Here is a 135,497-nt window from a genome sequence, read left to right as displayed (position 1 = left end):
ATGGTGGTTGAAGCATGAAGGGACATATGAATCTTTAGCGCATTTGGCACATAAATATCTTGCGACACCAGCTACAACAGTGCCGTGAGAACGCTGTTCTCACTTCCAGGTGACATTGTAAATAAGAAACAGGTACCATTATCTCCTGCAAATGTACACAAACTTGTTTGGCTGAGTGATTGGCTGAACAAGAAGTAGGACCACGTGGACTTGCAGGCTCTAAAATTTTATATAGTTTTATTTTTGAATGCAGTTTTTTGTACATAATTGTACATTTGTAAGTTCAACTTTCATGATAAAGAGATTGCACTTCAGTACTTGTATTCAGTGAATTGAAAAATACTATTTCTTTTGTTTTTTTACAGTGCAAATACTTGTAATCTGTGTTGTAACTGAAATCAATATATTTGAACATGTAGAAAACATGCAAAAATATTTTAAAAAGTGGAATTCTATTATTGTTTAACAGCGCGATTGATCACAATTAATTTTTTTAAATTGCTTGACAGCCCTAATAGAAACAAATTTAAAAATTGAACTTGCATTTACAAACGACTGATCTAAAAGCCTGTTTTGACCACTGGAAACTGTTCAGTCGTATAATGTAACATAGAAATCTTGAGTATGTATCTACAGTGACCAGACTGGATGATTCTTAACCATGCTTTAATGAAAACATCTTGTGGCACTATAGGTCTTAAATGTTATTTAGAAAATAACCATCTAAACAATATCATTTCTACTACACTCTGAAATATTAAGGAAGTTAGTAAAGAGTCCTGTTCCAAGACTGTAACAACCTTGTAGGATTAAGAGCCCTACAGGAATTGTGCCAAAAATAGCCCATGAGTACATAGACTAATTCAAGGAAGAAAACATTTTTATTTTCTGATTGAGAAGCAGAGGTCTGTACAATAACTTCCTCTGATTTCCATCAGCAGCTGAGCAACTGACTTGTATAAGGGAAGCATTGACTATTACACTGAAAATAAAACTGATCAGCTTTGTGGGAAAGACTTAAAGAGATCAGCACTCAACAAGTTTCTTCTCTTCGCCAAGGCTAGCTAGAACTGCTCTATCCTGGCTCTCAGCCTATCAGCTGGGTAACAGGGAGCTATTTACCCACATAAAGTGCTTTGAGTGCCCCTCTGGTCACGGGACTGCTAGCCCTGCTGCTGGCTGCAGGAGCTGGCAGGGGACGGGCAGGCCCACTTACAGATAATTTTCCTGTAATTATTGCAGGAAAATTAGCAGCTGGGTGTTAGGTGCAGCCTGGTGGAAATCAAAATGGGTTTCTAATCGGCGCACAGGCTATCAGTCACCCAGCTGGAGGGGGCATTTGGAAACCTCATTAGACTCGCATAGCAAAGAGATCGGATCCTGGGTGCAGACAAAGCCATACAAGTCCCAACCCAAGTCCCAGTGGGGTAGACCCTTGTCAAGGTTCCTTCCCCACTCTGAACTCTAGGGTACAGATGTGGGGACCTGCATGAAAAACCCCCTAAGCTTATTTTTACCAGCTTAGGTTAAAACTTCCCCAAGGTACAAACTATTTTACCTTTTGTCCCTGGGCCTTATTACTGCCACCACCAAGCGTCTAACAAATATAACAGGGAAAGAGCCCACTTGGAAACATCTTTCCCCCCAAAATTCCCCCAAGCCCTACACCCCCTTTCCTGGGGAAGGCTTGATAAAAATCCTCACCAATTTGCATAGGTGAACACAGACCAAAACCCTTGGGTCTTAAGAACAATGAAAAAGCAATCAGGTTCTTAAAAGGAGAATTTAAATTAAAGAAAAAGTAAAAGGATCACCTCTGTAAAATCAGGATGGTAAATACCTTACAGGGTAATCAGATTCAAAACATAGAGAATCCCTCTAGGCAAAACCTTAAGTTACAAAAAGACACAAAAACAGGAATCTGCATTCCATTCAGCACAGCTTATTTTCTCAGCCATTTAAACAAAACAGAATCTAACGCGTTTCTAGCTAGATTACTTATTGACTTTTTACAGGAGTTCTGACCTGCATTCCTGCTCTGGTCCTGGCAAAAGCAACACGCAGATAGAGAGAATCCTGTGTGTGTCCCCCCCCCAGCTTTGAAAGTATCTTGCCTCCTCATTGGTCATTTTGGTCAGGTGCCAGTGAGGTTGTCTTAGCTTCTTAACCCTTTGCAGGTGAAAGGGTTTTTCCTCTGGCCAGGAGGGATTTAAAGGTGTTTATCCTTCCCTTTATATTTATGACAACCCTCCAGGGGAGGCACAGCTCAGCAGATACCCCCAGTTATACAGAACACAGCTCGCCCGCTCCTGGGCATGGAGCAGCCAACACAGCCGGGGAAACATTTCCCACAGCCTAGAGCCAGGGGATGAGGGGAGCTGCTGGTCCAGCTGCTCGGGGAGAGCCCTGTGCCAACAGCAACTTCATAATCTCAGCCCAGAACTAAGAGCTTTGGGTTCCTCTGGTGAGAGTGCGGAGCAACTATTCACTTTCCTGTTTGCACTCCACTGTGATGTGGTATGAAACTCAAGGGGGGCAGGTGCCCCCTCTACCCATCCTCAGTGGCACCCTGCACCCCACTCCCACACCAGCCAGGGGCTCCTCCAGCAGTCAGGCAGGCCAGACTGACACTCAGGATATTGCTAAGAGAAAAAACAACCCGAACTCTCCTGCCTTTTTGGAATGGGCCACTCTGGGCCCCTGTATCCATCACAAAGAAGCAGAAAATGACAAACGCCAAAGTTTATAAAATCCTTGGCATAGGAGATTCCCCATCTCTTGTTCTTCCCACTCACTTGGGTCCTGGGTGCAGCTCACTGGGATCCATGTACACACTCTCGGGACGGGGTCTGAAATAACACACACAGGTCTCAGTGCCCCAGCCCACACCAAGCAGGGGGGTCCCATCCCACCTCTTTCTCTCCAACTTGCTGCACCCCATGGGGCAGCATAACCCACTGCAGCAGGCACCAGACTCCTAGTTGCCATCCTGTTGTGCCATCCCATTCTCTCTCCTGCCAGCTGAAGGACCTCACACACGCAGACTGCCAGCTCAGCCAAGTTAGCAGGGATAAGAAGGGTGACACAGAGCTGCAGGAAACTCCTGTCTCCCACCTCCCTCCCTCAGGCTCTGGGGGGCAGCTCCCCTGAGCCTAGCTAGCTGGCCAAGAGGGGTCCCTCACAGCTTAGTACTTCAGCTGACTCATAAGGCAGAGGTCACACATTGACCCTCCATATTCCCCCCACCCATCCTCCCTCAGACTTTTCCCCACTGCCCAGGGCTCATACAGCAGATATGCAAAAGAAACCTGAAGCCTAAGGAGAATTTAGACTCTTTGGGACCAGGATCTGATCTGTAAAGCATAAGCACACAGGCGCCGCACTGAATCCAAACACAAAAGCTTGGCCGAAGCAGTGTTGGTTGCTATACACACATGCCTGACACAAGCCTAAGGAAATAATAGTTAAGCCACCTACTGGGACACGCCCTTGGCTCCTCCACCCACACGCACATGCTGTGTCCTTGTTCTTTACACAACATGAACAATGCGAGGAAATCACATGCAAACTGTTGGATTCTAAATAACTGTGTTTACTAACTATACACAAACTTCCAGGCCTTACACTGCGGCTCTGTCAGGTTCTGGGGACTTGTGCAATAGAAGACAGAGAGCTCCCAAATCATTAAAAGGAATCTACCCAATTCCTATACACTACAGCACACAACTTATCATTACTACAACAGCGGTACACCACAGACCATGCACTGCAACCTTAACTCTGCCCCACTTTCCCCGTTTTAAACACCTCCCCTATCCTAGCTAATTTTTCCTCAACATTAGCAGTTGTGGGTGTTTGTTGTAGTTGGTTGTGCTGAGAGGCGGCACCTTGGTCATGGCTAGCGTGGAGAGGGGTGATGGAAGCCTGGGATCCCCGGGGGAGAGAGTTAAAGCTGTGGTACACGACCTCTGGTGCACAGTAGTTGTGGTAATGGTCAGGTGTGGGTCTGTGCTGGCAGAAGTAGAGGGTATGTACTGTTAGATGGCTCAACTTTTAATTGCCTTGCATTTGTGGTTTTGGTTCAAGCACGTTGCATGTGCAGTTACACTTAACTCTTTCACAATAATGCTTTTGCGTATTAATTGCCTATGTTTTTAAATGCTTATTTGAGGCTGTGATTTGGGCATGGAGAGGATGGACCTATGATGGTAAAAATCCAGCAACTTTTGTCTTTCAGCAGCTGTACACAAGGGATTGTCTGCTATAGGATAAAATCCCACAGAAAACGTAGCACCCGATGGAGAAAGTTTGATATGCACCCAGCCCACTCCATGCATCAGTCAGGCTTGTATGTGCTCCCAGCCCAATGCATCAGTCAGGTTTCTACGCATGGCCCATCGACTTTCAGTTAGAACGTGAATAGCAGCTAAAGAGTGTACTAAAATCAACAGGTTGAACCATCTCCCCACTGCAGAGAGACAGTTTTTAGAAAGATATCGGTCAGCAGTGGAAAGTAGGCCTGACAAGGACAAACTGCAGACAGAGCCCAAATTTAAAGGCTTCCTACTATTCAAAATGTCTGAAGAGAAACCAAACAAAAACCACATAGAAAATTCAAAAGGCCCCAAAACTACCCCAGCTGCACCGATTTCTAGAGACAAACAGGCATTTCTGCTGGGGTCCCCAGGGGACAATCAGTTAAAGTTCCTCAATTCACTGGAGCAAGAGCAGGTGGCTCAGAGAGTGAGGAGTCCTTGGTGGAGAAGAGGAGCTGCAGTGTTCAGTGTCAGCAACACCAGCCCCAAACCCCTCTTTCCACCTGCCCAGAATCCCCGTATACCACAAAGCCAGCCAGGATGCTGCAGATTACAGTGGACAAGGAGACAAGTATCAGCCCCAAACCTATTCCTTCTCCCCGATCCTGGGGTGAAGGGGGATTTGGTTCAGCAGCCTCATAGAGAGCCCCATAAGCAACGATGCAATGTATCCCAGCCTAGCCCCAAGCCCACAGCCCTGTCCCAACTACAGCAGCAGTCCATCCTCTGTGACCTGCGATAACTGAGCTGACTGAACGCTCTCCCAGTGTGGATGAGTACACTCAGCTGAAACACCACAGGTCACTATGCTGCAGCGACTCTGTTCAGGGGAAAGACTACAAGTAAATTATGCTGCTAAGCAACAACTAAGGGGACGCTCTCTAATGTAGCTGCTTTAAGACGACGGTGTCTTAACACCGGCGCTTACACTGGGGTAACTTATGTCGCTGAGGAGCATGGTTTGTTGCCCACCTTGAGTGACATAAGTTATGATGACATAAGCCGTAGTGTAGACATAGCCTAAAGGGGAAGTAAGAAACACCTGAAAGGTGTGAACCCTGGAGGTGGTGATGGGGAAGTAGTTGGGGGCACAAGAGGGGTTAATTAGAAGGAATGCGCTAGAACTAAGCAAGAAAATGTAAACTTGGGAAGAACTTCCTGAGCGGGAGGACAGGGAATAACCTCTCCACAGAAACTCCATTGCTTGGGGCTTGAAACAATGCACTAGAAAGTGTGCTGCAGGGAATAATCCCAGCCTGGCCGCCAAGAGAGGGACAAGATTGTGACCCAGATCTTTCCTCTCTGCCTATCTGGAGGTATTTATTATACACTGAACACCACAGGTGCTTGGCGCTGACCTGAGATTGCAAGCTAAAGATCTCTACCACCTGCAGTCTGATTGTATGAAGTCAGTCCCTTTCCATCAGCCTGTGCCAGCTTGGACTCTGCAGCCAGGGCCTGAAATCACAGTTCCTAGGAAGAGAGAGGATTCTCCTTCCCCTGCTCTAGCCATACTTACTGCCATTAACACTGTCTGTTTGTGACTTACGTGACAGCAGGGGGGTTGTTAGCTTCCTTGCTGGGTAGCCTTAAAAACAAAATATACTCATTAACAAAGAGGGGCTGCGTGGGGGGTGATGCTAATTCCCAGAAATACACACTGTCGAGCTGCTATGACAGAAGAACTTTACCTGGGGAAGACTCTGGGTCCCTGGTCCCTTTCCTTTCAGCCAGGCCCAGTACTGGAATGGTTAATAGGAACCCAGTGGACTTACCCTATCAAAGGTCTTCAAGGTGCTGGCACGCCCAGGGCTCGGCGTCCAGCACCGTCCAGTGCGTGGAGGTAGGGCCCATGGCGTTACCAGCTCCATCCTAGTGTCGATGATGTGGGATTACTGCAGCAGTCACTCACCTTTGCCCCCTAGCCGGGCGTAGGACGAAGGCTGCTGCCAGGAGCAGGATGGAGAGGGCGCACACATTGAGAAAGGCCAGCGTGGCAACAATCGCTGTAGGGGCTGCCTGGATTGGCCTGCTTGGGCATTCACACTTCTCCGAGACTGCACAGACACAAGGGGTGCCCAGGTAAGGACACAGATGCAGGCTCCGCAGCCTGCTTAGCTGGACTTCTCACGAGCAACCCCCCCACCCCAGGTGGTACTTCTCATGGATAGGGCCCTGCCCAATACACAGCCATGACAAACGTGTCGTAGACCATGAAATCTGGTTTTTTGTGTGTTTTTACCTTAAACTATACAGATTTCACAGGGGAGACCAGCATTTCTCAGATTGGGGTCCTGACCCAAAAAGGGAGTTGCAGGGGGGTCACGAGGTTATTTTAGGGGTGCCATGGTATTGCCACCCTTACTTCTGCACTGCCTTCAGAGCTGGGTGGCCGGAGAGCGGCAGCTGCTGACTGAGGGCCCAGCTCCGCTGTCAGCAGGGCAGAAGGAAGGGTGGCGACACCAGATCCTGCCATCCTGACTTCTGCGCTGCTGCTGGCAGGGCTCTGCCTTCGGAGCTGGGCTCCCGCCAGCAGCCGCCGCTCTCCAGCCTCCCAGCGCTGAAGGCAGCTTTGCTGCCAGCAGCGGCACAAAAGGAAGGGCAGCAGCACCGTGACTGCCCCTACAGTAATCTTGCTAACCCCCCCCCCCCCCATCTCCTTTTTGGGTCAGGACCCGACCACGACAACACTGTGAAATTTCAGGGTTAAATAGCTGAAACCATGAAATTTATGATTTTAAAAATCCATGACTGTGAGATTGACCAAAATGGACTCTGAATTTGGTAGGGCTCTAATCATGGAACCTCACAATACCACCTACCCCACACTCTGTGCCCAGCGTGGCACAATAACCCCTCCCCCGCCGTACCCAGCCCAGCGTGGCACGGTAACCCCTCCCCCGCGACCCCCGCCGTACCCAGCCCAGCGTGGCACAATAACCCCTCCCCCGCGACCCCCGCCGTACCCAGCCCAGCATGGCACGGTAACCCCTCCCCCGCGACCCCCGCCGTACCCAGCCCAGCATGGCATGAGAACCCCTCCCAACCGCCACCACCTTACCCAGCTCTACACCTCACAAGAACCGCTCCTCCTCACACAATATACAGCCCAGCACCTCACGGTAATCCCCATTCCCACTCACTGTGCGGTACCCAACCTTTACTTCACCACCACTACCCCCGCCTCCCACTCCGTACCCAGCCTGGCACCTCAAAAAACCCCTTTCCTCTCCTCCCCACTATACTCAGCCTGGTCCTCACAGACCTCTGCACCCCCAACACTGTGCCCAGCCCGACATCTCATAAGCACCCCCACCCCAATACCTTAGCCCAGTGGTGCTCATCTAAGGGTACACGTACCCCCGGGGGTACGTAGAGGACTTCCAGGGGGTACATCGACATCTAGAGCTTTGCCTAGTTTTACAACAGGCTACATAAATAGCACTAGTGAAGTCAGTACAAACTAAAATTTCATACAGACAATGACTTGGTTATACTGCTCTATGTACTACACACTGAAAGGTAAGTACAATGTTTATATTCCAGTGGATTTATTTTATAATTCTATGGAAAATGAGAAAGTCAGCAGTTTTTCAGTAACAGTGGGGCTGTGACACTTTTGTATTTTTATGTCTGATTTTGTAGGCAAGTAGATTTTAAGTGAGGTGAAACTTGGGGGACACAAGACAAATCAGACTCCTGAAAGGGGCATAGTTGTCTGGGAAGGTTGAGAGAAACTGTCTTGCACTGTGTCCAGCCTGCAGTTCACACTACTACCCCCGCATCTCACAACACCCCTTCTACCCCCTACACTGTGCCCAGCCCCACACCTCACAATAACACTCCCCCCCTCCCCCCCCCGACACACGCACACACCCTGTTCTCAGCCTGGCGTCTCACTTTAACCTGGGCCCTACTCTGGCTTTCTCACAATAATCAGCACACAATGTGACATTGCAGCAGCTCAAAAACCGCAGACTCACGTCTACACAGAAGCATCCACAATAACTCCCCCTCCCACCCATATACACACAGTTACCAAATGCAGCACTGTAATAACCAGTACAAACAGTGACATTACAGCATCTCACACTAAACAACATGGTCACCGACACAGCTGAATTTCACAATAACCCCCCTAAACACCCACAATGCAACATCCACAACACAAAACACACACACAATAGAGCATCTCATAGTAACTGGCACTGCAATGTCTCACAATGATACAAACACATACACTGACAAAGTAACATCTCAGAATAAGCCCTCCCCCACACAGCCCCAACTCTGCAGCATGTCACAATAACCCCCTCCACACACATATACACCTGAGGCTGCAGCGTGTCACAATAACCCCCTCCCCTGCCACACCCTGACACTGCAGCATGTCACAATAAATGCTTACTTGTAACTGGTACTCAGGTGTCCTCTGTACAGAGCCGGCTGAGGGGCCGCTGGGGAGTTTGTTGGACCGTTAATGTTGATTTTCAATAAGTCTTTGAAGATTGAGGAAGCTCTGGAAGGCTGGAAGAAAGCAAAAAAGGGTAAACAGGATGACCCAGGTAATTACTGACCTGTCAGTCTGACATCAATCCCCCTACTCCCAGGCAAGACAATGGAGCAATGGATACATGACTTGTGACAAAGTGAGAATGTTTTGTGTGCCTTTGTTTCCCCTACACGTTGCACGGCTGTCTCGCGGGGAGAGGGGAGGATTAAGTTTGCTCTCATAGCAGGTTAAGAGACATGGGTGTGTGCATCACCTCCCTGTCTGGGTAGCATGAAGAGTCGTTAAGATCAACTAGAGGGCAGGGAAAGTGAGACAATGCAAGCTCTGAGAACGCATGGGATTCCCCAGCGGAGCAAGTGACCCCATAGGTCTGAGTTTAACTTTTCCCTGGGGGTGCTACACCCCCGACCCTTTCTGAGGCCCTGCCCCCACTCCAGCCCTTCCCTGACGCCTCACCCTCGCTCCACCTCTTCCTGGCCCCACTCTGCCCCCTACCCCGAGGCCCTTCCCTGCCTCTTCTCACCCCCACTCTGCCCCCTCCCCTGAGGCCCTTCCCTGCCTCTTCTCACCCCCACTCTGTCCCCTCCTCCAAGGCCTCACCCTCACTCTCCCTCTTCCCACCCCCACTCCATTCCCTCCCCAAGGCCCCCACCCGCCGCTGTCCCCAAAATCTCTTCCTGTGCTGCCAAATGGCTGTTTGGCAGTGCCCTAATTAGCTCATTAGGGCACCACCAAATACACTGGACCCTTGCTAGAATGCGTGTCTATATAGCGAGAATTCGCATAAAACACAGTCGCGGCCATAGATCCCAAATTTAGTTACTTTAATTGGAATTCATTTTAACACGGTCCCCGCATTAACGCAGGACCATGCATGGATCCCAAATCCCACATTCTAGTGAGGTTCCAGTGTAGTTGATCTCCCTTGGGGTGTAGTGGTTAAAATTCAGCAGTCTCACTGCTAAGGCCTGGGTTTGATTCCTGGTCAGTAAAACAAACTTTTTCTAGGGAGGTGGTGGAATCTCCTTCCTTAGAGGTTTTTAAGGTCCAGCTTGACAAAGCCCTAGCTGGGATGATTTAGTTGGGGATTAGGTCCTGCTTTGAGCAGGGGGTTGGACTAGATGACCTCCTGAGGTCCCTTCCAACCCTGATATTCTATGATTCGATGAGTGACCCCAGCTCAAGAACAAAGAACTGAGAAGGGTGAGGTGGAGGATAAGAGCTGGCTTCTGGAAGAGGCTGGGAACTCTCTTACCTGGGAACTGACTAAGGAAGGAAGTCAGAGAGGGACACAGAGCCTGAAAATGGTGTTCGCTGGAGTTTGGCGGGTGAATTGCTCTGGGTTGACCAGAATGGAGAAAGCTTTAACCTTTATTTCTCTATTCTAAGGACATCTAACACTCTGTTCCACTTGACTAATAAAACCTACTCTGTTTTGAAAGTGCTGAGCAATGCGGTGGAGTATGGAGGGGATCAAGTGCCCCCCCAGATTGGCCTGCTGGGGGTGAGGAGGGAGAGGGACTCTCCCTTCTCTTCCTGTGTACTCCCCCCCATCTTTGGCTGCCCCCCTGCCAGCTGGATGGGGGGGAGCGGGACAGAGCTGTATCTGCCTCAAAGAGCCTGGCTGGAAGGCAGCCTGGGCTCAGCTGTGCGGGGAGAGAGTGGTAGTTCGGCTCACTCATCCCCTCTCCCTGCAGCAGGGTCCAGATCGGGACAGGGGTGAGCAAGCCAGAGTCCCCTCTGCTCCCCCCCCCCCCCATCATGTTTCTGGCTCGCTCTCTTTTTCCCTGTCCCCAGCAGCTGGGGTGGCAGCAGACTGCCACCCACCTGGGCCCTGCTGCGGGGACACACACATTGCCTCTGTGACTGACCGAGGCAGGGAGCAAATTCCAGAGCACAGGAGCCCTCACAGCTGCCCCATCAAATGGATCCTCTCACAAAAGAGAGGGGCCTGCAGCTGTGGCCGTCTGGCCCAGAGAGAGAGACAGTTCCTCAGAAAGGCCATGGCAGACAGATTGGGGCTTTATAGGTCACAACCAACACCTTGAACTTCACCTGGAGTGAAAGCCACTGGAGATCCCAGAGCACTGGTGTCACACAGTCCCAGCGAGATGCCCCTCTTCGGACACAGCCACTGCATTCTGCTCCAGTTCCCGTTTTTGCACAGCTGTAAGGTGTAGGGAGGAGGGGACAAACCCCACTTTGGACTTGTATCAGATGGTGATTACAGTTATTCACAGAAAAATAATAACCTACACCTTGACCTTGTTTGACCTGAGCTTCAGGTAAGTAACTGCAGGGACAGCCCACACAGAGAGATGGTGCTTGGGTCCTGGGCTGGGTGTGGAAAAGCCATGGTGGGAACGTAATAAAGGAGGGCACAGTAGCATCTCCTATTGCTGCAATATGGCCCAAACCTGCACTCCTTGCTCAGGCCAAGCTCCAATGGAAGGCAGTGGGACTGCAGGCCATTTGGGAGTGGAAGACTGGCTACAGAAATGCTAGTGAATAAAACACAACTGACGTAATTGGCACCAGAGACTTGGTGGGATAATACACGATTGGAATATTGGTACAGAAGGGTACAGCTTGCTCAGGAAGGACAGGCAGGGGAAAAAGGAAGGCGTTGTCTTGTATATCAAACATGTACATACTTGCACTGAGGTTGAGACGGAAATAGACTTGTTGAAAGTCTCTGAGTAAGGAGAAAAGGGGTAAAACACAAGGGTGATGCCATCGTAGGGTCTCCTCTAGATCACCAGCCAGGAAGAAGAGGTGGACGAGGTTTTTTTTTTAAACTAACAAAATCATCCAAAGCCCAGGACTCGGTGGCGATGAGGGACATGAGTTACCCAGGCAGCTGGTGGGAAAACAAACACAGCAGGGCACAGATTATCCAACATATTCTTGGAATGTGCTAGAGACCATTTTTTTATTTCAGAAGGTGGAGAAAGCAACTAGGGGAGAAGAAAAACCACAGGCACAGTTTGGTGACAAAGTCACTCGGCCAAGTTTATTGCCCTCAAGGCACAGTCCCAGTGCCCGGACTCCATGGTTCCAGGACCACTAACACAAGTGCCCAGTAGCAAGGAGTAGCTCAGTCAGTAGCGAGTATCTCTGCTGTCCCATAGGATACACAAAGGGTTCAGGCGAGGTACCTCACACTTATAGACTGAGACAAACAACTGTGATAAGCAATTTACACACCACCTTATGGGTTTCATGACATCTGGTTGTTACCTCCCCTTGTTCCTGATATCTCGGACAAAATATCCCTATTCATCATTTTGTCAAACCATCTTATCTTGGTACTAGATTGGGATGTATCCGTACTAGCTGGAATATATTTATGTAAATATCTACTGCCTGGAACACTAGCAACAACTTTGCCAAGCTGACGTACTAGATGCTGATCTGCTTTAATACATGGCCTGACTTTGGTTCACAGCCTCTGGTTCAGGCCTCAGATCATGCACCAGGCCCAGTACTCCAGGCTCTCTCTCTACTACACTGAGCTTGGTAGTTTGCTATTCATAGCAGAAGTGGCACTGACAGATCAGGTTTCCTCCCCAGGAGATCGGATTTCCGTGGGTACTTATCTTTTGGAGTGCTCTTTGTGCGGCCTCCTTGGGAACTGCAGAGACCACTAATAATCCTGGTGTTGGGTGCAAAATTGCTCAAAATCCTTGTGCTACTTGGTGCTTTTTAGCAGTTGGGACTAACGTTGCTGGTGTCTCCCACAGAGTTTTAGATGGTTCATTGGCAATGCTATTCTGGCAGTTGAGGAAGAATGTAATATGTCAAAGATTGTGAGCTTGGTCTTGTTACTGAGGTCTCTATTTTGAGGATCTCAGCTACACAAGATAGCAGCTCTTAGAAGGCTCTATAATGATTCGGAGCTGAGCAGACCACCTCGTTAGAAGACAATGATGGATTTTTGGGAGATGGAGGCTCAAGACATGCCTCTTCTTTGTCTGCAGATTGTCTTTGCAAGACCCCCACAGCAAACATGGAAGAGCAAAGGATGCAGTAGGAGAGTGCAACTGGCTGCATTTTTGTGACTGATTGGAAGGAATTCAGCTCATGGATGGAAGTCCCCAATATATCCAACAGGGACCAGGCTGGTTATGATAAGGCTGAGCCACTGAGGTGGATAAGCTGGGGCTCTGAAGTGAGCGTCCCTGGTTTGGAGAGGGCTCCCCGATCTGTGTGAACGGAGAGAACAACGTTCTCTACCAGAAATTAGAGAGGGGTGATGGAGAAGAGCGGTGGTGCTGAACTTTGAGGCAAACGTCTAAGATGTGTACCAATGCGGAGTGTGACACTACTGATGCCTAAGGCAGTGCCAGAGACATAGTGACATTCCATCGGCCAGTGCTGATGCCAGTACCAGTGACAATGTCAATGAGGGCAACTGCCCCATGTCAGGTGTAGGCACTGAGGGTGTCATATTTCTTCAGTATGGAGCTGGAAATTGAGCTGGAATCACTTGACCCTGCCCTATAAGCAAGCTTAGTTCCTGGGAAGAGAAGAAGGGCTGAAGCTTCTCCTTCTGGAAAAAGGGAGATCAGTATCAGAAATCACGTCTGCCCCGTGATCAGATCTCCCTGGCCTTGGTGAGGAGGTAGCACTGGCCTTCGGTGCCACACTGGTAGCAGGTACCAAGGTGGTCTTTGGTCTTGGATCCTTGTCTGATGACACTGAGGATTTTAAGATGGTCCAACTTTAAGTCCAAGTCAGCCAGTGTCCCTAATGACCAGTTCCATCTGGTTGGTCATTGCCTGTTCTTTGGGGTCTACAGTTCCTTTCTCAAGCAACCAAAATACAGCTTCAGGTGAGTATCCCTGGATTATCTTGCCTTCTTAGAAAAGAACTGCAAAACAAGTGTACAGTACCAAATGGCTCTCGCCAAGACAAAAGACAGCAGCTCTGGCTGTGAGTGGAATGAGTTTGGGGCAAGGACGACAGGGTGTGAAGCCCCCAAGGACACTGAATTTACCATTTTAGGTTAAGATCATGATACAAAGAACCTAGGAGAAATTTAATCAATTATTTTTTCAAAAATTAAAATTAACAGGGAATTTTTCTGGGATTTAAATCTAGCTAAGGGACTAGAGGAAACTGCAAGAAAATTCCACCAAAGGGTAGCAGGAGGACACTGCTCATTCCATCTTGCCGCCACAGGTGGTAAGAGGAAATGGAGGGATGACTGTGGCTGCCTAGCCCTCTGTGTCTTGGTGGGGAGCAGACCCACGGGGGATGTTCACAATGCAGCCCAATTGAGACGGCTGTTTCTAGATTCCGATCTCGTTTGCTCATGCGCCCCTGGAGTGGGTTTCATACACAATGGACACACATTAGAAGAACAGCAGAATTCCATGAAGCTGTTTGTTTGAACAGTTCTGGATTTGATTCTCCCCATGATCAGCCTACACCACCAAGTGACTCCCAACACCTGTACTGTAGGGTCGCATTTGACCAATTATTGCCTGCTCCCTTGCTACCCAGTGCCACAGGCCAACGGCAGCTGCAGGTTGAAATGGCTGCCCCACCCACCCCCCATTTGAATGGTCAGCCCCCATCTCCCTGGGGGAGTTCTGCAGAGTGGTGAGCCTGCATGAAAGCTTTTCCTCTGCCTATGCCAAGACAAATATGGCAAAAAGAATCCTCTCCTCCCTATGTGCCGTAAGTGTGGCCTCACTCACCACATCCAGCTGTAGAAGGCTGCTCCAGCCGCATTACAGGACCCAGACGGCTCTTACAGCCAAGAGCCCCAGCTCCCCCGGCATGGGCTGTGAGCAGCACAGGCTGCGTGGAGGCCCGGGTGAAAGTGGAGAGCATCTTTCCCTGCAAACACTGGAATTCAGGTCATACCAGCTCCTCCAGCCCAGGGAGAGGGGATGCCAGAGGGCTCTGCCGGGGGACCAGAAGGGAAGAAAGGAGTCAATGCATTGTAAGAGAAACACGGCTAGCATTTTTATTAACCAGGGAAATGGGCCCTAGACACCAACACACAGGACAAAATGGGCTTGCTGGCACCAGCTCCTCTGCTTGGCCCAGCTCAAAGGAGCTCTCCAGGCGCACTGTGCTTCAATCCAGAGTACTACTGAGCTGCTACCACCACGCAAAGGGCAGCCAATGGGGAGAAAAAGCATCCCAGAAACCACAGCAACCCAGCAGAGGGGCAGAACCTGTGCTTAACAGGGGCACCTGGATGTCACCTGAAGCAAGTATAACGGAGGTACTGAAGGCAGGCAAAACGGCTGCAAGGGAGCACAGTGCCCAGAGATTGGTGGGGAGGCTCGCGTTCTAGCTGCAGTTCTTAGGCAGGCGATAGACACCGCCAGAGTAGATCAGTTGCTGGTCCCGGACTTTCTTCTGGAGGAAGCCTTGCAGCTCCTGGATGTCAATCTCTGTCACCACAGGACCCGTCATCACAAACATCTTCAGCATGCTGTGAATCCGCTCCAAGGACAAGCTCTCCAAGTTGGTCAGCATCGCCTGAATATACGTCCAGAAAAGCTGCAGGGGGACACAAAGGTAGGGATAAATCCCAACCACACCCCCAACCTTGGCATCCCACATGCTTCACTACAAATCAGGGAACAGAGACTGGGAGTGTACGTACACCTCGAAACAGTATGAAAAGGATCTGCAGGGCTGACAGTGTACGTGTTGCACTCTGCTGCTTTCGAAGCCATACAGACCCGCCCTTTGCATGGTCAATGCCTAACAGTAGAGCCAGGCATTTTAGGACACAATGCTGAAGAACAAGCTCTGGCCAACAGTGCGCTAACAACTCTCCGTGGCCAAGTGCAGGCTGAATCCCTCCATGTTCCATGGCAGCTCTCTTTATCCTTTCCCAGGGCCCACAGAATCCCTAATGACTGACCCTAACCTTTCTGGCTGCTAGACTTCACACCCCGTCTGAGGAACCCAGGAAGAATGGTGGAGCCCAGGGCATGGCCCAAGGCTCCTCTGGCTGGACAGTAGCCATTCCAAGCCAGAGGAGATGGCTTATCACTACTTTTAGGAATTCTTGGGGCCCTCTGAAAGCAGCTGGTTCTGGGGCAAAGTCCCTCCAGAGACTGGAGACACGGTGTATGGCTGGCTCCTAGCCTGTGCCTCGCAGCCCAGCCTTGAGGTGGGAGCATTAGCCCCATTCACCCTAGACTGGTCATGCTGCTAACTGGAGGCGACTGGAACAGAGCAACAAACCACCACACAAAGGAATGGCGAGGGTCTTCCCACCCTGGAAACACCCAAGTTGCTCAGGAAAGTACCTGCAACTCCTCCTCTTTCTGGTCAGCCTGTGATGCCATGGCAGAGTCACCTTCTTCATCACTGTCTATCAGAACCACCTTCTCCACCTGATCCTTCTGCTCCTCCTCAATCACTGTGAATGTGCCCTGGGGATCCTCCCGTAGGACGCCCTGCTGCAGCCACAGGGTCATCTTACGCCTCAGCGATGTCACGGGAACCTTCAGCAGTTCACTCAGCTCCGCCAGCGTCCACGTACCTGAGGGAGACCACAGGCACCACGAGGAAGAGCAGAGTCACTTCCTGGTATGGGAATTGGACTCAGGACAGGAATGCCCAGCCCAGCATCAAGATAACACCGCCACCACACAGGCCTGAGCCTGCATACCATCAGCACAGGCAATGCCAGAGCAGATCACACTAGCACTCCCTCTAGCCCAGTGTCCTGTCCCCAGCAGCAACTTCCTGTCGAACGAGCCTGCACAGGAAGGGCAAGAATCGCCATGGTGGGCTATTCTGGGATCATGTTTATCCCAAACCCTGTATGTGAAGGGCAGGCTTAGATGCCTACGCAGGATTCTAGCCCTTCTAACGTAACAGTGGATGTTTGTGTTATTCACATCAATGGCCAGGCCTTTTCTGAAGCCTGTTAAGCACTTGGCTTCTCTAACCTCATTACAATGAGTTCTTCAAGCTAACTATGTTGTATGAAAGAAAGATTTCCTTTTGCCAGTGCCAGCTCTGCTGCCCTGCAGTGTCACTGAATACACAGATCAGGTTCACTCCTTTATCACGTCCCCTCTCATCTCAACAGTCGTCCCACCCCAGCCCCCAACCTAGGAAGTCACTGAACAGGCTACTCAGAGGGAACTGCTGCAATCTCTCTGCACTTGGGATGGCACTGGACTGGCACCACCAGAGGGAGGGAGCTGTGGGGCAGGGTGTGAGAGCAGGGAGGGAGCAGGCAGATGTGGCGGGAACTGAGGGAGGAGCTGTAAGTGGGCAGAGTAGTCAGGGGGGTAACTGCGCAATGTGTTCCTGAAAGCAGGCTGTGTGCTGAGCTGCTGTGCAGGGGAATGGCCTCTCTCAGGGAAGCACTAAGAGTAGCAGCCCACAGCCAGATTCAGTGGGCTCTGGATCTGCTACCCTAAGTCTCCAAGTGTTAGGTCTGTGTGAGCAGAAGGGGCCTGTCCTGCCCAGCAGAGGGCAGTGGTGAACACAACTACAAAAGCAGTTTCTCCTCCCTTGGTGTTCACACCTCAACTGCTAGAAGAGGGCCTCAGCCTCCCTGATTGAACTAACCTCGTTATCCCTAGCCTGATTCTTGCTTGCATATTTATACCTGCCTCTGGAAATTTCCACTACATGCATCCGACGAAGTAGGTATTCACCCATGAAAGCTTATGCTCCAGTACGTCTGTCTATAAGGTGCCACAGGACTCTTTGCCGCTTTTACAGATCCAGACTAACACGGCTCCCCCCCGATACTTGACGCCAGGGAGTGTGGCTCGGCCCACCTGGCCTGACTCACTCTTGCTCTGGAAGTGCAGGATGATGGCTGCATGCACAGGAGACACGGAAAGGGAGACGGTGCGATCTGCCAGCTCCACATCCAGGTTCACCAGGCCCAGGTGATGCTTCCAATTGAGAGTCCTCATGGCCTGGAAGCAGAAGAAGCAGCTGCTCACACGTCACATGCACGACAGGTCACTCACTGACTGTTATCACACTGACTGCCACTCATTATCTGGAGGATGGTGTGGATTGCACTCTCAGCAAATTTGCGGATGATACTAAACTGGGAGGAGTGGTAGATACGCTGGAGGGCAGGGATAGGATACAGAGGGACCTAGACAAATTGGAGGACTGGGCCAAAAGAAATCTGATGAGGTTCAATAAGGATAAGTACAGCGTCCTGCACTTAGGACGGAAGAACCCAATGCACAGCTACAGACTAGGGACCGAATGGCTAGGCAGCAGTTCTGCGGAAAAGGACCTAGGGGTGACAGTGGACGAGAAACTGGATATGAGTCAGCAGTGTGCCCTTGTTGCCAAGAAGGCCAATGGCATTTTGGGATGTATAAGTAGGGGCATAGCGAGCAGATCGAGGGACGTGATCGTCCCCCTCTATTTGACATTGGTGAGGCCTCATCTGGAGTACTGTGTCCAGTTTTGGGCCCCACACTACAAGAAGGATGTGGATAAATTGGAGAGAGACCAGCGAAGGGCAACAAAAATGATTAGGGGACTGGAACACATGACTTATGAGGAGAGGCTGAGGGAACTGGGATTGTTCAGTGTGCGGAAGAGAAGAATGAGGGGGGATTTGATAGCTGCTTTCAACTACCTGAGAGGTAGTTCCAGAGAGGATGGTTCTAGACTATTCTCAGTGGTGGAAGAGGACAGGACAAAGAGTAATGGTCTCAAGTTGCAGTGGGGGAGGTTTAGGTTGGATATTAGAAAAACCTTTTTCACTAGGAGGGTGGTGAAACATTGGAATGCGTTGCCTAGGAAGGTGGTGGAATCTCCTTCCTTAGAAGTTTTTAAAGTCAGGCTTGACAAAGCCCTGGCTGGGATGATTTAATTGGGAATGGGTCCTGCTTTTGAGCAGGGGGTTGGACTAGATGACCTCCTGAGGTCCCTTCCAACCCTGATATTCTATGATTCATGAACAGAACAGCCACTCCCTGCGGCCTAAACTGTGCTCAGCCCCACAGAGCCACTGCTCTCCCACAAGACAGAGAAGACAGAGGCACAGCCTCCCCCCCCCGACAGTTGCTCAGCCCTCCGGGCCCAACCTCTTCCACCCCTCCCCCCGCCCCATACAGGCCATTGCCCAGTCCCTCCCTTTCTGACACTGGCCCTGCATCACCTCTTCCCAATCTGCCCTGCTGCAGCACAGCCTGAAGAAGGCCTGAGGGCAGATGGACTCATTTCTGTCCAGAAGCACTATTCAATCGGAGCAGGATTCCATTAGGAGTGACGCAGCCTCTCCAAGGTGGGAATGGGCGTCACCTCGTAGGCTGAGAGCCCTCTGCCCACTGGGCCAGGGATGTAAACCATTAGACAGAGGCTATTTGGCATTTCCTCCCTAGACAGTCTCCTGGAGGTGGGGAGGGCACTGGCACCCCACACCATGTGCATCTCCCCCACAATAGGCATTTGCCGATGAGGAGAAGGCTAGACACAGACAGGCTGTCTGGCATGACAATGATCCCAGGAAGCCCGGCAACCTGGCCAACTCTCGGCCTGAGACAGAATTGGATCACAGACAGCAAGAGGGTGGGCAGTGGGGACTGAATTCACGAGAAGCCAGGTTTCCATTTGCTCTCACCACGCTGAGGCTGCTGCATGGAGGTTAGCTCATGAGACCCAACTGGGTTTCCGGGCACACACATCTCTCGCTGCTTTGAATTCAGTTGCTTTTTCTAAACTGATGCACTCATGTGTGAACATTTATAATGGTTTTAAACAGGTTCTACTGGTTTAGCTTGTGCCTGTAGAATGTATTCACACAAGCTAAGCTGCTCTAAGGTGTGTGAAATCAATACGGGAGCATCCACACACAGAGCTGCCCCAGGTTTCCTACATGGGGATAAAATCACCCCTTCTGTTAAACCACTGCCACTGTGCAGGGCTGGCTCAGCCAACAGGCATCCTACAAACTGGCTCTTTGGTCTTATTAATGTTTGCTCTCGGCTCTGCCTGGCATGCAGCAGCCTGGGTAAGTCCATACAGCTGGCTCCACAGAGATGAGAACCCCTCACCTCTGTGTAGTGGGGAAGGAGTTCCTGGAGCAGGGGTGGGCAAACGTTTTGGGCCGAGGGCCACGTCTGGGTGGGGAAATTGTATTTAGGGGTGGGGCGGGGGAGGTGGTGCGGAGGGGTGTGCAGGAACGGACTCAGGGCAAGGGATTGGGGCAGAGGAGGGGTTCAGGGTGCAGCAGGGCGCTCAGAGAAGGGGGTTGGGGTGCAGGAGCAGTGTGGGATGTGGCAGGGGGCTCAGGGCAGGGAGTTGGGGAATGGAGTGCAGGAGGGGTTTGGGCTCTGGCCCAGCACCGCTTACCTAAAGCGGCCCTGGGGTGGCAGCGGCAGGCACTGGGGCCAGGGCAGGCTCCCTGCACGCCTGCCCTGGCCCCACACAGCGCTGCTCCAGGAAGCGGCTGGCTCCACGTCCCTGCGCAGCCCCCCGGGAGGAGCGGGGGAGCTCCACGTGCCGCCCTTGCCACACCTCCAGATACCTCCCCTGAAGCTACCATTGGCCACGGTTCCCCATTCCCAGCCAATGGAGGCAAGGACAACAACACACAAAGCCCTCTGCCCCCCTCCCCCGGGGCCCCAGGGACACGGTGCTGGTGCAGGGCCTGCGGAACCACGGGGGGGCAATCCAGCGGGCTGGATCCAAAGCCCTGAGAGGCCGGATCCAGCCTGCTGGCCGTAGTTTGCCCACCCCTGTCCTGCAGCCTCCACCTTGACACAAGGTCTAGTTAAAGGTGCATGGACAGAGGTGTCTTCTGCCACAAAGGGCTACAGGAGATGAAGGGAGAAGACTAAGGACCCAGGAGGAGACGTGCATTGCCAGGGATGCAGGCAACAAGTGGAACCAGATGGGGAGCAAAAGCACCTTGGAAGGGCCAAGAACACAGCTTTGGCAGCAACTAGCCATTTCTCTTTCTAATTACTCTCCATGCTGCCTCCAGCTTCTCCACCTGCTCTGAAGGCCCCTGGTGGAACAGGCTCTCCAAAGCCAAGGGTGAAGGAGCCCCGCTCTGTATTCTCTCTCGTGGGTGCCAACTGTCCCCCATTGCTAACTGCAAGGCATCCCCTGCCCTAGCTAGACAGATCACAGGACTCCCTCACCTTTAACTTCTCATACTTCTTGGAATAGGCTTCCATGGCCTCCTTAATTTGCTCGGGGAGCTCCAGCTTCTCCTCTTTCAGTGGCGGCCAGAACTCGCTAGACAGGATGACAGCAACGAGGCTAAATGGGGGCCTCTCCTCCTCTGGGAGCTTCTCTTCCTCATCACGGATGTTGGTGTTAATGCGCCGCGAGTCAGCCATATCCTGGGGAGAGGCAGGACACAGCACCTAGCTCAAAGTGCCTGCTCTTCTCCTGGCCAGGCTCCGAAGCAGAGCCAGGGCTGGGCCCCACAGCAGGCCAGAGGTCACAGGGGCCATCACAAAGGAAGAGAGACTTGAGCTGGAGATCGGGGCATGAGAACTGTCTGAAGGGGAGGATGGGGACATTAGGTGGCTGTTTGTCCCCACTATCCACTGAGGAGAGCACCAGACTGGCTTTAGCACAGACCACCAGGGACAAGCGGAGATTGCCCCACACCTGCAGCCAAGTTGCTGCCTCTGCTGTACCTGCTCTAGTGACAGATGGGACGACAGCCCCAGATTCACCAGCCCAACCCACTCAAGGGCTCAAATATGGAAGGACTTTGACCACAGTTCTGGGTTGCCCACATCACTCTCACTCCCCATGGATTCCCCTCAATCTCTCACTCGGAGTCCCGGGGAGCCCCTCTCATTCCCCATGGTGCTTCTGTCCCCCTCCAAAAGGCCCCCCCTTACTCTGCAATACCCCCAGAGGCCCCTCTCCAAGGTACGGGCTCAGATTTAAGGCAAGCATCCCACAGGCCACCCCTGGCTGCCATTCTCTGAGACACCCTGAGATGTGCTGTGGCGCACGCACCAAGCCCTGTATCATCAACAACCTACTTTTAACATGACTTCACAATAGTGCATCTGGGCTTCGCCAAATCGCAGCTTCAGCAGCTCCACGTTGCGGATTTCCCTGACGACAGAGGCAGAGGATCACAAGCAAGACACTGGGAAAGAGAAGCTGAGCCCCCCCCACAGAGCACAGCAGGGAATGGCAGTCCCTTGGAACACGCTGTCCCTGCAGTCTCTGCTATCTCAGGCAGATGGTCCCAGGCATTTGAGTGAGGAGGGACTCGCCTGCATCCATCGTTCACCCCTCTGAGCCTGGGACTGCTGCAGGAACTTCCCATCTCCCTGCCGTTGGGCTGGCAATTTGTACCTGCCCTGGCCATCCCTAACTGACAACACAGGAGCATGCCTGGCCCCCTTGCCAGCTATTCATGCCAGAGCGTCTGGCTTTCATTAGCCCCATTCTAAAGGTGCAAGAACCAACGTGACTTGCCCAAGGTCAGCAAGCAAGTCAGAGGCAGAGCTGGGGACAGAACCCAGGTCTCCTGACTCCCAGTCCCATGCTCTTCCTACTGGGCAATGCTGCCTCCCCACATAACGGCCTCTGCAGGCCTTCAGTTCCCCTGAAGCAGATGTGATGGAGCCAGGAGGATCCTGGGGAGGGACAAAGCCTGCTCTTTTCCCTGGACTCCAACTCTTTTCCCTCATTGAGCAGCACAGTGTCCTCTTCCTAGCGTCTCAGGGTATGCTGTGCAGCCAGCTGGGCCCAGGACGGCCTGTCAGACTGAGAGGCCAGGGATTCAGCTCTGTGGCTGACCTTGCCTTCAAAAGATTCTGGCCTGCACTGCCAGGTTCCCTGCCTCTGATGGCTCATGCTGCTCTCCTGGTGCTAGCCACACAAAGCCAGAGGCCATTTCACTCCAGTCTCCGTCCTATGACAAGTGTCCAAGTAGACAGCCACAGCTCAGTGGGTGGGATCACGGATTTTAGGCTGGGAACCCAGAACTGCAGAGACAGCCCCACATCAGACAAGGCCTTTCCTGGGACTACCTGGCTGGAGCACCTCCCCTGCAGATCCTGGGGGCGGGTGCAGGCCTCACCTTTCAGCGCTGTAGTTGAACTGGTGGAGCAGACGGTCAGCCAACAGCGTGCGGTACTCATTGATGAACAGATCCTTGCTCCCATAGATGCTCACCAGCAGGCTGATGATGTCCGAGGAGCGGCGCTTGGAACTCAACTTCCCTAAGAAGACAAGCCAGAACAGAACATGAGAGACAGTCTCCCCACCTCCCCAGGCTCGGCCCCACGGAGGGCCTGGAGACAAGCAGCGCTCACAACACCATAAAAGGGAACAAGGAGGAAGTCATGGGCTGCGGAACGTTCAGGTCAGGATGGGGGCAGCTGCGGCTGCTCCGATCCTAGTGTCTAACCTGGGTCAGCATCAACTGGGTCAGGCAGCCAGTCCTCTGGCTCAGAGATGTCATCGTCACTCTCCTGGCCATTTTCCAGCGTCACTGGGTCAGCTTTCGAAAGCTCATTGGCTAAGTCACCAGACCCTTCGGCATCGCCCGTTAGACCTGCCACAATTTGCCGCACTGTGTCCTCCCTGGTCCTGTCCGAAAGCAGGAGATGAAATGGGGGGGGGGGGGGGGTGTCAGCAAAGGAGTAAGCACAGACCAGCCTGGCATGAGATGTACAGATAACAAACACAAAAACTGGGGGAGTAGTAAATTATAAACTGCACAGGTCACTAATGAAGAGGACCAGATCGCTTGGTAAACTGGGCGCAGGCAAACAATATGCATTTTAAATGTGGCTAAATGCAAATGTATACACCTCAGAAAAAAGAACGTAAACCATGCTTACAGGCTGGGGGCCTCTATCCTGGAAAGCAGTGACTCTGAAAATGATCTGGGGGTTGTGGTGGATAAATCAGCCTAACATGAGCTCCTTATGTGACCAAAAGAGCTAATATGAACCTGGGAAGCACAGACAGGGGAATCTTATTTCACCTCGGTATTTGGCACTGGTGCGACTGCTGCTGGAATCCTGTGTACGTTTCTGGTGTGCTCAATTCAAGAAGGATGTTGATAAATTGGAGAGGGTTCAGAGAAGAGCCATGAGAACGATTATAGGATAAGAAAACATGCTTTATAGTGACAGACTCAAGGAGTTCAATCTATTTAGCTCAAGAAAGAGAAGGTTAAGGGATGACCTGACTATGGTCTTCAAGTACCTACTGTCACAGAGTCCCCGGGCGATGCTCTGGAACTACTTCACATGAAGCCAGTCAAGACTCAGGGGGAGCCTCCTCTCTGTGAGCAGACTGTCTCCAGGGCAAGAAGCTTACACAGCTTTGACCTTCCTGGGTCTGACCTCAGAGCATTTGGCATCCCCTTCTCACACCCTGCACTTCCCACAGAGAATCCGCACAGGTGGGGCTCCTGGGGAAGCCAGTGGGCCCTGCATCCCAATTCTGCAGTCAGACATGACTCTCAGCCAGGCAGTAAAACAGAAGGTTTATTAGACAACAGGAACATGGTCTAACACAGAGCTTGTAGGTACAGAGAACAGGACCCCTCAGTCAGGTCCATCTTGGGGGGAGGGGGGGAGGAAAGCCAGAGCCTCCTCTGGCCCTCCCTCCATTTCCCCAGCCACCTCCAAACTGAAACTCTACAGCCCCTCCTCTCACCTTTGTCTCTTTCCGGGGCCAGGAGGCCACCTGATCTCTTTGTTCTCCAATACCTTCAGCTCACACCTTGCAGGGGAGAGGCCCAGGCCATCAGTTGCCAGGAGACAGGGTGTCGGCCATTCTCTGTCTAGACAGCCTCACACTGGCCCTCTAAGGTTCGGCAACAATCACACAGCTTATCCCACCACCCAGATACTTAAGAAATGCATTGGGGAAACTGAGGCACCCACACAGTATTCAGAGAGAACATTAAGAACAGTCCCACCTCGTCACATCTCTCTCCCCTTTGAGACCGAACTGAACGGGGTCACTTTAGCCGGTGACTTGGGGAAGTTCGAACCCACCAACGTTCCCATGGATGCCCCAGCATCTCTCCAATTTCTTGGTGAGAGTTACACCAGACCCTTCCAGTTTCAGGCCCACCTTAGGTTGGGCATGCTCGATGGCACTCGCAGGCTGCATTTGGGCCTTGCCCTTTTGCCATCCCAAAACCCCTGGGGTTCAAACTGGGACCAGGTCTTCTCCCAGCGCTCCAGTCTGGAGGGCTGTGATTCAGGCTCTCTTGGTTAGAGCCCCCATCTTGACCTTGGCCACCCTCTGACCAGGTGTGTCTGTCACCAGCAGCTCGGCATCAGCCCCTTTCATTGGATGCAGCCACATCAGGGCAGAGTGGTCAGTATACACAGTAAAGTGAAGCCCAAATAGGTACAGCCGCAGCTTTTTAAGGGCCTGCACCATGGCCAAGCATTTCTTCTCTATGGCCACATAATTCTGCTCCCGGGGCAGCAGCTTCTTGCTCAGGTACCCGATGGGGTGTCTCTCCCACTTAGCATTGGCTTGCATCAGCACCACACCCAGCCCTGAGTCTGAGGCGTTGGTGAACACTGTAAAGGCCTTGGCAAAGTCTGGGTTTACCAGATTTACCGGCCCATGGATTAGAGCCTCCTTCAACACACAGAGCCCTCTGGCACTGTTCGGTCCAGACCAGCTTGTATGGCTTCCCCTTCTTACATAGCTCAGTGATGGGGGCAGCTAGGGAGCTCAAGTGGGCTACAAACCTCCAGTAGTACCCCGCCATCCCAATAAAGGCCTGGACCTGTTTCTTGGTCTGGGGAACAGGCCAATCTCTGATCATCTCCACCTTACACTTTTCAGCTTTTACCATCAGTCTTGTCCCCTTGGGGCAGCCCAGCACCCTCTTCACCCGAGACACGTGTTCCTCCCAGGTCTGGCTAAAGACACAGATGTCATCAATGCACGCCAGGGCCAAGTTCTCCATCCCCCTCAGTAACCAATCCACCCGGTGCTGGGAGGTGGCTGACGCCCCCTTGAGGTCGAAAGGCAGGACCAGGAACTCAAAGAGCCGCGAAGGGGTAGGTCAAGGCAGATTTCAACCTGGCATCTGGACCCAAAGGCACCTGCCAGTCGCCCTTGGTGAGATCCATAGTAGAGAGGTAATGAGCCGCCCCCCCCCCCAGCCTGTCTAGAATCTCACCAGGCCTAGGCATGGGGTAGGCATCAGACACGGTGATGGCATTAAGCTTCCAATAGTCCACACAGAATTGGATCGACCCATCTTTCTTGAGGACCAGCCCCACAGGGGAGGCCCATGGGCTGTGGAACAGCTGGATCACCTCTAAAACCAGCATGTCCTTGACCTCTCTCTCTCCAGGTTCTGGGCTGTTTTCCCAGTGACTCTGAACGTGGGACACCTGATGGGAGGATTGGCTCCCAGCTCAGTGAAGTGATCCACCATTCCCAGTTCATGCTGCTGCTGTTGCTCCTGCAGCTCTTTCTCGGGCTCTTGCTGTCTCTCACGGTCCTCTCACTCTCTCAGACTCAGCTCCAATCCCATCCATCTCCGATCCCCTGATGGGGAGCCCAATCTTGAAGACCCCCATCTGGTTGGGGACAGGACTCTTGGGGATGCCTGGCTACCACTCCAGCTGCTCCCAGATCCTCTTGTAGCCCCATTTGGGTCAGGAATCTGCTCCTTAGAGCGGTCATCGTCCTGCAGCTGCACAATTAACTGTGCTTTGGTGAACTTTCCAATGCGTAACCCTCTCTTTTGGCACAGGTTTACAATGTCCTTCTTAAGGAGATGGTGATAGGCCATCACTTCGCTGTTCCCAAGTTGTTGTGGACTCGCAGGCCAGTGTGCTCTCAGCTCCCCACAGTTTCCAGGAAGAACCTCTAGTGTGCCAGCCCTTCTCCAGGTCACCACCTCTCCAGGGTCAAGCCGCAGACTCCTCCGCCCCTGAGACTGCACACTGCAGTCCTCAGGGGGATCCCATTACTGCAACAGTCCTTCTTGCTGGTCATACTCTCCCAGGGGTTAAGCGTAGCTCCTTCGCCCCGAAACCGCCCCTCTCTGAGCCTTCACAGCACGCCTGGTCCTTGTTAATCCCCCTTCAATTTACTGCTCCCCAGTCACTTACTGCAAGAAGCGCCATTCATGGGGTGCAGTACATGCCCCCACTGCCACCAGTTGTCACGGAGTCACCGGGCGATGCTCTGGAACTACTCCATATGAAGCCTGTCAGGACTCTAGGGGAGCCTCCTCTCTGTGAGCAGACTGTCTCCAGGGCAAGAAGCTTACACAGCTTTGACCTTCCTTTGACCACAGAGCATTCAGCATCCCCTTCTCACACCGTGCGCTTCCCACAGCGAGTCTGTACAGGCAGGGTTTCTGGGGAAGCCAGTGGCCCTGCATCCCAATTCTGCAGTCAGACGTGACTCTCAGCCAGCCAGTAAAACAGAAGGTTTATTAGACAACAGGAACATGGTCTAACACAGAGCTTGTAGGTGCAGAGAACAGGACCCCTCAGTCAGGTCCATCTTGGGGGGCAGGGAGGCCAGAGCCTCCTCTGGCCCTCCCTCCATTTCCCCGGCCACCTCCAAACTGAACTCTCCAGGCCCTCCTCTCACCTTTGTCTCTTTCCCAGGCCAGGAGGCCACCTGATCTCTTTGTTCTCCAATACCTTCAGCTCACACCTTGCAGGGGAGGGGCCCAGGCCATCAGCTGCCAGGAGAAAGGGTGTAGCCATTCTCTGTCTAGACAGCTTCACACTGGCCCTCTAAGGCTCTGCAACAATCACACAGCTTATCCCACCACCTAGATACTTAAGAAATGCATAGGGGAAACTGAGGCACCCACACAATATTCAGAGAGAACATTAAGAACAGCCCCACTTCGTCACACCTACATGGGGAACAAATATTTAATAATGGGCTCTTCAATCTAGGCGAGAAAGGTCCAACATGATCCAATGGCTAGGAGTGAGACAAATTCAGGCTAGAAAGAAGATATACATTTTTTACCAGTGAGAGTAATTAGCTATGGAACAATCTACCAAGGGTTGTGGTGGATTCTCTATCACTGACAATTTTTCAGTCAAGACTGGATGTTCTTCTAAAAGGTCTGCTCTAGGAATTATGTTGAGGAAGACCTCTGGCCTGTGTAAGAAAGATGGTCACACTAGATGATCACAATGGTTCCTTTTGGCCTTGCAATCTCTGAGTTGTATGGAGTAAAACAGAATATTGAAAGGTATGAGCATCTAACCAGGGCATAGCTTTGCAATAATAAACACCATTGCTTAAAGAGTGGGTCATTCCAGTTAATAGTCTGGGTAATACAGCAGTACAATGATTGAAATGAATGAAACAAACAAAAACCCACCAACAAGAAAAGGATCAGAGGAATTCACTATACTTCAGCACCATCTACTGGGTATCGATGGAAGTAGCACAGAAACACCTGAAACCCGAGAGCCATTAGCAAGTGTCCAATAAAAACAACAGACTTGCCCTCCTCCAATTACACGTTGTTGCGGGTTAGAACTTGAGGTCACTGTGCAGGAGCCCAGAACTAGCCATGCTCACGTGGATAGTGTGACATGGCATACAGACCCCACACAGGAGAGGAAGATGCCAGAGAAGTCCTGGTGGTAGGGGCTAGTCCTGCCCCTCCAGCCCTGTCAGTCTTGTATGACAGGGAGGAGGCTGCAGTTAGCAGGTAAAGGAGGAGCAGGTTTGCCCAAAGCAGGGGACTGCAGGAGTGACCCCTGAAGCCACAGACAGAACTCCTAGCTTGGAGACCTTCACCTCAACCCGGAGAAGAGTACAGCCGACTCCAGGTAAGATGGACAGGCCGTGCCTGACTCAGGCCTTGTCTACACTACAGAGTTTTGTCGACGCAAGTTACACCGATGTACAGCCACCACTGTAATTAAACCGCTGTTGCATGTCCACACTATGCTTCTTGTGTCGGCAGAGCACAGCCACAATAGCACCTCTTGCACCACACAGAGAGCAGTGCACTGTGGGTAGCTATCCCACCATGCAACTGGCTGCAGGGTGCTTTGGGAAGGGTTTGCAATGCCACCTGGGGCAGGGACAATGTCACATGATGAAGGTTTCTCAATCATATGGGCATCCTACTAGATTGCCAGCTGCTTTTCAATTGCCCTGGTAACCTGCAGCCCAGCCATGTCTGTCAGAAAGCATGGATCCTGCACTGCTCTTCAGTATTGTGCTGTGCATTACGAACACAAGGCTAGAAGAGGAGCCCAATGGGCAACTATTTGGCTGAGAGAGGCCTTGAAGGAGTATTTTAACACTGAGGCACACTAATGTGTGTTGCTGTAGTGTGTTGAGCCTGGCACTGTTTGTTTGTACCTTATAATGATTGCTGAGTGTGCCCGAAAAGGAACACACTGTAAATCACTTTTTAAAGTAGCACTCAGTAATCTGACCAAACTGACATTGCCGAGGGGGAGGGGAGGGGGGAGAGAGAGAGAGTGTGCGTGCACGCGAGTGTTGGGAAAGTGTGTGTGCTGTGGGAGAGTGAGTGTGTCAGCATGCTGTCTCTAAGTTCAGACAGCAGCCAGAAACAACCAATCCTGAGACAGAATCTGGTGCACAGAGAGCTGGTGTCCTCATGTTCCACCACCACCACCGGCAGGGGGAGGGGGACACCCTGACATCAGCCCCCCACCTCCATCCCCACTCTGCACAGCACAAGTCTCTTACCCACACCCAGCAGCAGCCCATCCTGCCTGCCTGCCCCTGTGGTCCTAGCCCAGGAGAGTAGGATTCCGCATTAATATTTTGATTCTCCCACAAGTTCTCCCACAGCCTCCTCTCCCCACAGACCAAGGAGATCCACCCCCTCCCCCTGTAGTCCAGGCAGGAATGTGTTTGCTGCCAGGAGCCCACATGCTCAGCTGCGCAGTAGCTGTGTGAGCTCTCCACACTGTGGGATTTCAATGCTTCCTAGGGCTTTGAAAGGGGAGGGGCACATACCTGTGTAGCTGGATGCAAGGGAGCGGCATTCAAAACAGTGAGCAGAACAGTCATGGTGGGCATTGTGGGATACCTCCTGGAGGCCAGTTACGATGATTTAATGAATGCAGTGTCTACATTGATGCTTTTTCGATCTACCTTTGCCACAAAAAGCTCTACACCTCTCATCGAGGTGGCTTTATTTTGTCGGCAAAGCAGGAGTTTTGTCAGTGGGAGGACCTTTGTAATGCATACACTTCCACTGTTTTGTCGACAAAAGCTGCCTTTTGCCGACAAAACTGTGTAGTATAGCCAAGGGCTGAGACACCCAGCCAGAGCGATTTCCCCAACTCTCCCTATGTTGGGGCTAGATCTTTGGCAGCACTGTAGACTTACCATGCCCTTCTTTGCTGAGACCACAGGGAGAGAGTATCCCTGAATGTCGGGGTTTGTGACTTTCATTTTGATCCCTCATCCAGAGATTAAAGAAGGCACACAAAAGGGCAGAGCCGCCACCACAAACAGTAAGGACGTGCTGGAACCACCCATTGTAGATTATTGTTACAGACTCTGTTCCAGACAGCCTCTGCCTTCCTGCAGGGTCACAGGACAGAGTTCTGATTGAACCCCACAGATACACTGCAGAACCCAGACATGCTAGCGACACCTGTACCAGCCACATGGACAGACTCTCCCGATCCAACTGTTAACCAGGATTACAGAGTGATCAGATTTTATTTAGAGATCGTATTTCTCTGTGTTGTTTAACATGACTAAGAGAGCCATCTTGTTGGGACTACGTTCTTTCTAATGAGACCTCAAGTAAAGATACTTGGATTTTAACTAACTAATGCTATATGCATATTCCTCCTTTATAAAACCAAGCAAACCGGCCTAAGAAAAACTTACACAACAACTTTAAGCAATTGCTCTTGATGTTTTAAATTAGTCCTCTTCATACCAAACAATCCCAATAGCAGGGACCACATTCTTAGTCATGCCTTAAGTCAAGTGCATGTAGAATTATTGGAAGTGGGACAAACGTATTAGAGTGCTAAAGAGTCAATAGCCTGAGATTGTAAGTCAATTATTCCTTGGTATAGCTGCTTGGGCCCCAAAACAGATCTGTGTTAATTACAAGACTGCATGTGTATTTTGTGTTCTGTACATGCCTAAAGTGTTTGCTGTTTCTATGCTTAATGGATGATTGTTTACTGAGGTGGTTCTTTGTGAATTTAATAAACTGTTAATTGGCTAAGAATATCCAAGTGTCCTGATTTGAGAAATACTAACCAAGGTAAAAAAACCTAGAACTTAAAATTAATAAGCTAGCGCTCCCTGGACTCAGTAAAAAGGGGTTACCCTAATTAAGTTCTATCCCTTTACCAGCTACAACACTTAAACTAGATCTGCCAGTTTGATATGTTAGGTTTCAGCTTTAAAATCTACTGGCAGATCAGCAGATTCATTAAATTGTCCCATTCACACTTACCTCAGGTACTTCCTGATGGGCTCACAGGCTACCTCCAGGATAACCATGGAGGGGTCCAGTTCTCGCAAGGCCTTGATGGCCGAGATGTAGAGAGTAATGATGTCCGATGTGTTGACTCCTAAAGCAAGGGAGGAGGACAGGCAGAGTCTCAGAGCAGAGAGCAAAGCTCGGACCCAGGAAGGGCCCTAAGGGAGCCTTAGTTAGATCCAGAGAGCTGGAGGGGAGGTGCTTGCTGCAGTGCCCTCGTCAGATGGAGGGACAAAGCTCCATGTGTCTGGGCAGCAGACTCCAACCAGGGAAGCTGCATGGGGGCTATTGGAAACCAGCTCAGCACAGACTAAGCACTCAGCCCATGCAGCACTCTGGAGAAGCCTTCAAGCAAAGACAACCTTCTATCTTGATTCCTTGCTGCACTGCACAGAAAAGGGAACCTTGGGGTGTGGGACAGGGCATTCCTACAACACACTGTTATCCAAGAATGCACTAGCATGGAGGGGGCAGGGACATGGTTACCACACACTCACCGTGCCATGCCCCTGGATGCAGTGGCAGAGCTGCTCTTCAGGATATCCCCACTTGCACACGCACAGCCCCTTCAGGGCCCATGCCCAGGCCCTGGGGACACATGAGGGATGAAACACTCACCGGGATGAAGAAGCCGCATTTCCAGAGCGCTTTTCAGGGAGCTGAGCAGCTGCTGCCTCTGATTGGTCCTTTCCAGGCAGAACTTGAGATCCTCCACAGCTGGCTTTGACTCTGGAAAATCTGCAAACAAGAAGAGCAGTCAGAAAAGGTTCCAGGCCCCATAAGGAGGCGATGGGAGAGCACAAGACGCCCCAGGGCACATGAGGAGGGGAAAGCAGGGCTGCATGGCCACGAGGCAAGTCTGGGGGGCAGGCAAGGAAAGAGCAAGTCAACATGGCCTGGGCAGCAGGAAGGGGTCATGCTCACCACGGATGATGCTGAAGAGCTCCTCAATGCGCATGCTGGCATAGATGCGGTAGAAGAACCTCTGGACATGGCACCTCCAGCGCTTCAGGGTGCTGCTGGCCTCTGGGGTGGAGTGGGCCATGGGGCTGTCCTGCAGGAACACTCTGCTAAGCCAGCCAATCACCTTCTCGATCCACTGCACAATGAGAAGGAAAATAGAGAGAGCCGCACAACCCAACAGTGCCAGTCATCATCCCATGCACCTTCAGCAGACTGGAAATAAGGGGCACATTTTTTTAACAGTGACAGTAATTAGCCATTGGAACAATTTACTAAGGGTCATGGTGCATTCTCCATCACCTGACAATTTTTAAATCAAGACTGGAGCAAAAGATCTGCTGTAGGAATTATTTTGGGGAAGTTCTTTGGCCTGTATTACACAGGAGGTCAGATTAGCTGATTCCAGTGGTGCCTCTGGCTTTGGAATCTATGACATTCACAGCAGGCTTCCAGGGCACACAACTCCACACTAGCCTCCTGAGAAGAGCATTGCCCTCTGCCATGGCCCAAACCCAGCTCTGACTAGAGATCATTGGTTCCTAATAGCCAACACTGCAGCTAGAGGAAGCTGCATTGGGGGAGTGAGTTAGCAGATGCAGCCAGATTTGAAATAAACCACAGGAACACCATGAGCCAGATCCCACAAGCCACTCCTGCTAACACAACAGATCTCATGTGTCCAGCAGACATGCTATATGCTGAGCCACTAACCATGTACCCTATGAAATCATTGCAAGTCAATAGCCAGACCTGCAGCAAAGATGACTTCCAAGACCTGCACGAGAGAGCGAGAGAGACACGTGTAATGAAGTATGTGTATCCCGGGGGGGGGAGGGGGGGGCGGCGGGTGACTGGAGCTGCATTTCCTAGCCTCCCGAGACGTGCCTCAGGTACACTGACAGATGCTGCGGCACCAAGTTGCCACCTGCTGAAGATCTACATTTCCTCAGACATTCACAAAGTCATGGGGATGCCCATCCTTGAATGAATGGCTCTTCCTCAGCAGGGATCCCCAGGGCCAGCACTAGGGATGGCTGTAGCATTTCCTACCAGGCAACAAACCTTATCACCCTCCTTACTGTCCACATGGAGCCATCAGCAAAAAAGAAGCAGTTCGGTAGTACTGATTATCAGCCTTCTTTATTATGCCAAGAGTTGTAATGAGGCACTGGTTAAGTTGTCAGCATCCAGCCAAAAATTACGGGAATCCATCTGCATACTATATGCACAGTTACGTAACATACACTACATAACAATTAATTATAATCTCAATGTAATTTATTACAAAATCCTTGTTTTTACTTTGGTCTTGATCATTTTTAGGCATCAATGGGGAAACGACGAGTACTGACTACTTCCCCAATCTTTGGAGCATACCACTACAGAAGACTTGGTTAAACACAATGCTCAGTGGTACCTTACATGCTATAAGAAATGCATCCATAAACTGAATTTGGGAAGGTTGGAGACGAAATCAACTATTTCGTGATGCTCAGTGTAAGATGCTGGTAGAAGTGCCAGCTGTGGGTGAGACTCGCCTTATACTAGGTCCTGTGGCATGCATTTTGAGAAGATCACTGCTTCTTCTGTGGTAAGCCAGAACCCAAAGGCATCCACTAACTTTCAGCACGTAAGTCAGGTGAGAAAATGAATGAAGCAGTCACTCTTAACAAGAGCATAGCATGGAAAGTAAAGTTTAAGTGGCTGCATGGCTGGGATGTTTTTCCCAGAAGCAACCATGCACCATCCAGACTCATTAAACTCATTAAACGCTGTTAAATGCCAAGAAGGGACAATTTTAAGCGACAGGATGAGGTTACTCACACTTGCAATCCATTCACATCTGATGGACCAAAGCTTATTAATATCTTGACACAAGCAGTCTTCAGTGATAAGACGGCTAAAGATGTCAGTCAAATGGCTACTTTGGATCATGACTTGTAAGAAGCCTTCAAAACCCGAAGAATTATCCAAGGCTCCTTCAGTCTTTGGGCCCCAATCAAGAACAGACTCCAGCTGTGCTCAAATGTAAGAATAAAGTCAGAGTGAAGGTGGCAAAGACTCTTACACAGCTGACTGCAGACAGGTCATTGTTTGCTCATCTCCTGGTCATGCCCAGATCTCAGTGTGATGTTGATCTGTGTGTGACTTTGGGAAATACAAGTTTTCCATGGTACCACAATTGATGTTTGAATACAACAGAATACTTATGTGCCAGGCAAAAAGCAAACGAATGCACATATTGCATGGTTTTCATAAGCCAGCACCTACTGACAATGTGACTGATACCTTATGCCAACAGAGGCCTTTCAGCATACTAATCATAGATGGTATGGCTGAGGTACAAGCTCTCGAGAAACAAACCGTTTACACCTTCTGAGATTTGGCTGAACACTTCATTATGAGGCTACACAGAAAATACTGGACCTATGATGAAGTCCACCTTGTATTTGACATGTATGCAGGGGAATCAATAAAAAATATTACCAGAAAGAAGAAACTCCAAGGTATACACTTGTCCAATACAAAATAATTGATTTCACAAATATCGCCAACATCACAATGAACTGTCTCATACCCACACAAAGGACAAGTTAATCACACACCGTGCGGAGAACCTCACACTCCAGCATGAGAAGAATTTCTTGAAGAATGTCATCGCATAGCATAATAAAGATGCTGCCTCCCACTGTTCTATGGAGTTTCTTTGTTTTTCCCATGAGGAGGCGGACACTAAAATTATCTTGCATGCCATCAATGACATAGAGAGAGGTGCTACTAAACTCTAGATTTTTGCACAAGATCAAGACGTTCTAGTGCTCTCTGTGAGATGTTACCCAAGACTTCTGCAATATTCTTTTTGTGCCTGCTGCGGGAGAACAGAATCACTGTATATCCCTCAGAGGTGTTCTCCTATCACTTGGACCATAGAAAGCCACTGCACTGCCAGGTTTTGATGCCCAGGATGTGGCATTACTGGAAGGTGGGCTGGAAAGGCCACATTATCTTACCAGAAGGCATTTGATTCAGTCTCTGAAGACTCTCTCCTTGCTCTGAAGGTGCTTGGAATGCCTGAGACAGTCACTGAGGAGATCATAAACGCACTGGACGCGTTCATGTGCCGAGTTTACCATTTGAAGACCAACATTACGACACTTGCAGAATTATGTTGGTGGATGTTTTGCAAGAAGCAGAGAAATGGAGAAAAATTGCCAACCAACATGGGATGCATTTTTACCTGCTATCAAGAGGGAAAATTTTCAAGCCATGGAATGACTCTAGGATGGTTGAACGCATCCAAAACTACCTTCCTCATCAGACATGGATGGGTCTTGGAGGATGGACTGATCACACCAGTTGCATGTAAATATCATGCACTCCTGAATCAATTGTTCAGCTAATCAAATGCTCGTGCAAAAACCAGATGCTGCAAACGTTTGGCCAGCAACCTGCCTTGCACAGAGATGTGTGAGTGCAGCATGGACAAGGATCAGTGTGACAACACGTCTAACAATGGTGCCCTAGATGGAGACAACATGGATGATGGTTTTGATGAATAAATGTTTTCAATCCTACATGACAAGGCTAACTTCCCTAGGTTTACCAAAGATGGGTATCTTTATGTGAACAACGTATCCCTGTGGTAAAGTATAATTTAAAAAACACTGATTTTTAAACAAACATATCTACATAATTGTTCTAGGTTTGTCATGTTTGGTTCCATTGTGTTTGTGGGATAAAGGGCTTTCGAATGATACCCATTTCTGATGACATTGTTTCCACCAACTGGAGAACCTGGAGCTCGGAGCTGAGGGGCAGTGAGTCCCCCCAGCCTTGCTACACAGAGGGTGACACCACTGAAATTAGGATTCTGTAGATTTTTACAAATCAAATGACATCGCCCTTATCTTTCTATCACTAACTTGCTCATGGAATGAGATTTTACTACATTATGCTCCCAGATTATGCAGCTGTTAGTCCAGAGGCAACATGGGCGGACATGTGGGGTCATGTGCCCCCCCAGATTTGTTGCTTGGCTTGTACTGAGCATGCTCAGTAACACTGCTGCAGCTGGTTGCCCACATTCTGCCCCCACACTATCAGCAGCATGGGTCCTCTCTGCAGCTCTCTCCCTCTTTATAAGACTCACTTTCCCTTAAGCCCAACTGGGCAGCAGGTGCATTCAGCCCTGCTCCCTTTCTTGCAGGGTCCAGTCACCCTGTGACAGGGAACTTCTAATTGGGTTCTGCAGGGATTGGGTAGGTCCAACCCTATTTAACATTCTCATCAATGATCTGGAAGTAAATGTAAAATCAATGCTTTAAAATTTGTGAATGACAACGACTGGAATGGTAAATAATAAAGACAGTGCAGTCATACAGAGTGATCTGGATCACTTCATAAGCTGTCAAGTGCATTTAATACAGTCAAGTGCAAAGTGATATACCTAGGAACCAGGAATGCAGGCTGTACCAACAGAATAGGGGGCTGTATATGGGAAAGCAGTGACTCTAACAAGGACCGAGTGGTCAGAGTGGACATGAGCTCCCAGTGCAATGCTGTGGCAAAAAGAGCTAATGCCATCCTGGGATGTGTAAGCAGGGGAGGAATGAGTAGGAGCAGGGAGATGGTTTTACCTCGATATATGGCACTGGTGAGACCGATACTAGAATATTGCATCCAGTCCTGGAGTCCACATTGTTAAAAGGCAATTGAAAAGTTAGAGAGGATGGAGAAACAAGCCACAAAAATGATTTGAGGGCTGGAGAAAAATCCTTACAGTGAAAGACTTAAAGAGAACAAGATGTTTAGTTTATCAAAAAGAAGACAGAGGTGACTTAATTATGGTGTACGAGTACCTTTATGGGGAGAAAACAGCAGATACTAAAGGTCTCTTTAATTTAGCAGAAAAAGGCAGAACAAGAACCAATAGCTAGAAGCTCAAGCAAGACAAATTCAAATTAGAAATTAGGCACAATTTTTTAACGAGGGTGATTAACAATTGGCACAAACTCCCAAGAGAAGTGGTGGATTCTCCATCTCGAGGTCTTCAGATCAAAACTGGATGCTTTTCTGGAAATTATCCTTCAGCCAAACACCAATTATTGGGCTCAGTACATAGATTCATAGAGTTTAAACACCTCTGCCAGAGGATGTTGTGAAGGCCAAGACTATAATAGGGTACATACATGAACTAGATAAGTTAATGGAGGATAGGTTCATCGATGGCTATTAGCCAGGGTGGACAGGGATGGTGTCCCTAGCCTGTTCGCCAGAAGCTGGGAATTGGCAACAGGGGATGGATCACTTTATGATTACCAGTTCTGTTCATTCTCCCTGAAGCACCTGGCACTGACCACTGTTGGAAGACAGGATACTGGGCTAGATGGACTTTTGTTCTCACACAGTATGGCTATTCTTATGTTCTGAAAGCTAGAAAGGACAACTGTAATTATCTACTCTGACCTCCAGCACAACCCAGGCTGTAGAACTTCCCTGAATTAATTCTTTAATTAGTACAGGGGCAACAATGAATTGTAATGGCCTGTGTTCTGCAGAATGTCAGACTAGGTGATCACAATGGTCCCTTCCAGGCTTAAACTCTGTGAATCTATGAAACGGGGTATTTCCACGGGCTTCTATGTCAACGGGGGGAGGGGGTTTGGGGGCCTTGGCAGGCCAAGTTAGGATTTCTTCAAATAGGAGTTTCATTTTGACATCAACCTTGTGACAGAAATAAGCACATGCCGCCACCAGAACAGCTCCTGGCTGCTGTGGGCCTTACCTCCTGGAACTCATTCAGGAAAGAGCGCTCATATTCTCCCCTGCATCTGCGCTCCATCCTCTCCTCTATCATCTTGTGCAGGATGGTGGTGACAGCGTTAGCACTCACTCTCTCCAGCAAGTTCAGCCTGTGACTGCAGACATAAACAGCAGCCTCATTCAGAACATGCAGACAGGGAAGCGTGAAACAAAGTGTAAAGTAACTGGGTACAGGGGAGGGAAGGGGTAGAGGTCTGTACTGCACATTGGCTAGCAGGTGTCAGATTAGGAACTGGCCTCTCTCCACACAGACACAGCAGCATAGACAGAGGAGCATTTCTAACCCTGTCAGATGTCAACATTGTACGGTACTTGGGTGCTCAAATACCAAGGTGATCGGCACTGTATAAATGTCTAGCTGGATAACAGGGCCACAGACTTGAGGGGGATTGGGTTTGCTCAATAAGCAGGGTGGTTATTTGGGAAGGGTTTTTATCCACTAGGAAGGGAAAAAAATTAGAAAATAGGGCAACTGGAACCAAACTTACATCAAACATTAATGGAAAGAAAATTAGTGGGACAATATAAAACTCATGAATTCCAAACAACAGGATATGGTATAACATGATATAGTCCAAGTCATATCAAATTGTTATACTAATCTATTGGGGAAAAGCAGATCTGGAGACAAAATACATATATTCTATACAATTAAATGTTACTTTTAACAAAAATAATGCCTTTTGAGCATTTCACAGGTTTTGATCATCAAAAAGTTCATCAAACAATGCTACAAGGAAGAAACTCCTTTCCAAACTTATTACACAAAGGGGTTTTTTCCATTCCCAGCCAGGCAGAAAAGGTAAAGAATCACATTCCTAGCCCTTTCATTCCTTCCTGGTCTTCGGTTTTTTTAAAATGCCATAAATTCAGTTAACGTTACATAAAGTTGGGGGTTGTATGTGTTTAAAAAAAAAAAAGAAATCTAACACTCTGTTAATGCCTCTGTGGGTAATCTTAGGGACCGACAGAATCTCCAGTTGTAGCTCCCTATCAGCAAAGAGGATCAGAGAACTGGAGTGGGAGCTTTCACATCCCTCAACCAAAGGGAGATGGGGCTGGCTCTTTAGCCAATCTTTTGTCCCAGGGGCCTGTCAGGAGTTTACATTAAATCAGCATCAAAAATAAAAACAAAGAGATTTTAAACAGACTAAGAAACCTATTCTCTCCTGTGATGGTATAACCCTACTAGTTCTCCAATCGCCTATAGCATCTTCCAGCCAGACACTGCCAGTAAGACCTGATATTTCTAATGGGGAAACAAGCAGGACTGTTTTTCAACCCCTCAATGCAGGCCTTTCTCCAAACATCCCTGAGGAATAATGAAGGGCAACTATGCTTTGCACCCTTGGTACCACCAGATGTACTACTCCTGTTTTTCCATATTAAACGTGACCAACTTCTTCAGGAACCTTAACTTTGGGGCGGGGAGGAAATCTTTCACTTATAAACACTCTCCCTTTAAAGAACGCCAATCAAAGCCCGTGTCCAGGTCAGGGGATGCTCACGCGCCATCACCAGAACCTGTCTGTCTAATAATATGCTCTTAGCTCAACCACAAATCATGGGCTTAATGAAAGCATCACTGAGTGAGAGTCTCTGGTCTGTGCTGTCCAGGTCAGACTCGATCATAAAGGTCCTTTCTGGCCTTAAAAATCTATGTAGCCTGCTGATGGGCTCCTACACGGGTATTGTGTTCATTCTGTCTAACAGACCCCGCCTTTTAAGATACGCACAGGATTTCATTGAGCTGCTGAAACTGCTCCATGGCTGTGGGACACCAGCACTGCTCTTTCTTACTGCTGCAGCCCATGCACTGCAGGCCGTCTCCTCCTCCATCCTCCATGTCACTCTCTTGTTCATTTTCACTCATGCTGCTCTCGCACTCGTTCATTCTGTCTTCACCCTTCTTCCACTGCCACATGTAAATCTTGAAGGTGCGGCTGTAGAACTGCTGGATCATCTCCTGGAAAGTCTTTGTGGTGGTGAAGAAGAGGATGGCTTTGAACATGGTGTAGACTTTCTCTCGTAACATCTGGGAGCCTGTTCCAAGGAGCAAGCCCATTTTGGTCCATTTTTCCAGAAGGTCCAAGCTGTTTAGATAAGGGTCTAGGCGGCACTTGAGCAGACAAAACGCATCCAGGAGAAGCAAGGAGCACTGTGGTTCTTCGGCTGTGTTTTCATACTGGCCAATACAATTCCAGAACTCAGGAGCTATATTTGCCTGAAGGTCTGTCTGTAAAACTTCAGTGAACCATTCTTCTAGGACAGAGTGCAAGTCATAGCGTTGCAGCACTTCCACAGCAGCCCGCAAATCACTGTCTTTCAGCAGCCCCACTGAACCGGATCTAGGTGCTGCCTAAAGAGAGGCATCAAGTTAAAACAAGCATGGGCACCAAAAAATTACTAAAGCTGGACTTTGCAAATCAGAAGAGAGACCATTTCAGAGAACAGTGAGCAGGATCTGAATGGAGCCTGTCACCCGTAGGCAGTTGGGTCACATGTGTCAGGGTGACTGTAGATTAACAGCCAACTGCTGTTTGGTGTTCCCTCTTTGGAGCGGCTGGGGTCTCAGTACTGCTCCTGATAGGAAGGTGCCCACATCACAAGCATGAACACTGCGAATGGCAACAACTGCTCCCCTTGCTGGCAGCTGCCAAGGAAGCCATAAGCTGACTGGCCTATTTATCTAAGAGCAGGAAGCCACAACGGCAGCCATTCAGCATTAATAATGGCGCGTGTAAGTTTCTGTTATATGTCCCCTCTAAAACCAGCAGAAATACTCAGACCTTCCTCAGAACTGGCACATTAGATTTAGAAACAAGATGAATTTTTCTAGAAAATGTAAAGTGAATTGGTTCCCAAATTAGAAGGTTCTAAAAATAGGGGCAGTCTCTGAACTCCTGTGGAGATCCCAAGGCCTGTGGACATGCTATTTGACTTTGCAGGAACAAAGACTAAGGAAATTCCCACATAAAAATGTTGTTAGAATGCAGACAGACATCCATTTCTCTGGTTTGTCACTTTTCAAGACTAAAATATAAACAAAATTTAGAGACGCAGGAAATTCATAGTTAAGTCCGTGCTTATAACAGGTCCAAAGGCACTACCTTAACTCCGCTGTCCAAGTGATGCCCTAATAAAAATAGAAAGGCAGGCTACCTTCCTCATCTATAACAAACACGTAAACAGCATGGTGAAAGTGGACATTACCCCCAAAAAGTCCCACAAGGAGCTGAGGATGCTCAGGAGCTCCCACGGTGGGGCTTGATGACCTTACATGCCACCAATCAGCCATGAGCTAGCAATGGCTCCATGCGCAAACCTCCCAGGTCATGAAATTACAGCATTTCTGAGAAAAGGCAAGGCCAGTACAGTAGCAAACCTTAGAAACAAATACAGGACACAAATGAGAAAACCAGGGGTCTGTATTTCTGATACTGTCCCTGACAGGAGCAATGGCACAAGAAGGCGGCCGTGCGTAGGCCAGCAGAGTTAAGACAGTCTAGTTACCTGACCTGTCAAACTCTGGATATTTGGCCCTATTACAAGCGCAAGCTTAACTCCAGATTTCCTAGTTTCTGAAGTGGCTTGTTCGGCTGCTATTAACAAGAAACATTTCTACTGCAGTCGCATCAAGAGGCCAAACAGGCAGTGACCCCAGCGTGCCGGGTGCTGCACAGACAGAGCCCCTCCCTGCGCCCCGGAGCTTAGACCCTGAGCAGCCTCCTAACGGGCCCGTCCCTCGGATCATCAGCCCCGCTCGCACCCTGCACCGAAGGGGTTCGGGCGAGGGCCGGCCAGCACCAGAGTCACACCGGGCCGGGCACCGCCTGGGAGCTCGTGGGGGGGGGCGCTGGGAGGGGGGCAGGGATGGATATGCCGGGGGGCACAGGAGACCTGCAGGAAACGGCTGGGGGGCCGGGAGCTGGTGGCGGGGGCTGGCGGCGGGGCGCTGGGCGGCCGAGGCCGAGGCCAAGGCCCCGGCCCTGCCGCTCTCACTCACCAGCCCCAGGGCGGCGGGCGGCACCAGGCCGGTGCTCAGCGCGTGCCAGGCCGCCGAGAGCTCCGGGCCAAGCCCCGCCGCCTCCATCCGGCCCCGCGCGCCTGGAGAACGTGAGGCGAGACGGGGCGGGGCGCGCGGCGGGGCGGAGCGAGGCGCGGGGCGGGGTGGGCGCTGCGGGCCGTCGGAGGCCGGGGCCGGGGGCGGAGCGAGGCGAGGCGGGGCGGGGCGCGGGGCGGGGCAGGGTAGGGCAGGCTCTGCGGGCCGTCGGAGGCCGGGGCCGGGGGCGCGGGGCGGAGCGAGGCGAGGCGAGGCGAGGCGGGGCACGCGGCGGAGCGGGGCGGGGCGGACGCTGCGGGCCGTTGGAGGCCGGGGGCGCGGGGCGGGGCGGGGCGGGGCACGCGGCGGAGCGAGGCGGGGCGGGGCGGGGCGCAGCGCGGGCGCTGTGGGCCATTGGAGGCCGAGGCCGAGGCCGGGGGCGCGGGAGGGGGGCGGGCGCTGCGGGCCGTTGGAGGCCGAGGCCGGGGGGGCGGGCGCTGCGGGCCGTTGGAGGCGGAGGCCGAGGCCGGGGGGGCGGGCGCTGCGGGCCGTTGGAGGCCGGGGCCGGGGGCGCGGGCGGACGCTGCGGGCCGTTGGAAGCCGGGGGCGGGGACGCGGGGCGGGCGCTGCGGGCCGTTGGAAGCCGGGGGCGGGGACGCGGGGCGGGCGCTGTGGGCCATTGGAGGCCGTGGCCGGGGCCGGGGCCGGGGGCCGGGGGCGCGGGAGGGGGGCGGACGCTGCGGGCCGTTGGAAGCCGGGGGCGGGGACGCGGGGCGGGCGCTGTGGGCCATTGGAGGCCGAGGCCGGGGCCGGGGCCGGGGGCGCGGGAGGGGGGCGGGCGCTGCGGGCCGTTGGAGGCCGGGGCCGGGGCCGCGATGACTCAGCAGGGGGCGGCGCTGCAGAGCTACAACAACGAGCTGGTCAAGTGTGAGCGCGGCCGGGGCGCGGGGGAGCCGGGCCGTGGGGGGCACCCAGCGGTTACAAGGGACATCGAGTGGTGGGGCCAGGCCAGGCCTCACGGCAAAGTCTGGGGTGGGCGCGTCCCCAGGCCGCGGCTGGGGCTGGGATCGGGGCCTGGGTTGCCCGCCCCGACCCGCCCTGCAGATGGTGCCCCGGGGGATGCCAAGCCCACGGCGCGTGCTTGCGGGGTGGGCCCCGTGCACGATGTGGGGAAGAAGGAAGGTGAAGGGTCTGGGTTGCCCCGCCCCGCCGGTGTCCCAGGAGGACGTGCCTCGCCCACGGCACATGCCCGAAGTGGGGAAGAAGGAAGGTGAAGGGTCTGGGTTGCCCTGCCCTGCTGGTGTCCCAGGAGGACGTGCCTCGCCCACGGCGTGTGCTCGCGGGATGGGCCCTTAGCTGCCTGTGGCCCTGACTCGCCCCCTTGCCCTAGGTATCGAGGAGCTGTGCACCAAGCGGGATGAGCTGAGCCATCAGATCCAGCAGGAGGAGGGGGAGAAGAACAAGCTGCAAAACGACATCCGGCTCCTGACAGAGAAACTGGCCCGTGTCAACGAGAGCCTGGCTCGCAAGATGGCCACCCGCAACGAGTTTGAGAAAACCATTGCTGAGACCGAGGCTGCCTACACAAAGGTATCTGGCCTCTGGAGGCAGGGGGATTGGATTTCTCCAAGGCAGCCCCTTACACTGTGGGGGCTTGTGTGTTACTGCAAAAGCACAGAGGCAGGGCCTCTGTCTGCCCTTAGTAAGGCCTCATGTCTAGATCAAGCCCTAAACTGCAATCGAGAGCCAGGGGAAAGCAGGGCTTTGTGCTGGGGCTAAACTAGGTTCAAGTCATTCCTCAGCCAAAATCCTGCTGTGGCCTACAAACAGCTCTGCGAATGTGAGTTAAGTTTACTGTCACACATCATGGCCTTCCTCTTGGGTATGGCACTTCCCACCTTGGGAAATGCTCCAGCTAAGGCTTCTCCACAGCTCTCCCAAAAGAGGGTTACTGCTGCCAGAAAAACAATACTCAAACTTGCAAAAACCAGGCACTGCACAGTTTGAACATGGGACCTTCAGACCTATACCACTGCCCTCTGCCACTTGACTGTGTTGCGGGTGGCTTGCTGGTCAGCATTAGAACACTGGGAATGGGGATTCCTGGGCTCTCCTCCTGGTTCTGGCAGGGCAGTGTGGCCTGTTGGTTAGAATAACAGTGACAGACAGGATAAGCAGGCTTGGCATATTCATTTCAAAAGGCAGATTGGGTGAGAATTGGGGGTTTGAGATTGGGGTTATGTTTCCAGCTCCACCTGAAGTGCCCTAGTGCAACCTCAGATTTCTTTCTTTGAGAGCCTCATGTGTTCCCACTATTCGCTAGTGATGAGCAGGTGGAACCCTCCTGAAAGCTGTATCCCTTGGGCTCCTGTGCACCCACCTCCCAGGGAAGTCATCCCTCACTGCTTCCACTCTATCATCACCAACACAGAGAGTAGAAGCAACCCTCTGCCATGGTTGTTGCTTTCCTAACCCCATTAGGCTTAGTTTGCCAAAAGTGTACGTCCATATAACTTTAGTTTGGATCTTAGGTAAATAGTATGGTTTTATAGTGTCTCGGAAAAGAGATATTTCCCCAACTTTTTAATGTTCAAGCCTCCAGGCTTGCCCCATCACTAGGACTACATCTGGGCTGGACTCCCAAAAGGTGTTTGTTGCAGGGCATACCTACCATGTAGCACCCCCTCCTGACTTAGGGTTGGCACTGCAGGCACTCCCTGCCTCAGTTGCTCTTTTCTCAGGGCCCTTAAGAACTCTACAAAGTCCAAGAGAGTGTGAGATGAAATTCCTCTGCTGCAGTTCTACTTTATTAAATACAAATAAACCTGAAATCCAATCTCTGCCCTGGGCCTCAGGGGTTGCCCAGCCCTCCTGTGGACCCTAGCACACCTCTGCTTATGAGAGTTTCTCTTTCTGTCAGCACCTTTCTGCAGCTGAGTTCCAGTGATTGTTTATGAGGCACCGGTGTTCTTTATTCAATTAACTGTCTTTTTCCCTTTAAACTAGCTCCTCCTGGGTAGCCTGGGTTCAGACTCCCCTTAAAGGAGCTAGCAACTCTGTGCAGTGTTATAACAGATGTGCATTGTGCCCACGGATCTCCCAAGTTGGATGCCTGTGTCCAGTGCTTAATTTCTTTTCTGTCCTGTAAAACTCATTCTCTGGCCCGGTGTGCCACCCATAAGGCTTTTACCTCCCCACCAGGACTGCTGGCTCTGGCACACCTCATGGGAGAGGCTCTCATGGCTGTTGAACCTCTGGATGGCCAGAGTTCTGTGCACCACTGGGAACAACCTTCCTCTGCACTGAAACTTACAGCAAGCGGGGCTAAGCTGTCAATTCCAGCCATGGTATCAGAACTGACCTCAGCTTGGGGCTCAGGTGCTGAGTCTGGAATATCTGATACCCTTCCATGTGGTGTAACCAAGATTCAGCACAACATACCACATGTGGACTGCCTGACCAGTCTGAATTTGTTTAGCTTCAGCAGCTCACATCAGACTGGGAATATGGCATACCTTTTTACAGTGAGGGTTGTTAACCATTAGAACAATTTAGCAGGCTGACAGAGGACCTTTCATAGATTCCAAGGCCAGAAGAGATCATTGTGGTCATCTACTTTGACCTCCTGTATAACACAGGACAGAGAACTGCCACACAATCATCCTTACAGCAGAGCTTTTAGAAAAACATTGTCTTGATTTAAAATTTTTTAGTGATGGAGAATCCACCACAACCCTTGTTAAGTTGATCTGGTGGTTAATTACTCACTGTAAAAAAATTACACTTTATTTCCAGTCTGAATTTGTCTAGTTTTCAACCTCCAGGTATTGGATCATGTTAAACCTTTCTCTGCTAGACTGAAGAGCCTGTCATCGATTATTTGTTCCTTGTGTAGGTACTTAAAAGCTGTAATCAAGTCACTCCTTAACTTCCTCTTTCTTAAGCTAAATAGATTCAACCCCTTGCGTTCATCACTCTAAGGCAGGTTTTCCAATCCTTTAATCATCTCATGGCTCTTCTCTGAACCCTCTCCAATTTATCAACATCCTTCTTGAATTGTGGACACCAGAACTGGACACAGGATTCCAGCAGCAGTCGCACCTGTGCCAAATACAGGGTAAAATAACCTCTCTGCTCCTACTTGAGATTCCCCCCTTCACGCATCCAGGGATCGCATTAGTCCTTTTGGCCACTGCATCGCACTAGGATGTTCAGCTGATTATCCACCACAACCCCCAAATCTTTTTCAGAGTCACTGCTTCCCAGGATAGAGTTCCCTATCTTGTAAGTGTGGCCGACATGCTTTGTTCCTAGTTATGTACATTTACATTTCGCCGTATTAAAACACATATTGTTTGCATGTGCCCTGCTTATTGAACAGTCCAGACCTGTGCCCAGGTGACCTGTCCTCTTCGTTATATACCAGTTAGAGGAGGGTTCCATAGCTTGCATCTGGGAGTGCCATCCCATGAGTGTGAATGCACAGGGGCAACTCTTGAAGATCAACAGTTACTGTTAAGTAACCTCTCTGTCTACCTCAGGGAAGAGATATGGGGCCTTGGCCAATAATAAGGGTTTTGAAGGGAACAGAAATAGCAACAGCATGCCGTGGAAGAGGAGAATTGAACATGTAGGCTCCTGGCTCTAACCCCAGTGCACAGTCCCCTAGGGTACAGGGTGTTGTGCAGGCGTTTCTCTCTCATCCCTGTCTACCACCTTCTCCCACTGGCATTCTGTGCATGGCTCAGAGTGCCTTATCCATTCCTAGCAAAATCTGCGATTGTCTCTGGGCCCTGCACAGCTCTGGATAAGGACTCTTACTCATATGGTACTTTGAACCCTCCTTATACTTAGGACAGCCTCATGGCTCCAGGGTGTGCTTGCTGCTGTCTCATACAAGGCAAAAGTTTAGGGAGGGGTAAGGTGCTGTGATCTTCCTAAGGAACACCTCAAGGCAGAGTTAAGGCTCTTTGGGTGTGTTGTGTGGGAATTGTCACCTGAACTGCCTTTCCTGCTGCTAAGGTGTTTGAGTTTTGGGAATGGAAGTCTCCCATTCTGGAAGGATGTGAGGAGCACCGGGCTGGGCTGCATACCAGCAGCTTTCACTCCAATGTGAATGAAGCTTTGGGTGTGTCCATTACCAGCACTCTGCTGCTGTCATAGATACTCAAACATTGTAAAAGACAAGACTTGAAAACCCTACTCAACAGGGGTGAGTGAGGCCCTTTTCTTTTCAAGTGTGTGGGCTGGGGGCAAGGGGCAGTGCCTGCAGAGAACAGTTGAAGCAGATAGTTCTGCAGTGGTGGGGTCAGGCAGGGGAAGGTAAAATAGAGCTTAGCCTGCGCCACTGCTCTCCTCCAGCACCTCCTGGACCCAGAACTTTGCAGACCCCCCCCGCCCCAGGTCACTAGTACCCATGCAGCCTCCCCCTGACCTCAACCATGTAGCCTTTGAGAGAGACTGCAGGGAGGAGCCAACTAGAGAGTGAAGCCTCTGCAGCTGCAGGACAGGTTCAAGAAGGCACCTGGGGTGCTGATGATGGCATGAAAGTCCCACACTGGATTCCCTGTACTATGATGGAGTGACTTCTTCCTCCCCACCTCCCTTGTCTTTCCCTTTTAGTTATTCCCCCTTCCCCTCAGAACACTAACTGAAGGTTTAGAACAACAAAACCAAACCAAAAACCTGGGGGAACTAAGGTGCTATTTGCTGCCTCACATCACTTGTGCATTCTGTCCCTTTCCCTATTGCTCTTCACTTACTCTACAGCTGGTGCCTAGCACAATGGGGTCCCTTATAGAATATCAGGGTTGGAAGGGACCTCAGGAGGTCATCTAGTCCAACCCCCTGCTCAAAGCAGGACCAATCCCCAGTTTTTGCCCCAGATCCCTAAATGGCCCCCTGAAGGATTGAGCTCACAACCCTGGGTTTAGCAGGCCAATGCCCAAACCACTGAGCTATCCCTCCTTCCCGGTGGCCTCTAGCTACAACCGTACCAGAATAACCCTGATAATGAATAACAGTGCCAGCTACTGCTGCGGAAGTTCAGCTTCCATTTTAAAAAGAGTTCTTCACCAATATGCTTTAAACTAGTCCCCATGCCAGGGCTGTGTGCTGGAGTGTGCAGACAGATCACTCCAGTGCCTCTGCTCCAGCTCCCCAAGGTGGCAACAGGATGAAAATTACTAGGTTCTGGTTAGTTTCATGGCTAAGGTTTCTCACCCTCTGGGGAGTGGTGGAAATATGAATAATCTGGGCCAATGGGAAAGCTGGGACACTGGTATTCACACAGAGGGCACCCAAAACCAGAGAGGGGCAAAGGGGTAGAGTAACAGCAGGCTTATAACGAGGGCAGAGGAGGAAGATTGCTTCTTCCCTCCCGCAGAGAGCAGCCAGGAGTGGAAAAGGAGGGCTACTTCTGCCTTCCACCTGCTAGAGCAGGAACAGGCACTTATAGAGGTGATGAGTGGAGTCGGTCATGGGAGGGTTCCACTAGGAATCCCAGCCCTCTCCGTAGCCACTGGCATTGGTGGGGGGCTGAGCTTCTCTGCAACTGTCAGTTAAGCCCTATATATATAAAGCAAACTGAGCATGGTATTTGACTCCTGAGCATAATGAAAAGTGTTTCTGCCCCAGCCTTGCATGTCCTGAGCTCTGTCTGGTTAACGAGACCTCTAGAGCATATTCTCAGTCTCACACTGGTGAACACCAGTGCCTCCTCCTCTGGTCTCCACTGACTGGTGCTACTTGCTGCTATCTTAGCTTCCTCACCTTGCTGTCTCCTTTTGTGTCATTGTCAAATCTCAGGCTGAAGCTGGTTGTCCTCTCCCAGCCCCTTCCTCAAAGGCTGAAGCTTGAAAAATTCATGCATGAAAATGGAAATGTTGATTCTGTTACAATAGTTATTCCTATTTTAAGAACACACTTTGGTGAGACACTGGTAAAACTCCCATCCACACAGTGTAATTGGCTCTGAATTTCAGTAAGTAACTGACATTTGGGGATGTCAGTGACAAAATACTTGGCAGATCTCTACAAGCCCCATCCCTGTGACTGTTGGGACGGTTCTGGAGAGTCTGGGCCATGCCCCACCTTGGCCAAAAGTGTCGTATCTGTGCAAACTGATGCTCCACATCACCCCTAAGTCTACTGAGCATTTTCTGTATGAGCAAACAACAAAAAAGGCCATTTTCTGCAAACGCAGCTGATGTTTTGTCACAAGTTATTTTAAAAACAATTACAACTACTAGTGAGCCCCTGTTGCATCCTGTCAGTCCTGTGCGTTGTGGGCTGTCTGGGTCATGGACTGTCTGCAGAACACCTAGCACAATAGGGCCGTGACCCTTGGCTGGAGTTCTAGGCACTACCATAAATCAAATAAGTAATAAAGATCTACAGAAAATCTAGCTTCTCAGGCAATTTGAGAACAGGAAAATGGCCAAATATATCAGAACTGCTTGGTAGCAGTAGTTGAGCTAGCTGTTGTCTGGTCTTTCTGGGAGCTGTACACAGCTGGAAGGGGTACTCTGCACTTTCTGTGGGAGAACATGCCTTCTGGAGCTGGCATAGCTCCGTTCTTTTCCTTCTGAACTCAAAGCTGCCATCTCAGAAAGGCCAGCTCTGAGTGTTCCCAGGCTTGTATGAATCCACCCATGGCTGCCAGAATTGTAGGTTATTCCTACAGCTTTCTTTCTACCTGTAATGACCCCTCAGGCTAACAGTTACAGGGATATGGTGCTTGTGGTGATCAGAGATGTTTGTAATCTGTAGCCAGTCAAATGCAGTTTCTTATTCAAGGAGCTCTTGCAAAATGGAAATAACAAGTCATATCAGTTTGCACAGAAATTAAACTTTGGACTAGGGAGGGCATGGGCCAGGCTTTTCAGAATTGTCCAGCAGTCACAGGGACATAGCTTGCAGTGACCTGGGAAGTATTTTGTCACTGACACAGCCTCAAATCTCAGTTACATATTGAAATCAAGACAATTACGCTGGTGGGGCAGGTGGGATTAGGGTTTTGTTTGTGCTCAGAAGCGTGCATTATTAAAATGAGGAATAAATGTTTAGAAATTTCATCACAATGGAAATTTAACATTTTTATGCATGACTTTTTTTTTTAACTAGGTCAGCCTGTGAATAAAGAGAAGTCAGTCCTTTCTCAGGAAAAACCAAGGAGGAGGAAGTGCTCTCCACCCATTAGCTCTGTGGTTAGAGTGCTCACGGTTTGTAGGGGAGCTGGGTTAAATCTCCATGCTGCCTGAATCAGACCAGGGACTTGAAGTTGGATCGCCCATGTCCCAGAAGAGTGCCCTAGCCCCTGAGACATAGGAACAGCGGGGCTCTGTTTCTCCTGTTGAAGCTGTTCCTGTTCATATGAAACACTTCAGTAGCCATTGGAGTCTAAGATTGGATGTCTAACAAATACATTCGAGTTCAACTCCAAGTTACTGGTTTGATGCAGGAATCTCTGGGTTATGCTGCAAGTCAGATTGGATGATCAGGGTCACTTCTGGCCTTAACATCTATAAATGACAGTTTGCACCAGTTACATTTTTAACTGTTTTTAAACAAATTGCCTTTGTTAATATTGCTAGATGCTAAGGCCAAAAGGGACCATTGGGACCATCTAGTCTGACCTCCTGCGTAACACAGCCAGAGAACATTCATCCAGTGATTCTTGCCTTGAGCCTGGAATGTGGGTCTGAGCTAGAGCATATTTCTCAGGAAGAGACCCCCAGGCTTGAGTTAAAGGCTCTTGAGTGCTGGAGACTCACTGACTGGCAACTTGTTCAAAATCGAGCTCAGGCTAAGAGAAATGTTCAGTTTCCATAAAATGAAGTAACTTGTTTCCCATCCTCCCAGATCCTGGAGAGTTCCCAGACGCTGCTCAATGTCCTGAAGAAGGAAGCTGGGAATCTGAGCAGAGCCACAGAACTGAAAAGTAGCATCACAAAGGAGAGCTGAGCATTTGGACTCAAACATTCTGGCAGTCACTCTGGGGAGCTGCAGAGCCTTCGTGCCCTGGCCCATGCTGGTATTCTAATCTAAGGGCTTGGAGTGGAAGCAATGTCTAATAAAGTCTTTGTTTTGCAAATGTAAGTGTTTATTGCAGCGCCAGGTGGGAATCCATTCCAGTTCAAGCCCCATCCAGCAAAACTCCGGATGGGTGCGTAACAAGTGTCACTTATGGGGTCATGAGGCTGTGGAAGTGCAACTGTGCCTAGAAGCAGCAGCCTCAGGCCTGGGAAGAAATGCAGCTTGGGACTTCAGCACTTTCCCTTTCAGACAGTTCCTCCTGGGGGGATTCTGCACGACTGCGTGCCCGCAGACAATACCGCCCTGCAGAATTCCTGTGCTTCCCTGCAGAAAATGGGGGGTGGATGTAGGGATGACCATGGGTGCAGTTTTGGGGGAGATTTGCCCCCCCCCCCAACCAGAGGCAAGGCACAGGGTTACATGATACTGCCCCCTCCCACAGAGCTGCCCTGCTGAAGGAGGCTGCCTCTAGGCTTTGCTGAATCTGCAGCTGAACGCCACCTCCTGGGTCCTAGTGTCAGTCGGGTTCCCCTTGTGTGTGTTGGGAGCCTTCCTGTTTTCTGTGCAACAGTGAGTGCCGGCTGGGGGGAAGAAGCAGTACAGTAGGGAAGGAAGGGGGTGGAATAGAGCAGGGGCAGGGGCATGTGGGAGTGAGAGAGAGAAGAAAAGGGAATAGGGGAATCGCAGGGGGAAGCCGGAGCCTGGCATGCAGTGTCCCTTCAGCAGCAGCTAGGGCTCCCCTGTTAAGCAGGCCCATCGAACCCTCACCCTGACAAGCCCTAACCCCCCCTACACCTGGACCCCTCTGACAAGCCTGCCACCCAGACTCCCCCACTGAGCCCCAACCACCTTCACCTGGATCCCCTGCAGAGTCCCATTGTTCCTGCACCCAGAACCCCACAGTAAGCCCTGTGCATCCAGATCTCCCACTGAGCTGCCTGCACGCAGATCGCCCCACACAGAAACCTCTCACCCCACATCTGGATCTCCCCTACCGTAAGCCCTTCCACACTTGGATCCTGCTGGGCTGAGCTTGCCCACCCACACCTTGTGCACCTGGCACAGAGGGGCAGGGCCCCAGGGTGTTTCTGGGGCAGGCCCAGCCCTTTCACTGTGTCAGGGTTAGGTGCAGCCTCACTGCCAAGTCCCTGTACTAGGGGAGGTGAGGGCTTCAGGGTGATGACCCACCTCCATGCAGGCAGCAGTCTGTGCTCCCCAGTTCCATGCTGGAGCCACATTTATTTATTGACAAATAAAATTTGCAAAATTTTAAAATATTGTGCATGTAATTTTTATGCGCCAAATTCCCTCCGGAGTAAGACAGTGGATGGTTTGCTTTGACAGGAGCAGTGGAGGGAGCAGGGCACACTGTGTTCCCACGATGCAGCAGGAAGGGAGGGGATGGAGAAGCTGGGGCTGGCTGGGAGGTGCCAGCAGCAGAGTACACCCTGGAGCTAGGAGGGCAGCCCTTCAAGACAGGGAGCAGAAGCACTCGGAGCTATGGCAGCTCCCAGGGGAGGCAGCACCTCCCAAGAGACCCTAGATCACGACCCCCAGCCCTGCTGGAGAGGAATGAAGTCTAGACCAGCAGTTCTCCACTGGGGGTCTGCAGCCCCCTGCAGGACCATAAGCCCTTTCAGGGGGGCTGCAGGACCCCATGAGGCTGAAATCCCTGAGCCCTCAAACCCCCCGAGCACCGGTTGCCTCCCCCCATTGCAGTGCCAGAGCAGGCCAGTCCTAGGGGAAGCTCCACACCCCCCTCTTCCTCCTGTCCCTGCTCTCAAGACCCCAGCCCCTGGCCAGGTCAGAGGAGGGAAGCCAGAGTTGGGCAGTGTGGGCAGCTGCTGCCCTGGCTGGTGTCTTGGAGCAGGCAACCATGGCATTTCCCCATCTGCTGTTGGTGCTTGCAGTTTTGGCTGCTCCTCAGCTCATGCAGCTGTTATGAGCTGCCCAGGTAGGGGGACACCACTCTGTGGCCAGCAGAGCCCTTGGGGAGCAGTGACCACAGGGGAGCCCTCCAGGCACACATCCCCTAGCTACCTCCTCCCTGCACCCTGAGCTACCCCCCATCCCGCCCACATCCCCTAGCTACCTCCTCCCTGCACCCTGAGCTACCCCCCATCCCGCCCACATCCCCTAGCTACCTCCTCCCTGCACCCTGAGCTACCCCCCATCCCGCCCACATCCCCTAGCTACCTCCTCCCTGCACCCTGAGCTACCCCCTGCCTGCACACAGCCCCTAGCTACCTCCTCCCTGCACCCTGAGCTACCCCCCATCCCGCCCACATCCCCTAGCTACCTCCTCCCTGCACCCTGAGCTACCCCCCATCCCGCCCACATCCCCTAGCTACCTCCTCCCTGCACCCTGAGCTACCCCCCATCCCGCCCACATCCCCTAGCTACCCCCTCCCTGCACCCTGAGCTACCCCCCATCCCGCCCACATCCCCTAGCTACCTCCTCCCTGCACCCTGAGCTACCCCCTGCCTGCACACATCCCCTAGCTACCTCCTCCCTGCACCCTGAGCTACCCCCCATCCCGCCCACATCCCCTAGCTACCTCCTCCCTGCACCCTGAGCTACCCCCCATCCCGCCCACATCCCCTAGCTACCTCCTCCCTGCACCCTGAGCTACCCCCCATCCCGCCCACATCCCCTAGCTACCTCCTCCCTGCACCCTGAGCTACCCCCCATCCCGCCCACATCCCCTAGCTACCTCCTCCCTGCACCCTGAGCTACCCCCTGCCTGCACACAGCCCCTAGCTACCTCCTCCCTGCACCCTGAGCTACCCCCCATCCCGCCCACATCCCCTAGCTACCTCCTCCCTGCACCCTGAGCTACCCCCTGCCTGCACACAGCCCCTAGCTACCTCCTCCCTGCACCCTGAGCTACCCCCCATCCCGCCCACATCCCCTAGCTACCTCCTCCCTGCACCCTGAGCTACCCCCCATCCCGCCCACATCCCCTAGCCACCTCCTCCCTGCACCCTGAGCTACCCCCCATCCCGCCCACATCCCCTAGCTACCTCCTCCCTGCACCCTGAGCTACCCCCCATCCCGCCCACATCCCCTAGCTACCTCCTCCCTGCACCCTGAGCTACCCCCCATCCCGCCCACATCCCCTAGCTACCTCCTCCCTGCACCCTGAGCTACCCCCCATCCCGCCCACATCCCCTAGCTACCTCCTCCCTGCACCCTGAGCTACCCCCTGCCTGCACACAGCCCCTAGCTACCCCCTGCCTGCACACAGCCCCTAGCTACCCTCTCCCTGCATTCTGAGCTACCCCCTGCCTGCACACAGCCCCTAGCTACCCCCTGCCTGCACACAGCCCCTAGCTACCCTCTCCCTGCATTCTGAGCAGTTTTCAAACTTTTTGAGCTGAACCCCCACCACACACAACCCAGACAGGCTAGGTGGCCTGCTGAGGTGAGTCAGGGGATGGAGGTGGTGCTGCCTTCCTGGACCCTGCTGTGCAGAGCTGGCCCAAGCCCTGCCAACCCCTGCCCCCCAAAATAGAAGTCAAACTATGCCTATGCCCAAGGGCTCACCCAGCCTGCAGCCCCAAGTCACCCCCTCCCCTGCTGGGCCCTGGAGTTTTTATAGCATCTTGAGGAGGGCCTCAAATAAAAAGATTGAGAACTCCCGCTCTAGACCGAGAAGTATAGTAGCCTCAGGGCCCTGCTTGAAACAAGACTTTGGCAGGGGGTGGGGTGGGGGGAGAACTAGGCATGCAGCCAAGGCCGTGAGCAGTTGCATACCACGAGCTGGGCATCTGCCCCGAGTACTCTTGCCAGATTGGAGTCGCTAGATCTGTTTGTACCTGTAAAACAGCAGCATGCAAGTCACGGGCAGAGCACTGGTGATTGGCTGACATGGCTCCCGGCCCTATCAGAATTGGAGTCAGGGCCAGTTCAATGAGTTAATAACTTAAAATTCAACTAAGCAACTTCCTTCCCCTTGCTGGAGGTTTTGCTGAACTGCAGCTCCAGGGGAAGTTCCAAGGATTAGCAAGGAGGAAGGTCTCTAGCAGGACTGCTCTGGGCAGCAGAATAGGAGGAAAGCACTTCCCCAGGGGGTTCCATTTGAACAAGCTCCCTGCGCCCTCGCGATTTCAACAGGGTCACACTTTGGTCCATGGCAGAAAGATCTGCCTGGTTTCAGCCAAGCATCTGTGGGCTACTAGGAATGCTGCTGCCACGCTCTCATGCCCTATAGACCTCCTGGTAACTGCAGATTAAATGTAGTTTGATTTATGCCAGTCATTTTCAAACATTTTAGGTTGCATACACCTTTCCAAGTAACAGTCTACTGCATATGCCCATCTATCCATAGGTACAAGTCTTACTAAAGAAAATGCATTGTTCCCTAGTACAGGATTTTTCTCGTATACCCCCTGGCGAGAGCTCACATACCCCAGTTTGAAAACCACTAGTTTATGCTGTCCGAGTTCTCAGTGGGACTCCCCTTTCCGCACAATAAAGAGTGACTGCGTGGGAAGCAGAAGACAGGGAAAAAAGTTGGAGGGTGTGTGACAAAGGAAGCAAGTTCAGGGTCTGGGCTGGCATTACAGCTCCTGTTTTTCTCCCCTTTGGGCCGGGTGAATCTACTCCTGTCCTCACCCTGCTCACCAGCCACCCCTCATTCCTTCTCAGCACCAGCTCTGGAGATTGGGCCTGGTGATCTTTCCAGGGGCTTGTTGGCCCTTTTTCTGCTTTAGAGGCTCTCCAAGCTGCAGCCCCTTCAAAGATCCTCCCATGGTCACTAACTCCCCTAAACCCTCCTCTGCTGACTCCCCCAAACTAACTCCCCTTATGGCCTATGGGGAAAGGCTCATTTGTCCATTGCACTCAGCACAGCAGGTGGCTAATTACTATGCACATCAACATGCTTGGTGTTTGGCAATTGGACCAGGGTGCAATCAGTAAGAATTCCCATTCCTCTTCCCCTAAAAAGCTTAGGGGGCCCCGCACTGGCAATAGCATATGCTGCCCCCATACCCTTTCTGAGAATGAAGAGGATCTCTTGGGTTCCTGCTCTTATCTCAACAGAGTGTGTATTTCATTGAACATCTCACCACTGGTTAGCAGGGACAACCATCAGCACAGAGAGCTCACTGCCATGATATTTATTGGATCCCATTTATCAAACCACCAAGAAAGTTCTTCTGAATTTCTGTAATTCCAAAGTACTACAAATCACCAGGCAACAACACACGTGGCAGTCACATGGGTCCTTTCATCCGATTTGGAAGCACAAAGTGTTACAAGGGCAGAAAGGGGGCTGGGGGGGGAGTACTAGGCTCCTCCAGCAAACCTGGCAAAGTGTCAGTAGAGCAGTTGAGTTTTCAGAAGAAGCAGTTCCCAGTTAGGTCATGAATGCCAGAGGGTACATAGACACACCCTCCCCTTCTGCTTTGTATATGCTATTATCAAGGTAAGTGTAAGGTATACAAAAGATTTTCCATTCAGACACAATCACAGACAACTTGATTGGACACCGTCAGACAAACGAACAAATGCATCAGTAGATTTAAATCAGAACGACACGAGCTTGGTCCTTTGGAGGAGGTGGTGGGCTCAGATACCGCCCTCCCATCCACAATGCCCAAAGAGGCCAACTCTGTGCTGGCCACATTTCCTTTAATCCCAGGAGTACAAGTCACATTAGCAGCAATGTTCAGTTCACGAACATTGGTCTTTTACAGAGCGCACTATTCTGACCTTGAGTCTACAGTACTAGAGATGTGTCCACCAGCAGTGACAGAGCCTAGCAGACGGCATTGCATATTGGCTTGCATTACCAATTAGTGAAGGCGAATTATAGAAACCCCACAGAGAACAGCATATTTCTTGTTCAGGCCTTTGTGGAAGAAAGCAGAGAAATGGCCCTTTTGCACTTTGGAGCAGAGGCGTGAGAAAGGCCAGGTGCAGGTTTAACAGGGCAGTTCTCAATTCTGCGGCCTGCTCCGGGGCCAGGAGCACAGGCACTGGACATGGCTTGGGCCCAGCCGTTGGCACTTGGGGTCAGAAGCCAACCAGAGCCGGGTGGAGAACAGGCAAATCACAGCAGGAGTCACAATGCTTAGAGCTGAGACACCAACAGCTGAGCGAGGGAAGATCAAAGCTATCGCCAGTGCTTGGGAACTCTTTCAAGGGGCCAAGTCATGCAGGTCCAGCTGCCCACAGGGAGCGAACCAGCATTGTAGGCTGGGGACACTCCAGCTTTTATCGATCATTCTCCTACTGATCTGCAGCAGAGAACAATTTGCCCATTCTCCTACCATGCTTCACCCCCAGCGTGCGTACCCTGCTTTCAGCCAACCAGGCCGACTCACCGGGCTCCACAACAGCTGCATATCAGGCCCAGAAATATGCTTGGGCTGGGACTTCGCTATTCATCCCCAGCAGCCTCCAAGCTGAACACCAAAGCGGCAGCAGTGGCTCCTGTTGCAATGCAGCTCCCAGACCACAGCTGCTTTCCTGGGTCCAACTGCTAACCTGATTCACAGACAACCCCGGAGATCCCTCAGGTGCTCACACAGCAGAGACTTTCAACCAGAGCTTCCCCACTGAGAAGAGAGTCTCCAAGCCTTTCTAGAGCCCACTCTGGGTGTACCAAGGGGCTAGAGACTTGCTCTCACTAAGTCATTCGCAGAAGTCTATTGGTAGCTGCTCTTGAAGAAGGAATGTGTAAGGCCACAGGCAGAACATGTCAGCTACCTTGGAACTAGCAGGTGTCCCCCAGAATCCAGTGCAAATATTCTCCCAAAATACCCAGTGGCATCTAGTCCCCCTCAGGCAGCAGGGCCCGCGACAAAGTGGAGTGGCTGGGGCCAGCAGCCCATTTCTGTGGTGCTTCAGAAAGTCTCCATCCCACGAAGTGCATCCGAGGACATTGAGAACAGAACACAGGGAAAGCTGCCAGGTTCCCTGCTGGGCAGGAGTGCTGCAGGTGGCATGGCCCAGGAGTCAGAAGTACAGGGCAGGCTCACTGCTGAATTCAGAGAGGCCACTCTGATCGGCCGGGGTAAGCTACAGGAGAGAAGAGAGGAGCTGGGGAGCGCAAGCCTTGCAAGTCCTATGGCCAGGGGTGCCGATGCTTTGGGATGGCAGTGACCGATGACCATGCCCCATTTCTGTGCTGAAGGTGCTTTATCAGTCCCCAGAGGAAGGCAGGCAAGCTGGCAGCTGCATTAGTCTCCCCTATGCATACAGGCAGCGGGAGGCCACTGGCTGCAGCGGAAGCATCTGCTAGCCTGTCTGACCCTTGGCTCCGCTGTGGGCTCCCCGCTCCACAATGCCGCGTGGCAGGATCTCCCCCTCTCCCCTGCACCAGGCCAGGAGCCGGACCACAGTAAGTGGGCTCAGGAAAGTACTGCTCTGAACCATGTCTGCTGATTGCAAGGTGGCCCCCCCTCCCCAGTCTCCCCCTCCTGGAAAGCAGAACCCTTCCTCCACCCCCACCCCAAAAAAAAAAAAAAGAAAAGAAAAGAAAGGCTGTTCATCCTGCCTCTGCCTGCCCAGTGGCCCCCCACACACACACGGACTGGGCAAGCCGGGAGGGCACGGGACTCTGCACGCCCCCCACCTCGCTCTGAACGCTCACCGTGACCTGGTTCCCTGGGACATTGGCCTCTTTCAGGGGGGGCCCGGCAGCACTGGCAGGCTGCTCCTCGTATTCCTGCTCCTGCCACCTGCTGAACTCCACGGCGTGCTTTGGAGTGTAGCTGGAGAAACCTGCACGGAGGAGACAGACGCTTCAGAGCTACTGACCAGAGCAGGACTCCGGCAGCCAACCAGCCGCTCCCCTCCCAAAAGGGGGATTTCCTCTGGGCCGCGTCATCCAACCCGCAGGGTCCAGCCCAGCCTCATGCACACGGGAAGAGGATTCACTGCCAGGCTCCCGTCAGGGGGTCATACGGGGCTAGTGGAGGCCTGGGCTCCTAGGGTGGGGTCAAGCAGCTTCTGCCCCGGCTCTAGTGGCTGCAGCTGCCCCCTCTGCAGATGTCCCTGCGGTTACGCTCAGAGGGGGAGCCAGCAAGGCAAGCGTGACACTGCACAATCCACCAAGAGGGCCATCTCAAGTGGGAGGAGCTTGGGATTCTCCTCCCCCTATTTGCGGCTTGTCCACATTAAATTCCTTTTAACGCCCACTTCTGCTCTGCTGCTCACAGGGAATTCAGGAGCCCTGCAGCCATTTGCCTATTCCCGTTCCCCAAATCCGCCTTGATCTGGGAGTGGGGTCAGTTCTGCTGGGCTGGCTGCAGAGAGCCTACGCCAAGCGTGTGCTGCCTAAACCCTGGCAAGTCCCCGAGAGCCAGCACTCCCAGCTCAGCCCATCCGTAGGGCAGGTCTGGAGCGGGAACAGGTTGGCGACAGATTGCCCGGCTCACCTGAGCTGGGCACATTGGCGTGCATGGTGCAGGTTGGGCGTGGAATGAACAGGGAAGAGGGCTTGTCCTCCTCATCGTCCTCCGCTTCTGAAGAAGACTCTTCCTCTTCCTCCTCCACCAGCGAGCTCTCAGAAGGGTACTCGAACGTGGTCTGCAGACTTGTCTCATTGAAAGAGATCTTCATCTGGAGAAGAAGGAGAGTTATTGGGAACCAGGCCACCGAGCCACCATTACCCACCCCGGCTCAGCCAGGTTGCTGCCAGCTGCCAGCAAAGTACCAGGACAGATGCTATGACTTTGCTCCTGCCTTAAGATGCACCTGCCCTACAAAGTGACCCCTGACTTGCTCACAGATCCAGCTTCACAGCACTATTTAAAGGGCAGAAAGCAAACTGGAGCAGGACGTGCAGCCCAGAGCCCCCTCCCTGAGCCTCACGCTCTTAGCATGGGCTCCTTGCCTGTGATGGTACCGCCAGGGAGGAAGCCCTCAGAGCAAGCCAGGCCCCAGAGCACCGAACAGGTTCTGGGTCAAACCCGATCTTCAAATCCCAGCCAGAAAGAGCATCACCTTCAGAGCTCCCTGCAAGGAGCACCCTTTCCCCCAACAGATCGCCAAGCATGGCTCTGGCGGCGGGGGCTCACACGCAGTGCACTACAGCAACCCAGTCATCTGGGACTCCCCCTCCATGGACACAGGGGAGCAGCCCCCCTGCTCCAAAAATCAGGAAGTGACCCCCTACCCACAGGGGGCTCAGCTCCCATAGCACTGCGCCACCCCCAGCACAACCCCAGAGTGCAGCTACAGAGGGGCCTGAACTCCAGAGTGAGACACCAACAGCTCCCTCCACCCCTTCTCACGGCGACTGCCAGCACGATGAAAATGCACATCCAGGGCAATTCGCCACAGAAAAGCCTGAGACTTCAGAGCACAAGACCCTCGTCTCTGCCCACGCACTCAACTGCCCCATCATGTGCAGGACCCACAGCGAGGCTGGGAAAAGACCCATCCACGAATATAACTACAGAGCCCCAGGCAGGCATCTGAGGCACCACAGGCCTATCCAACAGCAAGATGAGGAACTCCCTGGCTCTGCCAGCCCACTGAGTAATGGGGGAATGGCCAAATCCTTCGCAATGAGAGCCCAAAAATGCCCTGGCCTGGGGCCAGCAGGAATCTCCAAGGGAAGATTAGCAACTTCCTGCACAGGCCAAACTGCTGGCTAGAACCTAGAGAGACCCGCTGCAGGGCGGGCTCCCCAACATGCCCACAGGCATCTCTGGTCAGTTTCCCCAATGCCGTTCTGGATAGCAGAGGAAGCAAAGAGTCTGATCCAATTATCTCGGCTCCTGCTCCAAGCAGCAGTGACCGGAACTGTTCACAGGGAGGGGATCTCAAAAGACAGAGGCCAGGAAGTAGCAGAGATCCCTGCCCTAATCATAGCAGCCATGGGGGCAAGGAGGGGACCTTACTGCTAGCCTGTAAGAGCAGGCGATAGGCTGGCACCCCACTTTCCTCCCACGACACCAGCCTTGCCCTTCCTGTTTTTAGCCTGAGCCAGCATGACACCCCAGAGGCACCTGCATCTTTCCAGCAAGGTCTGAGAATGGAGAAAGCACCTTCCAGCTGTGGTGGCATGAGGGCCCACTCCATGGAGGGCAGGCTGCCCTACCCTTTGTGTGCTAGCGTGCCCAGCAGAGTCTCTTCCCCTTTGGCAGCTATGTATTATATGCCTCTCTGGAAGCTCAGCAGGCACCAGCTGGCAGCCAGCTGATGGCAAGATTCCATCACTGCTCAGCACATTCCAGGCAAGCACGGCACCGCTTAGTGTCCAGACTCCAACTTGCCAGGAGACTGGTCACAAGGAGGGGCTCCCTAGCTGTACTTAGATTTCTACGTCAAAGTGTTTTAATGACCTCTGTAGCTATTGGGGGGCAGTGCCTCCCCCTCAGTTGCCTCCCCTCAGCCCAGGAGCAGCTCTGACATGGGCCGGGAGTGCCCCCAGCACCTGCTGCCCCTTCCCTGCTACAGCTGCTCAGCAGCGCCCCCACCAGCTCCCGGGGTTAGGGTAACCCCCCGGCTGCTCCATCAGCTGCTTCCCTGCTGGGCTGAGGGAGCCGCAGGGAGACCTGGGCAGGAGCTTGACTAGCTCTGCCTGAGCCTAGGGCAGGTTCCGGCACTGGATGGCTCCCCGCCCCCACGCGGGCCCCGGGAGAGGTGAAACCAACCAGCAGTTCCAGTTCCTGATTCTCTGCCCCAGCCCCAGGCAGAGCAGCCTGGGGGGTTACCCTAACCCGCACCAGCTGGCATCAGTACCCTGGGGACCCCAATCCTGCTAGGGAAAGTTGGAGCACAGCCTGCCACTGCCCCTTCCACTTCTGATGCGCCCCTCCCAACATGCCACCTGGACCCGGGGGCTGTGGGAGTGCTGAGGTCAGAACCAAACGCGCCAGTTCTTCGTCCATGGGGGAGCCCCCCACCCCGCTCCGCACCACAGGAATCACGGGTGTTCCTGCTCTGACTGTGACCCCTTGGCCCTGGGGCTGACGGGAAAGGTGCTGAAGGAGAGGGGATGGCATTGCTGCACACAGAGTCTGGTATCATGTGGCTACTTAGGCTTGGTCCCTATGCTCACCATCAACTTGCAGCCAGCCTCCCCAGGCACAAACAGCAATTGCTAACAGGTGTGCAAAAGGAGGCCCTGAGCAGGTACCAGATGGCCTCAGACTGGGGCATGGAGAAGGAGGAGGCTAGAATAAAAGATGCCCTATTGACATTCAGCCAGTTATGACAAGCGGAAGTTTGGGAAGGGATGGGAACCCTCCTGCTTCTGGACTTGGCCAGCAGCAGGAGACTGACTGGATGGCCCAAGTAGATCCAGGATGGCACAGCGGGGTACCACAGTTCCCACACTGAGAACTGTACTCCAGAACAATCCTGCGTTGGCCTGGAGACAGGCATTTTCCATCCCACATTTGGGTTCAGCGATCTTAAGAAGCTCCGGAGCCCTACCCCACAATCCGGCTGCTCTGCACAGGCTACTTACAGAGCCAGTGAGTTAGCCAGTGTTGCTCCTGAATATGCCAGATCCCGAGGGGAGGAGAGGTGCCAGTCTCCAGCGGTTAACCTGGAGCTGACAAGGACAGAGGGACTCAGACTACTGGATGGGGTAGACCCTGGAGGAAGGCAACTGAACAAATCCAATCATAATTCCATGTCAAAAGAACAGCTGGAGACAGACTAGCTAAGCCACTTGAGCAAGACTGCAAGGTGCCCTAAGTGGCATAAAGAACTCTGAGAAGAGAGAAAACAGTGGCCAAAATGCCCACAGCTGCAGTACTCCTGGGACTGGGGGCTGTTCCTGGTGCACCTTCAGGAAGGGCATAAGGGCATCATCTTGGGGGCACACCAGACATTAGATGAGGAGCAGTAAGCAGTGCAGGGGGGAAGAGAAGCTTCATGTGGAGGGCAGAACCCAGGGAGTAAGCGGAGAGCAGTAGAACATGAAGATTTCCTGAGAAGTCTTGAGGCTGGGCAGGAGCGCCAGGCAGGACTGCCTGAGCTGGATACTAGGCTGACTGGTTCCCCTTCGCCTCAGGTGGCAGGACTCTTTGGAGCTGAGCCCTAGCGACAGACAGGGATCGCTCTGCAAGATGAACGGTGCTGGCCAGCCTTACTACGCTTGCCCTGCCACAGCTTCATTTGTGAGAACTGCTGAGATACAGGCCTATGGTGGGGCAGTCCTCAGAGATGGACTGGAGGGACACTGCTGTACTGGTGACTGAGTGGACACTCAAATCCTCCCGGAAGCAGATGATATTAGAGAGAACTATGGAGCTGGTGGCAATAGGGGCCCTTTACAATTAGGACCAAGGAACAGTAGGGCTGATTCCGCTTGGAGAAAGCCTTATTAGGGTTCAGAAGGGTTACTGACCTAGGGGAAACAGCGGCCAGGAAGTGGAAGATGGGGTTGAGGGAATGCTAGGCACTCACTAGTACCGCATTGCTGTCAGACTCATTGTACATATGTGCAAGCAGCGTGTCAGCCAGTGTCCGATATTCACCCTTAAGGACTAAGAGCAGAATGACTTCCCCAGGCATCTGCATTCACACCATAGGCTCCTGGGAGCCATTACCAGACTTGGGACTTTCCCATGTCGCAACTTGTCTCTGCTTCTGGCCAGCTGAGCAGCATTTTGACAGCCAGGTGCAGCCCAGCTGCTTTGACCTTCCTCCAACACAGGGTGTTGAATTCCTGCCCACATGCTTGTTATGAAAGGTCAGTGAGCAGGACAAACTCCATGGGAAGTGTGGGCACAAAACAGGTAGTCCCCCAGAAAGTCACAGGGGATAGGGGAGGTTAAGACTCAAGCTCACCTCTGTAGGCCACTCCACTTGCCACTAACCGGTTCTCACAGGCAGAGGCTGCGCGCCAAGCAGGTGGAATGAGCAAGCAGGAGTCTCTGGGACCCTGAAGAGAAGCAAAGAGTCGGGATGGGGTGGGAGATCCCTATTGGCAATTGCAGCCAAGAAGGCTTGAGTGCGCTCAGCGTGTTCCAGATGCTGCTCAAGGAAACAGGACTAAACAGATGAGAGCAAGAGACAACCCTGACCCCCTGTTACTGGTTTCTCCAAGAGGAGCCCTCTGCGCAGCTCTCCATCATGGGTAGCACTCAGCCAGTGCGGCCCCATACTGTGAGTACTAGCCAGGCTGGGGTGGTCGGTGCCTGCACGCTGCACAAGACTTGGTGTACAGAGCAGAGATTACACTAGTGTACAGCGCTGCGGGCCACTGGAATTTTACTGGGCCTTCTAAAGCAGATGCTGTAAGTCTATTTGCTAAACTGGGAGCTGCAGACAGGTATTTCCAAGAACAGTTTGCTCTCCCCCCCCACCCCCAGCAGTGTTTAGCAATAAAGTTATCCTTCTGCAGTTTGCTCATGATGGTTACATTATGGCTAGAAAGAAAAAAAAGGGAGTGTCTGTGTAGGCTTATCTTGGAGCCTTACACCCCAAGAAAAGGTGGAACACGTGGGACTGGGGGGAGAACATCTCACATTCTTCATAAGGTGTTCAAACAGCAATGCAGGAAACAGGTTCTAGATTGTGGAATCCCAATGCAAAGCCTCTAGCTAGCCTCTGCCTGGGATACGCAGGCTTCAGAAGGAAAGTCCAAAGGTACCAGCAGCCAGTTTGCTTCAGACAATTTTATTCCCGGGGCAAATGTACTCGGGGCCTGGCCACAGGAGCTTACTAGTCTGTACATTTCAGCGGTGAACCCCCCGGTGCTGAAGCGCCGTTAGCAGAAGGGAGCAGAATGATGCCCCACACCAGGTGTAGCTGACTCAAGTTCTACTCTTATATCTTAACTGCAGGTGCTGATGTCTGCATGTTTCATTCCACCAGTTGCTTTACCCAGACCTATGCCACAAACTCCACATCCTAGACAGAAACATGTCTGAGCATTAATGCTTCATCCAGGGATGAAAGCCATCCCCCACTGAGCAGTGAGAATGAGGCTCTCAGGGAGGCACACAGTGCTGGTAAGCCAGGTGATGTTTGTATCCATGGCAAGTAACCTGTTTACTTGCCAAGGTTTCTAAAGTACTGAGAACAGAGCACAGTCTGATCCCAGGGGGGAGCAGGTTGTGCCTGCAGGCAGCATAACAGCCACACATGGATCCAACAACAATTTTTAATCTACAAAGAAATCCAGCCCCATAGTTTCGGGCAGTGCTGAATGGGTGAACGCACCAGAGTCCCAACCACACTTCAGTGTTCATTCTAGGCAGGGCGTGTCACAGCAGCCCTGCCCAAACCCCAGCTTTATGGTCTGCTCAGGCATTCGCCAGTCCCCCGCGTGGGCTGCACAAAACGTAACATTCTGCAAACTGAATACATATCACAGCTCCATAAAGGAGTCTGAATCCAAGTCTAACCAGGGACAGCTAGTGGCTGCTCTGAAGCAGGCTAACACTTCAGGAGATAAAGATTCCCACCTCTGAAGAAGCTTTAGGGTTGTGTGGAAATATAGTCAGCTAGTTTAAACCTGCTAGTCCAGGGATGGGGTGGAGGATGGGACATGTGTCTCCACAGGCAGGGAACGACGATCCCTCACCTGTGCCGACAGTGCTGAGCAGTGGTGTAGCCGTGTCAGCCCCAGAATATTAGACTAGAGCTCTGCGGAAGCTGGTCTCTCACACCCACAGAAGTTGGTCCAATAAAAGATACTACCTCACCCACCTTGCCCAGTGCCAAGCAGGCCAGTGACTCAGTCTCACAAGCAGGTCTGAGGTGAGAGCTGTCAATTATCTCAGAACTGTGGCAGCAGGGGAGTGTATTCTGTTACCTGCGCTTTTTGCAGGGGAAGCAGTTTGGGGTCATCTGTCATGGAAAGTCCAGATACCACCATGATCCCAGTCCAGCCTTCTGCACCTATCCCCCTACTCGGCCCTCTCCTGCAAATTGACAGGGGCTCCAGACTGTTCAGCTGTGCAGTACGAACACAGCTGAAGGGGCAGGTACTGATCCAAATTCTCAGTTCCAGACTCTCCCACTTCACTGTCATCTCCTGCCAGCTGGAAGGCAATGCATCACAGAGCAAGGGCAGGTGCCATACCCTAGATTGCAGCATCTCAGAACAGGCAGCTCTATACGTATGGGCATGTAACTACATGGGAGCCTTCACTGACACCAGCTAGCCATACCACCTACTTACTCAACAGCTAGGGACAATGCAGTCCCATTGTGAATTGCACAGGAACCTGTGACAAAATGAGAATTTTCTGAAGTATCTGTAGGAATCCTAGGTGTGCCTCAGTTTCCCTCTGCACTTTGCATTGTGGGAAAAAAGTTTAAGTTTCCTGCTCAAACAGCACAGCTCGCAGGCGGTCTGGGGTGTCACCTGGCTGTCTAGAGGGGATGAATAGGGTCACAAAACAACTGGCTGAAACTGACCCCGAATCAACAGAGCATCCAGCAAGACAAAAACCACCGAGTGAACCAGCCACACCTGACACCAGAAAACCCTGAGAAGACCGGCAAGGAAGAGAGCAAGGGATGGAATCCATCACAGCTTGGCCAGCTCACCATGGCACTGGTTTGACCAGGGTGGACTATGGCTTAACCTCTGCCTCTCTGTGCCACGGAAGGACTGTCACATTATGTAGCCAGGTGACTAACAAATGGTTACCTTGGTTTTGAAAAGGCTGCCTGTGTCATGGTAAATGCTCCCTGAGAGCACTGCACCTGGAAGGAGCACACTACAAGCCTCCAGCAGGAGCCCAGTTGGGCTGGATTCGCTGCAGAGAGCCACAGAGAGAGGGATCGCTGGTGCCGAAGGCCCGGTCTTGGAGACCCTAGGCCTACCCCTGTGGAAGTGCCTGGGTTCTGGGAACCCAGCATACTAAACGGGTCACTCTCAAGAGACTGGTTATGGGGCTCAGCATAGACCAGACCCTGGGACTCCATGACATATGCCAAGAAGGTTTTCATGCAGACTAGAGACACTGAGGCTGGTCCTCCCAGGGTTACTTGACAGAAGGCGTCAGGGAGGTTATGTTACTGTGACAGGTGATGACCCAAGTATGGTGATTATAGAGCAGCTAAGTGCTGGTAGAACCTCATCTATGGAAGCTTGGAACAGCCTTGGAGAAGCTGGGAGTTTACATCCCTAGCAGCAGCCCTGCGGTAGCAGGGCATTTGCAGTGGTCCCAGGAGAGCCATCCAGATTATTGCCCTCCACCTTCTTGGAAAGAGGAGTTTTGCCCAACTAGAAGGGGAAATCTAAGAATGGCTGTCACAAGATTAAAACCCTTCCAATTTAAAACAAAGACGATGGACAACCAAGGGCAGATGGTTCAATCTCATTCTAGATTTAAAAAGCAGGCTCCGTGTCTTAGCTGGTGGAAGCCCACAGTAATGTGGGGATAGAAGAGCCTGGAACCGGTTCTGCCATCACAGTGTACAGATTGCACCACTAGGACTGGATCTCCAGCAGCCGCTTTAGGTCCCTGTAAGGGCTCTTCCTGGATTATTTTGCCAGTACCACTGAGCAACAAGCATTTTCCTGTCATACTCTTTGCTGAGGCAGGAAAGGTGTGAGCGTGAAGTTAGTTTCTCCTTGCTAGACTACTGTGATGTCATCCTAGAAGAGTCTGTCAAGAGCAAGTTCTGTTCAGTAACTAACACTCTTTTGCCCCATCAGTTGAGAATCAGTGTTTTTACCTGCACAAAGTAACCCCAAGATTTACACTGGCTAGCACGCCAGGGAGCGCTGGGCTGCTGGCAGAGGAGAGTCTCTGTAGGATCAGACACCAATTCCCATGCCATGCTGCTCAACAAGAGAATCTCCCCTTACAAAGCCAAGCCACAAAGCTGCTTGGTATAATCCATACACTGAAGCACATGGTAGATGGGAGGAAGGAACCCGGACTCGAAATATTAAACTTCACGTAAGAGAAGATACAGGGAAGAGAGCTTCAAATTCCTGGTGAGAAGAGACAGTGCAAGGAGAGAGGCATCGAGGGCATCAGGAAGCAGAGGTCTGTCAGAACTCAGCACTCTCTCAATATCAGCCCAAGCTGTGTTCCAACAGCCTCACAGCTCCACTGGGCAAGTGGCGTTTGTTACTTGTGCGCGGCAGTGTGGCTATTCACCAAGCCTCAGGAGAATGGACTACGCTCTCGGGCAGATCTGCAGGAAGGAAACTGGACTAGTGTCTTCGGCAGCTGAGTCAGTAACTTACCCGTTTAATGCAAATAATGTCTACAAGTTGCACAAACATCTCCCTTCTCCACTTCCAAACAACAGATCTCATCCAAATACAGAGAAAGCAGGATAGAGTGAATTGCTATCCTGGCCCGGAGCCTGTCCACACATGGAGTTATTCTGGAATAACTATGGCACTGTAACTTCACACCCTACGTTAATCCAAATGAACTTTCAAGTGCGGACAAGCCCCAAGACGCTCCATGTCATAGACAGGCCTGAAATGGAGATCTCTGTACAGCTAAAGAAGGATCCTGGCTTGTGGACCAGTCTGAGGTACTCCCTGTGTGCCGGGCTCATCGATATAAGGAATAACACAACCATGAGGCAGAACACCCCAAAGGGCTCCTTTACAGAGAAAGAGACTTTAAGAGGGTCACCATTCTGACCTTTAATCTACAGATGAACCGGAGCCTTCTGAGACCTAGAATGGAATAGAGGCCTCCTGTGTTCTAGGAAATACTGGGAATAGAATCCCCTTCCTATACTGGAGAGGAGCTTCTCCTAGTGTCCAGAACTAAAGGAGATAGGTGCCTGTCTCAGCATTTTGAAAGAGGGTTCCCTCCAAAAAAAAGGGGGGGCGCGCTTAGAGCGCGTCATGAATGGAATAACCTCACTGGAGAGTTTCCAGAAGTGATATGTTGGATGTTTGTTCTACAAAGAAACAAAAAGATGCTTCCCTAATGGGGAAGCCAACGAGTCTCCCAAGTTGCATTAGAAGCTCCCAGGTGTGTCCTCAGACCTGCTGCTTCACCTACGAGTCGTAGAGTTTTCTTGGTGTTTGCTTAGGAAATCTAACTGTCTCAGAACAGAACCTTTGAGAGGTCTCACTCAGATGGCTGCAGGCTAATACTGCTCGGCTTTCGGACAAGAGGATGGCGCTCTCCTGTAGCATGCCCAATACAAATCAAGAGGACAGAGAGCAGACCAGGAATCTCATTGATTCAATCCGTCTTCATCTTTACCCAGGATCTCCCCAAAGACACACAGTACGGCTGCTAAAGGTTTCACTTCTCCAGGAACAGCTAGCCACACACCCACGGCCCAGGGATTATACTGCAGTTTAGCGGCATGTCTTCATCCCACTGCACAGGAGCAGGAACTTGGTTTTTATAAGAGTCGTTTTTCAATAGGTCAGTGTTCACCCTGCCGCATTTGCAGAGGCTGACCAGCAGCAACACACTGGAGCTAGCTGCAGACTAAGACGGCCCTGCAGCAGTTACATTCAGGTTTTCTTTGCTGACATAAGAGCTATGGGTTTTGTTGAACCTCTGCCTTGGTTTCCTACATGCGCAGATGGCAAGGAAGAGGTTCCTACTTGCTGGCACTCATGCCAATGCAGGGTTCTGAGCGCACTGGGGAGGGCTGTTACCAGGGACTAGAGAGAAAGACAGTCAAATGGAGCACTTGAGGAAGGGGGCATGCCAACCTCTTCCAATAGCAAGGGTCTGATACAGCCCAGGGATTAAGGAGACAATCAGAGATATTTTTAAATGTAATCCAGCAGCACCAGGGCCTTTCAGTCCCCACTTGAAGCCAGCTCTTGCCTCAGGGTCTTGCTGAGCCATGGTGAGCATCACAAGTTGCCTAAGCAAAAGAGAAGCCTCCTCTTTGTGTAACAGCTCCTTGCAGGGCAGGCAGTAGGCAGAGAGAAGGGGGTTGTGGGCAGATGCGGGGTAATAGCCCTTCTTCTAGAATGCAGACAGTCGTCTTAATTGCTCTTTACTAGAGGAGCCCTTTTCCCAAGGCTACTCCCGGGGCTACAGTAACCCTCCCTCTGGCAGAGGGGAGTTACTATAGCAACATACCCCCTTTCCTTTCCTCTCTGTCCTCCAAGCCAACGAAGGCAGAATGCACCGCTCCCACTGTGCTCCTAGGCCCAAGAGCCAGGGGCTGGCTGTGGTTTGCAGCATGGTGCCTGTTTCATGAACTCTCCCTTCTCTCACATCACAACCTAGGAACAGCAGCATTACAGCAGAGCGGGCAGAGCAGCTGCTCCTGCAAAAAGGCATCTGGCTCACAACTGACTAAGAGGGCCGAGGTGCGGGAGGTAATAATTTTTATGGGTGAGAGAGAGACAAGCTTTCGAGCTACACAGAGCGCTTCTTTGGGTCTGGGAAAGGCACTCCGAGGGTACGTCTACACTGCAATTACACACCCATAGCTGGTGTTACTGGCTAAGATGAGCGAGATCAGCAAATCGGGAGTCTGCCCACCTGGGACTGGATCTCTCCTGAAACCGGACTTTGACCACAAAGTCCATTCATCACTCCGCTTTACAACCCACTTCACCCCCTGGTGTGTATTACAGCTTTGACCCTGCAGGCAGTAGGTGTGTTCTTCCCAGCAGTAATAGGAACCTTAGTCAGCTGTACTGGTGCCTGCAAGGCAGCAGAGCAATGGTAGGAATCCATTCCTGGGCAGCCGCACTATGCTAAGGTCACATTTCATATCATCCTGTGAGGCTCCATCATGCAGAGGGGGTCGTGTACACTAGGGCTGGAGGGAACAATTTGACAACACAGCTACCAACTGTTCAGCTTCATTGGCATTACAAGCTGCAGGAAGGACTCCAGGAGGCCACCAGTATTTTAAGGACCATGTCATGTAACTGTGCTAAGAGCAGGTCTGCACAACGCTGCTTCGAGGTTTGTGGCTGCCAGCACCTGGCCTGCATGACAGCTCCAGCATGTCCCACTGATTCAATTCTGCTGGGGATACCTGGTAGGGCAGCGGTTCTCAAACTTCATTGCACCACAACCCCCTTCTGATAACAAAAATTACTACATAGCCCCAGGAGAGGGGACCGGAGCCAAAACTTGCCCAAGCCCCATTGCCCTGGGTGGGAGGGCCCAAGCCTAAGCCCTGCTGCCCATGCAGCGGAGCTTGGGCTTTGGCCCCAGCAAGTCTAATGCCAGCCCTGGTGACCCCATTAAAAACCCACTTTGGTGGCCCAACCCACAGTTGGAGAACCACTGTGGTAGAGCAACTGAAGGGCAGATTGACTGTCGAAGCACCATTGTGCAGACCTGCTCTGAGCAGGGTTACATAGCGTGGTCCTCAAAATACTTGTTCCTCATTCCATGAAGGGGAACATTTTAATCCTAAATGGACATTTGCATTCCACATTTTAAGCAGCGCAGTGACATTAGAAAATACAGCAGGTTGGAATGTGGCATGCATGTCTGCAGGGAGACGGACTATCTCCAAGAAGAGCCTTTCACAAGCAGCAGTAGGAAAGCAGAGGGTTTAGATGGTTTCAAATCTGAAGGATCTCACTTCTGTATCTGTACATGGCTGCAGCTCAACCAATGCCGCAAGCTCCACACTATGAAAAACAGAACACGTCACACTAATGCTGGGACCACTGCTGGCTCTCCAGCCATTCAGAGTCCTGCTCATCACTCACCAATCCTCAGAGGGCCTGGTGCCTAGTTAGAGACAGGCTCTCCAGCAGTACCCCCAAGGACTGGATGCTCACTGGGGACCAGACACCTCCTAAGACTCAGGGTGCAGCTCCAGAGCAGGAGACACAAACCTCCGAATACATAGTTCTACACCACGACCTACAGGCAGCCTCACAGCCAGAGGAAAAAGGAAGTCTTCAAAACAAGACTAACATCTCCCTCCCACAGAGGCCTCCCCCTTTCTTAAGCAGCTTGCAATCCTTGCTGTCAGCTAGCACAGACATGACAGTCAACGATCAGGTGCTTGAGAGAAACCTAGATTCGTATCTTGGCTTTGGCGGATGACCAGCCTCAGAGAGAGATTGGGTCACATGAGCTCACTGGGGATAGGTATTACCCCACCATCTCCTAGGCATTTGATATCCAATATCCCTCCCTTCCCTGCAAAGCCCAGAGGATCCACATCCTGCAGCGAAGCCCAGCTCTCCTTCCTGAAGTTGCTGTTCTTTGAACGGCCTGCTATTCCGTTTAGGTCCTTGTACCACTTCTAGGCTCATGGCGTATGAGACACCCTACACTGAAAGGACAAGCCATCTGTTAAGGACAGGAGAACACCCCCAGCCTGCCAGAATAATCAAATTAGTTAATTCCTCTCTCAGCACACATAGCCTGCTCCTCACCACAGCATCTCACAGGTAAGCCGGTTGTATGAGCAGATAGCCCGACTTGTGGGTTCAGATGGAATATACTTGCCACACTGCACTTTGCTAGACTGCATCCTAAAGCCAGAAAGGCTCAAGCAGAGCCAAGTGTGGTTGAAACATCCAACTCTAAAATCATTTGCTATACTTTGGAACTACCTGGGTAAGGCCTAAAGGACCCTTGTATAGGAACAGGAAACAACTCACATGTGCCAGACCCTGCACCTATGTGGCACCCAAAACACCACGTGTTATTGTAAGGACATCTCAGCCTTTATTTCAGGGGAACAAGCTCTATGGAATCAGAAGAAAAACAGAACCGCAGATAATCAAGCCCCCAGGTGAATTTCTCTTCCCCCCCCTCCCACCCCAGGTCTGGGGCAGGAAGAGAAAGGGTGGCCCTGGTCCAGTCATCTAATTCTCAGCTGAGCACTGAGAATGCCATCTTTGGGTATGGATGACAGCATGGCAACAAGGAAGGATACTCCGTCTCCCATCAGCCAGCAAGTAGAATGAGATCAGCTAATCACAAAATGCCTGTAAAATACGTCAGAGCAGGAAACAAGCTGTCGAGATTCTATGCATTCTGCAGAGATATGGCTGTATCTGCACATTCCACAGCGGGCACAGTAATGCAGGCCCTATCCTTACTGTTTCAATATTACTCATTAAACTAAGTATAACACTAAACAAACAGCTCCATCAGATTTTACGGCGAACACACAGAAGGGCACGATTACCATGAAAATATATTACTTCAAAGTCAGAGAGAGGTTCCTCTCCTACAGAAGGTCTTTTCCCACACAAACTTTTCACTAGAAAAGCAGAATTTCACTGTGATCAAGTTTACTGTAAGTTGTTAAAAGGGAAGTCACTTTACCTGCATTCCTGGAAACCATGTCCAGGCCTGGTGCTCATTCCTTATAGTTAAGGCTGCGAGTCTCTCACTGAAGTCACGGATTCTGTGACTTTCCGTGACTTTTGCAGCAGCTGGTGCTGGCTTAGGGGCTGCCTGGCTCGGGTAGCCCCTGGGCCAGCAGCAGCAGTTTGGGTGTGAGTGAGAGGGGGCTCAGGGCTAGGAGTTGGGAGGTATGGGGGGCACTTACCTCGGGGGGGGGGGCTCCCTGGCTCCCACTGGCATGGCCCTGCAGCTCCTAGGCAGAGAGGCATGGGGGTGACTGCAGGCCCTGCCCCGGCAGCTCCCTTGACTGTGGCTCCCAGCCAACGGGAGCTGTGCAGCCAGCTGGCCCCTCCGCCGCCTAGGAGCTGCAGGGACACAGAGCCCCTGCCAGCCCCACCAACCCTCCCCCCCCAGCACCAGTGGCGGGCCCAGGCCACTGCCCGCCTCCCTCCCCCCAGAACCCACAGGGTCCCGGGGCACCTCCCGCACCAGTCACGGCGCCCCCAGACCGTCCCCTGCAGAGCACCCATGGCCCCCCGCCCAAGTTTTAGTTAGGGGTACACAGTAAAAAAAAAGTCATGGACAGGTCATGGGCCGTGAATTTTTGTTTACTGCCCGTGACCTGTCCATGATTTTTACTAAAAATACCCGTGACTAAAATGTAGCCTTATAGTGTGTTGACAAACGGGAAAGTGTGCTAAGAGCTACAATAATGATTCAAGATCCACAAGACAACGAGAGGCTTAGAGAATCATAGAATATCAGGGTTGGAAGGGACCTCAGGAGGTCATCTAGTCCAACCCCCTGCTCAAAGCAGGACCAATCCCCAACTAAATCTTCCCAGCCAGGGCTCTGTCAAGCCTGACCTTAAAAACTTCTAAGGAAGGAGATTCCACCACCTCCCTAGGTAACGCATTCCAGTGTTTCACCACCCTCCTAGTGAAAAAGGTTTTCTTAATATCCAACCTAAACCTCCCCTACTGCAACTTGAGACCATTACTCCTTGTCCTGTCCTCTTCTATCACTGAGAATTGTCTAGAACCATCCTCTCTGGAACCACCTCTCAGGTAGTTGAAAGCAGCTATCAAATCCCCCCTCATTCTTCTCTTCTGCAGGCTAAACAATCCCAGTTCCCTCAGCCTCTCCTCATAAGTCATGTGTTCCAGACCCCTAATCATTTTTGTTGCCCTTCGCTGGACTCTCTCCAATTTCTCCACATCCTTCTTGTAGTGTGGGGCCCAAAACTGGACACAGTACTCCAGATGAGGCCTCACCAATGTCGAATAGAGGGGGACGATCACGTCCCTCGATCTGCTCGCTATGCCCCTACTTATACATCCCAAAATGCCATTGGCCTTCTTGGCAACAAGGGCACACTGCTGACTCATATCCAGCTTCTCGTCCACTCTCACCCCTAGGTCCTTTTCCGCAGAACTGCTGCCTAGCCATTCGGTCCCTAGTCTGTAGCTGTGCATTGGGTTCTTCCGTCCTAAGTACAGGACCTGCACTTATCCTTATTGAACCTCATCAGATTTCTTTTGGCCCAATCCTCCAATTTGTCTAGGTCCCTCTGTATCCTATCCCTGCCCTCCAGCGTATCTACTACTCCTCCCAGTTTAGTATCATCCGCAAATTTGCTGAGGGTGCAATCCACACCATCCTCCAGATCATTTATGAAGTTATTGAACAAAACCGGCCCCAGGACCGACCCCTGGGGCACTCCACTTGACACCGGCTGCCAACTAGACATGGAGCCATTGATCACTACCCGTTGAGCCCGACAATCTAGCCAACTTTCTACCCACCTTTAGTGCATTCATCCAGCCCGTACTACTTTAACTTGCTGACAAGAATACTGTGGGAGACCGTGTCAAAAGCTTTGCTAAAGTCAAGAAACAATACATCCACTGCTTTCCCCTAATCCACAGAACCAGTAATCTCATCATAGAGAGCTCAAGTTCTAAGAAAAGATCAAGAGGCAATTTGATCAGTCTGTAAGTTCCTACAAAGGGAGAAGATATGACATTGGCCATGCAAACATGCATGCGCATGGTGCCAAGGAATGCTTACCAGAGGCACCAGTGAACACAGTGCAGATCTATGAAGTGTTCAAAGCACAACAGGGACCAGAAGGAGAAGGGGCACGCTAGGCATGGAACCAAACTACTGCCAAGAAAGGGACTCTCTTGAAAAAACCTGTCCTCTAAACCAGTGTTTCCCAAACGAGGGATGCCGCTTGTTCAGGGGAAGGCCCTGGTGGGCCGGGCCGGTTTGTTTACCTGCCATGTCCGCAGGTTTGGCCGATCGCAGCTCCCACTGGCCGCCGTTCGCTGCTCCAGGCCAATGGGGGCTGCGGGAAGCGGCGCAGGCCGAGTGACATCTCCTGCTGCTGATTGCTCAGTTCCTCTCCCTGCTCAGGCCTCTCTCCTCGTACACAATGCCACCCTTCTTGCACCAGCCCCCAAGTTAACTTCGGTGGACTCCTATGTAGCTGTGTGGCCTCCAGAAGCAGCAGCTAAGCTGGTTCTTTCTGTTTATTTCCTACTGCTTTTACAGACCTCCAGTCCATGAAAAGCCAGGACACCTGAAGCAGCAGCAAGAACCAAGAAAATACAGCTCTCCATAGCCCATGGTGAGGAAGCCACTGGTACACAAGGTGCTGAGATGCACTCTCCCCCTGTAATATACTGCCAAAGCCGAGATCAGAGGTGCTGCGCTCCTTAAATATAAATGAGAAGAAGCTGCTGGTAGGGGCTCAAATTTTGGAACTTGCAGCACCCACAGCCTGGATTTGTTAACCTCCTGGGCACAGCACAAAGCACATTTTCTCCCCTTCCCTGGTAAGGAGGGTGTGAGCTCAGGTGGATCTAGCTACGTCCAGTCCTTTGTCAATGTTTTTGAGTGGCACCTAGGAATGGAGCTTAGGCATCTGAAGAAATAAATTGTTCTTCCACAAACTGCAAGTGAAAGTTGACAAAACTGTCTTGTGAGCAACCTCCTCACTGGTAAGTTAGCAGCAGAGACCGAGGTCTGCACTTGTTCAGATACACTGCTAGTTTGTAGTCATCAAAAGCAAAGAGACAAAACTCACTGATAGTTAGACTGTCAAAAGCAGAAACCTCCAAGGTATAGACACCACATACATTCATAGGAACACAGGAATGACCAGTCCAGATCAGTGCTCTGTCCAGCCCTGTACCCCGTCTGAAAGTGGCTAGCAGCACATGCTTCAGAGGAAGGTGTAAAAGACCCCCCGGGGGTGGAGGGGGTATAGCTTGATATAGCTTGTCCACAGGGAAAATTTCCAGTATTGGTTAGCTTACGTCAGATATTTTTAGCTTATGTCACGAAGCAGGAGAGTTTATAGCATTAAAGTTATCTCTGGAGGTTCTCATTATCCATATAAGTACCCAGTCCTTTCCAAATCCTTGTACACTCTTTGTTTCAATACCCTATTGTGGTAGTGAGTTCCACAAACTAGCTATGTATTATGAAATTTATTTCCTGGTATACATTTATTCCCTTTCAATTTCACCAAATATATTTGTTCTTGTATTAGGAAAGGGTAAACTGGAGTGCCTGATTGACCTTCTCTCTTATGCTTTGTTTTATGTCTCTTTCATGACCCCTTTATTCTTCTCCTTTTCAGTCCCAGTCTTGTCATAAGTCTCTCTAGGCCTCATCAATTTTATCACCATCTCTGATGCACCCACCCCATCCTCTAATTCAGGGGTTCTCAAACTGGGGGTCATGACCCCTCAGGGCAGGGGTAGTCAATTATTTTTTGTCAAGGTCCAAATTTCTTGGTCAAGGTATAGGCAAGGTGCAGACTCCAGAGAAAATTAATTATAACAAGTAAATAAAAAGATTTTGGGGTCTGCCTCTACTAAAACATTTGCAACAGGGTGATCTGAACCAAGTGTAAGCTTACTTTGCTGAAGACATTCCACATAAGGGCATATTATTGACTTCTGAGAATATTACAGTGCCTTCAGGTACCATTTTCTATCATGTTCTGTACATCAATTAGTTTGCTTTTTTGACTGCCACTGTACATTAAGCAGAGATCTTCATTGAGCTCTCTCTCAGGTTCTTTATTTAGACTCTAGCTCTGTGTCTGAGTAGTTCAGGTTATTCCCTCCAGCACGTGTTACTTTGCATTCATCAACATTGAGTTTCATGTCATCCTGCTGTCCATTCATCTAACTTTGTTAGGTCCTACGTCTTCTATAAACTGATAAGTTTGTGCCACTGTATGCTGTCCAGGACAATGAACATTAAACAGTGAAAAATACCAAAGCTGCTGTACTCTCTAGCTAATTTTCCACATTCAATTCATCCAATTCAGAAGTTTCCTCTAAAGATTACACCTGCTTGGGCCACCCTGTGGACTATTTCCCTCAAAATCTGCGTTAGGGTTAGAGGTTTAGCAAGCGAGATGTATTCCTACTGTAATTCCCACTTTGGTTTGGTAAAGACAAAAGCTATTTGGTAGCATGTTTCAAACCTAGAAGTCAGTGACATTATAAGCGCTTCACTACTAGGCAATACAACAATGTATTTTAGCATTAGATTTTGTAACAATTCAAGCCTGCTCCTCTGTCTAGACCAGTGGTTTCCAAACTGGGGTTTGTGTACTCCTGGGGGTTCACAAAATGTTACAGGGGGTTCTCGGGGAAAAATTCCTTAATGGCGGACAGAGCTATGGGACCCCGGGACAGCACTGGGCCAGCAGCCAGGAGCCCCTGGACTTGCAAGAGCTAAGCAGATCAAAGCAAGCCTATCTATCACACTGAGGAGATTTAAACTTCAAGACTCCTTATAAGAAATAAAAAGGGAGGTGGATATTTTTTGCTGTTTTTAAAATTAAATAGGCAGCTAGTATTGATTTTAAAATTATGAAGAACAAGTTTAAGCTTTGTTGTAGCGTGCATTGTTTGCCTGGACTGCTCAAGACCTGAATGCTTGTGTAGGAGGAACTCTGAGTTGGCTTCTTAAATCCCTTCATGCTGTTTCACATCTGATACTCCTTGATGAAACCTAGGAGCCTTCTCTTATAACAGGCTTATTCAAAGTGATACAAGCTACGAAAGTGAGATCTTGGAAGAGTGTTGCCATTTACATAATGTAATACAAATATTGTAATGATCAATAATAATAGTGTGTAATAAGCATGTCGTAAAAACAAATTTTATATTTCCAAGGTCCCTGCTTTTATAATTTATGCTCAGGTAAAGGAGAAAATCCCTGGAAATATTCCTTTTTAGGAGGGGGTTCGCAAGATTTCACATTTTAGTGAAAGAGGTTCATAGGTTGTTAAAGTTTGGGAACCAAAGCTCTAGACCGGGGTGGGCAAACTACAGCCTGCGGGCCAGATCCTGCCCCTCAGGGCTTTGGATCCAGCCTGCGGGATTGCCCCCCGTGGTGCCGCAGACCCTGCGCCACTCTCAGAAGCAGCCAGCACCACGTACCTGGGGTCCAGGGGCGGGCAGAGGGCTCCATGCATTGCCCTTGCCTCCAGGCACCGCCCCCCACTGCTCCCATTGACCAGGAATGGGGAACCGCGGCCAACGGGAGCTTGGGGGAAATACCTGAAGGCGTGGCAAGGCCACCACACAGAGCCCTGTGTCCTCCCCTCCCCCAGGGGCCGCACAGGGATGGGGTTCCGGCCGCTTCCCGGAGTGGCACAGGGCTGGGTCCAGGGCAGGCAGGGAGGGAGCCTGCCCTGGCGTGCACCGCTGCCACCCCGGAGCCACTTTAGGTAAGTGGCGCCAGGCCGGAGCCTGAACCTCTTCTGTACCCCGCGCCCCCCAACTCTGCACCCCAAGCCCCCTGCCTGCATCCCAACCCCCTCCCCTGAGCCCCCTCCTGCGCCCCAAACCCCTCCCCTGAGCCAATCACTTGCCAAGCCCGTTCCTACACACCGCACCCCCTCCCATACCCCACACTCCCTCCTGCACCTCAACTCCCTGCCCCAGCCCTCTATACATTTTCCCCACCCAGATGTGGCCCTTGGCCCAAAAAGTTTGCCCATTCCTGGTCTAGACCATTATATCAATATAACTATCCCTGTGACATGATTCTGAATCCCAGCCCCACAAGGGCAAAGTCAGCTCCCAACTGGTAAAAAGATCTGGCAGTCACTATGTCTTTCAAAGCCACTTGACAGCAGTCCAGGCTGGCATATGTATTTCTTGGAGGTATTCAGAGCTGTATGTAGATTCCATCCTAAACAGAAGGCACGGGGGTCTAATCTCAAAAGGAATTAAGACGGTGCTGACATCCCACATGCTCTGCCTAGTGGTGTGGCCATACTAATCCCTGAGCCACTAACAAGACCTCATTAACTCAGACAAGAAGCCAAGTTTATGTCGCCTCATTAGAGCCGCAACTGGTAGCGAGCTCAGGGAGGGAAGCGCGGTGCTATAGTGCACATTAGACACAGCGTGCAGCGCTGGAAAAAAGTTAGGTTCAACCCACCTCGCTATCTGACTCCTCACTTTCTACTCGTTCCTGTGAATGTTCTTAATTCGTTCGGTTTAAAAGGCATCTGAAATGCAGCCTGACTGGGAAAAGAGACTGTAGCACACCCCAAGGGCTGTCTCCCGCTCTGAGGATGTACGTAATGAAACAGAACCCTTCTCAGTCTCCCAAGGGCTGTGCTGGCTTCACAGGAGCAGAAGCCGTTACCACTTCTATTGCCTTCCTACCACACACACAGCAGCTGGGACCAGGAGCCGGATACACAGGGGAAGGCATGGAGTCACTTTTCCGAGCAAAGCCACCCTCCAAGCACTCCCGTCAGGTTACCTTTTTGCGGCGAGAGCCCATCTTGCTCATGCAGGACCTCTCCAGGGACAGGTAGCCGCCGATCACCTCGATCTCATTCACAGTGGGGTAGCGCTTTTTAAGCAGTGGCCCAAGATCCAGTTGGGGCGCACCAGGGCTCCCCAAGGTTTTGCCCTTGCTTCTGCTTTCCTCATTGTCTTCTTCTTCCGATTGCTGGGCTTTGCTGGCTCCACTGTCGACCTCCACCCCAGAGCTGGGTGGCTTCCTTTTGGGCACTACGGTGAACGTATTGCCGCCTCTCTGCTGGAAGGCGGAGGAGGCAGGGTGGGGTATGTACAGGGGTATAGCAGAAGTCTCCATTCTCAGGTCTGAGGTAGCTTCTTGGGGCTGCTCTGAGTCCTTCAGTCCTGCAGCTGGGTCCATCTCCTGGGGCAGGCCCCCAGTGTCCAGCTCCACAATATCATCATCAATGTAAGTCACAGGCACCAAGAGCTTTTGAGGGGCCTGGGGGGGGGTTATGGGCTCCCCCTGCTGCTCACGCTGAGGCTTCGAGGGGGACATGGCCCCTGCAGACTCTGTCAGACGCTGCCCCCGGCCGTGGTGGGGCACAAAGAGGAAGGAGTTCCGTGAGTTCAGGCGCAGATTGGCCAGTGCCTGCGCTTGGAGATCATGGGCAGGGATGGTGGCCAGGTCTGGCTTGGGGGCTGGGCAGATCTCAAAGGAGCCCCCGTCCCTGAGGGCAGACGCAGAGAGCGGCTGGAGAGGGCTGGGGGTGGCACTGGATTGGGATGGCTGGATCTCTTCGCTCCTCTCCGGCTTTGGCCTTATGTTGTCTCTGGCAAGGGAAACGCTTGGCGATGGCTCCGGAGGTGCCTTAACACAGGGGCTCCTGCCCCCTGGGCCGGCACTGTGCTCCACGGGGCCGTTGGTGAGTGGGGCACAGCTGCCTGGACGGAGACCCCGGGGAGTGACAGTGAAGGAGTTGGAGCCGATCTTGTGCAGGAAGCCATAGGCCTGGGAGATGCCCAGGGAGCCCGGGACCGGCTGGGGGGCAACAGGGCTGACTGGGGAGCCCGGGGCCTGCCGGTTTGGAGGGCTGGCTGGGAGGACTGGGGCTGGCCGGGGGGCAGCAGGGCTGACCGGGACCGGCTGGGGGGCAACAGGGCTGACTGGGGAGCCTGGAGCCCGCCGGTTTGGAGGGCTGGCTGGGAGGACTGGGACCGGCTGGGGGGCAACAGGGCTGACTGGGGAGCCTGGGGCCTGCCGGTTTGGAGGGCTGGCTGGGAGGACCGGGACCGGCTGGGGGGCAACAGGGCTGACTGGGGAGCCCGGGGCCTGCCGGTTTGGAGGGCTGGCTGGGAGGACTGGGACCGGCCTGGGGGCAACAGGGCTGACTGGGGACCCCGGGAGCGGGAGTGGCCGGGGGACGGCGGCGCTGAGCGGGGAGCCCGGGACCCGCCGGTTTGGAGGGGTGGCCACGGAGACCGGGACCCGCTGTGGGGCTGCGGTGCTGACCGCGGAGCCCGGGACCGGGGCCAGCCGGGCTGGGGGGCTGACGGGGGAGTTTGGCACCGCAACTAGCGGGCCGGGCTCTGCGTCCCTGCTCCGACGCCGCCGGCCCCGCGGCCACTGGTCAAACTTCTGCAGCAGGCGGCTGACCCGGCCGGCCTGGCCGGGCTCGGTCGGCTCGTAGACGAAGACCTGGGCGGCGCGGATCTCGGTGACCGCCGAGCCCTTGCGGGCCAGCAGGTCCCGGAGCGGGTCGCGGCCCCGCGGCGAGGCGGCAGGCAGCGGGTCCCGGGCGCCCTCCCCGGCCGCGAAGCAGGCGGCGTCGGCGTCGGGCTGGGACTCGATGATGAGGATGTTGTCGGCGCGGATGGTGCGGATGCCGGGCACGGCGCTGTACAACTCCAGCAGCTCCTGCAGCGGCCGCCCCGCGCCCCGCCGCCCGCCCCCGGGCAGCCCCTGCCGCAGCCGCCGCCGCTCGCTCTCCAGCCGCATGAAGGGGTTCTCGCGCAGCGGGCCCAGGCTGTCGGCCAGCACCAGCCGCTCCTCCGGGGGCGCCGGACCCGCCCGGCCCCCGCCGCCCGGCTCCGGCTCCGGCTCCGGCTTCCCGCCCGCGGGCGGCCCCGCCAGCTTGGCCCGCTTCCGCTCCAGGATCTCCCGCTTCCACACGGGCAGCGCCGGCCCGCCCGGCGCGGAGAGCGGCGGCTCCATCGTGCCAGCGGCGCGGGGCGCTGGGCAGCACTGCCAGGCACCGCGCGACCCGCCGGCCGCCTCCCCACCTGCGGCCCCGCCCTCTGCCCGCCCATTGGACAGCGGCGGCGGCCCCGCCCCCTCGCGCCCGAGCGACTCCGCCCATTGGGCAGCACTTCCGGCACGGCGAGGCCGGCCATTGGGCTGCCAGTTGCGGGTGAGAGGCGTGTCTTGGAGGGCGGGGCGGAGCCCCCCCCGTCCCAGGTGCGGCGGCCGCGCTCACTGTGGGCACGGCAGGGGGCGCTGCCCCCTCCAACCGGGCTGCGCTGCCAGGCGCCTCCGGCGCGGGGCCGTGTGCCCGGAGCGCGGCTCGCCCCGGCAGGGAGAGCCCCGGGGGCGGGGGGCAACGTACGGAAAGGCCCCTTAGCCGGTGCCGGGCTGCTGCGACCCCGCAGGCGGCAGCTGGGAGCCCGCCCTGCAGCTACGGGTCCGCTTTCCTGGGCCGGGCGCTGTTGCTCGCCAGGAAATAGCCTCCAGCGAGGGGCGGTTTTGCTGAGCAGGGAAACGTGGACGAGGTCAGACCCCCCCGGCCAGCGTGTGTCCGATCAGCCGGGGGGCAGAGAGTTCTAGGCTGGCCACAGCCCGATCGTAGAGGCTGGTATAACGGCAAAAAAATCTGAATTCATAGCTGGATTCACTCGCTACGCTATACCGGGGCAGTAGCCCTTTTTTGCCCGCCCAAGATGCTGGCCGCTCGGAGGGATTCCCGGGGTAGCTGTGCTGGAATCGAGAGCTTGTCCGACACGTGCAGGGGCTCTCAGTCGGGGAACGTGTAGCCCCAATGGGGCGCAGAGGTCTTTCGCGGGGTACATCCACCCAGCTAGACGTTTCCCTAGTTTTACAGCAGGCTACATGGCGAAGTCAGTGCGAACGAACGCTTCGTACAATGACTTGGTTATGCTGCTCTGTGTACTACACGCTGAAAGGTAAGTGCAATGTTTATATTCCAATGGATTTATTTTATACTTCTATGGAAAAATGAGAAAGTCAGTAATTGTGCAGTAATGGTGGGGCTGTGACACTGCTGTATTTTTATGTCTGATTTTGTAAGCAAGTAGATTTTAAGTGAGGTAAAACTGGGGGGTCCGCAAGACCAATCAGCCTCCTGAGAGGGGAGAGCCGCTGTTCTAGTGCAGACTAGGCTCAGAGTCCTAATGAGTCTTATTTACTGGAGAGACCAGATTTCATAAGGAGCTGGGCTGTATTGCTGGGAAAGGTCCGTTGCTTATTTAACAGCCTTCTTTATCTTCTAAGGAAATGGAATGGTTGTTTTGTGGTACAAAGATACATTTCACATGAGAGAAAACTAGACTGTGACAATCATAGCCCCCCAAACACAAACTCAAAGGGCTTGTCTACATTTGAAAGTTAATTCAGATTAAGGTAGAGAGTGGATTTAAAGCATAATCGCTATTCTGGATTAACTCCATGTGTAGACAAGCCCTAACGGCCAGCCAGCAGCCTATTTTCAAAGGGAAATTGAGACATTTTCAGTGGCTTTGTGCAGAACAGGAATCAAGCTGAAGTGGACATTGGTAACCAAATGGGTGAACTGTCTCATTAGTGGTGACTCTGCACACAGCCTCTGTACCAGCACCAAAGGACCTGAAGAAGGAACATTTCTCCTTAACTTCAGCCTCCACAGCTCCACTGAAATACTTAGTAGTTGCAAACAAAGGCCCTGATCCTGCAAGTTCCTTGGCCAGGATGGTCCCTTGCACCCCTGGAGTGTAACTTGCAGAGTCAGCTCCTGAAACCTGCTCTTTGCTCTGCTCCTTCACATACTAGCTCTTTTACTGTTGAAAAACCTCCTGCAAGGTTCTGTAAATCCAGATCTGCACCCACCCACTAACATTAGGGGTTAAAAGGAAGCCACCTTGGCTGATGAAGGCTAACTTTTGAGGGCTCATTTCCCTGGACTAAAAGAAGAGAAGAGACAATGGACAATAAGTACGCAGCATGCTGTGGAAGAAATAAAGTGACTGCTCCATCCAACTGTCATTTAGAAAAAGATTAAGTCTCACATTTTCCACCACAGGTGCCTAGAGTTAGGGGTGAGATTTCCAACAGCACCCCAGAGTGTTGGGAGCACATACCCCATTAGAAGTCTCTGGGACTTTGTGCTCCAAGCTTGCTTAAATGATTCTGGAAATCCACTTCTCTTAAAAATATATATATATATATATATATATATATATATATATATCTTGAGGGATCTAAATAATTGAACTCTGTACCTTTCACATCAGGCCAATGGGAGGTATCATTCCCATCAAAGGGAGCTGAGGCATGGTTAAGCACTTCCAAGTATCATCCCATTCATTTAGGTGCCTGACTTGGGACATCCCAACTGGAAAATGTTGGCCTCAGTTCATTTTTCTAAGGTTTAAACCCAGAGCAGGCATATAAGAATTAGCTCTGTAGGATCAACGCCTCCTGAGCCTGGCCCATCCAAAGTGTACTGCACACCAAGCTTGAAAACCCGACACCCTTCTGTTCGAAAGAAGGTGGAGGGAAACAGGTTCTCAGACACCTTCTCTGGTCTCTGATTGGCCAGCATGATGAGGAACAGGCTGCTCCAACACGTGCCCCCAGGAGGCGCTCTCCTCAGCTTCCAGTCTGTACAGGTCAGAGTGTGAACAGGCCACCAGAGGCCTCACTTCTATGCATGCCATAGCTCCCTGGTGTGTCTCCTGGAGTCAAGCCTGTGATGGCGCAAGCATGTCTCCAGCCGTGGATGCTGTTTACCATAATGGCAGAGAGGAGCACCCTGTGGGACCTGAACAGCAGTGGTGGGGATGAAGGCAAAGTCTTCCTGTGCCCTGGGTCAGCAAAATGCTGCTGGAAATTAACATGTAGGAAAACAGGAAACATTTGACCTTTCATGCATTTTTTATTATTCATGCACCAGAACATACAGCACCAGCCTTTGGCATTCCAGTTGTAGTAAAGGCATTATTATCCTTAAAAAGAAAAGGAGTACTTGTGGCACCTTAGAGACTAACCAATTTATTTGAGCATGAGCTTTCGTGAGCTACAGCTCACTTCATCAGATGCATACCGTGGAAACTGCAGCAGACTTTATATATACACAGAGAATATGAAACAATACCTCCTCCCACCCCACTGTGGTTTGTGCTGGAAATGGCCTAACCTGAAGATTACTTTAGATAAGCTATTACCAGCAGGACAGTGGGGTGGGAGGAGGTATTGTTTCATATTCTCTGTGTATATATAAAGTCTGCTGCAGTTTCCACGGTATGCATCTGATGAAGTGAGCTGTAGCTCACGAAAGCTCATGCTCAAATAAATTGGTTAGTCTCTAAGGTGCCACAAGTACTCCTTTTCTTTTTGCGAATACAGACTAACACGGCTGTTACTCTGAAACCTATTATTATCCTTGACACCAAATTTCTTTGGATAATCAGGAGTTTATGTAATCATTTGGCCATGCAGCAGATAACTCCAGTTATCTGAGCCCTCTTATGTACAATCCATTCTGAAATCTTACCAATACATGAGAGGTTGCAGGGGGAGCTGACAGCATGTGTCTGCATGAAGTTATATGAGTGATCTTTGTACTGGTACCTGCTTCAGCACCTGCAGTCTTTAATGAGCCACTCCCAGATACAGCCTGCTGCTTAAACAAGAGCAGTTTCACTTCCTCATACAGGAAAGGTAGAAAAATAGCCCTTTGTTTACTGCAGGAGGCATATGATCCTGTTAGTGAGTCTTGAGCACAGGGACTTTTGCACACCTGCACAGACCAATTATGCTCAGCTGCACAGAAATTTCTTCAAAGCGGGAGGATTTAGTGTTTGTTTTGGATAACATCAGTGTGCTGCTGTACAAAAGATCTGCCTCTGTCCCAAAGAGTTTAGACTCTGAAGGAAACAAAAAGAGAGTTTGGAGATGCAGGAAGGGCTAATGATTTGCCACATCCTGACACTACAAAGCTCAAATGATATACAGATATTTTCACTTTCCCAAGTTAACCTGCTACCTGGCTGTTGTTAGGTGGTTAGGTCCTTGTAGGCATCATTGAAGTTGGGGCTAACAAGAGTCTGTATTTGCAGAATGAAAATTAATGTGACCACCATGCATACTCAAACGCACTCACCAGGTAGTGTTTGGTTAGTTCTGATAACAATGCGTGGAAACCTTTCAGACACACTGGAATTCTGCTTTACCAAGATCATCCAGCCATCAAGGTATTAATCCCGTGCACATCCTGTGGTATGAGAACCAAAGCACTACCACCAAGGGGTCCCTCTGAATTCCACGCAGCCAAGATCTATTAGCAAAGACTGCCTGGCACCACTGGGCTGAGGACTCAACTGTGTAATAGCAGGGTGCAGAAGCAGGACATGCTCACCGGTGTGACAGCAGAGGGGTACTGACTAATCCCACACAGCCCCTGCTGAGTCAGGGGGCCAGACTGCCTGGCAGTCCAATCCCATACAGCCCCCATCCCTGGGAGGGGACAGGACTGCCTGGGTGTAATGTAATAGGTCATTTTCCATCTCTCCCATGTACCATTCTCAGATACGTTTACCTGGTCCAATGCAGGGCTTTCCATTTAGTTCAGGCCTATGAAACTTTCTCCGTCTAGTTGGAAAATCTCAGCTTGTTTTCCTTGGATACTAAGGCAACATTAGTACTCTTCCTCAGCAGTTCACAGGCATGAAATAAAGATTATGAGATGCTGATGACCTGCATGTTACTGCCTTGAAAAACACTACAGGAATATACACAGCTGCACAGCCTCCTGTCTTAGATGCACCTGGAACCAGTTTTAAAAAAAAAAGGCTGGAGGGGGAGGAACAGAATAAATACTTTAAAACAAAGAAAATAAGAATTGGAGTTGCAACAAAACTTAAGATCCTGTATCCTTCACTCACCCCATTTGAAAGAGCACAATGGGGGAGAGGCGGGGAAGCAGAACCCCTCCAAAATCAAAGGAAATTACCATAGACCACATTTTTAAAATTTTGGGAACATGCAAACAAAGTTTGTATTCCCAAATATGAAGAGTGACATATCCACAGTTGCACATAGGAACAGTTAGTAAGCCACTGAAAGTGCAGTATCAAACATCAGTTGAGAGGCACCACAACAGCTGAGCAGAACATGATCCATCCTCCAAACAGAAATGGAGTACGCAGAATGAATGACACTAAAAATAATGGTAGAGGGCTATCTCAAATTCCCAGCAAACAGGAAAACAGCCAGTTACTTTATAGTCCACTGACCCTAGGCACTGAAGTAGCTATGAAATGGGGGAAATATTCCCATTGGCTGCAATTATGAGACTCTCAAAGCAGAATAAGGGATGAACCCACACTTCAAAACATCAGGCTATTTGGCTATTCAGTCTCTTCTATACTGGGAGTTTCTTATTCTTGTATATTCAACACACTGATCTGCACAGAAAACACCCCTGTCAAACTGCTTCAGTTCTTGTTCTATAAAGACTGGTTTTTTTTCCTGTCTGAGGTCATGAACCCCGCATACATGTTGGAGCACAGGTTTTCACAAACTGATCATGTGGGACTGGTACACCAACAGCTGCATATGCTTTTCAGCTATCAAGTCTGTGGCAGATTTAACTAACCCAGAGCAGGGGTAGTCAATTATTTTTTGTCAAGGTCCAAATTTCTTGGTCAAGACATAGTCAGCCCTAGAGTTACATGCATTCCCAGGCAATGGTTACAAGTACTGGCTTTCTAAAGAAGAGAGCTTATAAATAAGACCACTAAATATCATCTATACATTTTTATTACAAAACAAGTGACATTTTAACATTAACACCAAGGTCTGACATGCACCTTAGATGAATGACACAACATAAATATATGTTTTGGGGAAACACAGGGCCAATATTATGTAATAATTTAATGAAGTACAAAAGCATCTTCTCACACCTCAGATTTACATGGCCAAAGAGATTTACTACAAAGTTGCCAAAAACTAAGCCGCAAAGCTCGATTAACTCTTCGGTTGGGGTGAATACTTCAGTGCTGGGGTAGCAGGTACAAATCCTCAGTGCCCCGGTTCTTCAGTTTACTCTGCAGGCTCGGATCATGAGGAGCTGGAGCAGGATGAAGATGGGGGACATAATGAGTCCATACCAGAGCTCCCTGGTCTGCTCTACTAGTTTCTGACATAAGAGCATTTCAAAGACGAACTTGAGGCTCAGGATGGTGAGGATCCAGAAGAGGCGAAGGACCGCCAGGCGCTTCTCCCCGTCCTGGAAGAGCCGCACGGAGACGATGGTGGTGAAGTACGTGCTCAGGCCGTCGGCAGCGAAGAAGGGGATGAAAACTTTCCACCAGGACAGCTCCGCGCCGCCGTTATCCACCTTCAGCACGAGCAGGACGGAGAAGACCAGCAGAGCCAGGACGTGCAGGAAGATTTCGAAGGTGGCAAAGCCCAGCCACTGGACCAGCTCCCGCAGCGAGAACAGCATCGCGCCGCGGCCCGGCCCGGCCACAGCCGGCACCAGCCGCCGCAGCCTGGGCCCGGGTCAGCGCAGAGCCCGGCCCGGGGACAGGCCGCCCACGGCCGCCGTCGGTCCCTGACTTCCGGCCCCTCGGCGGCGCACGCTGATGCCGTCACCGGAAGCGGAAGGAGCGCGCTGCCGGCCGCACAGGTGGGTCCGGCCGGCGGGTCCCGGCGCGCCTGCGGGGTGGCAGCGCGGGGGAGCCCGGCGGGCACAGCCGAGCCGCGCGGCCGGGAGGGCGCTCCGGGCGCAGAGGCAGGGCCGCGAGTCCGGCGGAGCGACCGGCGCTGAAGCGGGTGGGCGGTTGAGTGTCCTCCCGGCAGGGCCCCTGGGTGGGGAGCGGACCGAGGACGCAGCCCTGGGGCGCCCCTGCCGAGGGCTGGTGGGAGGGCGGCGAGGATCCGCCCGAGGACACGCTGAAGGACCGATTCCGGAGGCGGGGGGGAGCCAGGGAGGACGGTCACAAGCCCAGGCGGGACAAGGAGTTCAGAAGAGGAGTCTGTAGGTTTTTTCCTACTGCTTAGACCTCGGTATCAGCGATTGCAGCCCTGCCGCGTGTAACAAGACCCTTACTTGAGGCCAAATTAGCTCTGTTAAAAGAACAGGAGGACTTGTGGTACCTTAGAGACTAACCAATTTATTAGAGCATAAGTTTTCGTGGGCTACAGCTCACTTGATCGGATGCAGCTCACGAAAGCTGATGCTCTAATAAATTGGTTAGTCTCTAAGGTGCCACAAGTTCTCCTGTTCTTTTTGCGAATACAGACTAACACGGCTGCTACTCTGAAACTTATAAAGTTTGTGGACGATACCAAGCTTGGGGGAGGAGGGGGTTCCAAGTGCTTTGGCAGATAGGATTAAAATTCCAAATGATCTGGACAAACTGGAGAAATGGTCTGAAGTAAATAGGATGAAATTCAATATGGACAAATGCAAAGTACTCCAGGAAGGACCAATCAGTGGCACGCATACAAAGTAGAAAATGACTGCCTAGGAAGAAGTACTGCAGTAAGGGATCTGGGGGTCAGAGTGGACCACAAGCTAAATATGAGTCAACAGTGTAACGCTCTTGCAAAAAAAGTGAATATCATTCTGGAATGTAGTAGCAGGAGTGTTGTAAGCAAGACACAAGAAGTAATTCTTCCACTCTGCTCCACTCTGATTAGGCCTCAAGTGGAGTATTGTGTCCAGTTCTGGGTGCCACATTTCAGGAAGTATGTGGACAAGTTGGAGAAAGTCCAGAGAAGAGCAACAAAAATGATTAAAGGTCTAGAAAACATGTCCTATGAGGGAAGATTGAAAAAATTGGGTTTGTTTAGTCTGGAGAAGAGAAGACTGAGAGGGGAAATGTTCACAGTTTTCGAGTATGTAAAAGGTTGTTACAAGGGGGAGGAAAAAAAATTGTTTTTCTTGACCTCTGAGGTTAACCTTGGAGACACTGTAAAGCTGGCAGAACCACATTCCTTTGTCTAGGTTGGGATACCCTATGTCCTGCCTGCCCACCATAAGAACATAGTTTCAGCACATTTGTAATTTTGCATTTTTCCTGTAAGATACACCACACACTAATATTAATGATCAGCGAGTTGTGAGTTTTCTGATGGTATATTACATTGTATCATTTGGGGTATATATCATAGCAACAGTATGTTAGGTGTAGTGTGTATGTCAGGCCTGACAGGTGTTGCTGCCATAGGGCAGTGAGCCACCTCTGTGTGTCAGCCCCTCATGGAGAATGCCCTGTCAGCAAATCCCTCTCATTTATCTCTAGGAGACTCTAGCTCAAGCCCCTCTGCTGACAGTCCCTGTAGCAGAATATCTCCCGGAGAGAAGACAGAGGCAGATCCCATAGTGAGATACTTCACAAACAGGTGGTCGACTTCTATGTCATATTCGGTTTCCAGATGGTTTTAAAATATATAGCACACTGCAGCAGTTTAGTCTTGGGGTGACAAAGGCATAGATGGCAATTGCAAAATCCTCATCCAGATGAAGTTGTCAGACTCTCCTGGCTACACGTAAGTGGGAGGAGGTGGATGGGAGCCATCCTGGTAACTTACTACCTGGTCAAACAGCCAGACCCCTGGTTTGGGGGATAAGAGGAATGCAGTGGACATAATTTATGTACATGGACTTCAGCAAGGCTTTTGATACAATCCCACATGACATTCTGATAGTTAAGCTGGAGAAACGTGGGTTTGGCAGAACTACCATTAAGTGGATACATAATTGGTTAAAGAACCACAAACAAAGATTAACTATTAATGGGATGATGTCAAATTGGAGGGAGGTCTCAAGTGGGTCCCACAGGGGTCTGTTCTAGGTCCGGTGTTTAATATCTTTATTAATGACTTGGATGTAGGTCTAGAGAGTGTCCTGATCAAATTGGTAGATGACACAAAGCAAGGGGATAGAGCTACAATTCAGAGGGATCTTGATAAATTGGAGAACTGGGCTATAGACAACACAATGAAATTCAACAAAGACAAATGTCAGGTGCTAACTTAAGGAAGAAAAACCAAATGCACCTATACACAAAGTGGGAAAACTGGCTTGGCAGCAGCAGTGCTGAGAAGGATCTGGGAGCGGTGGTGGATCACAACCTCAACATAGTCAGCAATGCAATGCTGTTGCAAAAAAAGCAAATGCAAGTTTAGGTTGCTTTAACAGAGCAGGTCACGGGAGATGATAGAGTACTACTCAGTGCTGGTTAAGCCTCAGTTGGAGGACTGTCCAATTTTGGTCACCAATGTATAGAAAGGATGTAGAGAAACTGGGGAGGATCCAGAGGCAAGCAACAAAGATGATCAAAGGGATGGAATGCCGGGCATGTGAGCAAAGTTCTGAAGGGACAGGGTACGTTTAGTTTGGAAAAATGGAGATTAAGGGGGGACACGATAGCAGTCTTCAAATATTTGAAAGGCAGCCATAAAAAAGATGGAGAAAAGTTGTTCTCTCTTTCCACTGTGGGCAGGATAAGAGGCAATGGGTTCAATCCCCATCGCTATGGGGAGGAGATTGGGTTCATTGCTTCTCGTGAAGCCTCAGGGGCACTCCGAGAACCTGCTGCCCCTTCCCTGCTGCAGCTGCTCAACAGACCCTGCCCCCGCTCCTCCCTCAGCTGCCTGCTGTACTGAGGTGGGGGGAAGAGAGTAGCTCCAGCTGCTCAATCAACTGCTTCTCTGCTGGGAGCCCCAGGGAGAACTGGGCAGGGCAGGGCCTTGACTGGCTCTGCCTGAGCCTAGGGCAGCCTTGGGCACCAGGTGGCTCCCTGCTCCCACTCCAGTGTTCCCTCTAATTTTTACCACACATGTGCGGAATGAATTTTGTTATGGGCACCAATATGGAGGTGATGTATGACACGATCCTGTTGACACATCACCTTCATATTGGTGCCCAAAACAAAATTCATGTGGGGGTGGGGCCAAGGGGTTTGGAGTGTGGGAGGGGGCTCAGGGCTGGGGCAGAGGGTTGGTGTGCGGGGCAGGTGAGGGCTCCGGGTGGGGGGGGCGGGCTCTGGGGTGGGGCCAGGGATGAAGGGTTTGGGGTGCAAGCTGCCCTGGGGCTATGGCAGGGGAGAGGACTCCTGCTAGCTCTCTCTCCCTGCTGCAGTTCTGGGGCTGGGGCAGTGGGGCAGGGCCAGGCTAGGTTTGGTGCCTCTCCTCCCACCGCAGCAGGGCTGGGTTGGGACCAGGGGAGGGGTGCTTCTCCCCTGGCCGCGGCAGGTCTGGGGCTGGGGGAGAGGAATCTCTCCCTGCCGCAGCCTGAGCACCTGCAGGATGCTGTATAGGCAGCTGTGCAGCTTAGAGGGAGCTGAGCCCCACGCAGCTGCTAGGAGAGGTGAGAGCAACCAGCAGTTCTCTGCCCTGCCCCAGGCAGAGCAGCCTGGGGGTTACCCTAACCCGCACTCGGTGGGGACCCCACTCCTGCTGCGGATGGTTGGAGCACAACCTGCAACAGCCACTGTCCCTTCCACTTCTGATGTGCCCCTCTAAACCCCAACATGCCACCTGCACGCAGGACTGTGGGAACGGTGATGTGGGAACATACTGGCTCTATGCCCGCTGGAGACTCCCCTCCCTCAAAGCAGGGGAATCTCCAGCAGGTCTGGCGGGTGTTTCTGCTCTCAATGCTGGCTGCGTGGTATGGATCAGAGAGTCTGCCCCAAAGTGCTGACTGTGGCCCCCTAACTCTTTTGGAGTCACGTGTCTGGCCCTGGGGCTATAGGGGGATGACTCTGCTGTTGGCCGATGACCGTGCACCCTGATACTACAGCAATGGGCAGGTACCATAGACGTTTTTAAAAAAGCAAATAAGTGCCCGATACTGTCCCCACTGGAGTTAGTGGGAGTTTCGCTTTCCCCTTGGTTGGAAGCAAGATACACCCTGTAGTCATTCCTGGGACACTGTCAACTTAAACCTCAGGCTTCAGTCTGACCTGGGTTTATGATGTGTGACCAGCATGAGTGCCATGCACACAGGATCCCCGGCACCGAAAGAGATCAGGGAGGGAAAATCTTCTGGTCAGATCTTTGTACAGTTGGTGACACTTTGTGTCTAGCTAGTGTTACTGTTCCCATTCTAGACAGCGAGTCACTTCTCCTGTTTGTGTGGGTCCTTCACACAGCAGCGAGGGGTGGGAAACATTTGAAAGCCTAGGAAAGTGGGATTGCAAATCAACAGCAGTTGGCTGGGGACTGACACTACTTTGAAATTTCTGTCTGCAGTCAGCTCGACTTTGAGCCAACAGAGTCCCTTTATTTTGGAGCTGCTGCCAAGTCCCTTTACCTATGGAGGGGGTTGGCAGTAGTAATCATGCTACTTTGCCCCCCTCTGGTGTTTCTCTTTGGAGACTCTCAAAGGTTAAGTGAGTCTCTGCACCCTTCTTTCAGCCAATGAGGTAGGCACTTATTTCCACATGTATTTTGCAGATGGGCAAACTGCAGCCCAGAGGGCATGCCTGGCCCAGCAAGCGGGCCAGGGACTAGAGCCCGGAATCCCTGATTGCTTGTGCCTTGTTCTAACCGTTAGACAGTTCTACACCCTGGTATTTGCTATCTGCCGAAGCATAGTTCCCTGGAACTACACCCGAACAGAATCCTGCTGCAGCTCCCGGTGACTCCCCAGAGTGGCTCCCAGCATCACCGTGCCCCTGAGCTATTAGAGAGCGCTCAGCTTCCCTGGGCTCTGTTGAGTAGTTTTGTCTCTTTCAGATGGCGGAACGGAGGCTCCTCGTTCTCTTTGGCAGCCAGACTGGGACAGCTCAAGATACAGCTGAGAGAATTGGCAGGGAAGCCAAGCGGCGCCACTTTCACTGCCGGGTCGAGGCCCTGGACAGTTACCGTGTGGTGAGTGTGGGGGTAAACGGAGAGCTGAGGCCGAGAAGAGCTCTGTGCAGCTTCTACATTCTTCCCTTGCCCCTGAGTTCCTTTCAGGGTGCGCTGGATAGCACCCCGGCCGCACGGCAGCTGCCTGCCCTCTGACAAGGCCTGTGCGCTGGCCTCCAAGCCCCCTTGCAGGTGCTCAAGCTCTACGCTGCTGCAAAGACTAAGAACTGGTGAAGGCGTGAAACGTGCCTTTGGCTGTGTCAGCGCAAATTGGTGCCACCCTGGGTTTACTTAGAGCCATTTTCTACAAGATGAAGAGCATGAGCGTGTCCTGCAGAAACTGGGGGTGTCTGGGGCCAGCATAAGATAAAACAAAGCCACTTGCAAAAACCACAAATGGGTCTTGTTAAAACCTGCTGTTCGTGCTGTGCTGGGTGGGCCGAGAGACTCTGACAAAGTGCGCCGGGCCCTTCTGAGCACATGGCTGTACTGCATAAACCCAGGCTTTGTTAAAGCTGCTGGATGAGATCCTGCTGTGGGGAGGATCCATCCTCTGCTCATTTGCCTGCCTATTCCCAGAATGCCCTCCCTGCTGGTGTCCTGTGCGGGAGGGCAGCGGGGGGCGGGCTGGGGTTGTGTGGGAGGGCGGTGTGCATGGCTGTGCAGGGCTGGAGCTGTGTGGGGCTGTGCAGGGGGTCAGTATGTGGATCTGGCTGCGGGGGGGTAGTGTGCGGGGCTGGGACTGTGGGGGGGTCTGGCTGTGCAGGGGATGGTGTGCGGGGCTCAGACTGTGGGGGTGGGTCTGGCCGTGTGGAGGGCTGTAGCTGTGCGGGGGGCAGTGTGTGGAGGGCAGTGTGTAGGACTGGGGCTGTGCGGTGCGGTCTGGCTATGAGAGAGGGGATCCGGTGGATAGGACTGTGGCTGTGTGGGGGGGTGGTGTGTGGGTCTGGGGCTGTGCAGGGGTGTGGGGCGGTGGGCGCTGTGCACTGTCTTGTGCAGTTTGCCGGTGGCTGTTGAAGGTTGTTGGCCCTAACCATGTGTGTCCATGTTTGTTGTGCATGCAGGCGCAGCTGATCCAGGAGCTGCTGGTGGTATTTGTGTGTGCAACCACCGGCCAAGGGGACCCGCCTGACAACATGAAGGTAGAACGTGCCATTGGCCACGACTCTTCTTTTTGGTGATTGTTTCTACCCCCGGTTTGACTCCTGTGACTGTGTTTCTGCGAGAACCGATTGTTTCCTAAACAGGCAGGCAGCAGCAGGTGGTGCCGGCCTGCAGCAATTTGGGGAGGGCAGGGCGGATGTGAAGGGAGTAGTGGAGGAGTTACGGGGACCAGGAGGGGAGCCAGAGATGGGGATCATGGGGCTACAGATGCCCCCCAGTCCCTGTACTCGGAGCTGCTTTGTCCTTTATCCTGTGGATGTGCCCTCCCATTGAGGGCAGAACCTTGGGGTCCTCATGTGACAATAGTCCTCTCCCAGCCTTTCTTTTGGGAGGCTTCGGGGCTGAGAAGCATCTGCTACTTCTGCTGGGACATGAATGTGGAAGGGGGTGCGATCTCAGCAGCTTGCTGAGTGATGATGGCCTGGGTTTGTCCTGCTGTCATGGCCAGGCAGGGCTTGCCTTGTGCTTGCCGAGTGCTCCCTGCCAACTGACACCATGGCAAGGCCGGCTGTTGCTTGTTTCCTAGTGTCAGTTTGCTGGATAAACCAGAGAACTCATCATATTCTGCATCTCCAAGGACTCCGCTGAACTGATCGCCCAACTGAGAGAGACCCCAGTTGATCACGGCCCCGCCCCAGCCAGATTGGGCCCTCAGGGCAGTGCGGGGCAGGAGGGCAGAGCAGTCTGTGGGAAGGGTGCATGTTGGAGCCATGCGATACTTGACTGTGTTTGCTTGTAGAATTTCTGGCGGTTTATCTTCCGAAAGAACCTGCCCCCCGCCTCCCTTTGCCAGATGGACTATGCCGTGCTGGGCCTCGGAGACTCCTCCTATCCCAAGTGAGTGGCTTGTCCCATGGCCCCTTTGCTGTATTACACACTGAGTTCCCATCCAGGCCTGCTGAAAGGTGTTGATCATTCCCTTCCCAGCACTGAGTGCTTTGGGGTGAGGAGAGCTGTTCTGAGACCCTTCGTGTAAATCAACCAGTGATGCTTTAAAAAACGTCTTATTAGAAAAGCTCAAAGTCACTAGCGGGTCGCACACTTTGCTGGGTCTGTAGGACACCGAGGAGAGGGCAGCCTGTGTCGGGCAAGTGATGTGCCCGGAGAGAGGGCAGCCCGTGCTGTGGGGGGGACAAGTGGTGCGCCTGAGGAGAAGGCAGCCTGTGCTGTGTGTCAGCCGCACAGCACACCCATGGAGAGGGCAGCCCATGCCATGCTTCCCTTCTAATTCCCAGCAGCAGAGATGTGGCTGGAGCCCAGAGGCTCTCTCCTGCGGGACCTGTGTGCAGGCAGGAGAGCTGTGGGGAAGGAGCTGTGCATGGGAGCGACAGCCTGTTTTCTGTGCATTCAAAGGCTGATCGGAGGGTGGGAGATTCTTTTGTATTGACATTAAAAAAATCCTTGAAAACCAGCCAGCCCCTCCCTGGGAGCAAGTCAGATCCTGGGGACGTGCTGCGCACCGGTCCGTCCCCCTCGACTGGGGGAGTTCAGTCAGTCGTGTCGGCTCGGCAACAGGTCAGAAACGTGGATGTGGGGCCGAGCAACCAGGGCCATGGGCTATCAGGTTTGTGGGGGGGCTGGGGCAGGAACCAGCCCCACTGCTTCGCTGCTCCAGCAGCAGTGGGTTTGCGGGCTCCCAATGGTAAAGCCCCCCCCACTGTGTCTGTGTCTCTGATTCTTCTTGGCCCAGGTTTAATTTTGTTGCGAAGAAGCTGCACAAGCGGCTGCAGCAACTCGGGGCCAGCCCCATCCTGCCAGTAGCCTTGGGAGACGACCAGCATGACTTGGGGTAAGCTCACTGCCTGGGGGAGGGGCTGCTGTAAGGATCCTCCCTGTGGCTTTGGTCCTCCAGCTGGTGCTGCAGCCCCAGCTCAGCCTGTAGGGCAAGGCAGCACGCTCTGATTTCCCAGGGCTGGCTCACACCCTGCAACAGCTCTGCTCCTGCCCCTGAAATCTGACTAGCTGCACTCTCTGCTGGTCCAGGCCTGGGTCCTCCCCACAGCTCTGCTTAGTTACCTGTATTCCGCTGCTGTTCATCCCCTCCTGCTCTCCACACACACCTCAGTCCTTTCCTGCAAACCCTGGCTTTCCAGGCCTGGCTGCCTGTTCCCCTCAGTCTCTGCTAATGCTCTGCACACCTGGCCTGCAGCCCACCCCCTCAGTTCTAATCCTGGGTCCCCCCGTTCCGTCCCACCTCGCACTGCTGGTTTTCCCATTCCTGACCTGCAGCCCCACCAACTCTTCCAGTCCTGGCCAGACTGCCCCCTTATCCCAGCCAGTCTTGTGGTTTTGTCACACTGGCAGGCTGAAACCTGCTGCACTGATTTTCACCCATGATAGAAGCCAGTTCACGCTGAAGTAAAATCTCACCCTCATGTTCTAACTGGGTCGGCTGTCCTGTCCAGAGGGCACTGATTACTCAAGTGTGCCTACCGAGCATGGGCAGCTGCCGAGACCCTCTGCAGAATGTGCACCTAACCCACTGCAGAGCTATCGCCAGGTAACCCAGAGCTCTTGGCCCACGGGAAAGAGCCCCTGCAGCCTTGGTGTTACACCCAGGCTCATTGCATGGGCATGTGTCATTGCTTCAGGGAGCTCATGGGAGGCCGCTGCACTTGGGTCTGAAGAGTCTCCTCTCTGAACTCAGGGCCTGGTTTGAGAGTCCTCCCTAGAATGCTGTCACTGTTCCAGTCTGCCCGTGTGACCCCCTCCCACAGGGACCGGCTAGGCAGCACCTACCTGTCAGGCATCTGTATTGTCACCTCTGCCTACTGCTGCTCCTCCAAGTGGACTACACGGAGGGCCCAGCCTGGTGACCAGCCCTCCATGCAGGGAGAAGTGAACTGATGTTCAGCGCCAGCGGGGACATCCAAGTTACGTAGCTTCACTGCCACGTGCCATTCCCCGGGCAGTCCCTGTTCAGCTGGGTTGTGGGGGCTGGGAGCTGGCGGCTCGCATCTCTCTGATGCCCCCTCTGGCTGACTGAAGGAACCCCGCTTGCCCCACTGGAGCAGCGTTGTAGGAAGGAGGTTTCTGAAGTTTGGGAGTCACAGGGAAGCAGCAGGACAGGGTCCCAGCAGTCCCCCAGCCCAATGATGCAAGCCCTGCTGAAGTTTGTATTTATCTCCTGCAGGTTGGATGCAGTGGTTGATCCCTGGCTTCTGGACTTGTGGGGAAGGATCCTACCCTTGTACCCTCTGCCTCCTGGCCTTGGCATTATCGGCCCTGATGTCCTGTGAGTACCAAGGGTGGGCGCAGACCATCTACTGCCTTCTAGCCACTGCTGGCTAGGGGAAAGCTGATTGGTTGCACATGGTGCCTTGAAATGCTGCTTTCCCAGGCTGGTCCCTGTGGGCACAGAGCTCTGCCCTGTGTGCTTGGTAGGAAGCTTTCTGCCCTGGTTGCCAGAGTCCCAGACACACCCTGGACGGGTTTCAGAGTAACAGCCGTGTTAGTCTGTATTCGCAAAAAGAAAAGGAGTACTTGTGGCACCTTAGAGACTAACCAATTTATTTGAGCATGAGCTTTCGTGAGCTACAGCTCACTTCATCAGATGCATACCGTGGAAACTGCAGCAGACTTTATATATACACAGAGAATATGAAACAATACCTCCTCCCACCCCACTGTCCTGCTGGTAATAGCTTATCTAAAGTAATCGTCAGGTTAGGCCATTTCCAGCACAAATCCAGGTTTTCTCACCCTCCACCCCCCCACACAAATTCACTCTCCTGCTGGTGATAGCCCGAGCCTTGCTTCAACCCGTCCAGCACACAGTAGAGAACAAAGGTGTCAGGCTGTCTGGAGTGGCTCAGGGACATGAGTACCAATCTCAGGGCAGACTGTCAAGGAGCAGGGCCCACCCCCCCAAACTGGTTGTGAGTTCTATACAGAGATTTCACCAACCAAATGTCAAGTGTGAACTCCTCAGGCACCACAGCAGCCTTAGCATGGAGTCACAGACAGTCCCCTCAGATACTCCAGTCTGTCTTGCCACCCGCGCAAGCCTGCCTTTTTGATAAATGGTCCCTTACACCAAAAATCACAACAATATTCAGGTTAGTCCCAGTCCCAAAGGACCAGTCACTTACCCAGGTCAATTGCACCTTTAGATCCTGCACCAAAGACAACACTTGTTGCCAATCTTATAATAAATTACAGTGGAACCCCATTTATCCGATCTCATTGGGACCGGTACCAGATTGGATAATCAAAAATTCAGATAACCAGCCTTGCCGCCTGGGGCTGACAGCCTAAGCCCCACCGCCCGGTTCCGTTAATACGGAGAGCTGGATAATGGAGGCTCAGATAAGTGAGGTTCTACTGTAACTAAAGGCTTATTAACTATTAAGAAAAAGGAATGAGAGCGTTATTTACAAGGTTAAAGCAGGTAAATGTGCACACACAAATGAGTTACAGTCTTACGTCTACAGCACAAAATTATTTCGAAATTATTCTATTCGAATTTTTGGAAGTGATTTTATACATTCGGTCTTGTGTGTCCCCACTAAAGCGCGTTAATTCGGCGGAGTGCGTCCACAGTACCGAGGCTAGCATCAAATGTCAGAGCAGTGCACTGTGGGTAGTTATCTCACAGTTCCTGCAGTCCTCGCCGCCCACTGGAATTCTGGGTTAAGCTCCCAGCGAACGATGGGGCAGAAACATTCTCGTGGGTGTTTCTGGGTGTGTGTCGTCAGTCGCTCCTCCCTCTGTGAAAGCTATGGCAGATAATCGTTTCACTTCTTTTTGGCGTGCAGACGCCATACTGCTTTCAGCAGATGGTGCAGTACGGTGCACCGCTTCTCTCCTGGTACTATGAATCCACCTCACATTTCTTCTCGTCTTTCTACGTAATCTCTGTAAGTATCTGCTCTTTCTCTACCTCATCAACTGCTTCCAACTCTGCTCGGCCATCGTGAACCGAGCAGCACGGCTTTCGCCGCCGAGTCTGCTCTCCCGCTCTTACCACGCTACCGAGCTTCTCCATGTTGTCTGTCCTGGGCTCCCGCCTCCGTGAAAGCCACAGAAGACAACCATTTCCTGCCTCTTTTCGGTTATCGTGAACCGAACAGCAACTCTTCTGCTGCCACTCTGCTCTCCTACGTTTCGCGCCCTTTTTCCAGGATTACCCGTGCAGGCGCCATAGCGCGGCAAGCATGGAGCCCGCTCAGATCTCCACTGCAGTTTTGACCATTGTAAATACTTCGTCCATTATCCAGCAGAATGTGCAGTACCTGCAAAACCGGGTGAGGAAGCGACAACAGCGTGATTGCTATACTGATAAGGACATGAACACAGACGTTTCTAGAAGCACGGCATGTGGTGATTGGGAGATCATGGTGGCGTTGGGCCAGGTTCATGCCGTGGAATGCTGATTCTGGGCCCGGGAAACAAGCATAGTGTTGCAGGTCTGGGATGATTCCCAGTGGCTGCAAAGCTTTCGTATGCATAGGGCCACTTTCATGGAACTTTGTGACTTGCTATCCCCTGCCCTGAAGCGCAAAGACACCAAAATGAGAGGAGCCCTCACAGCTGAGAAGCAAGTGGCCATAGCCCTGTGGAAGCTTGCAACGCCTGACAGCTACCGGTCAGTCAGGAATCAGTTTGGAGTGTGCAAATCTACTGTGGGGGCTGCTGTGCTGCAAGTAGCCAACGCAATCATTGACCAGCTGCTATCAAGGGTAGTGACTTTTGGAAATGTGCAGACCATTGTGGATGGCTTTACTGCGCTGGCGTTCCCTAACTGTGACGGGATGATACACGGAATTCATATCCCTATCTTGGCCCCGGAACACCGGGGCGACCAGTACGTAAACCACAAGGGGTTCTTTTCCATGGTGCTTCAAGCACTGGTGGATCTCAAGGGACATTTCACTGACATCAATGTGGGATGGCCTGGAAAGATGCATGACACTCACATCTTCAGGAACTCTGGTCTGTTTGAACAGCTGCAGGAAGGGACTTACTTCCCAGACCAGAAAATTACTGTTGGGGATGTTGAAATACCTATAGTTATCCTCCGGGACCCAGCCTACCCGTTAATGCCATGGCTCATGAAGCCGTACGCATGCACCCTGGACAGTAGTAAGGAGCAGTTCAGCTATAGGCTGAGCAAGTGCAGAATGGTGGTAGAATGTGCTTTTGGACATTTGAAAGCGCGCTGGCGCAGTTTACTCAGTTAGATCTCAGCGCAATCAATATTCCAGTTGTAATTGCTGCTTGTTGTGTGCTCCACAATATCTGTGAGAGTAAGGGGGAGATGTTTATGGTGGGTGGGAGGTTGAGGCAACTTGCCTGGAGGCCAGTTTTGCACAGCCAAACAACAGGGCAATTAGAAGAACGCAGCAGGGCGCGCTGCGCATCAGAGAAGCTTTGAAAGCCAGTTCCATGACTGGCCAGGGTATGGTCTGACAGTTGTGTTTGTTTCTCTTGAAGTTACCCGCCCCCATATATATGAAAGGAAATAAAGTCACAGTTGTTTAAAAAACTTTCTTTATTATTTGTTTCACAACATATTGAGAGAAATCAGAAGGTAGACCGGGGGAGTGGGGGGTATTGGGTTAAGGAGGTGGAAGAGGAGGGAAGGACAAGTCCAGAAACCAAATCAAAATTTCGGATATGCCAGCTTTCTGCTGCTTGTGCAATCCTCTGGGGTTGAGTATATGGGTCCTCGTAGCCTTTCTCCCCCCGCCCCCCGTGTTCTTGGGCGTCTGGGTGTGGAGGCTATGGAACTTGGGGAGGAGGGAGGGCGTTTATACAGGGGCTGCAGCGGCAGTCTGTGGTCTTGCTGCCTTTTCCGCATTAGATCCATCATACAGCGGAGCATGTCAGTTTGCTCCCCCATGAGCTTGACCATACCATCCTGCCTGCTCTCATCGCGCGCGTCCCTCCTCTCTTCATGTTAATTTAACGCTTTACGCGACTCCGCAATTATTTGCCTCCATGCATTCAACTGGGCCCTATCAGTGTGGGAGGACTGCATTTGCTTGGCGAACATGTTGTCCCAAGTCTGTTTTTTCCACCTTCTAATCTGGACCAGCCTCTGGGACGGAATAGATAGGGGCCGCGTTGAAACATTTGCACCTGCGGAAGGAGAAAAAGGGAGGGTAATATTTTAAAAGATACATTTTAGAAACAAAGGGGACACTCTTTCTCAGTGAAACAGGCGATTTATAGTACACAGCACATGTTCTTTCTGTACAAGGTCACATTTTGCCTCTTATACTGAAGTGCCTGCCACTTTGGTGTGAGTAAGCCATCACACGCAGCCGGGCAACAGAGTTCAGCTTGCAGGCAGCCATGGTAAGCCCTAGGGGCAGGCGGGGTTCTGCTTCTTCCGCGTTCATTTCAATGCTTTCAAACTGCTGGGGCCCCCTTTCCCATAGCAGGCAATGCCTGGTGGGTTTGCCATATAAAAGGAGGGCCTGTGGGCTCTCTAGTATGATTGCTTCATACAACATCCCCCACCCCACCCCCCGCACCCACCACATGGCTTCGATGAGGCTCTGAGCAGGGATGAACCCTTTAAACTAAACGGGAACAGCCCAGCATGGCTGGGTTTTCCCCCCACCGCGTGGCTCCGATCAGGCTCTCACTCACCAGAAGTGCCTTCTCCAGGGTCATGGTCCAGGAGCCCGCCTTGGGAGTGGGGGAGGCTGTTGGCTCCAGCGTTAACGGATTCCCCACTTGCCGCCTGTGCACTGTCCTCCTCCTCCTCCTCTTCGTCCTCCAATAACTCATCCTCCTCACTCCATGCAACTCCCCCCTTGCAGGTGTCCACGGACAGTGGTGGGGTACTGGTGGCGTCACCCCCCATAATTGCATGCAGCTCACGGTAGAAGCGGCATGTATGGGGCTGTGACCCAGAGCGCCCGTTCGCCTCCCTGGCTTTTTCGTATGCTTGCCTGAGCTCCTTGATTTATGTACGACACTGCTCTGTGTCCCTGGAGTAGCCTCTTTCCGTCATGGCCCTGGAGACTTTAATGTACCTATTTGCGTTTCTTTTTTTGGAACGTAGTTCTGCCATAACAGATTTGTCTCCCCAACATGCAATGAGATCCAGCACCTCCCGTTCAGACCATGCTGGAGCTCGTCTGCGAATCGAGGACTGCGTGGTCTCTTGTGATGGTCACCTGTGCTGATGGTGACCAAACAGGAAAAGAAATTCAGAAGTTCCCGGGGCTTTTACTGCCTACTTGGCTAGTGCATCGGAGTTGAGAGTGTTGTCCAGAGAGGTCACAAGGGAGCATTCTGGGATAGCTCCCAGAGGCCAATAACATTGAATTGCGTCCACAGTACCTGTAACCCAGAACTGCAATCTCGATTTTAGCGCTACTCCACTTGCCGAGGTGGAGTACAGAAATCGGATTAAAGAGCCCTTTAAATCGGAAAAAACGGTTTGGTTGTGTGGACGGAATCTGTTTTATTTCGAATTAAGTCGACTAATTCCGAAATAAGCATGTACTGTAGACCAGGCCTTAGGTTCCAACGGGTAATAGAAGCTGCTGGATACCCAAACTCTATATGTGCTCTAGGGCTAACCCACGCCAAGCACTGGGGATCCCTTGCTTATGCTTAGAAATCTTTCCCTCTCCACGTCCAGTAGCATAGAGACCCAGTTTCTTCTTATCAAGGATTTTTATTCCCTTATCCCAGAGTTCAGGCTAATGGGATGAGTCCTTGTGCGCATCTCCTCTTCATGAGTGTGGGGGGAGCAATCACCAAAGTCTTTGTCCTCTGAGGTTTCACAATGGCTCATGTGGGCCGTCTTGGGGGCCAGAATATCTGTAGGAAGGCTGTAGGAAGCCAGCCTTTACATTAATTAATGCTTCTTTCCTGTTTGGTGAGCTACACAGTCCCACAGGTTTACACTGCAAACTCTTAATATAACCTCATACCATGGGGTACAGGTGTTAAGTGAGCTCAATACATGCAGCATCCTACAAGCATTTCATAAAGTCTGGTTCTGTGGGTCTCATCCTTGCCCTGGGGACCCTCCCACAGGGAACTGGGGCTCAGCTTGGTAGTCTCCCCTTCCTCGGTACTGCACAGAGGCCTGGCTGGGGATGTATGCAGGGGAAGAGGGCTCAGGCAGCCTGGGGCTGTGTTACTGTTCCACGGGACCCTGACTTCTGCCCCAGAAGAGGGGCTATGGGATACTGTGCAGTCAACTGCCTGCCATGCTGCATTTCTACCATGGGTTGTGTTCCCAGCCCAGGAGTCCTGCTCTCTGGTGTGGGAACACTGGGGCACCAGCAGGGGAGTCCCGCTACTTCCACGGTTGGGGCCTTCTGGTTGCCAGTCCATTCTCCTTTAGCTCGGGAAGGGAGAGCTTCCTCTGCTGTCCCATGTGGAAAGGCTCCATGGTGGATTCTGCACCACTCTCTGTGTTCCGGGGTGGGCTTTTGCTGCAGGCATTTTCCTGCTGTCTAGTCCATGTGTCAGCAGCCTGGGAGTGGCTCTGCAGGGGTTCTGTGCACCTCGTCCGCACACCTCACGTCCGTGGCGTGCTTGGAAACCTTGCAGATTTACTGTGGCCTCTCTGGGACCATCTGATGCTGGAGCCCAGCTCTGGCTGCCCCAGAATGCATTTGGCTTGGTTCCTCCCTGTGGAGGATCTGGCTGCGGGGGTTCCACTTGGCAGACTGGCTGGGTTTTGCTCTCTTTTTGCATGGTTGCGGGTCTAGGGTCCCGTTTGCCCTCAGTCTGTGCTCATACTGCAGAGCTAGCCTGGCTCCTGTCAGCGATTTGGGGCACATTTGAATCCCTCTGAGCTTGGGAGTAGCCTGCAGATGGTACCCAGGCAATGCTCCGGGCTTTGGGGGTGACTGATGCTAACCATTCCTGGCCCAGAGAGGTCATGCAATGGAGCTGACTGTGCCACATTGTTCTTCCCTGCAGTTTACCCTCCAAGTTCACTCTGCATTTTCTGGAGGAGCACTCCAGTGGCTGCGACGGGGGCCAGTCCCGGCAGGAGGCAGCCAGGCAGGCCCCCTCAGAGCTTCGCCCCTTTGCTGCCCAGATGGTGTCCAACCAGAGGGTCACGGCGGAATCACACTTCCAGGACGTCCGGCTCATTGAGTTTGATGTCACAGGCTCTGGGATTGAGTGAGTCACCCCTAGGCCCACTGGGTTTCTATCGTACGCGTGGAACGGGAGCTGCCCTGGCCCCTCCTTGTGCTCACAGTGACTCCAGACCAGAGGTGGGCAAGCTACGGCCCATGGGACCGTCCTGCCCGGCCCTTGAGCTCCTGGCCGGGGAGGCTGCCCCTGGCCCCTCCCCTGCTGTCCCCCCTCCCCCGCAGCCACACCACATGGGCAGCGCGGCTGGCTCCATCAGGGCAGTGGGGCTGCGAGCTCCTGCCGCTCTGAGCGGCATGGTAAGGGGGTGGTGGTGGCATGTGCGTGTAGCAGCGAAGTTGAGTAGGGGGTCCCGGGGGGCAGTCAGGGGACAGGGAGCAGGGGGCTGTTGGATGGGGCGGAGGTTCTGGGGTGGGGCGGTCAGGGGATGGGGGGGTTGGATAGGGCATGGGAGTCCCGGGAGGCCTCTCAGGGGGCGGGGGTGTAGATAGGGGTTGTGGGGGCAGTCCGGGGACAGGGAGCGGGGGGGGTTGGATAGGGGGTGGGGTCCCAGGGGGCCTCTCAGGGGCGGGGGTGTGGATAGGGGTCAGGGGGACAGGGACCAGGGGGGTTGGATAGGTGTGGGAGGCCCAGGGGGCCTGTCGGGGGACAGGGTGTGGATAGGGGTCGGGGCAGTCAGGGGACAGGGAGCAGGGAGGTTGGATGGGGTGGAGTCCTGGGGGGCTCAAGACGGAGCAGGAGCTGCTGCTGCTCTTTGGAAGGTGTTTTTCTGTGGCAGTGACCCCGTGACCTCAGCCACCCCCTGTCCCTGCTGGATCACTGCCCTGAAGAAGGGGGTTTCCTTTCTCCAGGGGGCTTTTGCTGGCCGGAGCAGAGACTCATTCAGTGGGTTTATCAGTCTGTGCAGGGCCATCAGTCTTCGGCTTTCTGCACCTCTCCGCATTGTCCTGTTGTCAGTCCTCCACCTGCACAACGGCGGGCCCCACCGCTCTGGTCCACTGCCACTGTACAGCTCTTTGAGTGATGCCCCAGGCAGGCGCTGCTCGGGAGGGGAGCTGACCTGATCCCTCAGGAAGGGATGACTGTGTTTGCCAGGCCGCGCAGGCTCCATTTCCCGCTCCCTGGCCACTCCTCTCTAGGTTTCTGTAAGGATGCTGGGCCCCGTGGTTTAATCGGCCCCAGTGGTGCCTGCTCTCCAGCCGTGTAACCCCTGCTGGGCTGGCTCCCTACTCAGCAGAACTGGTGGAAAGCTGGGCTGTATTTTGGCCCTAACTGGGGATTGGGACGGCACTGCCCCCCAGTCTGGGTCAGGGTAATGTACTGATCGGGATTCGTTTGTTGCTGTTGGAAACCAAGGCGGCAGGGAGCTGGACAGAGTGATTCCACACGTGGGGGGGCCCTGCAGTGAGGAACAGGCTTCCACCTTCCTTCCGCTGCTTGGCAATCCCCCTTTCAGATCCTGCCCTCTCAGTGGCCTTTGAGCTCCCTTCCCTGCCCTCCCTCTGCTGCGGTTGGCTGTGCAGGGCGGGAGCTGGCATGTGTGCTGCATGCCCTGCAGGTACCGGGCAGGAGACGTGCTGATGGTCCAGCCCCGGAACGCCCCCGAGGACGTGCAGCAGTTCTGCCAGCTTCTGCGCCTGGATCCAGAGAGATGCTTTGTGCTGAAGCCCTCTGAACCCGGTACGCTCCCCACCCCCTGCTCCTTCCTCTCCGTGCCAGGCTGGGGCCGCCCGTTCGGCGGCTCTGCTCCAGCTCCCGTCTCTGCTCTCTTGAGCTTTGGAGCCTGGGAGATTGCAGGAGAGCTAGTCAGCCACTGATGGATGGACTGTTCAGCTCTGTCTCGTGAGAGCGCTGGCCGTGTGGTCCCACTGCAGAAGTGTGAGATTGGGATTTGACCAGCAGTGTCCAGCCTGCGTCCTCGCCCTCCCCTCTCCTCAGGGCATGACAGGCAGAGCGGGCCCCTCAGTTCCCCCTTGCACCGGGGCGGTGAGACGGAGCTCTGGGCTCCACCTCAGCATCACAGCTGCCTCTCCTCAGAGCTGACCCGTCGGGGGGCTCCTCGCTTTACCGCCTGTGTCAGCTCCAGGGGTTCAGTGTGGGGGCCGCAGGAACACCCAGACACGTCCCTCCCAAGGGCCCAGGACTGCCCCAGCGGCATCACTAGGGGACCAGCCCAGACTACCCCTCTGGTCTAGCACTTCAGCCCCAGCGGGCACCAGTGGCTCCTCCGGTGAGACCCCAGGAGCTAGTCTTCCTCCTTTGTCTTTCATAAGAGCCCCAGAAATCAGCACTGGGCTGGTCCATCTCCTCCCCGAGGCCAGCCCAGCCCATCTCCTCCCCAAGACCCAGCCCGGCCCATTGCCACGCTCCCCGAGACCGCCTCGGCCAGCCCGGCCCATTGCCACCCGCCCCAAGACCCGCCCCGGCCAGCCCGGCCCATTGCCACCCACCCCGAGACCCGTCCCGGCCAGCCCGGCCCATTGCCACGCGCCCCGAGACCCGTCCCGGCCAGCCCGGCCCATTGCCACGCGCCCCGAGACCCGCCCCGGCCAGCCCGGCCCATTGCCATGTGCTTAGTGCAGCTCTTCTCCTAGTGGTCAGAAGTCAGAGCCCAAGCAGCTGGAGCCCGGCCAGTCTCTTCAGCTTGCCTCAGGAGCGCGCCTGTCCTGGGAGTCTGTAAGGCCAGCAGGGGTCCCAGGCTCGTCTGTTCTGACCTCCTGTGCGTGACAGGCCACCAGCACCTGCACACTACCCCCAGCAGCCGCAATGAGACCAAAGCGTCACAGCCCAGAGGCAGCGAACAGGAGGGACTCAGGTGTACCAGTGTCAGGGAAATGATTAAGTGAGATAATCCTGGCAGTGCCCTGCACACATGCACTGCAGAGAAAGGTGAGCACCCCTGAGATCACTGCCAATCTGAGCTGGGGGAAGACTCCTTCCTGAGCCTACATAGGGCAATCAGCCAGGCCCCAGGCAGGTGAGCAAGATCCAGCCGGCCAATCACCTGAGAGAGAGAACGTGCCACCTCTGAGCCCTGGCCCTCCCCGCCCAGTGTTCCATCTCCAGCCAGGCCAGCCCTGGTGTTTCAGAGGAAAGAAACCAAACCCCAGAGTACAGGGTGGGGAGGGGAGCATCCCCCAGCTGAAGACCTGATGCATGAGTTTTAGGTACATAAGACATAGCAGCCAGGTCCCTTCTGGTTTGAGCCCTCCCCCCCCCACCATCACAAGCAACCCCATCGTACAATCCACTCAGACACTTGTCCAGCTTTCTCTTGAAGCTAATTAATTCTTTGTCCACCCCCCCCACACCTCCTGTTGGGAAGCTGTTCCAGAGGGCTAGACTCTATGCAGAACCCAGCGCAGACTTTTACAATACATTATCGCCCAGATCTAGCCTCAGGAGAGCAGGTCTGCAGTCCTTGCTACCGCCGGTTGGTTGGGTAGGTCCCCCACCACAAGCGGGGACCCACCCGGACAGAAACTTGGAAGGAGACAGATCTTCCAGTAGCTGTACTGCTTGAGGTGGTTTGTCCGTGTGGCCCCCCAGCCACCCCGCCAGCCCTGCTCCTTTCATCGTCCATCTTTGCTAAGGTTCTGAACTAGCAAGGGGACTAAGAGACAGGCAGGGCTGCTCTGCCCTACAAGCCCCCAGGCGGGCGGGGCACAAGGATGTGCAGGTCTCAGGCCAACAGGCCCTGCTGGTCAAAGATTCACCTCTCACATCCCAGAGGTGCCCGCGCATTGGGAGTGAGATCCACAAACAGAAGACCGCTAAGAAAATCACTGTTACTGTGGGTCAGCACCCACGCTTCTCTGCAGCACTCCCAGCCTCCCCCATCTCAGGCTATGGGCCAAACGGGTATGGGGTGGGAAGTGGTGGCCGCGCGGGTGACCAGGGGAGGAGAGCAGTGAGGACTCCTCAGGCTGGCAGGGACAATGCTGTGGCCGGTTGCTCAAGCGGTTGCAAATGTGCATCGCACTCAGGTGTACCTGCACCTAGGGAATGGAGAGCCGGAGATGGTTTCCCTGCCGCTGTTGTTCTTTGAGCTGTGGATGCAGACGTGTGTTCCACGACCCACGCCCCATCCCTCTTCATAGGTCTAGTCTGCCTCTCTCGAGGGAAAGAACTGAGGGGGGTTGGGTTGGTGCCACCCTTAAATAGCCTTGGGAGACACAAAGCACCTGTTGCCCTAACAGATGCTGCTGTAGGAAAAACGTCTTAGACTCTTCCTGCACTATGTGTAAACGCACCCGAGTACAGCACACCTCTGCACCCACAGCTCAAAGCACCAGTTACAGCTCAGGTAAATCACCTGTCCTGGGGAGCTTCCACTGGGTTCGACTCGACTGAACTCCCCCATGTGCTGGCAAATCCATTTGCTGGGGTGACTCAGTTACTCTTGCTTTGGCCTCCCCTAGAAACAACAGAATCCACTTCAGCTGGCTGCAGCGTCACTCCCACGCTGCGTCGTACCTGCCTTCTGCTATTGCAGAGCCTCTCCTGCTCCAGTCGGACTCTGAGCGGAAGCGAAGCCTGAGGCAGCCCTAGGCGGGGTGTGGGGGAGCTCCTTGGGCAGCTGTGCAGCCAGGCTTCTTGCCCCTTACTTGGGTCAGCGCCAGCCTCCAGAGCTCTCTTGGCCTCATCCCTTCCCTTGCAGGAACCCCCCTTCCTGCCCACTTGCCGCAGCCATGCACCATCCAGCACCTGGTTGCCTGCTACCTGGACATTTCCTGTGTTCCCCGTCGCTCTTTCTTCGAGCTCTTGTCCTGGTTCTCGCCAAACGAACTGGAGCGTGAGAAGCTGCAGGAATTCAGCTCTGCGCAGGGCCAGGAGGAGCTCTGCAGCTACTGCAGCCGGCCCCGCAGGACCACCCTGGAGGTAGGGCAGCTGGAGGAACCTGCCGGGGAGAGTGGGGACTTTCTGTAGGGAGCTGCACTGAGTTCTTGGCTCTGCTTGGCCTTGCCCCTCTCCCTGAAGCTGGGCAAATGGAGATGAAGCAAAGCACAGATATTTTACAGCGAGGGTCAGTAAGGGCCATGTGCCTGCTCCAGCGTTGCCCTGGATGGGCAGCAGGTCGGCCCTTGCGGAGAAGTGTGACTCTGGCGCAGTCCCCGTAACAGCCAAGAGCAGAGTCCCAGGCAGCCCTTGGAGGCCACGGAGGGTTGCAGAGGGGTGCGGTAGGATGAGCTGGGGGGCAAGTGGAGGGGTGGGAAGTTGAGGAAACAAAGAGAAAGTGGTGGGGGTTCTCCTAGTGTGGGGGAGGATTAGGCTGTGCCCTCCTTGCACGTGATTACTTCCCCCCCTGCTCCTCTCATCCCTCGCACAGACCCCAGCCCCACTTCCCTATCCTCCTGGAGGGCTAAGGGCTCTTTCACGAGGAGTCCCATCTCCTTCACCTCACACTGTCCTAGCTGGGCACTGAACGAGGACAGGGAACTGTGCAATGCACGTGGTCCTGTGCTGAAAGACCCGGGGTGTAATGCACACGCTGTAAATGCTCACGTACAAAGGCACCGTGACCTGGACATTCCCTGACTTGGACTTAATTTGCAACTTTGCTGTTCCCTTCACACATATTTTTTTCGATGGAATTTCCCAGTTTTTTAATGCGGGGGAGGAAGGGCAAGAAAAGAACCTTCTTTATGGGCTTAGACTGTTTGGCCAGGAAGCCCTAGACACCAGCAGCAAGGTTGGGCTTGCATGCCCCAGTGCTGAAACTGTGTCCTGTACATAGCGCTCTCCACAGTCCCAGGTGCCCTTTCCTCGGTGCAGAGCGCTCTGTGAACGAGGCAAGGCCGGGAGCCCACGGAGGGCTCTGGTGTGGAGGGGGGCAGAGCACAAGCACATTGGGAGGACCTACCAGTGCTGAGGGTGCGGCTGCAGGCTGCCCCGCTCCCAGGTTGCCTTCCAGGAGAACTGAGTGGTAGCAGTGCGTAGAGTCAGAGACTCCCAGGCCGGAAGGGACCGTTGTGATCATCTCGTCTGACCCCTGCATCGCACAGGCCAGAGACCTGCCCCACAGTCATCCCTAGAGCAGACCAGTTAGACAAACATCCAACCTTGATATAAAAATAGCCAGTGATGGGGACTCTACCACGACCATTGGTGAGTTGTTCCAAAGGTTAATTATTCCCACTGTTAAAAACGTCTGTCTTCGTTCTAGTCTGAATTTGTCCAGCTTCAACTTCCAGACACTGGGCCGTGTTACACCTTTCTCTGCTAGATCGAAGAGCCCATTATTAAATATTTGTTCCCCAGTTAGGTACTTATTGACTGGTTAAGCTAAATAAACTGAGCTCCTTGAGTGTCACTCTAAGGTAGGTTTTCTAATCCTCGTATCATTCTCGTGGCTCTTCTCTGAACCCTCTCCAGTTTGTCAACATTCCTTCCTGTGTAGAAGGGGTGTTGGGCATATGCCATCTGTGTCATTGCCGGCACTGGACAGCTGAGTAAAGGGCTGCTTCTGCCAGGTTTAGGGGTTTCTCTCCATGGGCCCATCCCGAAGAAAGGGCAGACCATCTCCCTGGTCCTGTCCTCCTTTCTCACATCTCTTTGGTGTTTCCAGGTCCTCTGCGATTTCCCTCACACCGCTTGTGCTGTTCCAGTTGACTACCTGCTGGACATCATCCCCCGGATCCAGCCCCGTGCCTTTTCCATCGCCTCCTCCATGCTGGTAAGCAGCTCCAGCATGCCTGTTCTCCCACGTAGGTTGCTGGGGCTAGGACTAACAACTCACTGCCTCGAGAAGGCTCTTCGCTCGGGACCCCAACAGTGCCCAGAGAGGAAGGAGCTGTCTGCTCCTGTATCCTGCAGACATCCACAACTCTCGCAGGCTCCGCCCCTTGCTGTGGGGACTGTTGAATGGCTAATTCTTTGGGGCACCAACCTCCCTCTCTGGCCACTCATGTTTCCTCACTCCTGCGCCCCTGGGAGCCACAGGAGCTTTGGCGTTGAATGTAGCCAAAGGGATGGGCCCTGCTATTTCCCCTGCCCTATGGACAGAAGGCTGCGTTGAGGTGAGGGGTGTCTGGACTGGGCATGCCGCACGTGGGGACTGTTGGGCCGCCCTGCCTCTGGCTGTGGGTGTGACAGTGGTACCCTATTGCCAGCATGGTTCAGGTAAGGCAGTGGGTGTAGTGGCTGCCTGTTGCCACCAGTAGATGGGACTAAGGAGCCTGTCCCGTGGGGTGAGCGAGGGCGTGAAGATGAGCTGAAGAGTTGCCCAGTAGCCAGTTGGCTTTTCCCTTCCGTCCTGGGGTTCTTAAGCCTTCGGGGCTGGCAAGTCTCCTCGGTCTAGCTGTGTCGAGAGGGCTTCTCCTGGGACTCTCTCCTGCATCCGAGGCGCCCTGTGCGTGCAGGGAGCTGGCCAGTCAGGGGTGTCACAGCGGAACTTTGAAAGGAGGGATTCCCTGTTCTGCTGTCAAAATGGCAGCCTCAGGCTAGGAAGTACATACCGCGTGGGGAGAGCACAGGGCCCAGGAACTGCCTCCCCAGTCTGACCACTGGCCCCCTCCTGCAAACCAGTGCTCCAGCCGCTCCCGTGTCCCATCTCCTACCGCATCAGCAGAGCCCGTCAGTCCCTCTGGTTCTGCACCATCTCCCCCGTACTCATCTCTGGCTGGGCTAGGTGCCCTTTGAGGGGCTTTGCCCTGGTCTTCCATGGTGTTAGTCGGGAGGGCCTGGCTGACTCTGCTCAGCCCAGCACCCAGGCTGCTCTGGCTTGGGCCACTGTTTCACATTGCACCTTTCTTCCCCCAGGCTCTCCCCAACAGACTCCAGATCCTCCTGGCTGTGGTGCAGTACAAGACTCGTCTCAGCAAACCCCGACGTGGCCTCTGCTCTACCTGGCTGGCATCCCTCAACCCTCAGCAAGGTAACTCGTCATTCGATATCACAGGCAGAGCTCTGGGTGCTCCACTGCTCCTAGGCTATGGGCATGCCCCCTTCTGTGTCAGAGAGAACCTGCATGGAGTTGGGCATGGGTTAGCTTGGCGAGAGGCCAGACGCACTGCCTCCCTCTTCTTCATGGTACTTTGTGAACAGTGACCCACTGCCCTGCTTTCCCCTTGGCACGCAGCCTCTCTTTGACTGTCCCCACCCTAAGGACCCGAGCTCCTCTCCCTCTTCCGAACCCTCCTGCAGAACAAGTGCTGAGTCCAGCCTCCAGGGTCCTGCACTGACACTGGGCAGGCAAGTGTTTCCTTTAAATGCATCACCCTTGTCCATCTCTCCCTCCCTAGGGGCGTGGCCCTCTGCTCCCTCACGGGGATCCCCAAGGAGGAGGTGCGGGGCAGGAAGTCATCCATCTGTCAGGGTAGCTGGACCTTCCCACGCAGCTCTCACCGAGGTCAATCCTGCCGCCCCGAATGCCATCCTCGGGGTGACCAATTCTCCAGCATGGCCCCTCCCGTCCACCGGGGCCAGGTCTGTGCGAGGAGCTGGCTCTGGTGCTGCTACCTGCTGGCATGGTCTCTGGGGTTCACTCCAGCGCCTGGTAGAACAATAAAGATTTGGCTCTATGGATGGAAGAACGATGGGGTCATATTTAGTCCATCTCCCCAAACGCTCTGAGCGTGCCCACAGGGCTGCAGCAATTAGCGGGTTCCTCGGGCCCATAACGTGCCGTTTGCTGCTTCCTTCTCTGCTCCATCTGTACTTCTCCCTATAGCGCAGGATAATGGTTGGCTGGCACAGGGCCGAGCTGCCCCCAGGGCAGTGCTCTGCTCGGCGGACGCCTGTCACTTACATTGCAATTGCAGTTCTAGGGCCTGCTGTGGTTGAGGCATGACTGTACCTAGCCTGTTCCTTTTGCAGGGGATGTCCAGGTGCCTCTGTGGGTGAAGAGGGGAGGAATGAAGTTCCCTGCAGAGCCAGACACCCCCATAATCATGATTGGCCCTGGCACGGGAGTGGCACCCTTCAGAGCAGCCATACAAGAGCGCGTTGCACATGGCAGGAAGGGTGAGGAGCTCGCCTGGGAATGATTCCTGCAGGCCCCCTCCTTGCTGCCAAGGGGTGCGCCCAAGGCAAGGGGGAGGGGTGTGGCTCAGGAGATCGGGTACAAGAAGTGGACCAGAATAAATTGTCCGTGGGGACATAGCGACTGCACAAGGCCCTGGCTGCACTATTGGACTGTGTCCCTGGGACAGCAGCCAGGCCTCTGGAGCAGGGTGGGACAAGTGGTGTCTCTGGAGTTCAGGCCCTGTGAGGCGGGTCTCTGGTACATGGGCCCCATGGGAAGAGGGGGGCCCCCCTCAGATTGGAGGGTCTATGCTCTGCCCAGGAAGGGGCAGTTCTGATGTCCCTTCAGGCTGTGGGTGGGGGGCAGAACCTTGGAGACTTGGGGGAATCCCTGGTGGGTGGCCCTCGAGCTGGGGGTTGGGGGCTCCTGGTATTGGGCCCTTCGGAGAAGGGGGCTGGTCAATTATCCTATGTCCCATGGCAAAGAACAGCGCAGGCCAGAGCAAGGGCCAATATCTGACACAGAGCTGCTGTACGTGCTCAGAGCTGCCTGTGTCTGACCGGCAGTCCATGGAGTCCACGGGTCCCAGCAGGCTTCCTTTTGAGCCCCAAGGGTTTGACTGGAGTGCGAGCATTGCATGCTGGGCCCTGTTGTCTCCACAGACAGCCCCTGGGATTAAGGATGAAAGCGAACAGTTCATGTAGGCCAAAGCCAGTCCTGGGCAATTTCCTGCATGGTTCTGCTTTGGACGGGGCCTCCTCTGGAGCATCTCGTAGGCTGCCCTGTAGGGCTGGGCCCAGTGCCCTCCATGGCTGGCTCCTGACGTTTGCTCCCCTCCCCGCACTGTTGGGGAGGCTGGCTGTGTCTCCGCTCAGAGTCGAGTCCTTGGGGAGCTCTGCTCACTCCAATGTTCCCCTTTGATTTCTCTGCAGGGAACTATTTATTTTTTGGCTGCCGCCAGAAATCCAAGGACTTTTACTGCAGGACTGAATGGCAGGAGCTGGTGAAGAGCGGGCACCTGACTCTCTTTACAGCCTTCTCCAGGGACCAGGTTAGTAACTGTGCAAGGAGCGGCCGCCAGAGGGTGCAGACAAGGGCCAGGGGACAGTGCCCTGTGATGGGCTCTCAGTGTGGGATGGCTTTGCTGAGCTCCTGCTGAGTGACGGGCAGAGCACACCCCCACCTGCTGCAGGATGGCAGGGGCTCGTTGCTAAATGGCAGACACCTTGGAGCAGGACACAGATCAGGGGGAGAGGGGAGCCTTCCATCCAAACTAGAACTGCAGCCTGATGTGTCCTGGACCTTGGCCAGTACCATGGCCCCCCTCCCTGTGGGACGTGGCAGTCGCACAAGGGGCTTGGTGCTTATAAGTGGTTTGGACAGGCCAGTTAGGCTGCTGTGCTGTAGGCTGAATCCGTGACCTCCCATCTCCTTGAGCAGTGCTGGGATTCTGCAATCCGGCTCCCTGAGCCTGCAGGGCTGGTTCGATGCGCCCAGTCCTTGGGGAAGGGATCTCCTTTCCTGGGCAGAGCTGGGGCGAGCTCTGGAGGAGGGGGGCACTGGGGCTGTGTTAGCCCTGTGCTGCGTGAAGTGCAGGCTGTCAGTGAAGTGCTGGGCATGCTCCATCACAAATGAACCAGTGCCCAGCAGAGAGTTGAGGGCACCGGGCTGTGGGTGCTGCCTGCTCCAGACGACTTGGCCTGGCTGAGTCACTGACTGTCCTGTGGATTTGTCTGCCAGACTCTAGCTGGGATGGAGCTGTTCTGCCTGCCTGCGTTTCCCCTCTAGTTAGGATATTTGTTTCCTGTCCTAAAGCACTGCGTAGCCTTGTTGTGTGCTGCCAGAGAGCTGCACATCCCAGCCAGCGGGGCTGCGCCTCTGGGAAGCAGCAAATCCTTCAGAAATCCCTTGTAAAGTGCTTTGGTGTCTTCGCCCCCTTTTGGTTCAGCAGAACCAGCCCCATTCAGGGTGAAACACAAACCTCATTTTGGTGCCCTTCGCTTTTCCTCAATAACTTCTTTTCTTTACAAAGAGAGCCCCTTGCATCGGGTCTCATCGCCTCCCCCATACCAAAGCAAGCTCTCTCTGCTGCAGGCTGGGAAGGCAGACAGTGGGAGAGAGGGCAAGTGTCATGTTATTTCTGCTGTTAAACACGCGGTGTGGGAAGGGGAGGAGGTGAGTCCTGAGAGAGACGATGTTGGGGATCAGCCTGGACATTCAGTGGAAATGCATCCAGTGCACAACAGTCATTTCCAAAGCCCCCCTCCAGGGACAAGGCAAAAAGGAGCGTGGTCACACATTACCAGCCAGTGCATGTCCTCGCCAGGGAGCTGTGTGCCCTGGAAGGGTAGAGTGGAAGGTGCAGCAAGAGGCATGGCACGCTGGGGGGGACCTGCAGCCTCAGAAGGAGCCCTCCCTGGGCAGGAGAAGGCTGGGAGGGGCCTGTCTGGGGCACTGGGGGGACCCCTTCTAGCCAGAGGCTGTTTGAAAGATGGGCACTGGAGCTGGCCTGGGAGAGGCCCCTTTGCAGGATCTGTGCAGCTAGCTAATGGCACTGTGCTTCTCCCCAGGGCACTGCCCCGCACCTTGCTGCTGCCTGCTCACCTGTGGTATCTGCCCTTGGCCAGCAGGTGGCTGAGACCCTGCTGGACCTTTTCTTTCTCTGCTGGGCCATCTGAGAGACAGGCCCAGCACTCAGGGAGGGTGTTCCCTCTGCTTGTGAGGGGCTGGCGCTGTCAGCTGCAGGTCCCCACCGTCCTGCTGTCCCTAGCACAAGCTACACCCCACTCAGGCCATGTGACAGCCTTTCCAGGGTTCACATGGCCTGCAGGGGCCCTTGCTTCCCAGTGACCCTTCCCAGTCATTTGAGGCCAGGTCTACACTACAGGCTGAGAGTGGTATGACTGTGTCGCTCAGAGGTGTGAAAATCTCCCCCCCTCTGCCCCCGAGCGAGGTATCCCCCGGTGCAGACAGCGCTGGGTCAGCTCCTCCCGTGACCTAGCTCCTGCCTCTGGGGAAGGCGGAGAACCTGCGATGGGAGACACTCTCCTGTTGGTGCCGGAGCGTCCCCACTAAAGTGCGACAGTGGGACAGCCGCATTGGTGCAGCATTTCAAGTGTGATCTGTCCCTGGGCTGAAGGGAGAGCAGGATTCCAGAGACACGCATGACGCGCTTCAGCCCTGAGAGTGGCTGGCGGGATGCTGAGCAAGAGCCCAGAGGCTGTGCCAGAGTCACCGAAGGATGTGGGAGCGTGCTGGGCTGATGTCGGTGTCACCCAGGCTGGGGGAGGGGAGTGCCTTTTCTTAGCTAATAGCGTAGTTTCTCACCCCCAAAGTTCAGACTTTCACAGCGTTTGCTGGCCCCAAGGAGCCATGACCCAGTCTTTCATGAAGTACCCCTGTTTGTCCAGGTGTCTCCTCAGTGAATGGATATAGAGTGTCTTTCTCCACCCGGTGATATACTGAATCAGTCTTTTATCTTTATTCATAGACAAGGCCATCCCCTTGTTGTCATATTGTTCCTTCTCACTTCCAGGTGGTTTTGATCTTTATCGTTATCTTTGATGGTTTTCCATCGACTTTTCTGGGTTGCTGCAGTGGTAGACAACTGAGCAATACATTACACAACTACCTAGCCAGAGAGGGGTGACAATTCCTTCTTGCTTGAATGGCCATCACCAAGACATAGGATCCCCTGCTGCTTCACTCTCCCTCCAAGACCATAAGGGCATAATTTTCAATATAGTTACATTATTCCTTAAATACAACCGTACACACATCTCACAATGAGTATTGATAAGTGACCAGCTTTCATTGGAGACCTGCTATCCTTTATGGATAAATACCATGAAAGTGGTGTATTAGGTGTAGTGAGTTTGCCAGGTCTGAGACAGGAGTTGCTTGGAAGAACAGCGAGCCTTTTGCCAGCTAGCACCAATGGGGCTCCGTGTCACAACCACCCTCTCATTCCCCTAGTTCTCCAGCCCCATCCATGCCTCTTCCGAAGCAGGAAAGAGACTGATCCCAATCCAAAGCCATCTGACTGGCTTATTTTCAGTGTGCCACATTCAGGTTTAGACGCATTGTAATGTAGGTGCTTACAATCCACCCGGAATACTGTTGTTCCCAGCTAGCTCTGGGTGTTTTAAGAACCTGTTTGGAGCCCCAGCCTGGCAGGACCGCTGTCAGCACTTCACCAATTCATATCAATGATGCTGACATTGAGCTTTGGGTGGCCATGGCTGCCACACGCTCACTCACCTTTAGTGAAGTTTTTGGCCAAAATTTTATCGATAGAGCTGTGCACTTCAGAGTACCTTACAGCAGCCTGCCCAATATGGGTCCCAGCTGGAAAGAATGGACATAACTGATGTACTCATGACACTGATGGCGTGCCACAGTGCCAGCCAGTATCACAGGTTACTTTGGGGACATCTCCCATAGGGACAGTGTGTTCCAGATCTCCAGACTGTAGCTCAAAGGGGTCCTGAAATTGCCCTTCCATCAGAGGTCATCAGAGGTCAAGTTGGTGCATGGGATATCTTCCTGTACTTATGTACCAAATTGCAAGAGCCTGGCTCAGTGTGGGTGTGGAAATGAAGTGTCAGTCACCTGTCATAGTGTCTGGATTGGGTCTCACTGCATTAAGGCTGCATAGATCAATAATTTCTAATGGGTTAGTAAATGATTTATGGCACTTATAAGCATAAGCCCACGTGAGTAGCCTGTGTTAGTAGACTGGCTATAAGTAGATGGTGTTACAGACGGGTATGGACCAAGGTTTCAAGACTCTCTAACAATCTCTTCAATTTGATTAACCATTTGGTAAAGCTCCTGTTACCCCTTTACTATGTTTACATAGAATCATAGAAATGTAGGGCTGGAAGGAACCTCGAGAAGTTATCAAGTCCAGCCCCCTGCACTGTGGCAGGACAAAGTAAACCTGGACCAGCCCTGACAGGGGTTTGTCCAACTTTTTTTTTAAAAGCTTTCAATGATGGGGATTCCACAACCTCCCTTGGAAGCCTGTTCCAGAGTTTAACTACCCTTAAAGAGTTAGAAACTTTTACCTAATATCTAACCTAAATCTCGCTTGCTGCAGATTAAGCCCATGACTTCTTGTCCTCCCTCCAGTGTACCTGGAAAACAATTGATCACCATCGTCTCTGTAACAGCCCTTAACATATTGGAAGACTCTTACCAGGTCCCCCCTCAATCTTCTTTTCTCAAGACTAAACATGCCCAGGTTTTTTTCAACCTTTCCTCACAGATGAGGTTCAACAAGGACAAGTGCAGAGTCCTGCACTTAGGATGGAAGAATCCAATGCACTGCTACAGACTAGGGACCGAATGGCTCGGCAGCAGTTCTGCAGAAAAGGACCTAGGGGTTACAGTGGACAAGAAGCTGGATATGAGTCAACAGTGTGCACTTGTTGCCAAGAAGGCCAATGGCATTTTGGGATGTATAAGTAGGGGCATTGCCAGCAGATCGAGGGACCTGATAGTTCCCCTCTATTCGACACTGGTGAGGCCTCATCTGGAGTACTGTGTCCAGTTTTGGGCCCCACACTACAAGAAGGATGTGGAAAAATTGGAAAGAATCCAGTGGAGGGCAACAAAAATGATTAGGGGACTGGAACACATGACTTATGAGGAGAGGCTGAGGGAACTGGGAATGTTTAGTCTGCAGAAGAGAAGAATGAGGGGGGATTTGATAGCTGCTTTCAACTACCTGAAAGGGGGTTCCGAAGAGGATGAGTCTAGACTGTTCTCAGTGGTAGCAGATGACAGAACAAGGAGTAATGGTCTCAAGTTGCAGTGGGGGAGGTTTAGGTTGGATCTTAGGAAAAACTTTTTCACAAGGAGGGTGGTGAAACACTGGAATGTGTCACCTAGGGAGTTGGTGGAATCTCCTTCCTTAGAAGTTTTTAAGGTCAGGCTTGACAAAGCCCTGGCTGGGATGATTTAATTGGTGATCGGTCCTGCTTTGAGCAGGGGGTTGGACTAGATGACCTCCTGAGGTCTCTTCCAACCCTGATATTCTATGATCTCTGATTCTAAACCTTTGATCATTTTTGTTGCTCTCCTCTGGACTCTCTGCAATTTTCCCACTTCCTTCCTAAATTGTGGTACACCACTACTCCAGCTGGGGCCTCACCAGTATCTTGCATACAAAACTCCTGTTAATACACCCCAGAATCCTATCAGCCTTTTTTGAAGCGGCATCACATTGTTGACTTATATTCAGTTTGTGATCCACTATAGCCCCAGATCCTTTTCGGCAGTACAACCGCCTAGACCATTACTCCCCATTGTGTAGTGGTGCATTTGATTTTTCCTTTCTAATTGAAGTATTCTGCACTTGTCTTTACTGAATTACATCTGGTTGAATTCAGATCAGTTCTCCAATTTGTCACGGTCATTTTGAATTTTAAACCTGTCCTCAAAAGTGGTTGTAACCCCTCCCAGTTTGGTGTCATCTGTAAATGTTATAAGTATACTCTCCATTCCATTATCCAAGTCATTAATGAAAATATTGAATAGTAGTGGACCCAGGCCTGACCCCTGTGGAACCCCACTAGATCCATCCTCCCAATTTGACCGTAAACCATTGATAACTACTCTTTGATTACAGTATTGCAACTTGTTTCACACCCACTTCATAGTAAATTCATCTAGACCACGTTTCCCTAATTTACCTATGAGAATGTCATGCAGAATTACGTCAAAAGCCTTACTAACATCAAGGTATATCATGTCTACTGCTTCTCCCCGTGCACTACATCAGTAATCCTCTGAAAGAAGGAAATTAGGTTGTTTTGGCATGATTTGTTCTTGACAGATCCACGCTGACTATTCCTTATAACCCTGTTATCCTCGAAGTGCTTACGAACTGACTGTTTAATAATTTGCTTCAGTATCTTTCTAAGTATTGAAGTTAGGCTGACTGGTCTATAATTCCCTGGGTCCTCCTTGAGCCCCCTTTTAAAGACAGGTGCTGTTTGCGCCCTTCTCCAGTCTCCTGGGACCTCTCCCATCCTCCAGGAATTCTCAAAGATAATTGCTAATGGCTCTGAGTTTGCTTCAGCTAGTTCCTTAAGTACCCTAGGATGAATTTCACTCAGGCCCTGCTGACTTGAATAGATCTAACTTATCTAAACATTTTTAGAATCATAGAATATCAGGGTTGGAAGGGACCTCAGGAGGTTATCTAGTCCAACCCCCTGATCAAAGCAGGGCCAATCTCCAATTTTTGCCCCAGATCCCTAAATGGCCCCCTCGAGGATTGAACTTACAACCCTGGGTTTAGCAGACCAATGCTCAAACCACTGAGCTATCCCTCCCCTTCTTTAAGCTGTTCTTTCCCTATTTTGGCTTGTGTTTCTTCTGTCTGGTTGTCAATATTAATTTTATTGAGTATCTAATTATCATTAATCTCTTCAGTGAAGACTGAAGCAAAATAGGCATTAAGTAACTCAGCTTTCATGATGACCTCAGTTGTTAGCTCTCCTTCCCTGCTAATTAGAGGACCTATGCTTTCCTTTGTCTTTCTCTTGCTCCTAATGTATTTAAAGAACCTCTTATTGCCAGGAGTAACTCATTTTGTGCCTTAGCCTTTCTGATTTTGCCCCTACGCACTTGTGCTTTTCTTTTGTACTCTTCCTTATCAGTTGGGCCATGTTTCCACTTTCTGTAGGATTCCTTTTTGATTTTCAGGTCATTAAAGAGCTCCTGATGGAGCCATATTGGCCTCTCACTATTCTTGCTGTCTTTCCTTCGCATTTGAATAGTGTGCAGTTATGTCTTTAATACTGTCTCCTTGAGGAACTGCTCTCCTGAACTCCTTTTTCCCTTTGATTTTCTTCCCATGGGACCTTGCTCCACTTCTGTGAGTTACTCTGAGGTGTGACATTGCAGGGTGCTCTGTAGTGGCTGGGGGAATGTCACTGAAAGCATGGAGGGTGTTTGAGCCAGGGATGTCTGGCAGGGGATCTTGCCCAGACCAGCCTCCCTGCTGAGAGCAGAAACCATTACAGGGCCAGACTAAAGGGGCAAAAGACAGCAATCTCCTGGGCTCGCACCCAGCTATATCTCCAATGCCAAAGACCCCTGGCCAAGTGTGAAAGGTGCACCCAGTGCCCTCCCAACTCCAGCTGAGGTTGTTCCAGCCCTCTCTAGTGGCAGAGAGGGAACCCATCGGAGATGCTCTCCCTCACCCAGCTGGCCCACCCTGGAGGTGTCTCCAGGCTGCGTACAGACAGGCAGTGGTGGAGCACGAGCAGTTAGACGTCTGATATCCGAGTGCCCGGCTGTGCTTGGGCTGATGGGTGCCAGGCTGTCTCCTGTGGGCATAGCTGCATCAGAGGCATTGGTGCTTCTGTCATTCTCCCCTGGGAATTCTGCCTTGGGAGGGCAGCTTTAAATTCCTGCCCGTCCTCCGTAGGAGCTCAGCTGGAGGGAGGCTGCTTAGGAGATGCTCTGAATCCGGTAATCTCCTAGTCAGCCTGGCCCCCTCCTCTCAGGCCAGCCCTGCCCACTTTCTCCGCTGCACCAGCTAGCTCTAGGCCCAGAGGGGAGTGGGGTTTGGGGCAGATTCTGGCAGTGGGGTTCACAGCCCGGGTTGGTCATGGAGCAGATGCCGGCAGGAGCGGTCTCAAACACTGGCACTTGGGGTGAGGTAGGGGAGCTGCAGTCAGGACAGGTGCAGGACTCTCGCTGGCAGGAGTGCCTTGCTGGGCACTTGTCTAAAGAAGTGCAGCGCTGCCTGCTTATTTCAGCACTGGATTGCGGGAGAAGGGACTGCTTCTAGGGACCCTGCTCCTTGGAGCTTCTCTGACTTATGGCCCAGCAGCACCTCAGCCCGTGCCAACAGCTGCTTGTGGGGGAGAGGCAGGGACGGGATCGGTGTCCTGAAAGGAAACCATTTATGGTAGCCACTCAGCTCCATGTGTGATCCATGTGTGGCCATCTCCCAGTGCCACAGGCCCTCTGGACCTTATCTGTCTGTGAGCTTGAGGATCTCCTGTGTGAGCAGAGATCATAAGGCCTTATTCTGCAGAGCCTACAAAGTGCCTGGTTTGATGCCTTCTGATGTCATAGAATAAACTGGCCTGTTGAAACACTAAATAACTGACCAGTGCGATCCTGCTCTCACCCTAGGGATGGGCAAGGTGCATTAGTTCTGGTGTCTACACCAATAACTGGACATGGCTGGCTAGCATGGGGTGTGTGTTTCCCTGCAGGAGGAGAAGATTTATGTTCAGCACCGAATTAGAGAGAACAAAGGACTGGTCTGGGATCTACTGAGCCGTGGGAACGCTCACATCTACCTGGCGGGGTGAGTATCTCGCTGCACCAGGAGCGCTGCTCTCCCACGGCAGCTCTGGATGCTGGAGCCTGGTTCACATTATAATTGGGCACCATCTTTCCTCTCATTAACAGGGTAGTGGTGCCTCATGTAAGAGCAAAAGACAAGGAATTACTTCCCCTATTCTGCAGGGTAAGCCCTTGGGGAGCTAAGAAGCTCCCATCAGCACGGGCTGCCAGGCGAGGCCCTAGCAGAGCGAAGTGGGCTCAGCCTGCAATTGGCACAGCCGGCAGGTTCAGGAGCTGGCAGGTAGTGGTGTCAGGTAGAGTTGTAGGTCGGTTTGGTAGCTGGAAGCAGTTGGTTGGGGTTAGCCACCCTGCACACCTCTTCCTGTGGGATCGCAGTATTTAATGAACTGAGAACACACATTTCTGAGGGCCATGCTCATGGTATCTGAGCCCCTTGTACAGAACTCAGAAGTCCAGGGATTTCCCTGAACGGAACATACTGTGCTGATGGCCAGAGGACCTGCCTAAGGGACTGGGAGTTAGGGATCAATTGCAAACCGAATTCCAATAGTCCCCATAGGGGAGAGAGCCTGAATACGGTACCCCAACTGTGGTGACTTGAGGCTCTGTAGTGCAAGTGCGAGCCAGCATTATTACTAAGGAGATGACACAAAAATACCCTCCCCCTCTCTAGCTCCTTGTGAGTTCCACCCGAGCACCCTGGCCCATGTAACTCTGAGATTGCTGGGGCCTAGACCACTTACGGCCTTATAAACAGCCAGAACCTTGACAGGCACGCAGCAGTCAATTGTCAACCAATGCAGAGCACACACAATATACCTATCTGTGTGCCCCGGGCACATCATGCACCAGCTGAAGCTTTCAGCCCCAAACAGAGCTACATTAATCTGGCAGAGGGTGACAAAGACCCAAGTGAGCACAATGTGGCCCACATCTGAGATGAGAGGACATCTGCCAGCTGCTGGCAGGGGCCATCATTGCTGTGTGGGACTACAGGAGCGGAGAGACAGCCAGCGAGACCCTAAGACTTCCAGTCTCCTTGGCAACGTGTTCCTGGTGGTCACTGCCAGTTCCTTCAGACAGGTGTGCTTCTCTTTGCCAATCAGTATCCCGTCCAGCACAGCAGTGGTACTGCAGCTCACAGTATTTCATCCAAGCCTGCCCACCTGGCCCTCCCTACACACACAGCCCTCTGGGATCCCCAGGGTAAAGCCCAGGGAAAGGAAGAGCCCAACATAATCTTCAGGAAAGAACAAAGCTATTAAAGCCACGTCTCATAGGAGAGCCAATCCGATTCCAAATCACCAGTAGCCCATGTCAGTGCGCCATGTCAGACAGAAGGAGCCAATTCTCTGTGCTGTGGCTTAGGAATAGGAGCTTTCCTAGCTCCTTAGAGTCTCCTGTCTCGCTCCGTTAGTTCCTGGGAGAATGACTTCCTGGAGCAGCCTCCCTCACCTCTGGCCAGGCCTGCACGTGCTGCCTGACTCCATCACTGCCTTGCATCACAGCCAGGTTACAGGCTTGAGCTTTGTCACTGGCTAAATGTTGCGCAGCTGCCTCGAAACAGCTCCTGAGATCTCTGCCCAGAACCCAGTGCTCACGAATTCTGATCTGAGCCCAGTCAAATCCCAACGGTTGTTAATCAGAGAGTGGGGTCTAGTGGTGAGAGCAAGGAGTTGGAGCCAGGAGACCTGGGCTTATTCCTGGCTCTGCTGCTGACTCACTGGGTGGCCTTGGCCAAGTCACGTCACCTGTCCACCTTCATTCTCCCATCTGTTGAATGAGGGTAATACTTGCTGTCTCGCACGCAGGGAAGTTACGTGGCATTGCTGGCGTCTGTGAAGTGCGGTGAGGTCAGTGGGTGAATGGGGCTAGGGAAGGCAGATGTAATGTCTGTCCAGCACCCGGAGCACATAAAGTGCTACGTTAACACGGAGCATCGTTAGTTCTGTCCTCATTAATAGCAATAGCAGGAGGATCTGTTCCTCCTCAGCTTCCTGCCAATCCGCAACAAGAACAGGAACCTCTCCGCTGATCCCGGGGGTGAGACTCCCCTGCATTCCTGGAAGTACACACTATGTCTTCCTTGGTCACCCAGGAAATGCCTGGACTAAGCATCCTCCCCAGGAAACCTCTCCTGCTGGCTGCCTGGATGAGCAGGGTCATCTGGCCGAAAACTGGATGGTTCAGGGAGCATTTCAGAACTCCATCATCCCAAAGAACAACTGGTCACCGTTTTCAAACGGAGGAGCCGAAACACAGCACTTGGCCCCAGCGCTAGGACCCAAAGGGGAGGGAGACCTGTTTGCTGGAGGATTGGGCATATGCCTTGTGTGTGTGGGCCCAGAGTCTGCAAGTCACCAGCACTGTCAGGGCTGCACGTATCCTGGCTGTCTTACTGCCCCTAACCCAAGGGCAGCCCCAGCCGCTTCCTGCCACCCATGTCCGTGAGTCTGGGCACTGTAGTAACCACCCCCTACTCCATGTTTTGTCTTTCGATGGTGGTTGGTGTTGCCAGACAGTCCCCAGAGTAGGTGTCCCAGTGGCCCACGCTAATCGATTCCCAGGCCAGTGGGGAACCCTGTTGTGACATACCCCGGGCACAATCTAGACGAGCGAGTAGCTGAGTCACCCCTGCCCTCTAACATGGGCTGCCCTTTACACTGGTCTGCTGCTGCGGCAGCTCACAAACAGCCTCCAGAAGGTAAGTCACTCCCAGCTTCAGCCGTGTTACCTGCAGCCAGCCAGTCACGCCCAGGCTCTGCATTATACTTCAGGATGACCCCAGCACACTCCCAGCCCCAGGCTTTCCCCAGAAATGTGTGTCTTGTACTGCCCAGCCCTCCCCTGGACAAGACAAGCTCATATAAAGTCTGTCATTGTATTAACAGAAATTTTGATATGTACCAACCTTGCTACCCCAAATGGAGTTTCCCAAACACTCCAATTTAAACACACTGGGTTAGATAAAACAATAGAACAAGTTTATTAACGACAAAGAAATAGATTTTAAGTAAATACAAGTAATGAGGCATAAAAGCCAGAAATGGTTACGAGAAAAATAATGATAAAACGCAACTAATGGCTAACTTAACAAACTCTGTTAAACTCAACTTGAATTTTTTCTCACCACATGCTCTCAACAGTCTTACTGGCCAAATATCTTAAGCCAAGACCCCTTCCTCTTTGTAATGGCTGCGTCTGTTGTTCCTTCTGGTGCAGTGAATCGATGCACAGAAAGAGAGAGGAGGAGGGGATCCATTGCGGTGTCTGCCCCTTCTCTTATCGTCCTGTCCTCTCTTTGAGAAGCATGTCCTGCTGGGAGCACGGGGACAGGCAGACTCAGTGGACGGGAACTCCATGCTGTTTCTCTGCTAAGATATAGATTTTTCACACCAGCCCTCTTTCCTGCTAAAGAATGGCCACTTAGCAGGTTGACTTAGCCCATTGACCTTGTTTACACGTGGCAGAGGTGTCAGCTCGCCCTTTGTCTCCAAGGAACTGGTTTGGCCACTCCTCAGACGTGGAACGCGTGTGAGTAACGCCATACAGTGGAATCTTCCAAATTCACATACAATGTTGCCACACGTATTTTACTAGGACAATAATGACCAGCAAATTATGAGCTTTCAAATGATACTTTGCAAAGCATGCTGTGTACAAAAATTATTACAATAGTGGACAGGGGCATATTCTAGGGGTGACCAAACTGTGACTCGTGAGCTGCATGCGGCTCTTTTACAGTTAAAGTACAGCTCGCAGAGCCCCTCATACCCCCCACCCATTCTCCACTTGCGGGGAACTTGGGACCTCTACCTTGCAGCAGGGTGGTGGGGTAGGGACTTTTGCCCAGCAAGGAGGGTGGTGGCGGGGCTTCAGCCCTGCGGGGTGCACCTGCAAGGCCTTGGGGCTTCAGCTGGAACAGAGCTGAAGTCCCAAGCCCTGGCTGGTGCCTCCTGCAGGGCAGAAGCCCCAAGCCCCAGCAGACACGTCCCGGCTCTTGAAGTTCTGAAGATTGTCATATGTGGCTTGGAGGGTCAGTAAGTTTGGCCACTCCAGGTATATTCTGTCACACCTATCACCATCCATTCTGACCCGTAGAACGCAGGCCATAGGACTGCCCTGAATTAATTCCTGTTTGAACCTAGTGAAGATCTTTTAGAAAACTTCCCAACCTGCATTTAAAATTTTGAGGGTCAGGTTCATTGACCAGCTGCTTGGCAGAGTTGCACAGGCCTAGACTCAGAATGGTCTGAGATACAAGAGAAATCCCACAGTGTCTTTGACATTCTGCAGCCCAAAGAAGTGGATACAGCAGCCGTACCCATAAATGAGGGCACCGTAGACCCAGCAAAGGACCTTGGCTAACTCCTGCGGAAGGGCTGATGGAAGGTATTCAGTTCCGCAGAAAGGACTGCCCCCCATCATGGGATACAGACATCTGGCCAAGTCCAGGAAACATCTGAAGTTCCAGACAGTGACACGAACCTCCCTAATGCCCTCCTGAGATCCTCCTCAGTAGCTCGTCACTCTGGCCTTACAGGACTTCACAGTTCACCCAGCTTGCAGGGGGACCGTTGCTTCATAGTAAGGGGTGGACAATATCATTACCCAGTGCTACCATACAGCCTGTCCATGGTCCCAAGGGTCTTCACTGAATGCCTGCCTGTATGGGCATTCTGCTCAGGACCCTGGGAGTCTATGTATCCATGCTGGATGACTGACTGATTTAATGTAGATTGTCTCAGGAGGCCTTTCAGCTCTTACGGTGGTCAGCAAATTGATTCCCTGCCAGAATCCATGCTGGTGCCTAACCAAAGCCATGTGAGTTTATAAGGGCGGCCATGGACTCCAAACAAGCCAACACTCTCCTGCTATCCTGACCCTCTTCTGCGCGCTACAGAAGATCCGTGGCAGCCCTAGATAAGCCGCTATCATATTCCACCGCCAATTACTAAGTAGTGAGGGATATCTCCCACCTAACAAATCCCTTTAGAGTGATTTTGATCACCAAGGATCTTCTCTGAAGACAATGGATGTTTACATATATACAAAAAGAAAAGGAGTACTTGTGGCACCTTAGAGACTAACCAATTTATTTGAGCATGAGCTTTAGTGAGCTACAGCTCACAAAAGCTCATGCTCAAATAAATTGGTTAGTCTCTAAGGTGCCACAAGTACTCCTTTTCTTTTTGCGAATACAGACTAACACGGCTGTTACTCTGATACATATATACATGAATTAATACTTGGAAAGCACCAACAATCCACAGAGCTGCTTTAAGGCTGCTGCGCTGTGATGAAACAGCATGGCTTTATACTGTGGTTTGTGATGTGGTGGGGGGGGGGTGGGTTGAGCTTCATGACTCTGTAGCTGGCTGTGTCCTTGTTTTTGAGTGCTTGAGCTTGGAGCTGAACTGCGAGATAGTGGCCCCGTTTGCCAGGGAATGGACACAAGGGCTTTTAGAACCCAATGTTTTGTTTGGGGCTGTGTATCCAGGGTAGCCCCCTGAGCCTCCTTCAGTGCAAAGCCAGGCAGGCTGCCGCATTGTGCCGAGGAGTCTAATGCCTGGGAACCCCTGCTCGCAGCTATGTGCCTCAGCTGAGTACCCATGGGCATATACTCCCTGCTGGGTGTCGGACCCTCCCTTGTCTGGCGAGCACATTGGTTAAAGTGTAAGCTGCTCTGCAGGGGGCTTGTGTCCAGCAATGTGCCCATGGGCCCTATGCTGCTGTGCGTGGTTGTAAAGCCACCGTGCAGGAACTGGCCCACAAGGCAGCCAATGGGTTGCATCCAGGTGAGCCAGGTTAGCTCTGCTGGGAATAGCTGTGTGCTCATGGCAGGGCTGGAGAAAGGGCTTGAGTGTAGCTCCGATGAAGCTCGCCTTGTACTGGTCAGGGCAGCAGAGCTGGTTTTGGTCTCAAGACCGGGCCAACAAAGCTGAAACCAACCCCTACTGTGCAGCTCTGCAGTAGGAGGGGTAGCTATAGTGAGAGAGCTGTATCCAGCCCAGCATGGGGCCTTTGAGAAGGAACTGAGAGGACTGCACAGAAAGCCCTGCCCCAGCCCCATCGGCAATAGGAATGAACAGAACTGGCCTTACGGGGGAGCAGGGAGGGCAGATGTGTTGAGACTGTCCTGTGTTCTGCTTTGCAGTTACAATAGAGACTTTCTCCCTTCCAGAAATGCCAAGCAAATGCCAGCAGCAGTAGCAGAAGCTCTAAAATCCATCTTCCAGTTGGAAGGGGACCTGTCCCCTTCAGAAGCTGAGGAGTATCTAACAGCCTTGGAGAGATCCCATCGCTTCCAGATGGAAACATGGTCGTAAGCCTGAAGCCGGGCCTGGGACTGCCTGCTCCTAGCCATTCCCCCACCCAGCCAAATACTTGTAGCTATGTGGGAGTGTCCAGGCACAGACAACGTCCAATAAACCCGTCAGCACCTTGTATCAGCCTCACACTTCAGTCTGAGGGCATCTCAGCCGGCACAGTTGCCCTGCCGGTGCCAGGGTGTCGGTCCTGGATGTGGCTGGGTTTGTCCCCACACCAGCCCCTGCACCCATAGCAGCAACATCAGTGTCCCGCACGCTGCCCGTCCACCTGCGCACCTCACCCCTGGCCTGGAGGGGGTGCTCAGTCTCCTTGCCAAGCCATGGTGGTGCTTTGCCTGTCTAGGCCAAGGCCCCAGACTTCTCACGCTGGCCACAGAACAGCTGTTTGATGGACTCGAGCTGGTATCTGTGGAGTTGGAGGCCAAGGGGTGTTAGCGAGGGGCTGTGTAAATATGTGCTCTCTTCAAGAACAGGAAGTTTCTCTTTACCTGTCGTCTTTCCTAGGCAGAGCTCAAAGCACTTTACAAAGTGCTGAGTCACGTTATTCCCATCTCTAGAGAGGAAACTGAGGCACAAAGAAGGGAAATGGCTTGCCCAAGGCTAAGTGAGTCCATGGCAGGATCATGAGTATACCCAGTCACCCGCCCATGTAAACAAAGCTATTTCCTCTCAGAGAGTCTGCCTCCTACTGCAGAATGGTGGGGTCATGTAGGGAAGATAGTGAGTCCTTGAATACTTGAACCAGGTGTCACTGATGCCAGTTCATGTTCCGGAGTCTGCCAGTAGTGTGAACGCATGACTCAGAGAAAAGTGAGCTTCCCCATTCCTCCAGAGGTGAGCCGACACCTGCTAAGGACAGTTTAAATGGGGCATTAGTAACTGGTTCCCTGCCCAGTCCCCAATGGCCTCCTGTATCACCTCTGAGCTAGCAGCCCAAGCAGCCAAACCTCCTCCCACGCAGTTCTGTGCCATGCAAGCAGCTGAAAGCGGGGCAGAGGGAGGGGGCTGCTGTCCAGTGGAGCTACAAACCCAGTGAATTTATGCAGGACCTGCACTTGGAATCTGGAGGGGTGTGGGGGCTGCGGTTTAGCTGGTCCAAGGGCCCAGTCCCAATCAAATGCAGCCGCACCTGGAAGGGAGGACTTCTCCAGGATCCACATTCACTCTCAGCAACAGCTGTGTGGAGGGCTGCTGGTGAAGATAGCCAGCGCTTTCACTGGACGCTCATGCCCAACCCCTTCCTATGCTCCAGGGGTGCTGGCACACAGGTCCCTGCTGGCAGTGCAGGCAGAAAGCATTGAAAAGCAGAAAAGGGGCTGGAAGCAGCGTCTGCACATCCGTGCCTGTGCCCCACACACCTTCATGCTCTAGGACGAAGGGCCAGAGGGAGGGGTGCACACACAACCACATGTCAGTTCCTTCCCATATGTCTCTGGCTCGAGGTGGAGCGTTACGGCACTGCTGGTTAGCTGCACAGCTCACTTTGATTCTTTTATTTCTGGACGTGTTTCTTCTTGTTTTGTTTGTTATTTAGCACAGACTTGTGTGTTCAGGGGCTCCCCGCTCCTTTCTTTGTAGTCAGGGCCTGCTTTGACCTCGGGCCCTATTTGTTGGTGGCCTTTCCCAGGTGGGTTAGGCCAAAACCCCTGGGTTCAAACCCTGCCAGACCTATCACAGACCATTCTGGCTGCCTCCGCTACCTTGGAGAGCCCCACATCCCATCTAAGTATAGGGGTTGCTCCAGCTTAGAGAGCAGATCCAGGGAGCTGAGGGAAGACTTATGGAAGCCGCTCCTTATGGAGCGTTCCCTGAGACCTGTGGGGTCTGATTTCCTCTCCCCTCCACCCCCGTACATCGGTGTAGCTGCTTGGGGAGCACTCCAGTGGCTGAAGAGCTCATGGTGCAGCTTAGTATACTTCGAAGCTTCAGAGGAGGAAAAGGCCCCATTCACCGGAAAGAGAGACTCAAAGGAAGGGAAAAGTCTCCTCTAAGGCCAGGGAGCAAGGAGGCCTCACATCCTGCTGTGGAGACTGCTGAGGCTTCTCCCAGCCATAGGACCAATAGGAATCCTCTGGCAAGCAGCCCCGGGATCACAGCCCTCCAAACATAGGGTCAGCTTAAAGGGAGCCTCTTAGACACATGCTCCGGTATCATCTTCCCCGGGTCACAGTCACAGAGAGCGCGCGAACCGTTCATCTGTACCATCTCCAGCACTGCTCAGCGTGCTTCACCCTCAGGAACAGGGTCCAAGTTCACCATTACCAACCAGGTTGCTCTCCCGTGAGGATCTCTGAGTCATGGAAGAATCCGAATCCCCTCTGCTGAGGGGTACCGACAAAGATTGCTTGCTGGCGTAGTAGGAAGAGGCCTGAAACACAAGCCCATGTATCAGAAACCTGGTATGAGGCCTGGGCTAAAGTAGACAAAACTTTGCTGCTATAAAGCAAAGTTAAGTTGTGAGCAAGAGGCAGCCCTGCTCACAGCATCTGGCAAGAACAGGGCTAATATTGCAGAAACACACTCCTAAGTGGTGCTAGGCATAAGAATATAAACACAAGCACATTCCAGAAAGGTGGTACCAGAACACCTCGATGCCAAACACATTCCCCAAAGAGAACAGGAACACACTGACCCATCCTAAAGATAAGGTCAGGGTGACAGTATGATGGATAGAGATGCACAAGGTGATGGGAGGTAACTGGCTACGTCAGAGGGTGTCAACTAACTACATCAGAGGAGCAGTGTGTAACTCATTTGTACTGATGTATAAAAGATATCTCAGAGGGAGAAGCAGGTCTTTGGCTGGCCTGGGGATAATGGAAAGTCCCACCATTAACTGAGCCACTCCATTGCAACGGGCATACATGTGTTAGTGTACCTGTAACCATTGAGCCAGGGCATTAGGACAGTGCTTCGTTGACAATAAACCTGACCAAGTGCCTTCACTATGAACCGAGTTTGTGGATTTATTGGACCGTTCAATCGGAGCTTGCTGTATGGGCTGTCTGGCCAGAGTCAGTACAGCATGCAGAAAGAACACACACAGCTGAACATCTGATGACAGCTGGTACCAACACCTGCCCTCAAACCAGAGTCCCCAGTGATGCTACAAAGACTCAACCACCAGTACCAACACGGCCCCCAGTTCCAACACCAGTGGCTTTCCTCTGGATATGGGAGATGACACCACTTGGACTTGGGAATTTCTGTCCAAGACTCCACCACTTTCCCATTCCAGCCTCCCTCCCTAGAGGTATAGTCTGAGGAGGAGACCTCAGGACCCAGCCAATGTCTTACCCATCAACCTTGGTAGGAACACCCTTGGGATTCCACTCCTTTCCTCTGTGCTCCACCACTGTGGGCTTTTTGGAACCCTTGGGACCCTTATGGTGACCAATTTTATAGTTGTCCTCACACAAGAGGACCCACCAAAATCAGCAGCTACTGGTACCTCAGGACCCTCCTCCCGAGAACACCCCCGAGAGGAGCAGAAGGTAAGAGTGAGATGCAGCTATCTAACAAATTCTCTTCCTCACCTGACGAGGCCCCCCACCCTATGCAGAGGATTTCAAGGCCTTTCAAGAGCTGATAAAAGAATATCAGAAGCCTGGCCAATCCCTTCGGAGGAAATACAAGAAATACAATGCTCCCTGGTTGAGTATTTTACATACCTCTTCCCAAGGCAAGATTGCCTTGCTCATTAATAGCGCGTTACTCTCACCAGCCCGTATGGTATAGCATATACCAGCTACCATACTACCCACATGCCAAAAGGCAGACAAAAAGTAATATGTACCCATCCCACCCCTAACTCCCTGGTAGCCAACGCTCTCAATGAAACAAATGGACAGTGTCAATCCAGATCAGCTCCCTCCAATAAAGAACTCAAGTTTTTGGGTCTTCTTGGCTGCAAGAGCCATTCCTCAGCTGCTCTCCAGTTCAGAGCTGCCAACTATCCTGCCTTGATGGGAAAATGTGACTTTCCAAATGACAGCGAGTTGTCACTTTGGAGTGATCATATGCTTCAGGCCCAAAGGGATCCATTTCAGGCGATCGTCACAGAAGGCCCGATAATCACTAAAGCTTCCTTACAGGCTTCTCTCGATGTAACAGGCACAGTCTCACACCTTTGTCACGCCTCAAGCCTTCCGGCTGCAAGCTTCCCAGGGAGATGCAAAATACCATGGAGGACCTTCCTTTCGAAGGGCCAAGCTCTTCAGTGATGACCCCGATGAATCCTCCCACTCACCTGGGGATTCTCGAGTGTCTCTGCGAGCCCTCCGTGCATACACCCCTGAAAAAAAAAATCATGCATCACCCCCTACTCTGGGCCTTATGCTGCTCCAAGCCACCTTCCATCGACCCTATGGAAACCATCTCTCCCACTTCCTACCTTCTTGGGATCTCATCATTTCAGACAGATGGATTCAAGAGGTGGTTTCAACAGGATAGTCCATCCAATTCAGCTCCACCCACCCGTCCACTCCTCATCCCTGTCCCTCTTCAGGGACCCTTTGTGACCAACTGGGAATTTCGTGTAATACTTTTATGACTCCCACGTATGCCTCAATTTCCCCCGTATGCTATGTTGTTTCCCGGTGGGTGGAAATGGATTGTTTGCTCCTAGGGCAGGCTTAGAGACAATGGTATGAATGTCATCTGGCTGTCTGAGCTGGGATGGGTCATTGAAAAGGACTAGCTGAGGCCAGCCCCATATCAGTGCAGAATCTGAAAACACAAAGGCAAATCCAGTCACCAGGACATTGACACCTAGCAACCAAGGCCCCAGAGGGCGATGGATTTCCGCATCTCTCAGCTGGGAAGCTGAGCAGTGCCCCAGCTCAAGAACAAAGGATTAGGGAGATGTGAGGTGGGGGATAAGAGTTGGCTGCTGGAAGGAGTCTCTCTCACCTGGGAACTGGCAAAGGAGGTCAGACTGAGAGAGACAGAGTGGGGTTCACTACAGCTTGGCTGGGCTCTGGACTAGTTAGAATGTTTTGTGCTTTAACCTTCAGTTCTCTCTGCCAACCTAAGAATGTCCCATGCTGTGTTCCAGTTGACTAATACAAACCCGACTGTTTTGTTGTTTGGGTGTCATTGCAAATGCTTGCTGAGGTGCATTAGTCCCTGCAGAGTGGACAAGTCCCTACTAGGAATCTATTTCAGTTGAACTTGCTGAACAGAGCTCATGGCATGAAGCAAGGGAGCTGAAGGCCCAGAGGTCCAGTCTAAGGAGGTGGTCAGGCCATGTGGAGGAAGAGTGAGACCTCCTGAGGGTCTGGCACACTGAAGTGGTATCTCCTAGAGACTGTCCCAATGCTGGGGGCATAGCACTGATACTGTGGATCTGCGACAGCTGGTGGGAGAAGTGGGATGCTGACTGTATTTTGCAATAAGTGACTTTCAGCAGTAAAACAAGGTAAGTCAAAGGAAACAGCAAGAAAATGTCTTATA

At 52.6% G+C, this 135,497-nt stretch overlaps 5 protein-coding genes and 1 long non-coding RNA gene across 10 annotated transcripts; 2 read left to right on the top strand and 4 right to left on the bottom strand.

Annotated features, from left to right (window-relative positions):
• Positions 1–5,896: 5,896 nt before the first annotated feature.
• LOC144276047 (uncharacterized) lies at positions 5,897–11,009 on the bottom strand. The gene is made up of 3 exons (XR_013348184.1): positions 10,885–11,009; positions 8,725–8,843; positions 5,897–6,373 (listed from the first exon to the last, which is right to left on the bottom strand). It is a non-coding gene; the product is annotated as an uncharacterized LOC144276047 (long non-coding RNA).
• Positions 11,010–14,780: 3,771 nt separating this feature from the next.
• On the bottom strand, positions 14,781–42,180 carry ANAPC2 (anaphase promoting complex subunit 2). The gene is made up of 13 exons (XM_077835869.1): positions 42,054–42,180; positions 39,784–40,406; positions 38,010–38,142; positions 32,186–32,360; positions 31,880–31,999; positions 31,235–31,352; positions 23,195–23,376; positions 22,865–23,006; positions 21,813–21,888; positions 20,949–21,152; positions 17,621–17,750; positions 16,113–16,348; positions 14,781–15,351 (listed from the first exon to the last, which is right to left on the bottom strand). The coding sequence occupies exons 1-13, from the start codon at positions 42,138–42,140 to the stop codon at positions 15,139–15,141; spliced, it is 2,439 nt and encodes an 812-aa protein (XP_077691995.1). The 5' UTR covers positions 42,141–42,180; the 3' UTR covers positions 14,781–15,138.
• A 718-nt stretch (positions 42,181–42,898) lies between these two features.
• Positions 42,899–51,183, top strand: SSNA1 (SS nuclear autoantigen 1). Of its 2 annotated transcripts, none has more exons than XM_077835838.1 (3): positions 42,899–43,016; positions 43,480–43,679; positions 50,952–51,183. In XM_077835838.1, exons 1-3 carry the CDS (start codon positions 42,965–42,967, stop codon positions 51,051–51,053), a joined length of 354 nt encoding a protein of 117 aa, XP_077691964.1. In that variant the 5' UTR covers positions 42,899–42,964; the 3' UTR covers positions 51,054–51,183. The 2 variants fall into 2 exon arrangements, with proteins under 2 accessions (XP_077691964.1, XP_077691963.1); XM_077835837.1 differs by lacking the exon at positions 42,899–43,016 and adding an exon at positions 43,023–43,359.
• A 5,051-nt stretch (positions 51,184–56,234) lies between these two features.
• Positions 56,235–82,298, bottom strand: TPRN (taperin). The gene is made up of 4 exons (XM_077836070.1): positions 80,103–82,298; positions 59,517–59,700; positions 58,730–58,860; positions 56,235–58,155 (listed from the first exon to the last, which is right to left on the bottom strand). The coding sequence occupies exons 1-4, from the start codon at positions 82,296–82,298 to the stop codon at positions 58,093–58,095; spliced, it is 2,574 nt and encodes an 857-aa protein (XP_077692196.1). The 3' UTR covers positions 56,235–58,092.
• Positions 82,299–88,097: 5,799 nt separating this feature from the next.
• TMEM203 (transmembrane protein 203) lies at positions 88,098–88,928 on the bottom strand. The gene has a single exon (XM_077835690.1). It carries the CDS (start codon positions 88,804–88,806, stop codon positions 88,396–88,398), a length of 411 nt encoding a protein of 136 aa, XP_077691816.1. The 5' UTR covers positions 88,807–88,928; the 3' UTR covers positions 88,098–88,395.
• NDOR1 (NADPH dependent diflavin oxidoreductase 1) lies at positions 88,872–132,991 on the top strand. Of its 4 annotated transcripts, none has more exons than XM_077835685.1 (15): positions 88,873–88,989; positions 94,053–94,187; positions 95,231–95,308; positions 96,070–96,167; positions 97,021–97,119; positions 98,464–98,565; positions 105,231–105,437; positions 106,969–107,090; positions 110,071–110,291; positions 111,979–112,086; positions 113,172–113,286; positions 114,228–114,374; positions 115,308–115,426; positions 123,618–123,712; positions 129,896–132,991. In XM_077835685.1, the coding sequence occupies exons 2-15, from the start codon at positions 94,053–94,055 to the stop codon at positions 130,038–130,040; spliced, it is 1,791 nt and encodes a 596-aa protein (XP_077691811.1). In that variant the 5' UTR covers positions 88,873–88,989; the 3' UTR covers positions 130,041–132,991. The 4 variants fall into 4 exon arrangements, with proteins under 4 accessions (XP_077691815.1, XP_077691811.1, XP_077691813.1 ...); XM_077835687.1 differs by lacking the exon at positions 88,873–88,989 and adding an exon at positions 89,081–89,135; XM_077835686.1 differs by lacking the exon at positions 88,873–88,989 and adding an exon at positions 90,608–90,710.
• The last annotated feature ends 2,506 nt before the right edge of the window (positions 132,992–135,497 follow it).

This window comes from Eretmochelys imbricata, chromosome 16 (assembly GCF_965152235.1).
Source record: "Eretmochelys imbricata isolate rEreImb1 chromosome 16, rEreImb1.hap1, whole genome shotgun sequence".
Taxonomy (NCBI): domain Eukaryota; kingdom Metazoa; phylum Chordata; order Testudines; family Cheloniidae; genus Eretmochelys; species Eretmochelys imbricata.
This window is presented reverse-complemented; position numbering and strand designations above follow the sequence as displayed.

What these genes read in the sequence shown, in the direction of transcription:
- NDOR1 (XM_077835685.1), top strand. Translation starts at nt 94,053, where the DNA reads ATGGCGGAACGGAGGCTCCTCGTTCTCTTTGGCAGCCAGACTGGGACA. An exon ending in CCATCGCCTCCTCCATGCTG is followed by an intron (nt 112,087 to 113,171) that starts GTAAGCAGCTCC and finishes TTCTTCCCCCAG; the next exon opens with GCTCTCCCCAACAGACTCCA. An exon ending in CGTTGCACATGGCAGGAAGG is followed by an intron (nt 114,375 to 115,307) that starts GTGAGGAGCTCG and finishes ATTTCTCTGCAG; the next exon opens with GGAACTATTTATTTTTTGGC.
- TPRN (XM_077836070.1), bottom strand. Translation starts at nt 82,298, where the DNA reads ATGGAGCCGCCGCTCTCCGCGCCGGGCGGGCCGGCGCTGCCCGTGTGG. An exon ending in TGGGCTCTCGCCGCAAAAAG is followed by an intron (nt 59,701 to 80,102) that starts GTAACCTGACGG and finishes CTTCTTCTCCAG; the next exon opens with ATGAAGATCTCTTTCAATGA. An exon ending in TCCCAGGGAACCAGGTCACG is followed by an intron (nt 58,156 to 58,729) that starts GTGAGCGTTCAG and finishes TCTCTCCTGTAG; the next exon opens with CTTACCCCGGCCGATCAGAG.
- SSNA1 (XM_077835837.1), top strand. Translation starts at nt 43,194, where the DNA reads ATGGTGCCCCGGGGGATGCCAAGCCCACGGCGCGTGCTTGCGGGGTGG. An exon ending in CGAAGTGGGGAAGAAGGAAG is followed by an intron (nt 43,360 to 43,479) that starts GTGAAGGGTCTG and finishes CCCTTGCCCTAG; the next exon opens with GTATCGAGGAGCTGTGCACC. An exon ending in CCGAGGCTGCCTACACAAAG is followed by an intron (nt 43,680 to 50,951) that starts GTATCTGGCCTC and finishes CCATCCTCCCAG; the next exon opens with ATCCTGGAGAGTTCCCAGAC.
- ANAPC2 (XM_077835869.1), bottom strand. Translation starts at nt 42,140, where the DNA reads ATGGAGGCGGCGGGGCTTGGCCCGGAGCTCTCGGCGGCCTGGCACGCG. An exon ending in CGCCCGCCGCCCTGGGGCTG is followed by an intron (nt 40,407 to 42,053) that starts GTGAGTGAGAGC and finishes GCCTCTCTTTAG; the next exon opens with GCAGCACCTAGATCCGGTTC. An exon ending in CCCAGTTGATGCTGACCCAG is followed by an intron (nt 23,007 to 23,194) that starts GTTAGACACTAG and finishes TTGTCTTCTTAG; the next exon opens with GGAAGTTGAGTTCCAAGCGC.
- TMEM203 (XM_077835690.1), bottom strand. Translation starts at nt 88,806, where the DNA reads ATGCTGTTCTCGCTGCGGGAGCTGGTCCAGTGGCTGGGCTTTGCCACC.